Source organism: Primulina tabacum, chromosome 1, assembly GCF_025594145.1.
Source record: "Primulina tabacum isolate GXHZ01 chromosome 1, ASM2559414v2, whole genome shotgun sequence".
NCBI classification, from domain to species: Eukaryota; Viridiplantae; Streptophyta; class Magnoliopsida; order Lamiales; family Gesneriaceae; genus Primulina; species Primulina tabacum.
In genome coordinates, this window is record NC_134550.1 from 7,684,568 (window position 1) to 7,828,746 (window position 144,179).

Sequence of the window (144,179 nt, forward strand, 5' to 3'; positions counted from 1 at the left end):
CTATTCGAAGCTCGGTTCGATAAAAGCTCGTTTGAGCTCGTTTAATGAGGCTCGTTAAGATAAACAAATCAAACTCAAGCTTTACAGTATTCGGCTCGTTAGCTCGTGAACATGTTCGTTAGTAAGTTCATTAATAATCTTTTAGATGAAAAAATAATAGTTTTGATATTTGATTTATTGATTTTGCATATTATTTATGAAATATATAGAAAATCTATTAAATTTATTTATTATAATAAATTAAAAATTTTAATAAGAATAATATATTTTTCTTTAAATATATAATTTATTTTTTAATTAATTTAATGAAAATTTAAATGTATAATTCATATTTATTAAGCTTGTTTAGGCTCGATAAAGGCTTGAATAAGCTCGTGAGTCATGCATATATTCGTTAAATAAAACTCGAGCTCGGCTCGATCATAAACAAACCAAGCTCAAACATTCAAGAGTTCGGCTCGGCTCGACTCAATTACATCCCAACATCCTGCATTAGGCAACATCAACTAACAACATCAACACTTAGAAGTGTATTTTGTGTGCTCAAACAACCCCAAGTAACACATACCTAATGCTAATTAATTTTCGAAAGTTCCATGTATTTAGTAATTTCATTGTGTGCTCAAACAACCTCAAGTAACATACTTCATGCTAATTAATTTTCGAAAGTTCCATGTAATTAGTAATTTTATTTGAACGTTTAAGCAAGCCAACATATGTTATGCTAGTGGAATTAAATATTTTTAAAGAATTAATAAAAATATTAAGAAAATCTAATCATATAATCTTAATTTATTGAAAACTAAACAACTTGTGAAAACAAACTGGTTAGCTTGTCTTTATTATTTGAAGAAAGCAATTTGATAAATTCTAACCAGTTTGTATTCACAAGTTGTTTAGTTTTCAATAAATTAAGATGATATGATTAGATTTTCTTAATATTTTTATTTTCAATCAGTTAAATTTTTACAACTGGATACCGATAAATATACTAGAAATTAACTCACCTTATTATGAGATTTGTTTTCTTCAAGTTCAATTCAACGGTCAGAAACGAGGATTGAAGTGAGCTTGTAATATTGGGAACATAGCTAGGCTTTTTCTACTTTCTAGATATGTACTACCTAGAAATATTACATGGAATATATATATATATTATCCCGTTGTTACTATGTCTAGAATTTGTTAATGTCTTGATAGCAAGATTCAAGCAAAATATAGCTTGATTTTAAGCTTTAACAATAATGCCAATATTCACCGGACTAAGAATATGATAATTATGCTTTAAATTAATGAAAAATTCTCTCAGCCTCTACATACTTTTTTATACAATTCATTATCTGAAACAACTAAAGAATATCTATTTTTAGAAATATAAATGTGAGAATCAATTTTAAAAAATCGAATGTATACGTAAAATTTACCTATTACTAATATATCTTTAAAGTATAAAAAAAATCGATTATATGTTGCAAAAAAAAAACTGGGTAAACACCCCAAAAATTGAGGTGTCTATACCTAGTATTAAAGAAACAATAGAGGCCTTTATAAACAGAAGTGATAAACTGTACCGTACTTTGTTGGGGACCATCCTCTGAAGAAAATTTAATAAAACCCTAAAGTTTTTGTGCAACATTTGGTTTTTTAAAAGGTTTTTTGTGGGACGGTGTCATCAATTTTTATCTGTGAAACGAGTCAACCCTATCGATATTCACAATAAAAAGTAATATTTTTAGCATAAAAAGTAATAATTTTTCATGGATGACCCAAATAAGAGATCTGCCTCACAAAATACGCCATGTGAGATCGTCTCACACAATTTTTTGCCATTATTTTTTGAGAAAATAATTTTTACAGTACATATTGCGTTCCATAAATTTGTTTGATACATAATACTGAATTATAGTTTAAAAAAACAAAAAAACAAAAAAAAAACACACATACTCACAAATTTCGTCTAAAAAAATTAACATATAAAAGAGTCTCACTTTAGTTTTTGTACAACATATTATTCCATCTGCTTCAAATATATAGACAAATTTATTTTTCACATAGACATCGAACAAACAAAAGTTACAAATTAACTTCATATTTTATCTTTATTTAATTTATTCGTAAAATAGTTGCACCTTTTCCAAAGCTTAGTTAATATAAGTATATTTTAAATAAAAATGAACTACATATTTGAGACATTGGAAAAAAAAACTTCTAAATTTGAGATTGAAAAAATAATAGTTTGGTGACTAACACTGGATATAGATCACTTGATAAACACTTCATTTCATGTTATGTTTTTCTACCATCCTAATTTGAATTTGGTATTTGGGACGTCTACCATCATAATGTTACGTCCAATCAACTGCGTTACATTCTGCACCACATTGTTGTTACATAAAAATCATATCCAATTCATCTGCATTACATTATGCAATCTAATAATATATTATTATTTATTTCAATATTTTTTATTTATAATAATTATTTATAGTTTGATAACGAGATAATAATTAAATCTTATAATTTATGTTTCGAATTAATTATTTGAAAAAAAATTATTTTTAATAAAAAAAATCTTTTTAAAAAACCATATATTGGAAGGAAAAAATCATCAACATTTGATATTAAATTAACAATACAACATAAACGTAAAAGTACTGATCCAAATAGTTTGAGCATACTAAAACTAACAAAAAATTTTGAAAAACAACTTCAAGCTGAAAGTCGTGATAATGTCAATCTTGGTTATTATTTTGGAGATATTGAAGGATCAAAGATCCGATTTACTTTATTACTAAAAATATAATTATTTTCGTAATTTTATTTTTATAATTCATAATTTTAATTTTTGTTAATTGTTTCATAATATTTATTTTTTATCATACGTAATTTGTACTTTTTTTAACATACTAATAATTTAATTTGATTTTTTGTTAGATTTAGGATAAATTGCTCAAAAATCTCCACAAAACAAGCATAAATTTGCTTTCAATCTCCATGTAAAAAAAAAGTATTCAACCCCCTGAGCAATCATTTCTTCTCTTAGACGAAAATGGCTACAAAAAATAAAAAATATAATACTAATGATATTTAATTATCAATTATTTCAAATTTTTTTTTATTATGAAACCGGTACAAAATATTAAAAAATATTTTACTAATGTATGATATATGAATATTAATTGTTTTAAATATTAGACAAAACATAAGATTTTGAGTTCAAAAATAGAACAATTTTGAATTCAAACATCATATATTAATATCAAATCTGAAATAGTTAGTTTTCAAATATCATATATTAGTATCATATTTGCAATATTTTGTATCAAATTTCTTCCGAAAACATAGATATGACACGGTAAAAGTATTATCGTTATTGAGAAAGATAATTTGTTAGTTTTCAAATATCATATATTAATATCATATTTTCAATATTTTATACCAATTTTCTTCCGAAAACATAGATATGACACGGTAAAAATATTATCGTTATTGAGAAAGATAATTTGTTAGTTTTCAAATATCATATATTAGTATCATATTTTCAATATTTTATACCAACTTTCTTCCGAAAACATAGATATGACACGGTAAAAGTATTATCGTTATTGAGAAAGATAATTGATACGTACAAGTGTGTCGATTATGAGAGACCGCGAATGTCCACTTCATTTTTCCTTGTATGACGTTCGAAATCGCCTGTTCATCCTAACAAGTGCAGGAAAGAATCGAGGCATTCAGAGACAAGTGTGTGTGTGTGTGTGTGGTAGTGACATCTCAGAGTTTTGCCACAACAAAATTAAATGAGAACTACACTGCTTCAATGAATGATGTAATTCTTCTTCCTAAATTAACATGACTGGATCGAGCATCCTTTTTCCAGAGACGAGATGGAACCCTTTGCGGAGAAAGGGAATGAAGTAAATAGCAGAGGGGCTCCCTTCAGTCCAAGCACAGAATGAGAGTGGCGTGAAACTATCTCCCGCATAATTCACTCAATCACAGTAGCATCAAACTTCCCGGGGTTTCTACCGAGTGTTTGAATGAATGAGTCGGCAGCTAGTTCAGCCCCAGATTTCGCCCGTGAGTGGGCTGAAGGAAGCTCCTCTTACGCCATTTCTCAGTCCAGTATCATCCCTCCAAGTGATACTCCACGACGCTTTCAACTACCATAGCCTTCCCGTCACGACTCGCTTAAGAAACCTCACAATTCGATACTTCATCACAATCAACATAAATCCTCTCCAGCTAGAGAAATTTTGAGCTACTCCAATGCGCAGTTGCAAGTTTTCCTCTGCTCGCGATCGAGTAACTCAAGCCAAAACTTCGAAAAATAAGCAATCTTCTCGTTCAAACGCAAAGATTTCGAAAAATAAGCAATCTTTCTCATTCGATTTCAAGAACCCGAATGATGAACTCTCCAAAATTGATCAAACAACTAGATGTGTCTAACCATTTTTCTCAGTGGAAAAGTAAAATGATTATTTAACAAGCACTCCTTGATACAAAATCAAATAAACCTCCAAAAACATTGTTAAGATGCTAACTACCATAAATAATCCTTGACAATGAAATCAAACCCATTTTGCAGCTAAAAAAATTTAGAAAAAGGAGGTACAAACCACTAATAATTTTCATAAATATTAGGTATACAGTCTCTTAGAAGTATATATAAACAGTATTTATTTATAGGTAAGCAATAAATAAAATTTATCTATTAATGGTTTATGTAATTAGAACATTCAGAATAAAAAGGTAACACTTAATATTACCATTTTGGGCAAATTTAACACCAATAATTTTGTTAAAAAAATATTAATGATCCCGAGAAACAAAATGGAATCAAGAAAATGGTAAGCTCAAGAAATGTGTCAAAACGTTCTTAATTCAAGGAAAAATCTAGGAGAATATATTCGAAGAATACCTCAATATGTCACCTTTCTGACAAAACAAACTGCTGAAAATCTTGAAAAATCACAGAGATGCAATCAAAAATCAGATTAAATCCATTCAACTTTTCAGTCCAAGGTCTCGATGAGGGTAATTAACAGCTTTTTCACAAACCCTAGCTCAAAGGAATAGGGTGATCTACACAAACAAGAACAAGACTCATCTTCCAACAATCTTTTTAGAATGAAACATAACCAGCAAGATCGCAAGAACATGGAGAAAGATTGGTGGAAAAATAATCAATGCACCACATAAAACCATCATTCTGATCACTAAAAAATCAAGGAGAAGAAGAAGAAGATTTTGCAAAAGGGAATTAAATATTTGTGATCCAAAAAAGAAGTGTTTATTTAAAAACAAAAAATATGTTAGATCCACCCAATAATGCTGGAAAATCAAGCAATTACCAGTCAACAAATTAGTACTTGACAAGCAATGCTTCAAACCCCAACTCTCCCATAAGTTTCATAATGAAAATTGATCATCATGCTGCGAAATCCTATATATATATAATATATATAGCGAAATCCCATATATATAATATATATTATATCTGCTTTTAATGTAAACAAGTATAATAATGGTATTTAAATTTTAAAAGGCAAAAACAAAAGTCGGGTCTGTCATAAAAGGAAGGTATGAACAGTGGATCCAAGACGAAGGGTCACATTCATCATGAGAATCAGAGATTTACGAAAGCGACCCTGTTTAATCTCCCAACACACACATCCACACACAGTGGTGGGTTGTGTTATTGCGAATTCAGGCCTATCTCCAATCCACTGTACTACATTCTACACTATATTGGTGTTACATTAAAATCATCTCCAATCACATTGCACTACATTTTACACTACAATAGAATATTTCAAGAATATTCTTTTTTTTCAATATTAATATTTATGTTTTATGTTAATTATTTATAATTTGATAATATAATGATAATTAAATATTATAATTTATATATTAAAATTTATATATTTAAATATTTTAATTTATATATTAAAATTTGAATTAATTATTTCATATTAACAAAATAATTATTTGATTTACGTACAATTATTTAATACAAACTATATTTTAATAAAATCAAAATATCATTGAAAAAAACACGTTCATTTGATATTAGATTAATAATACAACAAAAATACAATATTAAATATTCGAATTACTATATTGTTCTCATAAACACGTTTTCTTTATTTTTTATTTTTACACTTAATTAATTTCTAATCAGAATATTAAAAATTTTATAATTAAAATATTCAAAAAAATATTAATTAATTAAATATTAAACACTTATATTAAATTAATCAAATTAAAAACTAAAAAAAAAAAATTAAATTGTGGCGCAGAGCTGCTCCAATCCAGCGCCACTTTTGGTGTTGGATTGGAGTGAAAAATCATGGCACCAATGTGGTGTGGCACCAATGTGGTGCTATGATTGGAGATGGTCTCAGTGCATTTATAGAGGTGATATCTCCGAAATTCTGAGACGTTTCTTGAAGCAGGATCTGCAGTGTCAAAACAAAAACCATACCTCAAAAGAAAGAACAGTGGAAGTACTATATGCGGATCGCACTGAAAAGACGCGATTTTTTTTATATATTTCAACATATGAAAATGGACCACAGTTAAGAAGATGATGACGTTGATTGTTGTGTAGTATATGTTTGACATTAAATTATTCTTAATAATAATATTGTTGTTTGGATTGAATATTAAAGTGGACTCAATTAATTATCTAAACTCAAAAATTTAAATTAATAGAGAAAAACAAGAGATATATTAATGTGTTTAAATAGTTAGATAACATCCAAGCAAAGAGATCGTGGAAAGAGAAGAGATCGTGGGAGAAAATAGAAGAGGATCGTGGAGTGGAAAAAACCGCACCGCACAGCGGAGAAAATGGAGGAATCAGCCAACACAAAAGAACACACAATAATATCTCGTATAACTTCAGGCAACTCCCTGCAAAATTCTTATTAATTTAGTCAAATTTTTTCATGTTTTTCCAATCATATTTTAACATCATCGTACATATTTTAGTACTATTTTGTTATATTTTTCATGTTTTTGTGATTTCCTACTTATTTATTGATACACGGTCATGTTGAGAGTTTATTTCATCAATTTTTAGTGTCTTTTCTTTGTTTTGGTATTGTATTAATTTAAGAGACCATAACAAATAGTCAAATTTAGTATCTATAATCATTTTTTTTTAAAATTAAATTTTCAGTATTTTTAGATAAATCCATGTATTTTTATATTTGATATCCTCGCAAATCAAATATTATGCGAACAATTGTTGATGCTCATCTTCCCACATCTCACGTTGTGTTTGCAGGGCGAAGTTACCCCACTGTTGGTTGATGGGACTTTTGAAAGACAGGTGCATGCTCAGTCTTACAATTTTTTAAAAAAATAATATATATTAAAAAATCAAGAAATTATTATTTTAGGAATAATTTAGACGTAATCAAAGTTTTCATTAAATTTTTTTAAATCAAAATCTTTGACACAATAAAAATATGATATAGCTTGTAAATGAGAAAAGATTATAGTTCTCATCCCAAAATTTTGCAAATTACTTAATTTTCCAACTTTATTTATCATAACACACTTTTTATAAAATAAATATAAAAAATAAAACTCACTCTTTCACCTAATCTTTTTTAGATTTCTCGATTATATTTGAAATCGGCATTACTGTACTAATAAGTTGGATAATTTCACTCGCATATATTGTTATTTTCAGGGAAAATTAATACCACTATTTTATAAATTTTATTGTAAAGAATGAAATTTATGATTATTGATAAAGTCATACGAATAAAAAATAATTATTTTTATCGTTAGTATAAGATCGAACGTTTATCGGTTTACCAAAAATTATAGCTGGTGGTAATGGTGCAACTCAAATCTTTTAAACCGCACAGCAGCTCGAGCACCACAGTTCGATCGCTCTACCAAGTAGGGACAATTATTGTATCCAACAATCTCTTTCCAAATAATTGCACTCCTTGCAATCAATGAGAATCGAACCCGTGACTTTGGTTCTGATACCAATTGTAGGACCGAGCGCTTACCGCTTTACCAAAAGCTATAGCTGTTGATAATGGTGCAACTCAAATCTTTTAAATCGCACAACAGCTCAAGCACCACGGTTCGATCGCTCTACCAAGCAAGGACAATAATTGTTCCTGCTTGGTAGAGCAATCGAACCATGGTGCTTGAGCTGCTGTGCAGTTTAAAAGATTTGAGTTGCACCATTACTACTAGCTATAGCTTTCGGTAAAGCGGTAAGCACTCGATCCTACAAGGATGCATAAATTTACATAAAGAATTTATGTAAACTTGGAGTAAAATACAATAATAATTTAGTTTTTTTGTATTACTTTTTTTTACGAATTTTATAGTATACCTCTTGTGATCAACAACATAAATTGTCATATAGCATGTAGATACTCTGGGAAATCTAATCATTTTATGTGGATAAACACTAAAATAATACATTTCATTTATGTCTCCTTTTTTTGTTTTTGAAGAATGTCCACACATAAATATACCAAAATAAATTTCGGATAAAAATAAAATATTTTATTTTAAAATATAAAAAAAAATTAGTAGTCATATCTCTTAGCTTGTATAAGAATGAAACATCACTTTTCCGAAAATTGAAAATGGAGCATAAATTAAGATGAAAATAAAAGTAATGAATTTTTTAATCGATACTATTTTTAGTATTTACTTTCTGCATTTTTTTAAACAATGGTTCGTCTATTTTCTCCATATAAGAATATTGAAATTTTAACTATAAGTTTTTAAGTAATTAAAGATGAATTATTTTAGGATTAAGACTATTAACGAATTTATCAAAAACAAAAATCAATTAAAGGGTACTATTATCAAATTATAGTATAAAAGGTAAAAAAAAAAAAGGAATGTGTTTAACCCCAAAAAAATGTTAGTAACATTCCCCTTAAGTTATATATTCAATAATCAAGTAAACTCAAGCTTTTATAACTTTTTTTATAAGACAAAAACAAAATTATGTATAATAAATTAGAGGCAGACTAAATTTAATAACTAGTAACAATAAAATTAACGAGGGGAGTAATAATTTGTAATTTGATGAATGGTATTGATTATAAAAAATTATTCGAGCTCTCATCAGGAACAAATTAAATGAAAAAAGTAAAGTTAATATAATCGAAGATATTAACATCAATCAAATTATAAATCAAAATTTATTTTACTTTTAATTGTCCAGATACCAAAAAATGGAATAAAAAATAATAAAATATTAGAAATTCTTGGTTGAAAATGGTCTAAATACATATTATGTCATTATGTTTTTTAAGGAAATATTTAACAAGATGATATTTGTTTGACCATGAATTTGAAAATCTAACAATATCAAATTTTTTAATTTTGTTTTTCTTGTATGTTTGAAGGTCATAATTTTTTTAAAAAAAACAATTTATTTATATCAATTTTCGAATTATCGAACCTCAAAATAAATCTCAAGTACGACACTATTATGCTAGATCGCTCTTACGTTGGATTCCATGGACTCGAAAAAAAAGCTGAAATTTAACCCCTCTTGTCTTTATACTTCACGACATGCGATAATGAAGCATGGCCTAACTTGACCCATAAAAAACCATGCCTACACATTCCCTATGGTCATCTCTGAAAGAAACATATTCCAACGTCATAAATAAAATTAAATTAATTTTGAAATAATTCATCAAATTCAAAACTTAAAATTTCTTACAAATTTAAACGAGTTAATTAATAAATATTTTAACCCAAACCGCCTTAAAATTGTTGGAAGCGTAATATTTTTGAGAGAAAAAGACTCAGAACCTTTGAATCTATTTTATTTCTTGTTCTCACACCTGCGTGAATTACCTAGCCATATATTTATACTAAAATAATATCTAATCCTATCTAAGTTTTATTTAAACTGAAGAGTCCTACTCCTATCTATATGGAAAACTAACAAAACATGAGATTGATTTAAATAACTAAGACTCTTTGTTGTCATCCAACAGCCTCCCTTAAATCAAGCTCATCAGACTTCATAACACCGAGCATCTTCTTGCAGCTGGAGAAAATCTCGTATTTCAATGGTTTTGTAAAAATGTCAGCGACTTGTTCTTCGGTCCTGCAAAACTCAAGTGTTATCTCTTCTTTGTTCACCAAATCTCTGATGTAATGATACTTGATTTCAATGTGTTTGCTTCTTCCGTGAAAAACTGGATTTTTAGCCAGGGCTATTGCTGACTTGCTATCGCATTTGATAGTAGTCGGATGTTCTTGCTTATGTTGTAACTCGGCAAGCATTTGTCTCAACCAAATTGTTTGTGTAGCACAATTTGTTGCTGCTATATATTCAGCTTCTGCTGTCGACAAGGCAAACACTTGTTGTTTCTTTGATGACCAACAAAAAAATCCGGATCCTAACTGGAAAGCGTAGCCGGAAGTACTCTTTCGTTGTTCAGTGTCACCACCCCAATCACTATCAGTATATCCCACGAGCTGAAAACTATCAGACATAGAGTAGAGTACTCCATCATCTGTAGTTCCCTTTATATATCTCAAAATTCTCTTTGCCGCCTGTAAATGAGATTGCTTTGGATTCTCCATATACCTACTTATGATTCCCACACTATACACAATGTCTGGTCTGGTTGAAGTCAAGTAACATAGACTTCCAACCAATTTCTTGAAATATGATGAATTTACTGGTTCACCAGTACCTTCCTTGGTCAATTTCAGTCTTTCTTCCATTGGAGTGCGGATGGGTTTACAATTAGACATTTTGAATCTGTTAACAATTTCTTTAGCATACCTTTTCTTGGAGATAAATATTCCTCTCTCTGATTGTGTAACTTCAATGCCAAGAAAATAAGACATGAGACCCATATCTGTCATCTCAAACTCTTTTACCATCCCCTTCCTGAAGTTTGCAATCATCTCTGGACTATCTCCGGTGAAGATAAGATCATCGACATATAAGCAGACAATTATTATTTTGTTGTCTTTCCCAACCTTGATATATAGTGTATGCTCAGAAGGACATTTGCTAAAGTTTTGATGTATGAAATATTTGTTGATTCTTGCATACCAAGCTCTAGGGGCTTGCTTAAGCCCATATAAAGCCTTGTGCAATCTATACACCATATTTTCTTGACATATCTGTCAGGTTGATTCACATATACTTCTTCCTTAAGTATGCCGTTGAGAAATGCAGACTGGACATCCATTTGATAAATTTCCCATTGATGTTGAGCTGCTAAAGATATGATCATTCTAACAGTGTCTAGTCGAGCAACTGGTGAAAATACTTCAAAGTAGTCTATCCCTGGCTTTTGTTTGTACCCTTTGGCTACTAATCTAGCCTTGTATTTGTCAATTTCTCCAGTTGATTTGTATTTAGTTTTATATACCCACTTCACACCTATAGGCTTCTTTCCTTTTGGAAGACTTGTTAGTTCCCAAGTACCGTTTCTCTCAATTGCATGCATCTCCTTGTCCATTTCTTGAATCCAATTTTGAGCACTTGACGCTTCAGCATAAGTTGTTGGATCACAGTCAGCAAAAAGGGCAAAGTTGATGATTTCATCATCAGAGGCATCGTTGTCGTTTGATAGGATGCAATCTTGTAGTCGCGCTGGTAAGATTTTTTCTCGCTGTGGGCGATCAGGTACTGTTACTGTAACAAGTTGTTCACTTGATTCATCATTTTGTGTGTGGGATGCACCATCACTATGATAAGATTTATTGTCAACCAGCACAAATTGAAAATTGTTTTCTTCTTCAATGCTCCATTGCCATTCATCATTTTCAAGAAACGTGACGTCTCGACTAACAATTATCTTTTGTGTAGCGGGGTTATACAACCGATAGCCTTTGGTCACACTGCTGTAGCCGAGAAATATGCACTTTTCGCTTTTAGCATCAAGTTTCTTTCTCAACTCCTTAGGCACGTGTGCATATGCCACACATCCAAACACACGAAAGTGTGCAACATTAGGAGGTCTTCCGTTCCACATCTCGTATGGAGTTTTAAACTGGAGGGTCTTCGTTGGACATCTATTCAAGATGTATGTTGCACATGCAACTGCTTCTGCCCAAAATTGCTTTGGTATATGTTTAGCTTGCAACATACAACGAACCATGTCCATAATAGTGCGGTTTTTCCTTTCTGCAACTCCGTTTTGTTGAGGTGTGTATCTAGTAGTTAGCTGATGCTTGATGCCAATTTGTTTGAACAATTTGTCTCCAACCATATATTCAGAACCTTGATCTGTCCGCATGGTTTTAATTTTAAATCCACTTTGTCTTTCTACATAAGCCTTGAATTGCTTAAAAATATCAAGAGTCTCTGATTTATTTTTGAGAAAATAGATCCAAGTCTTTCTACTGAAATCATCGATGAATGTGATAAGGTACCTATATCCTTGGTCGGAAGAAACCTCAAAAGTACCACAAAGATCAAAGTGTACTAGCTCTAGCGGCTTTTTGGCTCTCCAAGACTGTCCTGAAGGAAATTCCTTACGGCACTTCTTTCCAACAACACAAGTCTTGCATATATTTTCCGGAGGTGTGATGAGAGGTAGTCCATACACCATTTGTTTACGACTGAGAACGTTCAAACTGTCGAAGTTCACGTGCCCAAATATCCAATGCCATAACCATGATAGATCTTGAACTGATGTGCTAAAACAAGAAATATCATATTTAAGAGTCAAAGGAAAAAGTCGATTCGGAGTCATTTTTACCTTTGCTATCAAACCATATTTTTTGTCTCGTATAGTGCAGTTCCCTTCATTGATATTGATGGCATAACCTCGTTCGGACAACTGTCCTATACTGAGAAGATTCTGGTGAAGACCAAGAACATAATATACATCTGTGATTAATGTCTTTGATCCATCCTTTGTAATTATGTTGATTTCTCCTTTCCCTGAAACAGGAATCCTCGTGTTGTTCCCAAATTTTACTTCTGACCGAACCGTTTCATCCAGTTTTGTGAATAGTTCTTGTCGCCCACACATATGATTGCTGCACCCTGTGTCTAAAAACCAAATATTTTTCTGATCTTCTACTGCAATATCACATGTGAATAGCATGGCTTTTTCATATTCATCACAATAATTCACTTCTTTTGTGGTATTATCTCTCTGCACCTGTTCATTAATTTTTCTGTGCATTGAGATTTGTAGTGACCATATTTTTGACACTTGAAGCATTTAATATGAGATTTGTCCTTCTCTTTACCATTGTTTCTCTTTGTTCCTTTGACAGATTTATTGTTGTTCCTTTTATTGACTTGTCTATGGTAACTTGGTTGTCCTTTGAAGTATTTTGCTTTATCGATCGTCAACTGACTTTGTAAAGCTTCCTCAATTGTCTTCTCAGATTTTTCTTTCAGACGTTGTTCATGTGCCAAAAGAAAACCCATCAACTCGTCAACTGTCATAATTGACAAATCCTTGGATTCTTCTATGGCTGTTATGATGTACTCGAACTGTATGGTCAGAGAACGGAGGACTTTCTCAACTATCTGCTGTGGACTAAACTTCTCGCCATTGGCTTTCATCTGGTTGACTAACGCTAGCATCCTTGTGAAGAAATCAGAGATCGTTTCCGTTTTCTCCATTTGAAGAAGTTCAAATTGTCTTCTTAAAGTTTGAAGGCGAATCTTTTGAACTTTCTCCACACCATTATAGGATCTTAAAAGAGTGTCCCATGCATCTTTTGCTGTCTTGGCTGTCGCGATTTTCTCAAAATTATTTGAATCAACAGCTTGAAAGATGATCAATAAAGCTTTTCGATCTTTCTTCCGATTTTCTTGCAATATGCTTTGGTCGTCTTTTGACAATGTTTCTACATTATCTGGTTCTGTGAATCCTTCTTTGATGATGTCCAAGATCTCTTGGTATCCAAATAGTACCTCCATCTGAATCTTCCAATGTTCATAATTCTTTCCAAGAAGCTTTGGAATTTGGATTTGAAAGAAATCGCTGTTGGAAGCCATCAAATAAGGATAACTCTGTGAGAAGAATTATTTATCACTCCTGGAATTTCTTCTCACGATTTTGTTAAATCCTGAAGCTCTGATACCAGATGTTGGAAGCGTAATATTTTTGAGAGAAAAAGACTCAGAACCTTTGAATCTATTTTATTTCTTGTTCTCACACCTGCGTGAATTACCTAGCCATATATTTATATTAAAATAATATCTAATCCTATCTAAGTTTTATTTAAACTGAAGAGTCCTACTCCTATCTATATGGGAAACTAACAAAACATGAGATTGATTTAAATAACTAGGACTCTTTGTTATCATCCAACAAAAATGTATATAAACCGATCCTCCTTCTTTCTCCGGTCACTCGCCCCCTTTCGCGGTATTAACTATTTGGCAAAAACATGTGTGAATCGACTTCATTCTTGTAGTTGTGCCGAGTTGTCTCTGGAATTCCTCGAACTTTGTTGTACTCAGCCCTTAAGTGAAAATATCCGCTACTTGATTACCAATGTAAATTTTCTCCATATATTTTTCCTGTAAAACATTTTCTCGTACGAAGTGGTAATGCTGCTACACCAAAACTAGGTGCAAAGAACCAACCAAACTGCCCTAGTGGATAAATCAGGAATATAGAAAAAAGAAGAAGCAATTGGACCAGAGAATGTTTCACGGGTCGTATTTTGTGAGACATATCTCTTATTTGAGTCATCCATGAAAAAAGTTACTTTTTATGTTAAGAGTATTACTTTTTATTGTGAATATCGGTAGGGTTGACCCGTCTCACAGATAAAGATTCGTGAGAGTGTCTCACAAGAGACTTACTTTAACTATTTTACACCCAAGAAAGTACTATTTGTATGGTGTGTGCTATAAATGTGTAAAACGACTTATTTTGTCATGGGAGGAAAAATAAACTTCTCATATAGTAAAAATCGTAAAATGAATTAAAATATACATGTTTCTTTATATAAAAAAAATTGTGTAGAACTTATATATTATATTATTAAAATGTGATATTTGTAATGTATTTTCTTATATTTAATTTAAAAGTTGACATTTGCATGCTATCCAGAGTGACCAAATTGAGATAAATGGAATCATAGCTGGTGATGCACATACGAATGCTAGCATGTGCAAGTTAATTAAGTGTACACAATCGAATGATGTAGTCAAATCTACACTATATGATATGAAATCATGTTAGATTTTGTAATGACGCATTAGTACCACTTCGTATATGTAAAAATCCAGTGAATATATTATATAGGACATAGGTTTTATTTCATTTTATTAACTTAAGCGATGAAAAAGACGAAAAAAACGAATTATTCGATTATAGAAAATTTGAAATAATAAATTCGCTCCACTTTTAAGTATGCCAACTTCAACAATACATTATTAGGTTCAACAATATATTATTAGGTGCGAGACGCCGATATCCTGATTAAAATACCTCATCTCTATAATATCCGTAATTTTTTTAATGAAAAACAAAAATTGTAAATTGAAAACTCAAACATAACGTGAAAATATTGTTCCAACATAAATTGGACAAAAAATTAATATAGATATTATTTACATTAGCATCATTCCACATGCTTAACGAAAATTAGATAAATAATAATTATTTATTGGAAAAAAAGTCAATATCATATTTTTACAAGAATTTTGTGAAATTAAGGAGCAATACATGTGGTCGTGTCCTCAAAATTCAAAAATTCGTAATCTAATAATGTCAAATTTGACCTAGCACACGTGGGAATGGGTCCGGTCCCCCGCCAGCGCAGTCCAGATTCAGATCAATGAAAAAAATGACATTGTGTAACGTGGTTTCCAAACATTCATGATCTGGACGTCAATGAGTCGATTTACTTATATTTTAGTTTAGGTTTGATATAAATCAATTATTACTCAAATTATAATTTCTCAATTTTCATTCGATCGTTTTGGTCAATTTTAATTTATTAGGTTTGATGTACTGTGTAGAAGAAGATTTCGTTTTGTTTGTAACATAAAAGACTTGGGAGTTGTGACGAAGCTTAGCCTCCGAACTTGTGATTTTAGTCACTATATAGCGGAGAATTTGGGATTCCATAAATACAGGTGATGTAAATTAGGGTTTCATATATTATAGATAAACGAACCCCTTGTGCTTACACATGCAAGAAAATAAGTTATAAAGCACACACACCCCCACGAAAACAAGGCATGGGATATAAAGTGAGATTTTTGCAGTCGCCTCTCTGATTCTAATGTATTCTACACTTATCATCCTTGTCAAATGCAGAAATGATTTCACGTCTGCTTCAAGTTATAATGAAGTCTGTACTTCACACTCCAAATCTTTAACAAGCAATAAGATGCGGCAAAACAAAGCTCACTTCAGTCTTCGTTAACGAGCGTTAAAAGTTGAAAACAATACATACAACAGTGGAATACAGAGATCCTATCATCCATCGAGGTAGTATCGATGTTATCAGATACATTATACAAGCATGCTTTACGTAGACAGAAAATTTTTGCATAGAACAACAATGAACGATTTTTCTTTCGTATATGAACCCGGGTCAGTGTTTGGAAAATGCCCTATTTTCGCAGAAAAGGTTCGCAAAATACCAGAATGAATTTGAAATTCCCAGTCAGATTAGAACAGTTGGAAGAGAAGACTCGTTGATCCATCACCATACGATCGAAGATCAGCAGGTCTAACCAGTGCTCTGCACAAAGGGCAAGTCCTCTCTCTTTCAAACCTGGAAACGCAGAAGGCTTATTAGTTCATGATCATTTATGTATAATAATAATACACGAACTACAATGCTGTCCATTTCCTCATTTTGTTACAATACTAATTCCATGCAAATCAAAAAATTCTCATACCCAATACAATATTCAACCCATGGTACACCGAGTGTTTTTACATCATCATGATACCATTGCAACTAAATCATGTATTAAACTATGAACATATTACAAAAACACCTCCCCCCAGGCCTAGTAAAAATGGACATTTTAGCAATTTTTAAAGTGAATGTGCGAATATAGAAGTAGCTATAATTTTTATAGTTCCATGTATCAAAAGTTCACAAACATTGAGCTCACCATTAACCGTGGATAGGGCACGTAACTACGATATCTTAAAAGTGGATCATTTAAAACAAGACTTTTTATACGTGTGATGAATGGTCAATTATTCAGCTCTCTTTCTCAATATCATCGCCTCACAGACCATGATATAAATGGAAGGTGTAGATGAAAAATCATAAAAATGTTGTGCTCTAAAGTGGTATGACGAAGGCATTCGTCGATGATTTATCTATCAACGGACATTAGTTTAGCATTTTCAAGAAAGTGTTATTCTTGGAGGTTGAATTTATATGACACACATCATTAGATGAGGCAATATCAGTACATTGTTACACACACTGTAGTGTGTTACAAGCGAGAGAAGAGGAGAGGAGAAAGAGAACTGCAAACTAGATTGCTATGGGCGCACCATGCAGTTATTGCACAATTGAAAACATGTTTCAACTTTCAGTTGTTCCATGAGTAACTACCTACATCAGTTATCAGCTTGGCCATTTTGGCATGATACATTTGAAGTTGTCAATTTAACAGAACAAATATTGAATTTTTCAAAGGGTGCTGATTTTGACAGAATCCGATTCAGTGATCCCTGAGAAACCAACTCAAACTAGTATATACATATATGAACCAACATCAATCAAGAAAAAGGAACTCTTTATAGGATCAAAAAATATAATTTAGCGTGAAACGAAAAATGAAAACCAACCATTCAGAAACACAGTCTTCACAGAAGATATGCTTGCAGCGCAACAAAATTGGGGCATGCATCTTCTCCTGGCATATAGCACACAGGTCTCCAGATGCATTAACCTAAATATGATAAATAAAAGTTCCGTTAGCGGATGTCTTATTTTTTAACCTAGGCAAACTTCTTAAGGAGATCATGAGGCAATTTCACAAAGTAGGAACACAAACTTATAAAGTACTAAAATTTCTCACAGATAACCTGAAAAAGAAAACATGAGGCATATATTATCCTTGTTAACAGTGGGATACCAATTATTAGCTAGTGGCGAAGAACAATAGAATACAGTTGATCGCATCATAAAAACCTTGAACAGTTTCTGAACTCAAAGAGGAATATAATAATAATAGAATGAAATATTAAGTTGTAGGGAAGAGTGAGGAATATATAATAATTGAATGAAATATTAAGATGTAGGCCAGATTGAGCTCAATCAAAACTACCAGTATTGGCCTCGTGAGAGAATTGTTAATTTTAGAACAATTCAGATGATTGAGTAAGACAAAAGAACTATAGAGGTTTTTTTTTTTAAAAAGAGAGAGAGAAACCTGAAAGTGACTCAGAAAGACTTGTATTTTAGCAGAATGAAAGGTTCATCAATGACAATATCTTTACCGAATGCTGAGCCAGGCACTTAAGGGACCTTGAAAATTAACAAGCCCTCGTCTACAGGTATAATAAGAAGAAATTTGCATGTAAAAGTGCACAAATAAATGCAAGTTTGGAAGGTCAAAAGAAGAATCAAACCTGCTCTGACGTTGCATGACACCCATAATGAATTTCTTTTTTTGATAAAGCTTTTATTGAAGTCAAGAATGACCGGACCTAATGGAAGAAATAAATAAAGTGATTAGATATGGCTGACTTTCAAAATTAAAGAACAAGATAGGTAGGACATCAAATAACTTAATAAATACATACCTTCTCAACAAGTGAAGTTAGCTTAAAAGTTAAATACAACCCTGTTATTAGTGATGAAAACAGACTCCCATAGACTTTGTTTAGGAAAAATCTATACCACACAGGGGCTGGTAATAATGCACGGTACAGGAGCAATGTGTACTCAACCAGTGTCAACATTTGGCCCTACACAACCAAAATATTACTGTTTAATTCACATGCAACTTCACAGACCATTGCCAGATTATAAATAATATGACTATAAATTAATAAATCAGATTCTACTCCATATTATACACTTAGGTTTTGTTACCTGTCTACGAAAATTATGGCCTTTACCATTCTTGTAATACATCAACAGGATTAACTTCAACACCATTGCTGCCTCACGCACCATCGTATCTGCAGCACCAAACACAAAGAAGGTGATATAGAGTTATAGGCATGTATGCAGATATAACATTGTTGCCCTTAAACGTGAATACATGATTGAGAGAGTCCCCACTCCGCCCCACCCTGCCCAGATCAAAAAAAGACAGGAGGGTGACAATAAACTAAAAGTACAAAGAAGGCCAAGATAATTACACATTAATTTATTATTGGTGTTTGTGCCAGTACTGAACCAATATCAGGTCACACAAAGAAAAACTGAGGATGAACTTGATACACAGGTTGAGATAAGTAACCTTTAAAAGGCCTTCTATCATGAGAATCGAGATAGGATGGTGAGGCAAATATAGAGCATTTAGGTGTATTTCGATTAAGTGTGCCGCAACTAAATTCATGATACCATGATGACAAACATGCTAATACAATAAGTTACTTAAGTCTCCATGAATTATGACGTAAATGGGGAGCTAACTATGACGCGCTCAATCCCCAAGTAAAAAGACCCCAAAAAAAGCTAACAAATGAAGTGTGTCTGAGTGAATGTTTTGTTGGGCCACAAACATCACAATAGAAAAGTGAATCCAGCAAATAAAAAATCACGAGTGGTCAATGATCATACCATTCACAAGTGTAACAAAGATTGCATGCCAGAAAGGTGGGATTGTCTTTGGAGGAATCATGAGTAATGGGTAGAAAATGTCATCCTTCCGATACCACCAATAGATTCCAAATATCTGAAGCGTGAAGAAAATGGAATAGCCAAAAAGGACGGATATTTTCCTTTCTCCCTGCAAAATTAGGGTGGTCTGATAAGTCCCTTTTGTAACATTGATTTCAAGTATAGGAATAATGAAGCAAACAATTCAATCATGGAACAGGATATTCACCTTTAGTGCTGTTTGCTTCCGAATAATGTCATTAGACTTGACCAAGACAGCATAGATGTAGATGGTAACAAAAAATCCTTGAAAACAATACTCGACAGAGTAAGAGTTCAGTTCAAAGGAAACTTATGACAGACCGAAACAATAGTACACCAAAGAGGTCGTAGTTAATAAAAGTGCACGAGCAGAATAGTTCATAGTAGATGCCATACAGTACACTTCTATAGCTTCAAAAAATGGAACAAAAAATGCAAATTCCAAACGGAACACAAAAAACTAGAACAATGTCAAATTTGTTAGGAAATTAACCAACTATAGAGGAATGCAACTACGTCTTCTACTCTTCTATTACACAATTGTGCTGCTTTTTAATATTTCATGCAATCAAATAATTTATTATCTAATCTAATTGTATAAAACAATAGAACACAGTTTACAATTGGACTGCTATTTCGTAAAAAACTAGGAATTATCACATAAACAAAGAAATAACTGAGTATTTTACACGACAAGGTTTCCCATGTTATACACCTTGCAAGTGCTGCCGGATGAAAACCACCAACAAAAGCAGAGAAAACGGAAGAATCTGCTCAACCCACCTCGCCACCTGCTGTATCTCATATCTCGGATATGATGACGTTTCTCTGTTATTATCCTCACTACCTCCCCCATTCCCATTCCCATTCCCGTTTACCTCATCAGCACCAAACACGGACTCCTCCGCACCCGATCCCACCACCCCATTAACATCATTTTCACCACCATTCAAAGCCCTAACCCTATCTTGCTCTCCAAGTATCAGAATCGAAACCTCCCCATTACTAACGCCATTCCCACTCCCGTCAACTCCAACATCCCCGTTAATCAACTCCGAATTCCTAGGGCTTTGATTGCTGACACTGGGCATCGTATTACCATCCCGGGTTATAAGGGGGTGGGCTTCAGAATACGCGTATTCAGGCCGAACCCTCAGGATACCGGAGTATTCAAGAAGTGACGAAACAGGGGACTGTAAGTACCGGAGAGAAGGGAACTGGAGGGCCCTTGAGCTCCCACCTCCATTGCTTGGCGACGAAGGTGCCGAATTCGAAGCATCAGAATTTGATGTGTCCATAAAAAAAACCCCACCAAAATTATCAAAACCCACTAATATTTATCTCGAAATCTGAGGTTTCTTCTTCTTCAAAACACGAAATCCAATGCTTCTTGACCCAAAAACCTTTTCTTTTGCTCAGATGATGGATTCTTCGGTTACAGAAAATGGGAGCAATCGGTCCGTTCGGGAAGAGTCAGACGAAATAAATCAAATTAAAAAGAAATAATCGTATATAATGACACAACAGGGTATGATCAACAAAGATTAATTGCAACAAAAAAAAAAAACAAAAAACAAATTGGAGAATTCAATGATGGTGATTCGTGATAGGTTGAATAAAATACGTGGGGAGAAGAGAAGGTACAACAGCGGTACACCGACAGGCTTTACATTTTGTGTTGTATAAAAAAATATATATTATTTTATTATGATATTTAATTATTTTGTGTTTTTTTAATAATGGATGTATAAAAACTATATATTATTTTATTATGATATGATATTTATTGATAAATAATTATACACGATTTATCGAAATAGTTTGAACTATGGCCTAATTTAAAGATAAATTGTAGAAAAAATAAAAAAATGTATAAATATTAATAATAAATTCACACAACAAATTTAACTAACAAATATTATTAAAGATAAAATTATAGAGAAATTTTGGTGTAACATTAATATATAAAAGTCATTAAGTATGATGTGTTCGAGTTTAATAGTAGATATTTTGTCAGAGAATCTCACGGATTTATTTATATAAGAAAGATAAACTCGATTCAAACTTAAAAATAAAAAATAATATTTCTAGCATAAAAAATAATATTTTTACTAATCAAGTCAGATTGGAGATTTATATCATAAATTGACACATGAGACTGTTTAACTATATTTTTTGTATAAGTTTAATAATATAATATAAAATAATTAATTTCAGACAAAATTTATAGGTTTTCCCGTTCAAATATTTTAAAATTTAAAATCTGCATTTTATGTTTTGTTCTACATTTTAAATTCCAAATTCTCGTAATTTGGAATATTTTGAAATCTAAATTATGAATTCTCTTGTCAAATTTTGGTCTTGAAATTAATATCAGAGCCAATGACACGAGTTCGATTATAATTAATTGCAAGTAGTATAATTATTGGAAGGGATATTAATGATGTGTAATAATTATATTTGCTGGGTAGAACAATCGAAACATAACATGACGTTTGAGCTGTTGTACGATTTAAAATATTTGAATTTCACTGTTATCATTAGCTATAATTTTTTTGTAAAATGACAAACCTTCGGTCCTACAATATGTCGTCCAAAAAATATAGTACACAGCTAGTTACCTGAAACCAACGTAAGAACTATACATGTATATTGCATTGATCAAGTTCTAAACTTCTAATGGACATGTTATAGTAAACAATATATTTTCAATTTTTTTAATTAAATTAAAATAGATTTAAATGTGATAACACATTTGTAACCCATTAAATGCAAAACATATACAAAATTCAATTTGCCAATTATCATGAGTTGAATTTTATGTCCAACTCTAATTTTCTTTGAAAATTTAAGAATTCATAATCTTATGCAAGGACATAAATATATCCACAAGCAGGGCCGTAACCACACAATTTTTTGAATTTAAGATCTTATCAAATAAAATAAAAATATTATAAATTAAATATTTAAAAATTACATTAATATAAAAGACTAATTTATATTCATGAAACACAGAGAAAACATTTAATGATAATTAAAAAATATTACATAGTTACACAAAAAAGATATAAACTATTAAAGATATATACCCTGGTTTTTCGTAAAATAAAACTGATCAACTATTGAATCAATGTCGATCTTTTGCACTGGACTATCTTTTCAAGAAACCCACAATTACATACATCAATAAAATCAAACAGTTAAAAAACATCACAATCTAGTTTAAAGAAACACAAAATTTTGAATTATCATTCATTCAATTTGGCTTTCCTTGATTTTTTTTATTATAAAATCAAACCAAACAAATCCCACAAGGAAAAATTATATTTTTGTTCCAATAATTTGTACATTTTTATTTTGAATCGGTTAATGGTGTATTTGTATTTTTTTGTCTTGTAATTGCAAGTTTTTTCATTTTTGATTATGTTACGGTGAATTTTCATTTTTGTCCTATAACTTTGTGTGTGTGTGTATATATATATATTTTATTTTTTGTCTTTTAACTTGTATGTTTTTTCATTTTTGATCATTTTGATCAAAAGACACGATTGACTCGAGTTAAAAAAAAGGATAAAAAACGAAAACAAAATATACAAATTACATTATTAAAATTGAAAATTCATCGTAATAGGACAAAAAATGAAAAAGATATGCAAGTTAAAAGACAAAAAATGCAAATCCATTATTAACATACCCGAAAATGAAAAAAAAATCCAAATTATATGACAAAAAATACATTTTTTTCCAATCCCACAAATATGTTTCAAAAAGTAGCTTTATGAAGATTTTGTTTTTGCGCATTGTCTCATCATCACTTTGTTGTTCTTTCAAAACTAAATGAAGGTAGGATTATGAAATCATAATTTTTATACACTTCATTGTTTTATAACCACATCCAACAACAAAATATAATCAAACTAAAGTTGGATGAAGAACTTCGCATTATTATTATCGTAACAAACTTGCGTACGTCTCATGAATAAAAGATATCGCGCCTTTGTGAATCAACCTCTCCGGTTATCTTTTGCAGACGTGCACCCAACTTTCTCCTGCACAACCAAAACTTTCATGTTCACACTCGACATAAAAATATGCCTGGTTTGCATTAGAAGTTGAAAGATGCAAAACTGATTGGATTCAAAATTAATAAACTATCACACTCAAGTTAGTCAGTGGCGGATGCAGATGTTTCTAATAGGGGAAAAAATTACAAGGGATAAAAGCATATTTTTGTATGTGTACAGCAGTACAGGGGCGGGAATCGGGGCCATGGATCCCCCGATGAAGCTGAGCATTGATAGTAGTAGCTCCTGAACCTCGGGTAGGTCAACACACATGAAGGGATCAGTCTCGAGTTCTTCTTCAATGCTTGAGGGGATGGTCGGGAGTCCCTCTTTTCTAATGGTAATCAAGCCTTGCTACTAATACCACATAAAACCTAATTTTAAGGTTCCCGTGGATACATAATTCGCAAAAAAGAGTGAAAAATTTATAGCAGCAAGTCCAAAGATGAAACTTTCCAGCTCACCAATGTCTCCAGTGAGACAGCAGGATCCTCTTCCTCTTTGCCAGTGACAAAGAAACTTATACGACCTTTTGTATGGCTGAAATCCAAAAAAAGAAACATGATGGCTAAAGAGATCAACAGAGTCACGATGGTAAGATAAGGATTAGCAATAACAGAAACACAACGCCTTTACATGGTCTATCAAAGCCATATATAAATGAGGGCACAATCGAGATACTCTTAACACTTCCAGGAACAAGTTTCCATCGTAAGAAGTCACATGGAAATAAATCATTTAATAGTGATGAGAAGAAGGGATACATGTTTAATGTAGATCTTGGTATGAATAGTACAAAACTAAGTTGCAAAATAAGTAATCAATTGAAAGTATGTGGTAATGTTATGAGTGCCTCTCAATCAATGCACAAATGAACAGTTCCAAAATTTCACAATGTCGAACAAACCACCATAAGATGTTAAATAAAACAGCGATGACGATGGTATAGAGATAGTTGTTATAGTTTGGTAAATAAAGTTCAGTAAAGTACAGATCAATAGAGAAAGCTATGCAGAAAATGCCATGGAGTATGAAGTGACAATATTATCCCCAAATGATAATTTATCGCCATCTTCAACTTTGTTAGTACATCCTTGTACATTATCAACAGAGCAACCATATATCTTAATATCGGGTACCAACTGCTTTATCTTGTCGTTGCCACCAGCATGATCCATGTCAAATGCAATAAGTTTCTGTCAGCATATACACATGCATGAAACTAGGTATCAACTGGTAGGAGAAATTCAGCTTAAATCAAGAAATTCTAATTTCACGCATTGACAAATCATCGTCATTTGATTCGGTACAACAGAAAAAAATTCCAAAACACTGACCATTTTTTCCACTGCCTTTTAACCATATAAACATGTTCCACCTTCAACAACTAAAAAAAAGAAAACTTTTATTTTAACTCTACACTTGCTTCAAGCTAATTAAGAAAACCTACTATTTAGACCATAACTCAAAATTTTCAGCACTATCAGCTAGGTGCAGATCAGCATGGGAACCTAGCTCTCAGATGGAGAAATTCACAAGATTTTATAAGCAAATTTACGCCCTATAGCAATCAGAAAAAAAGACAAACATATCGCCTACAGAATATGAATCGAGTACAGGAAAAAACAACTGCCCAAACAAACAGTAGCTTACCAGTGGTGATGGGTGGTGAGGACAAGCTTAAGGTCAACCACATTTTCTTGAGCTACACGAAGAATCTTGTGAGGCTACACCGGGTAGTATTCTCATCAACAATCCTGTAGTCCAGAATAACAAAATCAAACAGCAATATAGCAAACAAATTTCCAAATTAACAGCTGATACAATTTCCATTCAGCCAAAAAAATGAAATGGGCTTTGTTTAATTCACGCACGTAAGGTAATGCAGGTAGGAGTAGTTGACGTCCAAGCAGGGGATGGGAAGAATCTTCATGTTATGGAGAAGGAGAAGCTACCGCTAAGTTCAAGTTGTGTGGAAGGTACAAGTGAATCGTGAACGGCACATTTTATATAGAAAAATTATATATATTTTTTATTTTTCAAAAACCAATTATTCATTTTTACGCATCGACTCGAGTTTTTGAGAAAATCTTGATTTCGAGATTCGATTATAACAATAAAAAATCAAAGACCTGACATAAATATTTTCTCAGTAGATATAAACATGAATGCAAAGCCTACCATCGTTCCATATAATTTATACAAGTTACTGTAAATAATTATCTAAAATAAATATTTTTTCCCAAATACTGCAATACATTTCTATCAAAAAACGAAAGAATTATGTAAAAGCTTAGCGGTAAATTTTAGTGTGATGATCTCATTTTAAAGTACTTATCTTGTGAGGCGATTTCACGAACTTGTATGCGTGAGTTGAGTTTATTCGATCACTATTTGCTAAAGAAATATTGTTGATATAAAAATAATATTTTTCTATGACTCGTGTCGGATATGATATATATATCATTAAATTGACACGTGGGACGGTTTATATGAGTTTTATATAGTCCGTTTTATAATTCAAAATTAGATAATAAAAAATTAGTTTTTCAATATGACGCATTTTTAAAATTTTTTTAAGTCATTAAGGATGTGATTGGATGAAAATATTTGACATGTGGAGAAAGTTGAATGATGGATTTGACAAAAAAGTTGAATGATGAATTTGACAAATTCAATCCAAAAACTCTTTTTAAAAAACAGAGCTGACTTATTAGTTTATATAATTTAAAATTTAAAATATATTAATTACTATATTATATTATTATTGTATATATAATATAACATTGCTCCGCTCCAACCGTCACAATGAATCAACCTAAATGGTTGACCACTTAGTTCAATCACCAATTTAGTTATAAAAATATTGCATCAAAGCACAACCTAATAAAATTCATATAAATTAAAACATATTTGCCTTCCTCCATAATGTTTTTTCTTTTAAATACAATTGCTGATTATCCACTTGATTTTAATTGCTTCTTCAACACCTAAAGGCGTTGTTATATGAAATACTTGTAATAACTATAATACATAGTTGCAAAGATTACCAATGATGATAATATCTAACAAATTACAAGAATTGCTAGATACGAAACCAAAACCTCGTACGTTATTATTAGAAAAATAAAAACAAATCCAAATAAATAAATAATAAGAATGAATATCACTCCATCTGATAAAATAACAAGCGAACTGTGAAAATTGAGTACATAACTTCAATGCTAACCCAACACACAACTCAAGATTAAACCAAGATTCGTCCACTTCCAAAGCAAGATACTAAAGACTAGATTTTTACAGCTCATATATCATTTGCGTGCAGATAAAGCCGGGAGCAACACATCGTTAGAAACACACATCAATATATATTGTACAATCACGACCCAAGGGAACAAGGAGCAACTATACAGCACTAGCACGAGAATGATAAAACAACTAGACTCCAAGTCACGACTATCGTTGATGAATTGATCCATTCATTACTTGAGGAATTGTCAAGCAACACATGATCTTCATTGTCAAACGTGAATTTGGAAGCTCTCTTCTATTTCCACCTCTGGTGTCTACGGAAAGCAAACGTATTCATAGTTTTAATGTAGCAATGACCATCTAGAGGAAGGGAAAGAAATATAAACTACTTACAAGTTATATTTTAGGTAGTGTAGGAGTCACTACCAGAGAGAGAGCCCAGGCTCCTGTCAAAAACTAGGCAGCAGAAATTGCCTTGTATCCTTCTCTCTCCAGAATTTCGGCTAAGGAAACATCCCCAGTCTTCACTATCCTGCCATTTTCCTGCAAAAGGAAACAGCTGATGCATAAACCAAACAATTTTTCATTTAAAGAGTGAAATCCACAAAATACATCCGCAGGTTTACTGTCGCTAACCAATTAGCAATTGATGTGCCACAGATTTTTAGGGCATGCGTCTAGGTTCGTGTACGACAGCTATGTGTGGGCTAAAAAAATGAGTTCGAGAGAAAACTTAGAATGGCACACTACACTTTTGAATAATTATACAAAAACGGGAAAACTATATAAATGGAAAACTTCAAAAGACCGACTCGATATTAATTATAAAAGTCCATCGTAACCAATGTTTCATTGTACCTGCTGCTGAAATATAATTTGCTCACCATTATGTGAATATAGGTCGGTTTAATGAATTCCAAAAGACGTAGATAGTGGGTGATAATCAAAATTGAATTACTGGGAGTCAGAAGCCCATTGACTGATTTCGCTACATCTCGAAGAGCATCAACGTCTAAACCAGAATCAATTTCATCCAATATGGCCATGTCTGCACCAAGAACCTGTAAAGAAGAGGAACTTTCAGTTTATTTTTCCTTTTGGCAATTGACACAAACCTGAAGGAACTTAATAGCTTAACAGTTACCACATTCAATTAAATAGAGTACAGGTGAGATAGAGAAAGTGCCACCCTTCTAAAATAATATTGCAAATTGCACAAAATCCGATCAGAAAGAATATAAACAGTCTGCACTATACGGTGCTATACCGCAAGTTGTAAAATCTCATTGCGCTTCCTTTCTCCGCCACTGAAGCCTTCATTGACATTTCTATTCAAAAAATCTATCTTCATATTCACAATCTCAAGCTTAGGCACCACATAACCATAGAACTGCAAAGAAAAATTAAAATGTTGACTTTGCACATAAAGGTTCGAGGAAAATCAGAAATAAAACTCAATTATCAAATAACAACCTCAATTGGCCCAAGCTCCGGAAGCCCGAGTTTTCTCCTTCGAGCATTGTATGCCATGTTTAAGAAGTCGATATTGCTAACTCCAGGAATCTCAACAGGAGACTGGAAACTCATAAACAATCCAGCCACAGCTCTTTCCTCAGGTTCCATCTCCAACAAATCTTGACCTTTATATGTTACAGTGCCTCCTGTAATTTCATAATCTGGATGACCAACAAGGACCTAAAAGAAAAAATTATAAAACAGAATTCAATAAAGAAACAAACTGTAGCTTCACGTACGTGAAATGGATTGCTTTACAATTTCAAATGGTAGATTATTAAATAAACCATTGGAAAGTGTTTATAACACAAATCATGTGTGATACACACACCGATGATTAGATGAATTAACTTTCGCGAGTTATACTGATACATTAAATATCTATATTGTAAGCTATAGTAGGAGTCTTTCTCCCAGTGTAGTATAAAATAAAACAATGAAGAAGCATTCAATCATACACAGCAAAGATATGAATTTCCAAGGCTGTTTTTTTTAAAAGAAAGAAAGACCAATGACCAAACAATGAAAGCTGAAACTTTTCTCCATTTTTTAAAAAAATCAAATAAGTGGTCAAGGAAATCAAATTATTTATCGACAACAAGTTTAGTAAAAGCGAGCAAAATCTGTACAATAGAAATTAAGGCAGAATTGCAGATGTATTTATTTGCTCTAGTTGTACCAAATCCATTATACCCACGTCAAACAAGCATCATCATTATCAAGTAAAAGCACAAATATGAAGTGTTCTCATTTAATTAATATGTTTAAAATGGAAGAATTAATTATACATTATATAAAATTTAAACAACCAGAGATCCTACTTATCAGACTGATACCCTGCATCACTAAAACATCAATGCAGAAAATATTTGGAACAACTCAGACTAGCTAAAGTACAAGCTTGAAGGATTTATACTTAATAAGAATAACTCAAACTTGTTCTTCACCCAAAATTCATATAATCAGCTTGTATGAGCTCAATTCAGCCCACTAAAATAAAGCAATTAAAACTTGAGCTCAACTAGAAACATCACATTCTCGACTCATTCTTTATATGCACCTGAAATTACAATATTGAGATCACAAACAACCATGAAAAAGGCACTGACCTTTGCGAATGTACTCTTCCCAGATCCATTCTTTCCCATCACAGCATGAACCTTTCATACCCAACAACCAAATTAGGAGTCAAAGAAACTGAAAAACTATGTGCTTACAACTAGAATTAGAGTAAAACCTTTATTTGTGTCGATATTTACTTTTGTTCAATAAAAGATATATATATATATATATATATATATATAGTTTTAGTTTCCCTCTCGACCATCATTATTACTTCGTGTCACTAAATATACATGCTTTATCGAAAAAAAGAAAATATTGACAAAACAAAGGTTTTGCCAAAAATTTGCGAGGAAAAAAAAATCTAGTTTAAGAAATTTCTCAAACACCTACGCTGCAATATAAAAGTGGTCATGTGATTACAGAAATATTCAACTCGAATCCTTCCAACAGATGCAATACATCACCGTGGAACACAAATTATACAATGCCTTTCCGCATAAAATTCATAAAGCCGGTTTGAACGCAACAAATATGTCAATGTCTTTCCGTATAATACCCATAAAACGGTACATAATATTGTGATCTTCAAAATTATACAGCAGAATTGTGAAAAGATAAATTACATTTCATTATCAAACTATCATCTTGCCAACTTAACATCTATACCCGTCCAACTTAGCCCCCACTTAACTGTTTATCATAATTGCATCAAATTGGGTGGAAAAAATACATATGGAGCAAAATGGAATAAATCATATCGACATCATTTTGTATACCACATAGGGGAGAAAAACATAAATTAGGTACCTCGCCTTCGTGAACCGTAAGATTAACCCCTTTAAGAATGAGCTGCTTTGACTCCGCGATTACGGCGGAGAGATCTTTGACTTCAAGCAGGAGTTTCGGAGCGCCACCGCCGGCGGAGGTGGAGGAGGGCGGGGTCTCAACAGAGACTGTGGCTTGCAGCCTCAGGGTGCGAGGTTTCAGGATAAAACGACGGCAGTGAGTGCCGGCGGCGGAGCTTCTGAAAGTCAAGGTTGGAGTGCAGAGAGCAGCCATTGGAGAAGAATCAGTTCGTGTAGCAGTATCTTCTTCTATATACGACGACAACGCACACACAGTAATGCGTGTGCAACAATTCGTGTGTAACATAATATGTTACGTTATATAATATGATATTTATTTTTATAAATATTTTTTTCGATTATTTTAAAAGTATTTTGATTTTAATATGATACATTTTTTTTTATAGTTTGTTAGTTTTGTTATATTATTTTTATAATTTAATATTGAGCATAAATATAAGAATATTACATTGGAAAAATAATTAGAATATTAGCTTTTAAAAAAAAATACAAAAAAAATTTTTGTGGTCAGTTCGAACTTAAGTTCAAATTGAAAAAAACGAGAAATATAAACCCAAAAAAATAGAAAACTGAATTACCATAAAATCAAATTTTTATTTGGAATATAAATTTCAAAACCAAAGTGATATCAATCATTTTTCGGATTAAGCATGTAAAAAACGAACTCAGATAAAAAAAAAAAGCAAATTTTAATTAGAATAATAATTTTATTTATATTATATATTTTATAAAATGATATTTAGTGAGTGAAGTATATTTTTGTTAATTTTTAGTTGATTATTATTCATTTAATTCCTTTATTATTCATTTAATTCCTTTATACTTTATATTTAAAGGTTTTAAAAAGAAGTTAACTAAAAAAATAATATAATATAATTTTAAATTTTATTCAAACTGAATAAATCAAATTATTTTTTAATCAAATCGAAATAAAAGGTTTGAATCTCGAATTATATATTTTTAAAATTGAAAACAGAAATTGAATAAAACTGAACCGAACTAACCGGTGAACACCCATGATAAAAGTTTATTATGCAAAAAACAAATCTCTTGTTTTAAATCTAAATCATCTTTTAATCACTCAGTTCAATCTCGGCATGGTCATGGTTCTAAAACCAACAGTTTCAAGTTCTGAATTTATCCCAGGAAAACATATTTGATAATATGAGTCAGATTTGTCATCTCCCACCCAATTTACATTTTTACATATAATTTGTATGGATTTGCGCTCTTTCATTGGATAGTCCAACCTAGTATATAGTCTAAATTCATCGACACAGAATGATATGAACGTCTAAGGAAAGAAGTTGAAATTATATTGCACACAGACCTAGTTGGTTATCAAGGAAAAAAAACACTATATAAATTCGACTTCAAAGGATATACTTAGAAGTCAATAGCCACTCTATATTGCTCAATCCAACTCGAGGTTAAGCATGTATAGAGATAGCAAATTAAGGCAGATTTGGGGTCATTGTCTCAATTTAAGATTTGGAGAGATGGTCTCAACAGAATAAAGTTACCTTGGTATTTTAAAAATACGATTACAATCTGTTAACTAGCTAATAATTTTTACCAGAATCTGAATCCGAATCTGACTCAGTGTCGACACGAGATCCCATAGGATTTAGCCTGTTCGTGTTGGCTTCCAAAGGAGGAAGTCCATCATCCCCACTAGAACTTTCATCGTCGTTTTGGGAAGTACTTGACGGCAATTGCAGCTTGGAGTCTTCTTGGGGAATGAATCTGAAAATATGTGGCCTGCATTGGGAGGAACTACCGAGCACTAGTAAGAAAATAGTTTTATTCTCTTTCTCACAAACTCGGCCAGCAGGGGATATATGAACAAACACACACTATCTGATCAAGTTAATACTTAATAATAAGATCTTCTTGGATGTTGAAATGAGTTAATAGATACAAACATCTCAATTATGCAAAAAGTATACACTTTTCTCTAGAAAATCATTGTAACAAGATCAAAAGCTGCCAACGAAATATTTGAAGCTCTGAATGACAAGTGAAAAAAATCTTTCTTCAAAGACAGAACAGAGGGTTGATCGGTTCAAATGAAAGCCCACATATCAGAATTCATGCATTTGATTACCTCAATATGATGGTAAAAAGATTAAGAACATGGACTCTTTTTTTTGTACTGTGAGATTTTTCAACTTAACACAAGATAGAGAACCATGAAACAAATTTATTTCTCTCACTAATCGTTTTCTAAGTTCAAATCACAGTCTATCATTGTTGAACCATACATTTTGTATCACAAAGTAAAGAAATAAAGAAGTAATAATAAATAACTAAACAATTCTATTTCCCTTAAAAAGGTACCGCGTCTGAGTTTTGTTAATGAAAAATACAGGTGGGTGGGAAAGCCTTTATGCTCGACTCTTTAGGTCCATTGTAACTCTAGGAACCATGGGATCTACAGAGGAAAAAAGATCAAGCAAAAGTGAGAACACACCATTCTGGTGATTTTTGAAGCAGACGAACTTGGTCGTGATAAAGAACTTGGGTAACGATGCCTCCCACTTTTCTACCAGATTCAGCAGCCTCTTCTCTCCCACTTTCATCAATCACAATAAAACTCCCTTGACATAAGAAAACCAAGAAGCAATCCTCTATCATGTAAGTCATTCATGTTTGACGATAAGATAATGAACTTTTTTTAAAAAGGATCACAGTTTGAGAAACATAACCGAAACAGAAACATAGCCGAAACCAACGAGGAACCTAATTTCAAGGCCCTTAAGTTAATAAGCTCTGCTGAAAATTTCAGAATTTTATCTTATTTTCGCGCATCATACCTCGTTTAAACCACATGCTTTTCTGGAACTTTGCTGGGAAGATTGCCAGTAATTTATGCCCTTTTGCGTCCATCACCTTCCAAATTCACATATAGTTACTTCAGCAATAACAAAACCTGCAACTTAAAAATAATGGGTAGACAAGAAAGCAACTACCTCGATAAGATTGGATCCCCTGAGGTCCACAACTTGCATTATACTTTGACCTTGCTGCAGAGTCGCCATCTCTTCCGTGACTGCTCTCTTAAGATTCTTCCTTCCTCTCATTTCTTTTTGTAACTTTAACTCGACTCTCCCTTCTTCTGCAAATAGCAACTGCCCAAAACAAAACCAAGGTAAAAAACAAGCACCAAATACCCGAAACAAAAGTACCAAGCACAGTATAAAGACCCCATCTAGCAGTTGCTAATCAAGTAATGCCATCACACGGAAGCCTAGGTTACCAATACTTTTTGAAAAAAGAAAACTTCAAATAATTCAGATACAATTGTAACGAGGTTTCAGGCTAACATAACGTTGTTTTTGTCCTGCCTCGAGTATCCTAATTATACAGCTATAAAATGATAATCAAGAGAATGAAATTTAAAAGTGAAACCAGTAAAAACAAAAGGAATTACAAAATGTTACGCAACAAGTCCAAGGGAGAGAACACCTAAAAAGATTAGGCAATTTCTCGAACACCTCGGCTGCAATATAAAAGTGGTCACGGTGATTACAAAAATATTCAACTCGAACCCTTCAAACGGAAGCAATACATCACCGAGCATTCAAGTAAACTCGAATTAAACCTCAAAAGGGACAATTTTGAAAACAGAATAGGAAACATAGACCCCAAATTTCAAGTCTTAGCCTAGTTCTCACGGCATATACAAGATGATAATTTTTATTTTTATTTTTATTTTAAAATTGACGATAAATGTTCACATAAACAAGAAAATGAAACTTACTGATTCCCAGAAAATTCGAGTCAGTCACGATCACTGTGGCACCACAATTTGAAGAGATCAAAAGTATATATAATGTTGGGACGGATGAAGGAAATTGGCTTGGTAATTTAATTCGGATCTTGGGCTTTAAAAGGACTGAAATTCAAAGGCATAATAATGTAAAAGCCGTCGTACGTCACTACATTTCATGTATTCGATCGATGATGTATTCCTTCGAAATATTATAATTTTGACGAAAATTTGTGTTAGACGATTTCACGGATCATATTTTGTGAGATATATGTCTTATTTGGGTTATCCATGAAAAAATGTACTTTTTATTGTGAATAACGGTCATCCATGAAAAAATATTATTTTTTATGCTAAGAGTATTACTTTTTACTGTAAATATCGGTAAGATTGACTCATCTCACAGATAAAGATTCGTGAGACCGTCTCACAAAAAACCTAATTTATAATTTTTATTCGGAGCTCGCATAAAAAAATATGCATAAAATATAGAGTAGTTTTGGTATCAAAACACGTGAGATGAACTAAAATCATAAAGTATTAGTTCCATAAATCAAGGCCTAAATTATTTTAATCCAAATTCATCAAAATTTTTTAGATTTCGATTATAATTTTATTGTCAACAAATAAATAATAAATATAATTTCAAATCCATAATTTACTTATTTATGCTAGATTTAAAATGAAATAATTAATCGGTGAATTGAAAATTAATCATAATTAACATGAAACTCTATATAAACATACAAATGATAGTTTTAAAGTTTATAATCTTACTTTTTTAAAATAATAAAAATATATTTAAAATTCATCAATTCAAATACAACATAATAACCCAAAATATAACAATTTTTTAATTATTTTTGCAATCTCAACTTTCCTCACTAAAAACGTCCAAGAAATATTTAGAATCTATATCTTATTATCTAAAATTCCCAAAAATAATAAAATGTAATTAAATAGTATTTTCACGAAATTTAGTTAAAAGATCTTAAAAATTCGAAATTCTATGAAAGAAAAAAATATAAATATGGTCCTTTATTAAAATGTTTTTTAAAGAAGTTAATTTAGTTTAACCCATTTTTTATAATAATACAAGTAATAGTGTGAGTGCCCGTATTTCGTATTCATAATTTTACGGAATTATTAAAAATTTTCTCTTTAAATAAATAAACTTGCAACGTATAAAAACTTTCGTAAAATAACTCAACGGTTTAACATAAACATAGCAGCGGAAACTGAATAATGTTTTAAACAATAACTTAAAATATATAAAAGTTATAAGAAGAGTTTGAACATAAAACTGAATAATTAAACGTGAGGTTCTCGGGTTCGTACTTCCGCTGATCCGAGCTAACTCATTGGTCCCCGCCCTCAGCCTCTGCATCGTCAGTACCTACAACGATCAAGTCTAGTGAGTCTAAAGACTCAGCATACATATATCGTGAATAACAAGTAAAATATATCATAAAATTTAATGCCATGTAAAGATATCATATCGTAAACCGTAACGTGAAAATCGTGCCATGAATAATTATAAATACGTGCATAACTGATAATCGTACGTAAAATGTTTGCACGATAGAGCTCTGTCATAAAATAGCATATCATAATTTTCTGTTGAGATAATGTTCTATGCAAGTGGCCCATAACATGAACTGAATCGTCTGATCAGACTAAACCATAGTATATTGGGCGGTAGAGATCATCACATCCCTTGGACTAGATATCCGTACCCGTACATAAACATAAACCGGTCGTAGGTCACCGGGTGAAGTAATAATCCCATAAGCTGCAATCCCATGAGTGTGAAGTGACCACAAGACATATCGCATAAATCTCAAAAATAAACTTTTATATTTATGCACGTAATATAATTAAATTCCTGAGTTATTTTACCAATTGAGTTGGATCGTTTCCAGGCTCGCTGCGACCTAATTCTAACATGAGAAAGATGAAAATAATCTTAACTTGACCAACATGTCATAACCGAACCAAAAACGAGACAATTACGCCCAACAAACTTAGTATCTAACCATGACTCCGTACCAACCCGAACCAACATCGAACCATCGTTTAATCATGATTAAAATACACCTAAAATACTGGAAAATAAATACCAAGGGCTGTAATACACGAAAATTGTGCATGGAGGCCAAAATCATGAAACACTCTTTCGAGAGTCACTTTGGCACATTGCACCGTAAATTTTCATACAACCTCTAAACTGAACCAATTCACAAACAGCCAAAAACATGACCTTCCTAACTCATTGAGGTACTGTCCAGTCCAAGGCCATAGGCTAAAAGCCAACCAAAAACTCAAACAAGCCTCCTGAACCGAAATTCAAGTTGCTGTAAAAAAAAATGCTGCAGCAGCACTTGTGTTTGCATTGCTTCGTTTACGAGGCTATCAGCCATTGGGGCTTGAACTACCGACCAGAGCCTCTTACCAACATCCTAAGGATTGGCTTGAACCGTGGCTAAGGGCACTAGGCCAACCACAATCCACCCAAACACCTAGGACAACACAAAGCTCAAATCGAGAACACAAAGAAAAATTCTGTACCATGCGATTGTTTGGATCGCTTGCTGTCATGTGTCGTTCCAGTGGTCATATGATCGAACATGGCTCGACCTAGACATGATGAAGTGTTGTATGAACCAAGGTTAAAGGCTAAAAGCCAACCAAGATCCATCCAAAACTTCAAGAGCCGAAACTCACTCACAAAAATCAGAAATAGAAACCGAGGGACACTTGTGTTGTTTTGCTTTAAAAACCGATGGGGCCATGAACCAAGCCATGAAAGGTCATCTTGGTCATGTCCTAGACATGCTAAGGAAGGGTCCTAACAGTGGTTACAGGCCCAAAAGCCAACCAAGATTCGAACCTCCTTGAACAACCAAAAACCAGAATTTCGAGACTCAACTTGCAACTATGGAGGAGTTGCTGTCAAATCTTGAATCCAACGAGTTGGGGGCTTAAACTAATGGACCAACATGATCCTAACTCACCCTAGTACATGCCTAGATGCAGCCTTGGGTGCCTGGAATCGAACCAACCTCCTGGAACCACAAAAACATCAAAACCATGAGGCACAAGTGAGAGCCAAAATCTGTGCATAATTTTTTTGTTCATGTTGCTGTCATATTTCGGTTTTATCATGAATCAAGGACATGTAATGGTTTTAAAAAAATGATATATGACTTGATTGAAGAACAAAGAAACCATATATACATGCCTTAAGTTGTTTTTTACAATAAACAACACGATACGTCGGACCGTGAGACACAACAACGGAAATGAAGAAACCTTGTTATTGTTGTTGTCTTGGCCAAGAATGGGAGATGCTAAATCTCTATCATTTCGTGCTAGGTGGAGTGAAGAAGGTGGTGAAGGCTTGTGGTCAAATAAGGTGGTGCATGGAAGAGTAAACGATGTCAAGTTGGGGGGAAACATGCATGATGAATGGGTGTCCTTTGTTTTGTTGTTGGGGGAGTTAAATGATGTCAAGTTGGGATTGTGTGGAGTGGAACTGACCGAGAGTTGTCTTTCCAATTGGTGTAGGATTTGTTTAAGTTTTGCTAAGTAGAATCCTAGATTAGATAGCTTGATTAAAAGGTTAATTAAGCATAATCTTGATGAATGAAGAACCCTACAATTAAATTGGTGATTAATTAATTAAAGTATACTTAAATCCACTTGATTTCATTAAAATAAATTATTTCTTAGCTCGGAATAAATTTAGGAATATTTTTGGATCATAAAATTCATCTCCGATTTCCTATCCCCGGTCCGGTCTCGCGTATATATCTAGAAAGCTAAAATTTGAAATACGCGATTTAAAAATCCTTAAAATTTACGTAAATGATTTAAATGCAATTAAATCAACAATTTCTTAAAATAATAACCATTTAAAATTAAATAATAAAAATTATGTACATATCTACGCATATTGGTTTTTCGGATACTACAAATGGCCAAGGATCCCTTTGTGGTGAGGGGGCTTGAGTTGGATCTTGAGTTTAGTGTAATAGTTAGATATTCTATCGCCTGTTTTATCAAAAAAATATAACACAAGTATGGAAGATCAGTAATTGCGAACCAACAAATAGAAGAGAGCAACAGATCTCTCCCGGCTTGTTTCTGCATTAATACCAGAAAAACAGAACAAGAAAAACAGCTTCATATGCGCTTAAAAGCGAAGAAACAAAACATTATTATTATTCCATCCAATGCATCCCCAAAGTCTGGAGTCAACAACATAATCAAGAAACTAGAGATAAAAGCTAGATAATTCACATCTTTCTTCACTTCTCTTCGGGGTTAGGCTTCTCGAAAAATGTCTTCCTCAACCAATCGAAAGGCTGTCCAATTAGAAAAATGAAGGAAAAATCTAAATCAGGATTATTTAAGAACACGAAAATATAACACACTTGATTACCACTTCAAGAATTTTCAATATACAGAGTGCACGGAACCGTTCAAGATCATTGTATCTAAGGTGCTCGAACAAGCATAATGGTTATCTCAATCCCCCTCTTTGGGTGACAGACAGGAAAGGAAATGTATGTAAGTGAAATAAAGTAAAAACGTGATAACAGACCTGCATATCATACATAACAGCAAAACGTAATTTACCATGAAATTTCAAGATGCTCATAAGAAACACGTTTACAAGAATTTCAACTATAGAAGATAAAATAACCATTCTCTACAACCTAACACATGCAGGATAAATCCATTTCTAATCAATACACGATTTCACTAAGCCCACAGGCCACCTAAAGTAGAACTGGGGAAACTCCATATATTGTCATTAAAATAGCAAAATAATCATCTTTCAACTCCTGCTTTCATACTAAATTGATTTCAGATACACTAATCCCTCCTCTCCATTGTGTTCTTTACTATATTGATATGCCTACTCTGAATTTCTCATGCTTATTATGTACCTCTCCTCTTACTAATCATAGATTGCTAGTGAAACTAATTCACTGATATGGATGTGCCACCATTGAAAAGCCAACGATGAAGCTTCGAGTACTGTCAATCATCCTCATTCAAGTAGAATATAGAGCTTGATATATTTCAAAAATAACAATATTTGCTCCATTGTAGCCTATGACATAAAACAGGGAGTGATTAAATGAAAATGAATATAGTTTCATTCAACCAGTCAGCTACTAGCTGTTTACACTAAACACGTAAAACTTCATTAATACAATTAAGCATGCTCACAATCGGTCCCTGGTGTTACTATCAAATCCTTATTTCAAATGGGATTGATTTAGTGGCTGTTCTCCTGAGGCATAAATTCAGAGCACGGGTCTATATACATTGCAGGATGATTTTCATATCAAGATTTGATCTTCTCGTGCTAAAGCCAATTCAAAGTTTCCAACTATCAAATCCCACATGAAAACATAAATAAGCCACGCAAATAACAAAAATCAGGAAATTGATAACAAAAATCAAATAAACAATTTCTCGTCAAAACAGAAGATGACAATACTTCCATCCACAAAATTGGCGAATCGTCTAATCTTATTATAAAAAAATAAAGTGGGAATTTCATATCGATAATGAAATGGAGAATTCAGGAGAATATTGAAAACCTGGACCAAATAGAGGGCGGTCGTGCCGGCGGCGACGCCCCAGAAGGCTGCTGCCTGGACGTCAACATATTGGGGTCGTATTCCGGGGCTGAGGAACTTGAAGAGTCGGGATCCCGACGCAGCTGGGCTGGCCATGGTCAACGGAAAAAAAACCCTAGAATTGGCAGATTCAGCTCTGTGTATCTTCTCCGCGTATGCAAACAGCACAAATGGAGATGACACTTTGGGGCTTTTAAATTAAATTAATAAGGGGGCTTTTTTTTATATATATATTTTGACAAGTATAATTTTTTTAAATATTATTTAAATAAAAAAACCTAATGATATAATATAATATTGATAAAAGGAATATAAGAATAAATCATGTGAAATAAATCTATAGTAGTCATATTAAAAAATTTAAAAATCAACAAAACTAAAAAATGGAAGACAACAATAACAAATGATAATATTTTCAGAATTAATGATGAACAAAATTTCGATTAAATCAGAATGATCGATACTCACAATTTAATTTATCGTTTGGTTCGTCGTATGCGACAAATAATATGTAGATAAGTAATATTTTTTAATATTAATAATAAAATATATAACAATGATAGTTAATATAATATTTGATTTGATTGAATAATTCGATTAAATTTGAAATAATGTGATATTACCGTTTTGTTTTTTTGAAAATATTAATAAAAAATTTATAATATCATTTATTAAGGATAATATTGTAATTTCACTTTAATGATTTAATTGATGTGAGATAAACGATTGATGATTTGATTTATGTAAGATAAATTATTGATAGATGTATAAATAATATGATGTAATAAAAACATGAGATTGTATTAGATAAAAAATATGGATAAATAATATAGCTAACCAAAATGTATCAAAATTAGGTTTGATTAATTAGGAATCTTATTTTTCTTTTCTAAACCATCTTTGTATTTGAATGGATCTCCGATCATGCAAAATCCATTATTTTATTTGATGTTCCAAACCACGTTATATTTTGTTTAAATGAGTTTCGTTTTTACAAAAATGTGGCTCGCCTTGACGTGGTCAAAAACATTTTTAACACACACACACATATATATATTATAAGGGTAATGTAATTTTGGATTTGTTTACATCTTATCAAACTAATTATATGATTTTACTATATTATTTTAAAAAATTAATAATATTTATTTTAAAATAAAAAATACTTTTGGTTTTTATCATCTTATGGGTCAATGGCCCATCCATGTATTATGGGCTAAGGGCCCATCAGGATCTTATTCGGGTAACTAATCCACGGTGAACAAAACTCATGTGGCATGGACATTGGAGCGAGCGAAGCAGCTGAATGATCGATCCATCGAAGTAAATTATCACGCTCTTTCTGATCGCGTTCAGCCCCTCTGCCAAATCCCGTTCACAGTGTCGTAGATCGAGTTTCTGCATCGGTTTCCTGGACCAGGAGCCGGGACTTGAGGGATGTTCAAATTTCTGAAAGGGGTGGTCGGCGGATCCGGCACCGGCCTGAAAGATCTGCCGTACAATATCGGAGAGCCTTACTCCTCTTCCTGGGGATCTTGGGTGCACTGCCGTGGAACCTCCAAGGTTGGTATCTTTTCCATCTGGAGCTTTACTGGTCGATTCTTTTGAAGTGTCGAATTACGTTTCTTTGGTTCCAGCTTCGTGACATGTACGTTTCTGGTAGTAATTGTATCATGAGGGCGGAATTGGGATTCAGTTGGGAAGCTATTTAGAAAGTTGGAGCTTGAATTTTGGGACAAACATGGGGCTAAATTTGAAATTTCAGCATCTGTGGACTACAACCAGGCTCATGATTTTTTCTCGCTTTTTTAATATGTTACTTGATACTTGGAGTAGGATTTGAAGGTTGAAAATAATGATGCGTCATTTGGTGGTTTAATCTGGTTTGGTGGTTACTCATTGCAATTGAAGGCTGCTTACTTTATGCAATAGTTCTTGACGAATAAGTTTAGAAGATGAAGTTGGAGAAGAGAGAGGGGTCGAGTAATGGATGGGATCAGTTAGTTGCTAATATAAGCTGTATCATTATGTCAATCATAAGTACATAATCCTTTTTGCTTTACAAGAAGCTTGGGACTATACATTCTCGTCACATTGATGATACTAGTGGTTTGACATGGGTGACATGTGTACATGACATGGCATGACTGGTGGAGTGGTCGTGACAGTTACACTATCCAGCAATCATAGAAACACAATTTATGATGTGTTTTGTTGTTTGAGAGTGGATCTTACGCCATTGTTTTTTTATTGATGGAAGATTATTTTTCCATACATATATTTGCCATGTCGAGGTAGCGCCTTGACGCTTTCAAAGGTTCCTTGCTTGTGACGGTATTTAAGTTTTTATTTATTGTGTAGTGAGGAGTCAACTTTCTTCAGTTACGTATCTCATTGAAATTGCTTGGTACTTTGCAATCGTGTTTCAATTGTAATCCTGATCTTGATAAAATAAAGGTCTCTAATTTTTGATTTTTCATTTGATTGCTCTTACCAAACAGGATGATGGGACTCCTGTTTCAATATTTTGTCTTTCCGGAAGCAATGTGAATGATGGGCATTTAACTGCTGGTCGTAACGGTGTCAAACGCCTTCGAACTGTAAGCTTCACTTTTGCCAATCAATTTGTGAAACTATTTGTGGAAATAATTGAGCTGCTTCTTCTTTACGAGTCTGTCTTCCCTGGTTTCCAGTTGAGTCCTGAAATTTATTTGATGTGAAAAGCTATCTCGCAGTTCGATTTATTCCATGCTAGAGTGGGGTTATTAACCCAATTGTTAATCCAGGGGTCTATGTTGAGCCAATTTTTTTGGTCTATGTTAAGCCAATTTTTTTTACACGTGGGACCACCTGTAAAAGCTAATTTGGTTCCATGTGAGCCATTGGATTAACAGTGGGGGTAATATCTCCACTGTAGCATCGAAGCAACCCTTACAGTTCTATGTGATGAACCCGAAATGGTGAAACATCTTTTGCTTAAAGAGAACGTGTTGCTAATGCATCATAATTCTGATGAAATTAGCATGAAAATTCATGTGGCCAGATTAACTATTATTGTCAAGACATAAAACTCTGTATAGAAGATGATACGACTTCCGATTTATCTTCCATTTCTTCATGTTTTTCATAGTTCTTGAAGGATGGTGAACAAACTTGTGCACTTGATTTCCATATGGTTTCCTCAACTCAGAACTGTGTTTATTTCGCCAGGTCAGGCATCCAAACATTTTGTCATTTCTGCACAGTACTGAAGCAGAAATTTCTGATGGTTCTAGCACAAAGGTCACTATCTATATTGTGACGGAGCCTGTTATGCCCCTGTCGGAAAAGATCAAGGAATTGGGGTTAGAAGGCAGCCAAAGGTGTGATATTTTTTATAGTCTTTTTCTCTATTGTCATTCAATCATTGAATAACATTGTTTAACATTTGGCTTGTGTTTGCTTTAATGAGTATATTTTCAATAATTTGATGCCTTGGTTCCTTAGATATTATTTAATCCTACCAACAGATCGTTAGTTTGTACGACTTTGTATTTTTGTTTTTAGAGTCATATATAGTAGTTTAAATGACGCCATTTCGATATGTCATCTTTTGTAAAATTTTGTTGTGAGCACGCATCACGCAAGCCCAAGCCCATCAAGCAACACGGATGTGACCAAGTGTCAATGACGCACGCATGGGAAATTCAAAACAGCACCTGCCGAGGAGTTTTAAAGTTTAAGCGCTCTTAATTGTTATCCTTAGGTTTTGGCTGTTATTTGATTTGTGTTATCTCTAGGATTGGTTGTTATCAAGATAGGGCTTTGGTTGTATTTAACGACATTCTATTGGATGAATAAAGTTAAGTTGAATTTATTCTAAAAATCGTGTGCATGGATCGTGAGGTTCTTTATAACGAGCCTTTATGTTCATTCAATTACCAGCAATAGCTAAAAGTGGGAGAAAAATTCCAAAGAACAAAGGCAAACATAAGCTCTCCGATCTGGACGAATTCATAGTCAATAGACCTGTGACTCTATCCCAAACTAGAACTCATGGCAGATTTCTCTGGCTTCCTCAGATTTATCTTCCTGTCTGCTGTGTTTCAATATTTCTAATGTTTTCTTGCTTCTTGTGTCAGCAATGAATACTTTGCTTGGGGACTTCATCGGATAGCTAAAGCTGTGAGCTTTTTAAATAATGATTGTAAATTGGTATGTAACTTATATCTAGTTTCAGCTTTTTCCTCTGTAATAATATGAGCTTTTTAATTAATGATTGTAAATTGGTTCGCATCTATATCTAGTTTCAGCAGTTTTCTCTGTAATAACATTTCCATTTGGGCTGCATGTGATCATTTTCTGGTTGCATGGCTTGAGTTCTGCAATCTAGCTATAATTGCTGTGATTATGTCTTTTATTTGATGATATTTATTTGTATATAAAAAAGTCTTCAATAACTTGGCAGCCTGTTTCTGGAAGGTGAATATGGAAAAGGACTTGATATGAGCTTTGAAACGAGTAATGTATTAAATTTGCAGTCATAAAATGTTCACGCTTCTATGCGATTGTGTTGTGAGTTGATGAAATGTCTTATGAAATGCTTGATATGTTCATGTGATATTGTGATTCTATATGCATATAAATTAAGTGAATCTCCGCTATCATTGTGTATGAGTATCTGTATAATACAAAATTTCGTTTGGTCAATGCGGTCCCTCTGTTTTACCGAATTCCTGCTTTTAGCTATATATACAAAGGATTATGTCTTTGGTGTTATCCTATTGCAGGTTCATGGTAATGTTTGCATGGCTAGTGTTGTCGTCACTCAAACTTTGGACTGGAAGCTCCACGCATTTGATGTTCTATCTGAATTTGATGGGAATAATGAAGCTGCTACTGGACCAATGCTGGTAAGTTATCAGTTTGGGGCCATCTTTTTCACAGTTCTTCACATTGTACTTTTGGAGAAACCGGGTTTTATCTTCCCAGTACGAGGGAAAACAAAGTTCTTGTTGTGTGTCTTAAACTTAAAATAATGCGACCTCATTTACACCCTTATCTGACTATATGAAGATTATTTCCAATATATTTCTTAATTTGGTGTGTTGGGATGAAGCTAAAATAGTAAAATATCAGATTGTAACACGAGTGATAAAAATCCTGTAATAGAATTTTATCTTAAGTTAAAATGCTTGAAAACATATAATTTTTGAAAAAGTTTATGCTTTTAAAATTTTTATTCTCTCTCTGAGGGAATATCTATTTCGAACTGAACCAGGTAACATTTTATAAGATCTTGTATATGGCATACTTTTGTTCTAATTCAACTTCTTTTTTATTGTCACTTAAAACGTTGATTGTTTTCAGCTTAAATACATTGGGATGGATCTGCTTTCATTTCATCAACTTTGACATTTTTTGACACAGCAATATGAATGGCTTATTGGTTCACAATACAAGTCTATGGAGTTGGCGAAATCTGACTGGGCAGCTATAAGAAAGTCTCCACCATGGGCTATTGATTCTTGGGGCTTAGGTAAGTGTGCATTTGATTATTCAACACCTGATAAGATGTTTAGTTAATTATTTACCTAGCAAACTTTGAGATTGATCTAATTTATATTTCGGTCGATGGAAAGCTGAAGCATTTTTCTTCTTGAGAATTTAGGTCTGTGACTCATTTTGTGTATGGCAAAAGCAGCCTGTGTTAATTTAATATAATTTGAGGTTAGATGGACTTTTAATATTCTTTTCTTCTTTCTCTGCTGGATAAATAGAATAAAGACTGCTATCCTCTTACTTCGCTGTGAGATCCTTTTTGTGATGAAATTCTTTAAATTAATACAACACAGATAATATTTGAAAAACAATGTTTTGAGTAGAAGACCACCTATATTTTTGCATCCATTAATGGCCTAGGAAAACAAAATAGTATCTTAGGTTGATGAAAACCATGTGTACCTTGTAGAATGTTTTTCTGGTTGATAAGCGTCTCCATTAGAAATGCCTTGTTGCATCTTTTTTTAACGTAACTTTTTAATGGAAGGATGATTACTTTTGGAATGGATGTCGGAATATTATTTTTCTTTTGGGTTATTTTTCCTTTTAATTTTTAATTTCTTTCAAAATTTGAAATAAATAACATGACATCCTTTATCCCAAGATTTTCCTTTTTATTTTTATTTTTGATGCTGCAATGATAGGCTGTCTGATTTATGAACTATTCTCGGGCACTAAGTTGAGTAAAACAGAGGAGTTGCGGAATACTGCTAGCATACCTAAGGTGCAACATACTCTTTTATGCTTTTTTAACTTATCAGGAGTTGCTGTTCAGAATTTTATTTTTGTTCTAGGATTGTGTAATTATTATGCAGTCCTAATTCTTTTGGTTCAGTGATTTCTTCTACTTTCATTAGATATGATAATTGGTTAACTTTTGAAATTCTATATTGGACTTTCCCAGTCTCTACTTTCAGATTATCAGCGTCTTTTGAGTTCTATGCCCTCTCGGAGGTTGAATTCGTCAAAGCTTCTGGAAAATGGTGGTATGTTTTTCTTCTGATATTTCAATAAATTTGGTTGCATTATTTTACAATTTTTCTATGTAGAATGGACGGTAACTAACATAACTTGACATTTCCTGATAGAATTCTTTGTAACTTCATATTACCTTATAATATTGTTACACCTTTACATTGCCTGTTAGAATTTTATTTCTTAAATATTTCCTCTGAACAACTGCTGCTTCGATATTTAGTGCATGAGCATTGTTATGTAGTTTATAATTAAATAATCATGGTATGGGTTACCATGGTTATACATATTAGTCATCTAATATGATTTGTTACAGTTTGAATGTATTCGATCACTCTATGACAAGATATCACTATTTTTCTGTGACTATTTCCTCTTTCCTCAAGAAGGGTTTCATTTATCTTTGCACTTCAACATATGTGAAGTTTTTTTTGCAAATTAAAGACGGTGTATGTTTAGTTTTAACTATTCGTTCTCCAGTTAGCACAAACATCACTTGCATTTACATTTGCTCTTTAAGATTGAAGACAATATGCCGATGCCAATTCCACTCTTATTTGCTTTTGTGTGCAAAATTGATGTGTGCTTGTCAAAGTTTTGCAAAACTAGGCTAAAATTTCATCTGGAGAAATCTATATCAAGCATTCTTCTGTCGTTTGTTTCTTTAAACTTGTGGAACAAGTCGATCAATGATGTTTGGGTTTTGTTGATCTATAATTCACTCCCATGCTCCGTGTTATTGAATTTCTAAGACCACCGACACAAGAACAATCGTTAAGGTTTGCTTTGCATTTGCTAGAAAAACAAAAGAAAATTCTTTGATGGAATTGTAACGGCGTTGTTTTTTCCGTAAAGATTTGTGGTTCAATTTTTATTGAAATGAAGATAATATATTTTGACTGCTGGTTCAAGATTATGAGTAACCTTGTTTTGAGACAACTTATTTAATGTATTTAAATTTTCTTGTTATGTATTGGCAGAATATTTTGAAAACAAGTTGGTAGAGACCATACAGTTTATGGAAATTCTTAACTTGAAGGACAGTGTAGAAAAGGATAACTTTTTCCGTAAGCTTCCAAATCTCGCCGAGCAGCTGCCTCGCCAAATAGTGCTGAAAAAGGTCGGTGTTTATGAAGTTCCATGTTCTGTTGTTTAATCTGTTCACGAAGTTCCATGTTCTGTTGTTTAATTTTTACAACTGAATTTACTAAAGCTTTACCTTTTTAGTTGCTTCCATTACTAGCGTCCTCCATGGAATTTGGTTCAGCTGCTGCACCTGCATTGACTGCATTGTTGAAACTGGGTTCTTGGCTTTCAACAGAAGAATATAGTCATAAGGCAACTATCTTTTGTATCTTTATTGCAATCTTTCATATTGCTTATTCTTGTGGTTAAACTTGGTTTATTGTTTGCAGATATTGCCTACAGTTGTCAAACTTTTTGCATCTAATGATCGGGCTATGCGAGTTGCTCTTCTTCAGCATATCGATCAGTATGGCGAGGCCTTATCTGCTCAAATTGTTGACGAACAAGTATGAACAACTCTCATAATCATGATAAATACTCATTGTTAAATCTCCCCTCTGTTTGATGCACAAATAAATCGGCATGGAGTGATAAAGAAAAAAATATGTTTTATTGCAGGTTTACCCTCACGTGGCTAATGGATTTTCTGACACATCCGCTTTTCTAAGAGAGTTGACCCTGAAATCTATGCTTGTTTTGGCTCCCAAGGTGAGTGCACTTTGTCTTTCATATCATTGACAGTCAAGGGATGCACAAGCTGATGGTCAAGCCAAAACTATCTGAATTATTCTTGAATTTTTCCTCGCTCAAACTTTCCACAGCTCTCTCAGCGCACTATATCAGGATCGTTGCTAAAGTTTCTTTCAAAGCTACAGGTATGCGCTTATGCTTTCTGGATAACAAGTCTCTTAGTCGAATTTGACATAATTTTTCCAAACTTTTACGTCTATGGCCTCCTTTGTTGTTTTTAGTGTTCAACAAATTTGTTATTCTACTTTATTACTGGTGTAGGTTGATGAAGAACCAGCCATCAGAACAAATACAACTATATTACTCGGAAATATTGCGAGTCACCTGAATGAAGGGGTCAGTGTCAAATGGTTCTTATACGTTCTGACCTTCCAGATGTTTCTGCACTTATATCATTTAATACTAAATAAATCTTTGGTTCCAATATTAACAACTTAAGTACTTATTGTATTGCAGACAAGGAAAAGAGTTCTGATAAATGCATTTACTGTTCGAGCCTTGCGTGATACATTTTCTCCTGCTCGAGGAGCAGGTAAAACTTTACTGTTTTTCTTGACCCCTCATAGATGGAAGACTTTAGTGTCCGAGTTGGTTTTTCCACCATATAATCTTTACCCAAAGAGGACGTATAAAGAAAGTTTTTGTACCTCAATTAGTCAAAATGAATTCTCTATCCTTTCCAGGTTCCCCTCGCCCCACCACTCATCTCTCCTGTATTGTTACTTTCTTTTGTGTCAGGTATTATGGCTTTATCGGCCACTAGTTCTTATTATGATGTCAATGAGATTGCAACTCGAATTTTACCAAATGTTGTTGTCCTGACCATAGATCCTGACAGGTATTAATTTACTTTGATTGTCTGGTTAGAGTATTAATTTCTCCCTTCATCTTTATTTTGTTGTTTCTGTGTTCTTAAGAATGTCCCAATGAGCTGATCTTTAATTAATTGACACTAGATGTCGCCTTTATACAAGTCTTTTCATTTCATTTTTTAAAATTTTGCTAGGTTGACCTTGAATATGCTTCATGAGATTGAGCTCCATGTAGAAACTTTTTGGTTTTGGGGAAGCGTTAATACTGAATTAAATAGAAAGGTTGATGTTGCACTGATTACTGTAAATATTTCATTTTACACTTCTCAAGATAATACAGTTGAATTGCGCGACATCAAATTGTAGGAAACCACATCATCTTTCAATCTTTGCAAAAAATTTCAGGAGAACCGATGTTCTTAGTTTCACATCACTGGTTATGCCCGAAAATATGTATGAATATATAAGATCTTTTCTTGTGGTGAACTTCTTACTTTAAAATTATGCCAGCTATATGGGTGTTCTTGTATATATTGCATTTTGTTTAGGCGTACTGACTTTAATGTGCGATGAAAGTGTCTGTCTTTTTTTCTTCTGTTTCCTTCTCTCCATATTCTAACCTCTTCTTATCCCCGTGATTTTCTGTGTTCTACCCTTGACGGCTCATTATCATTAATATATGTTTATATCTTTACTTAACGTGCATTTGATGCCTTTTGTCATGGGCTGCTCATCTTATTAGACTTTTTCATAATTTTTCATCTTTTATTACTCCTCTGTTGGGGGCACAGTGATGTTCGATCAAAGGCATTCCAGGCTGTTGAACAGTTTTTGCAATTAGTGAAACAATACCATCAGAAGGTGTGCACCTGATTGCTTTGGTTTTACTTCCTGCATATTGGTAAAAGGATATGAAATTAATGCTAAAGCTCACGAAAACTCTGAAGAACAGTGTGATTCATAACTTAATCAAGATAGGGAGAAAGATAAAGACTTGACTGCAAAATAGTGTATGCTATTTACGTTTGTTTTCTGCTGTCACAAGCGCAAGATTTAATCAATGGATTAGATACTCAATTACTGACTATCCCTTCCTCTCTCTTTTCTCTTCTGATTTGAGGATTAATGGTATCTTTTGGTTCCTCTAGACAAGCACCAGAGACACCACAGGTTCATCAGATGCAGGAATTTCGTCATTACCTGGAAATGCTGGTTTACTTGGGTATGTTGAGTTGAGTCTATATCCTTTTTTGGAGTGTTATGAGCCACAGAGCCTAATATATTTTTCCTCATCTTTTTTGTTTTATCCACTTGAAATTCATGTTATAATATCTGTGAAAAATGTAGTATTTAGTACGTGGTTGGAAATCCTTAATATTCTTGATGGGGTTTACTTGTAGATAGGATGACCTTTGTGGTAAAAATAATTTGTATTTTGACTTGTGTAAAAAATTGTATTGGAGAGAGAACTTGAGGATGATTGGATTTCAAATGAAGGGTGATATACTCTCGGGCACTTTTTGAGGCGAACAATTTTTGTCGCCTGTTTGTTCTTTTATCTGCCCCTTTTAATGGCTCTATGGCTGCTAAATGTATTCTACGCCGTCTTGTTTTTTGTCATCACTAAATAAAACTGCGAGATCTAATATTTTTGAACTAAATGTCTACTCTTTTCATCATCAAAGATATTTGCCTTCACTGTTAGTATCAGTTTTACGGATTTTGATGCAGATGGGCGATGAGCTCTTTGACTCTTAAAGGCAAACCTTCTGAACAGAATACCCTTGCTTCATCGGACACAAAAAATGCAGCTCTTACTTCATCAATTTCCAATTCCAGCCCTGGTGCACATTCTACCTCTTTTTACTGTTATACCTCTTTTTTTGGGGATAATTGACTTATCCTTCAAGGATACGCCTCTAATTAATTGTTGTTCTTCCCTTGTCTGCACTTACTTGCCTGTTGACCAGTGACACTGCACTGACATTTATATTTTGATGCCACAGTGATGGATACAGCAAATGTAACATCGGTCCGTGTCAATTCCCATTCTGACTTGGCTGAATTCACGGACCATCCTCCACCCGCATCCCCTACATCGACTGATGAGTGGGGTGAACTCGAAAACGGCATTGGTGAAGACAAAGATGGTTGGGATGATATTGAGCCGTTGGAGGAATCGAAACCATCTTCAGCTCTTTCAAGCATCCAGGCTGCTCAAAAACGTCCCGTCTCACAGCCAAAACCTCGAGGTAATACTGATGCCTTGGAAAAATGTACTCGAACCCATATTATCAAATAATGATGCACAGTAGTGCGTGAAAAATCACTCTAGATTTACTTCTAATCCGATGCAATGTCGGTTCAGTTCCAAGCTCAAGACAGAAGAGCACGTTAAAGACAAGCAACGCTGATGATGATGATGACGATGATGATGGTGATGCTTGGGGTTCTGTAGCGCAGCCTGCTCCAAAATCTACATCAAAACCTCTGAACTCGAAATCCAGCAAAGTTGATGATGATGATCCGTGGGGCGCTATTGCTGCCCCAGTTCCTAAAACATCTTCCAAGCCTTTGAATCTGAAATCTAGTGGATCTGTTGATGATGACCTCTGGGCATCCATTGCAGCTCCTCCACCAACCACTGGGCCGAAGTCTTTGTCATCCTGGCGAGGTAGAGGAGCCAAACCAGCTGCTCCTAAATTGGGTGCTCAGAGGATAAACAGAACCTCATCGGGTATGTAATTTTAGGTACAAGAGCACCGATTTTTGGCATATTTCTGTACATTTGTTCCCCATTCATCAGGGGATTTGTAGTTCCTTTTTGGTGGCAACTAAATTTTGTATATATTTAATGTAAGAAGTCCATACTTTCTCTGTAGTAGTAGTAGCATTTCTTCTGTGAACAAAAGGCTTTTTCCCCCTATTTTGTAAAAAAATGTATCCATTCGTTATAAACTATTATTTTTTTTGTTTGAGCTGTAATAATTTCTTTACTGAGCTTTAAATTTGTTTAGCTATGAATACATGAACACCGGTGAAACATATTCTGTATAGTGTAATCATCCATTACAGGAATAATTATTGATTACCACTGACAAAAAAAATTTAGTAGTTTATATACAGAATTAAGTAATACAACGATCTAAACTATCTGAATTACGATTTATTCATTATTAGGATGTAAACGAGCTTAGCACAAAAGTATCAGGCTCGAGCTTGGTTCGTTTAAGTTATTTATAGGCTCGAGCTCGATCTCGCTTCGAGCTTGTATTATGAGGTTCGAGTTGACTCGTTTTAAAATTATTAAGTTCGCGAACAGTTCAAACTCAGTTCGTTAAACTCGTTTGTCATGGTTAATTAGTATGACTCGAGATCAGCTCGTTAAGCTGACTTGTTTTCTAGCTCGTTAAACAAGCTCAATTTTAGCTGATTAAGATATAATGTAAGGGGTATATTTATCATTTTATAGTCTTTCAATATCTTATCTTTCACTCAAATATCAATGTCTTTTCCAATGCTTGAGTTATTGGACACTCAGCCTAACAAACTAGTGAGATCCAGCTCTAGAACAGACTCGAAAACTTACAAGCCGAATATCCTTAAGTTCGAGCTCGTCTTGATAAAATTTTTGATCTCAAAATCGAGTTCGATAAGCTTAAAAAACGATATCGAACAAGCTTTTTATTAAATCGGGTTTTGAATAACTAGCGAACAACTTAATTCGTTTACATCCTTATACATCATCACAAAATTTTGATTTCCTTAAGCCTGTATGAATTATGCTTCATACAAGATCATAAAAATTTGATTTCTTTAAGCCTTATAAGACATCGATGATAGTGATATAAACAAATTGAATCGAGCCGAATATGAAGAATCTTGTAAGATCGAATTTGACTTGAGTTATATATTCACACTTGATTCAAAGCTTCGTTAGTTTAAAATTCTTTGTCGGAACATGTTCGTGAGATATTTAAATTATTATTCGAAAATAAATATAAAGATGCCGAGCTTGAGTTAGAGTCTAAATATGAGGTACATTGGTGCAAGTTGAGTTTGAGTTGATAGAAAGCTTTATATTCGAGCTCAAGCTTCATCTAAATTAGGTTACATAGATTTCCAAGATCGATTGATTTTTGAGTAACTTGAGAACATAAGAAAGTTTATTTTCTTTAAGCTTTATCGTCTACTGATAAAAATACCATTTAATATAAAATATAATAGAGATGATATATGATAAAATAGGAATTTAAATTATCTTTAAAAAATAAATATAATAAACGAAATTTAAACCAAACTCGTGTTGAACTCTTGTCGAGCCAATAACCGAACTTTTCGGCAAGCTTAAGCCAAATGGTTAATTATAAAACATTATTCTTGGCTCCTGGCAAGAAATTTGAGGGGTTTATTTTGTGGCAAAAACTTGTCTTAGACTATCTCACGGGTCGTAGTTTGTGAGACAGATCTCTTATTTGGGTCATTCATGAAAGAGTAATACTTTTTATGCTAAAAGTAATACTTTTTATTATGAATATCGGTAGGGTTGATCTGTCTCACAGATAAAGATTCGTGAGACCGTCTCACAAAAGACCTACTCTTATTTTGTTTTTGTGGGGACCCGGACGCTAATCATCTTATTAATCGTCATTGGGACTAATTTAATTAATAATAATAAACAGGGTCTAAATTTTTTTTTTTATAAATGCGGAACGTAATGGCATACATCTTAACATACACGTCAGTATTAAAAGTACAAATCTTGCACTATATACAATCAATCTCAACTAATGTTTAACAACTATATAACAAGTGTTTAAACCCTAACTCTAGTCCAAGTCCGTAGTCTCCACTCTAACTCGATCTTTCTTCACCTCTGTGACCCTGAACCTGTCCCACCTGTTGCCATGCACACATACAGACAAGACAACAGTCGGATAACTCCGGTGAGATATAAATATCCCAGTATAAACAATGTATCAATGCAATCATATAAAACATATATAAAACCATAAACAATCATTAAAACATGTATCCAATCTGACTACATGAACCAATACGAATCTGTATTTAAGTCGATGACTTATTATCTTATCTCAACTTATTTCTAATCTAGGGATCCCGATCTAATTTAGACTTTGGTATGCTGTATCGAATGTCTACAATAGACGTCGATCTACATCTAAGCTCATCGATACACCGTAAGTCTAGAGTCTACGCGGTTCTGACAAAAACTCGGCGGTTCTGCCCTAGCTAGGCTGATCTGCCCTAGACTCAAACTCTGGCTCTGCTATAATTCAATAGACTAAACATATCAATCTAATAATCTGCAAATATCAATGCAATAAAATAAAGTATGTGATTTTGGGAAACTCAAGTCAAACCTAACTCGAGTTGTGCAATCCCGAATCAACATTTATTTATACCTTTTATTCTGTCGCTCTGATACAATCGAAGTCTCGACTCAAAGTCTGTCAATGTTCAATCTGGCAATGAGAATATCAATATACTGTATCAATATTCTATTCAAATCAAAACATCCCCGTCTTATCAAATTCTGACGGTACAACAGTACAATCTTGCGATACCGGTGATGCCACACCAGTATATACTAATTCCAATAACTTATAATCAACCACCGTACGAATCTGACATCACATCTCAGTCAATTTAACTCTGAAATTCATAACAATTCCATAATCAATCTGTTTCTTAATCTGACTTCGATTCTATGATGTCTACTATGTCAAGAACACTATATATGAATTGTATCTGATTCTGGACATAGCATAATTTCAAATCTTAACAAAACATAACAAAACTTACGTCCTGTTGTAGCTGTCGTTGATAGGAACACACTACTGCAGTCGGATTCAAAATCAGATGGACGGATTCTCACAAAATCCCAACTTAAAATCAAAGTACAAAGTTGGCTTCGATTTTCCTTTTCCTCTTTTGTTTTCTTCGTAAACTGAATCCTATATATATATATATATATATATATATATATATATATATATATATATATCAATTCGCATTCAAAGAAACGTGGTAACCTTACAATTTGCATGTCTCGCGCATATGCGGGACATTACTGGCGCATATGCGCGAGACCTACTGGTCTCGGCCTTGGCAGCTCGCGCATATGTGCCAGTAATTTCGCGCATATGCGTGATATCTTCTGGACCTCACTTGCATAGGCTCGCGCATATGCGCGACATCTTCAGCGCATATGCGCGAGGTCTTCTGCCTGTTTGGCGCATGTGCGCGCATCCGGTCGCGCATGTGCGCCAATGCTACTGTCCTCGCATATCAATTTTCACACGCGATCTCATTTCGTGTCTCGGTTAGCCCTTTCATAATTATCTCGATTAAAAATCAATAAGCGTGATTTAACACGGTATAAAATCTCGGGCATTACATTTCTCCCCCCCTAAGATACGATTTCGTCCTCGAAATCACAGGCATTCAATTATATCAATAGGGATTATATACAGAAACGGTCTAAAAAGTTTACATTATCGAAACAACTCAGGGAATTCTTGCGTCATATCTGATTCAGTTTCCCAGGTTGCTTCTTCAGTGCCATGACGAGTCCATTGAACTTTCACAAGTGGAATGGTCTTCGTTCTGAGCTGTTTTTCTTTACGATCAATAATCTGAATCGGTTTTTCAACATAGCTCAACGTCTCATCCATTTCGGCCTCGTCTGGCTGAATAACATGTGAAGCATCAGGAAGGTATTTCCTTAATAACGATACATGAAAGACATCATGTATCCCGGATAATGAAGGCGGTAACCCAAGTCGATATGCACGATCTCCTATCTTTTCGAGAATCTCATAAGGCCCAATATATCGTGGAGACAGTTTCCCTTTCTTGCCAAATCTGACAACTCATCTGAAAGGTGAAATCTTTAAAAATACTCGGTCTCCTGTCTCAAATACCAACGGTCTACGTCGAACATTGGCATATTTGGCCTGTCTGTCTTGTGCTGCCTTCATTTTCTTTTGAATTAGCTTCACTTTTTCTGTCATATCTCTGATCATATCAGGTCCAATCTCAGGCACTTCAGAGATATCATCCCAATAGAGAGGGGATCGACACTTCTTTCCGTACAACGCTTCAAATGGTGCCATCTCAATACTCGTCTGATAGCTGTTGTTGTACGAAAACTCACAAAGTGGCAATGCATCTTGCCAATTAGTGCTAAAATCAAGCACTACTGCTCTCAGCATATCCTCCAGTGTCTGGATAGTTCGATCTGACTGTCCGTCAGTCTGTGGATGATATGCAGTACTCAGATGTAACTTCGTACCGAGAGCCTGCTGCAAGCTCTGCCAGAAGTGCGAAGTAAATCGAGGATCACGGTCTGATACAATTGACTTCGGCACTCCGTGCAATCTGACCACTTCTCTGACATAGATCTCTGCCATTTGGTCAAATCTGTACGTCATCTTGTACGGAATAAAACATGCGGATTTGGTCAATCTGTCAATCACGACCCAAATCGCATCACAACCTCGGGAGGAACGCGGTAGCTGCGTCACAAAATCCATGGAAATGTGATCCCATTTCCATTCAGGAATGGACAAACTCTGTAATAAACCTCCTGGTTTCTTTCTTTCTTCTTTCACCTGCTGGCAATTCAGACATTTGGAAACAAATTCGGCAATGTCAGTCTTCATTTGTTTCCACCAGAACTGTCTTTTCAAATCATTATACATCTTTCTGCCACCAGGATGAATACTGAATCGACTGTTGTGCGCTTCTGACAATATCTGTCGTCTCAAATCTGAAACATTCGGCACAACCAAACGATTATTTACATACAAGACGTTATCACGTACCTGATATTCCGATCGATGTCCTGTTCTGATCATCGATACTGATTTCTGTACATTCTGATCAACTTTCCGAGCTGCCTTAATTCTTAAGATCAGCTCGGGTTCCACTTGCACCGTATGAAGTCTCAACGGTCTATAATCTGTTTCAAATGCTAATCCAGAAAAACAGCAGTCTTCTATCAAATTTGAAACACCGATCGTCGACAAGGATAAAGAACATACCTTTCGACTTAGTGCATCAGCTGCTGCATTAGACTTTCCTGGATAGTATTTGATTTCACAATCAAAGTCTTTAAGCAAATCAAGCCATCTTCGTTGCCTCATATTCAATTCAGATTGTGAAAACAGATATTTCAAACTTTTATGATCAGAATATATCTCGAACTTCTCACCGTAAAGATAGTGTCGCCATATCTTTAATGCAAAGACAATGGCTGCCAATTCAAGATCATGAATTGGATAACGGGTCTCATGTGGTTTAAGCTGTCTTGAGGCATAAGCAATAACATGCCCTCACTGCATCAGAACACATCTCAATCCTCTGTGAGAGGCGTCGCAATAAACCACAAAATCACCAGTACCGGATGGGATAGTCAACACCGGAGCACTGGTCAATCTCTTTTTCAACTCCAGAAAACTGGTCTCGCATTCTTCAGACCAAACAAATAGAGCATTTTTCTGAGTCAGCTGAGTAATTGGTTTAGCAATACTTGAGAAATCTTTAATAAAACGACGGTAATATCCCGCTAAACCCATAAAACTGCGAATTTCGGGCACTGACGTCGGTCTTGGCCAAGAAATCACGGCCTCAACTTTGCTGGGATCCACTGATATCCCATCTCCGGATATAATATGCCACAGAAATACTACCTGTCTCAACCAAAACTCGCATTTCGACAGTTTAGCATATAATTTCTCAGCCCTTGAAATTCGCAACACAGTTTTTAGATGCTCAGCATGCTCACTCATATTCTTTGAATAAATCAAAATATCATCAATGAAAATAATCACAAATTCATCGAGATATTTCTGGAATACACGGTTCATCAATCCCATAAACACAGCTGGAGCATTCGTCAAACCAAATGACATGACAATAAACTCATAATGTCCATACCTGGTTCTGAATGCTGTTTTCGAGATATCAGAATCTCTGACTCTCAGCTGATGATATCCCGATCTTAAATCAATTTTGGAATATACTGAAGAACCCTGCAACTGGTCAAACAAATCATCAATACGAGGCAAATGATATTTATTCTTTATCGTTGCCTTGTTCAGTTGCCGATAGTCGATGCAGAGTCTCATGGAACCGTATTTCTTTCTTACAAACAATACTGGAGCACCCCAAGGAGAAACACTCGGTCTGATGTACCCCTTGGCCAGTAAATCTTCCAGCTGATCTTTTAATTCTTTCAATTCAATTGGTGCCATTCTGTACGGGGCTCTAGAAATTGGCACTGTACCTGGCATCAATTCAATGCTGAAGTCTATCTCTCTAACTGGAGGTAATCCCGGGATCTCATCTGGAAAGACGTCAGCAAACTCACGTACCACTGGCAAATCAGCCAATGATGGACTCGACTTTAGTAAATCTACTGAATATACAAGGAATCCCTCTGCTCCTTTCTGTAACAATCGAGTCATAGATAATACGGATACTAAAGGAATTCTGGATCTAGAACCCTTACCGTAGAATTTCCACTCTTCCGTCATATCTGGTCTGAATCTCACTATCTTGTAGAAACAATCAACTGTAGCTCTGTACTTGGTCAGCATATCAATACCGATAATACAATCAAAATCAGACAACCCAAGTACGATGCAATCTAATTCAATCTCATGCCCGTCATACTGTAGTATACAATGTTTTACAGAATTTACGGATATCAAACCTGTCCCTAAAGGAGAAGAGACAGACACTACAGTAGCTAAAGACTCTACAGGCAATGCATGACTTAACGCAAATCGTTCAGAAATAAAAGTATGTGAAGCACCGGTATCAATCAATACATAAGCAGGGTAACCACATAAAGAACAGTTACCTGCCACAACGTCATCTGGTGCTTCCTGGGCCTGCTCCTCGGTCAAAGCGAATATTCTGGCCTGCTGTCTAGGAGGCTGGCTAACAGTCTGGCTACCTCCTGGCCTCTGCTGTGACTGAGCTGGCGCTGGCTGGAATGTATGAACAGCAGCTGATCGTCTCTCAGTCTGTGCTGCTGATCCCGATGACTCGGCTCCCTGAGATCTTTGGGACCCTCTCTATGGGCACACTTTAGCAAAGTGTCCCGACTGTTTACAGATGTTGCAACTACCAGTTACTCCCTGGCATTGCTCAGTTGCATGTCTTCCTCTGCAAGTCTTACAATAAACTCCAGTATAACTCTGGCTCTGTCGGAAACCACCGGAGCTAGAAGAACTGCTGCCAGATTTCTTAAATTGCTTTCCTATGGCTTTCAAAAATTCCTTCTTCCCTCCACTGCTGCTGCCACCCTCAAATCTAAGAGGTGGTTGATGTGGTTTCGGTGCTGGAGGCACAAATGAAGCCCCTTTCTGTCTCATCAGACCGGCTTCTGCTCCTTTGGCTCTGTTCAGGGCGTCAGTAAAGTTATTCGGTCGTCCTGTGTTCACCAATGTGAAAATATCTGGGTTCAAGCCATTGATGAACTGATCAGCAGTAGCTTCCTCACTATCAGCCACATGTGGAGCAAATTTCAACAAGGTGGAGAACTTGGACACGTATTCTTCTATGTTCATCTGTCCCTGCCTTAGATTGGCAAACTCTGCCCCTTTGTCCTTCCGGTACGACACTGGAAAGAATCGTTGATAAAATTCAGTTCTAAAAACATTCCAGGTGATAGGCGTACCTCTATGCTCCAAAGCCCTCTTTATCGTACTCCACCAGTTCTTTGCAACATCATGTAACTGATGTCCAATCAATCAAACTCGCCGCTCATCTGTATATTCCAATGAATCAAACAGCATTTCAATATCGTCAAGCCAACTCTCGCACTCCACAGCGTTCTCTGTTCCTTTCAAAGTTGGCGGGTGAAATGACTGAAATCTTTTCAGTAACGTTTCCATTGGAGTCTGTGTTACATCCATTGGAGGATTTGATGTATTACCCTGTTCTGGAATTCGTCTGGGAGGCATATCTGGTTATCAACAGAATTAGTAACTCAAATACAACAACCAACTCCAGTCCTCCTCTGATCATCTTACTGCTGATCTAGAATCGGTGCTGATCCAATCTCAATAAAACATATTACTATATCAAATCAGATAAGCAAGTAACATGTATTAAAGCAATAAGACATGCTAGCATTCAAAAGCAGGAAAGAAATCCTCAATCTACCTCGCTCACTAGCCTCTTCTATCTCAATCTAAAGGATCTATCGCTCTGATACCACCTGTTGTGGGGACCCGGACGCTAATCATCTTATTATTCGTCATTGGGACTAATTTAATTAATAATAATAAACAGGGCCTAAATATTTTTTTTTTAAATGCGGAACGTAATGGCATACATCTTAACATACACGTCAGTATTAAAAGTACAAATCTTGCACTATATACAATCAGTCTCAACTAAGGTTTAACAACTATATAACAAGTGTTTAAACCCTAACTCTAGTCCAAGTCCGTAGTCTCCACTCTAACTCGATCTTTCTTCACCTCTGTGACCCTGAACCTGTCCCACCTGTTGCCATGCACACATACAGACAAGATAACAGTCGGATAACTCCGGTGAGATATAAATATCCCAGTATAAACAATGTATCAATGCAATCATATAAAACATATATAAAAGCATAAACAATCATTAAAACATGTATCCAATCTGACTACATGAACCAATACGAATCTGTATTTAAGTCGATGACTTATTATCTTATCTCAACTTATTTCTAACCTAGGGATCCCGATCTAATTTAGACTTTGGTATGCTGTATCGAATGTCTACAATAGACGTTGATCTACATCTAAGCTCATCGATACACCGTAAGTCTAGAGTCTACGCGGTTCTGACAAAGACTCGGCGGTTCTGCCCTAGCTAGGCTGATCTGCCCTAGACTCAAACTCTGGCTCTGCTATAATTCAATAGACTAAACATATCAATCTGATAATCTGCAAATATCAATGCAATAAAATAAAGTATGTGATTTTGGGAAACTCAAGTCAAACCTAACTCGAGTTGTGCAATCCCGAATCAACATTTATTTATACCTTTTATTCTGTCGCTCCGATACAATCGAAGTCTCGACTCAAAGCTTGTCAATGTTCAATCTGGCAATGACAATATCAATATACTGTATCAATATTCTATTCAAATCAAAACATCCCCGTCTTATCAAATTCTGACGGTACAACAGTACAATCTTGCGATACCGGTGATACCACACCAGTATATACTAATTCCAATAACTTATAATCAACCACCGTACGAATCTGACATCACATCTCAGTCAATTTAACTCTGAAATTCATAACAATTCCATAATCAATCTGTTTCTTAATCTGACTTCGATTCTATGATGTCTACTATGTCAAGAACACTATATATGAATCGTATCTGATTCTGGACACAGCATAATTTCAAATCTTAACAAAACGTAACAAAACTTACGTCCTGTTGTAGCTGTCGTTGATAGGAACACACTACTGCAGTCGGATTCAAAATCAGATGGACGGATTCTCACAAAATCCCAACTTAAAATCAAAGTACAAAGTTGGCTTCGATTTTCCTTTTCCTCTTTTGTTTTCTTCGTAAACTGAATCCTATATATATATATATATATATACCAATTCGCATTCAAATAAACGTGGCAACCTTACAATTTGCATGTCTCGCGCATATGCGCGACATTACTGGCGCATATGCGCGAGACCTACTGGTTGCATAGGCTCGCGCATATGCGCGACATCTTCCGCGCATATGCGCGAGGTCTTCTGCCTGTTTGGCGCATGTGCGCGCATCCGGTCGCGCATGTGCGCCAATGCTGCTGTCCTCGTACATCAATTTTCACACGCGATCTCATTTTGTGTCTCGGTTAGCTCTTTCATAATTATCTCGATTAAAAATCAATAATCGTGATTTAACACGGTATAAAATCTCGGGCATTACAGTTTTATTTTTGGAGTTCTAAGGGAAGAGTTTTGAAAAATAATTATTAAAAAATAATTTTAGGAAATAAATTGTATATTGTTTTTATTTTGGCACAACAAGACTTATCGTAGATTCCAAATCAAATAAATAAATTACTTAATCAAAAAATAATATACTTTTAGAACATTACATTTTAGGTTTAAAAATGACAAATCTTAAATTTAATTAATCAAATATATTATTATTTATTTAATATTATTTCACGTCTTACTCAACAATATTAATAATCACAATATTATTTATTTATCTATACAAAGACATCAACCCAATTTACCAAACTAAATGGATGTTACTGGGACTCTCATTAGAAGCAAAACCCTTTTTTACATGATGACTCGTAATCATTATCATTCGATGGAGTATCTAATAAATCTCTCATATTAACGTAGTAGTCTGCAAATTATACCAGTCAAATAAATCGTATTAAAGAAATTCTGTGTGACCATATTTCTCGAGAAGATATTGATAGGATAATCAAATTCATCAACATTAGTCAAATTATCAACTTCAGGATTAAGCTACAAAAACTTTATTCTAAGGAAGAAGACAGTAAACATAAATTATAATGTTTTTAAATCGAAAAAAAAAAGAATAAAAACAAGACCTGACAACGGCTCTCGATTTCAGCAAAAGTTGAACAAACAATCGTTATTTAAATAAAAACTAAAAAAATGTTATGCTGTTGAAAGCTTTACATTTTCCAATTTGAGTAGGGCTCTTGTGAAACGTTTCATGAATTTTTATCTGTGAGATGGGTTAATCCTACCGATATTCACAATAAAAAATAATACTCTTAACATAAAAAATAATATTTTTTCATGGATGACCCAAATAAGATATATGTCTCATAAAATATGACTCGTGAGACTCTCTAATACAATTTTTTGGCTTCGAATTAATAATTATTATTACGTCGATCCAAAATCCAGCGTACTTATTCCCGTTATCGAAATTAAATTGTGAAGTATATATTATTATTTATATTTTACTATAATAATGAACACGAAAATTCTATAAACTTATTATAAAACAATATAAACTTTTTTTTTTAAAAAAAATCTCTCTTAAATAAATATTCAAATTAAATATAAAAAAAAACTTTAATTTCATATGCAAAAGTTTTAAATTCTAGTTTATATTTTTCTAGTTTTTTTTTTATACTAAAAATTGGTTTAACACGAAAAAAATTATTTTATACATCAAGAACTTTGTAGATAAAATAAAATTAATTAGGTGGCCCAACTTTGTATATATAGGCACACACACAGGCACACACAATTATCATATCTCCTATACAAATTCAAAGGGCCATCCAGGTAATTTAATTTTTTCATATTTGAAACAAAAGATTTAACAAATTGGATTAAAAAGTGTCCAAGATCACTAGTTGCTGCTGCTGCAATCTGTATATCAAGATTCTCAGAGTACTGGAATTCTTGGATTTGAGTTTTTTTTAATGACTTGTATAAATATATATTTCAGATTTATATACGAAATCAATGGGCCACGATCGCCATCACCACCACCACCACCACGACCACGGCCTCGACTGTGGCGATCCGATCGTGGCTTGCTGCTGCTGGCCATGTTTATTGGTTTCCTCTGTGTTTAGAATGATAGGGAGATGTATGTTTGTTGTGTGTTATCATGTGCTGCAGTGCTGCGAATGGGATGATTGTAGGCATCATCACCACAACCATTTTTATTGATATATTTTCATGTTCATGTTATAATTCTTGGAGATTATGTATTAATAATTTTTTTTTAATTTGGTGGGGTTGATTAATAATCTATGGCAGTGGGTTAATTCTTTTTGTTTGAGTTGGTTTTTTATCATTCGGACGTCTGATAAATTTTTTTTTTGCCCATTCTTGGTTAAGTTCATGCAAAAACTCAAACATAACATTTGATTGACAGATAAAAAGTATTACAAAGTTACAATGTTTGGTATATATCAAGGGAAAATTGTATTTTTAGTGATGTATATTTATTTTTTTGAAGTTTCGTTGTTTTCAGATTTTAGTTCTAGTCTGCGATATATGTTTGTGTTTTTGAAAATTTTCGTCATTTTTCCAACGTGAAGCAACTCGGGAACCATACTAAAAAAGGCAAGAGTTCACATTATTTCTCGGTAAGACAAATTTATTTCGCTTTATGGGATATGAAAATCTTCTCCGAAGAATTATTTCATATGGTATTATTATGTTATACTTCACAAGAATATGGAATTCGCAATGCTAAATACAAGGAAAAAAAAAGAAATATATGTGATGCAATTTGATGTGCTAAAATGAATCTCTCGTGACCGATATAATGGTTCTGGTTGTATTTAATCAAGAATGCTCAAGTCCTCACGATGCACCTTATCGACGTGATCTATTCTTGTAGGCATACAATGCTACCTTTCTGACATGCGAACGGGCTCGATTTCGATTTCGATATCGAGTGCAGGACATAAGAAATGGAAATAAGTGTACTGAACTCGTTTATTCGTAGCTTGGATTTCATTTGGTCAATCTGTTTTTATTCACATTAGGCTAAACCCATAGAGAATAACTGAAAATTATGACAAAATGTTTGTAAATTATGGCATAAAGAAGATGCAAATCCACATTGATGTGTGGGCCAAAAAGCCAAAGAAACTAACTGAAAATTTGCTTTCTTTATCAAGAAAACACTGTCTAAGAAATAAGAATTCACAAAGTACTAAAGAACTGAATCAGACCAAGATTTTGGAGGGTGTTCCCACTGAGGATTGCAGCAACTGGCAACTCAACTTCTTCACGTCTGAGTATTTAAGAGGCTTTAGCATGAACATTTGCGCGCCTTCCTCTAAGCACCTATCGATCGATTCAAAGAATTATAAATGTGATACCTAACCGTAACACGTATAGAAAAGTATCTTGAACTAAGACAAGAAACATATGAATTACTTGTTTATACGAGTTGGGACGTTTTCTGATGACATTATGATAACAGGCACATCCTTCATGACTGATGATTCCTGCTTAGGAAGATTTCAACATGAACTTTCTGAATTCTCGTATTAATCAAGTGAAATTATTCTACATTGGGAGTTTATAACAACTCACCTTAATTTTCTTGAGCAGTTCATATCCGGTCATTCCCGGCATGCAATAGTCTGTGATAATCATATTCACCTTTGAGACCTTCTGCATTACAAAAAGAAACCAGGGACTCGAAAATGTCAACATTTGGTTCGACGAATATGCAGAAAAGATCCCGAAGATAAAACTGGATCTGGGATTTAGTAGTTTGCTAAAATGTTAAGTGCTCTGTTAATATCTATAGAGCTGCAGCAAGTGAATCAAGCCGCTTGGCCAAAGCTCGACCTATCAAGCTTGAGCAACTTCTTACTTCTTTAGTGACACCAGTTCTATAATTTCCAACTTTTCAAAAAATTGAGGGAGTTTTTACTCATGTGAGCCAAGTTCAATATTCGTTTGCCCATCAAATCGAGCTCAAACTAAGATAATAATTGCGTCAAATTATTGTAAGGTTTTCATAAGAAGTTGCTTACTTTGTTATTCACATTGCTGCTCTGGTTGTTATCTCCCAAACCAAGATACTCCAATGCCCTCACTCCATTTTCTGCAGTAGTCACTGCAAGAAAACCATATATAAACAAACAAACGAAAAAGCTTTTTTGAAAATTCACACTCAAAATTCTTAGATTTTTCCCCTTGCACCATTGATTTTGTTAAATTATCTTTCAAGAAACAAAAACAACGATGAGTTTCTCACCTCAAGCAAGCCTAAAAAAGATACTAAATGGTAGGCAATATTCTTACCAAAATGACATTTTTATGTGAAAATAAATTCATTTCAAGAAACATAAACTCTACATGGCAATCAAGGCATTCACACACACACACTGAGATTCAGTAAAATTGAGACAAATTTTAGCCCAAAAAGAAGGAAATTGCCATTAATACCTTTGCAAGATGAATTCTTGAGCAATTTCTCAACAATTTTACGATCAACTAAATTGTCATCAACCGCAAGAACATGAGGTTCTTCCACATCACCCACCGTTCCCTCTGTGAAATCACCCGAACCCGAAGTATCCATTTTTATCACTTTCTTGACCATACAGTAGCACAAAAAAACACACTAAATTATATCCATAAAAATTGGAAGCCCACCAAGAAAGAGAAGGAACGCAGAGTCCCTCAGTGTGGTTGGTGGTATTTAAGAGAATGAAAGACCCAAAACCTTTTTGGGTTTTCAAGAAAAAAATTCAAATTTCCAAAGTTTGTCACAGATATTTCGTGATCTCCTTAAGTTTCCCTGGATTTGATGCAGTATTCGATCATCCAATAATATCCCGTTTTCGTTTAGAAAATAAAAACAAAAATCCAAATTTTCCACCTCCAGTACAGTATCAAAATCAGCATCAGAATCAATGTCAGAATCTCCTCACTGCTCCATGAGATCCTACACTGATGCTACTACTATTACGGAGTACTAATCTTTAATTTTCTCGCATTGGGTCTTCCTATTAATAACCGTGCCATATCTTCACAGGATTTTGCATTGAAAATATGGTAGTACATAGCCATAGCCATAAATGATGAAATCTCCACAACATTAGGCTACTGTAAATTTCCGAATCTTTCGAAAAGATGAGAAAAATGGAAATGTGGTTATTTCTTTCCAGGGAAAAAAATAATGACCTTCGGACATGAGAAAAACACGTCATGTAGGATCATGGCATTCCCACCTAGGAAACTCGTATTTCCAAATTCCAAGTCCTGGATCAGGAAAATAAGTACATGAGAAAAGACTGAAGTATATGTATTTTCCTTGTACTATAATGGTGTTCTTATAGACTATTTGGATTGAAATATATGTTTCATGGTAGGAATCAAAGACTATTTCCCCGACGGCCGACATGTTATATGATTTTGGCTTACTTTGCTTACCTTAGCTCTAGATCAGTGTCGTGTTCCATGGATCCAAAGCAAAAAAATCTAAAAATTTAGCTCTTTTAGGAGTAAAAATATTTATCGAATCTCTATGATCTAATTGTCGAAATCATTTCTTTATCAATTAACAATATAACTAGCTCATTTAATCTATTTCGTGACATTGTCGATGAAAATATAAGTTTTTATTAACTTCAATTTCGATAAATTTCTTTATGTCATTGCAATAGTTACTGATATAGGTAACAGAATCTTATAGACAATATAAATATTTCGAAATAAATTATTCAGTTTCGCCAAAAACTGTAGCATATTCAAAAATTATTGAAACTCCATCAAACTTGTTAAAAGACTACCTCTTTAATTTCTTTGAACTAAACAAATACCTCAAAATCTCTTGATATTGTTTAAATTGTTCAAACCGAAATTGAAGATAACTTCGAGTTTGATAAATTATAAACATAAAATATTCAAATTTATCTTCTTTTTATTTAATATTGGGCTAATTTCTTTATTTCACTAAGCCACCTACTCAAAATATACATGTAATAAAAAAAATTTATGCCCCCTCGAAAGCGGACTTCAACCCGACCTGATCCATAAAAAAATATTACCGAAAATAGACACGTGAGACTACCTCACATGAAACCCATTGTAAGATTATATATGCAGTATGTATGGCCGTCAGCTAGACTAAAAGATATGAATTTTACATGTGTTTAGGCATGTTCAATTATAACTCACAAGGTTGGGGACTAGGGTGTCTCGAACCGAATAATTAATTAGTCCGGTATAGAGTAATGCTAACAGCTTGGACTGTCATCAACTCGACTAAATGACATGCATGAACTTAACATGTTTCATATATTATGCATCGATAGAAGTTTAGAAGGTCGGGATTCCGAATGTTCGCCGTAGACAAGCAGTGTGCCAAGCAATATTGCCATCACCTCGACCAAATGGCTTCAACTTAACTGATACGTTTCGTATGTGGTCCGAAATGTGTAACAAGAGATTCGTGTGTTGTGGCACGAGTTAATGATTAAAAGTTCAAGGTTTGTTGAGATTGAAAGGTATTCATACAGTTTTACAGGAGAACCAAAACAAGAAGTGGCTGTAGTTTAGTGGTGAGAATTCCACGTTGTGGCCGTGGAGACCTGGGCTCGAATCCCAGCAGCCACATGTGTTTTATTTTGAACTATTTTTTTTTTTAAAATAATAAATGCCTTATTTCTATTGACTTTTATTTATTTTTGAAATTCAATGACTTGAATTTTTAAATTACGAATTAATGTATTAATTTTCTCATTTAAATAGTCACGGTTTTCTAGAGTTCTTTTTGCTTTTACTAATGGTATTCCTAAATATTATTTTTAGAAATGTAGAAATTAATATATTTAGTTTTTTAGGTAAAAATTTTATGCCTTGTTGAGGTAATTAAAAAGTAGCAAGTATATCTCAAACAAAAAAAAAAAAAAAGTAGTAAGTATCTTGTGAGACGATCTCACGGATCTTTATCCGTGAAACGAGTCATATTTACAATAATAAGTAATTACGTAATACTTTTTCATTGATGACCCAAATAAGATATTATTATTACAAAATTGACTCGTCTGACCGTTTCACAAATTTTTTTGTGATTCATAAGATAATGTATTGAGGCAAAATATAATATAATTATAAAAATATTTTTTAGTGATGAAAAACTAAATTAAATACACTAGTTTCATATATCAATGTTAACCTAGATATGAAAGTATATTTCGAAAGAGAGAACATATTTCCAAAAACATTTTCTTACTTTTTTTTATATAGATTTTGTTTAATCGAATCGATAACGAGACAAAAAATGAACTTCCGGTCGGGCTAGATGCGGACTTGGAGCCCATCTCAAACCACTCACTATAATTTTTTTCTTTAATGATGAAAACCCAAATAATGTACAAGTTGTGGCATGCACAAAGAAGTTGTGCAAACTTTACAGTGAATATTTTGTCACTAATAGGAAAAGGCCTCAAAGGTGAAGCCTGGCCATCCTTGATACTTCACTTTCAACATTATGGTTTGTATAGATATCTATGTTTGTTTCCATGTTCAAATCGGATGCCGATGGACGGATCCCGTGTCATAGATGGACTCGAATACTGTGTATTGCGCTTGCCCACATGGAGTCGTCGAAGAAGTGAACGTAGTAGACGATGTTGTGAGCATTGTAAGCTAGCTAATTGATGGTTAATTGGTTATTGTATTCTTTTTTATTGTGTATGATTCAACTTCTTCAAAAAAATATAACCCCATTAATATTTTTTTTCAAAAACTCAACATTTTAAAAAACAATAATGGGGGAGATTTATCCCCTTGCACCATTGATTTTGTAGTGGTGAATAGGAACTCTGCTTTTTTATCTCAATACATAGGCAACTCTCGTTATATGATATGGATTCCATGTCCAACTATGAAATACTTGAGAAGATGAATCGAAAACTAGGTGCAAATAACCAACCAAACTATTCATTCTAGTAGATAAATTGAGAATTGAGAAAGTAAAAATTTTTCTGGAGGAGAGAATGCGATTCTAAAATCGAGGATGATCTTAAGTGGAGTGATCAGGTTCTGATATGATTTTCATTCGCCACTCTTAACGTAACATTGTCGGTATTCAATCATACATATACTACGTGAGGTTAAATTTTAATATAAAAAATATAATGTAACGTACCGTAGTTTTTAAACTACTTAAAATTTGTGGAAAATAAAATTTTTTCTTAAATAAAAAATAATCTTTAAAAAGATGCAATATAAATAAAATGTCATATTAAATATTTGAAATGTAAACGAACTTGCAACAAGTACTTGTTTTAAACACAAGAAATAATTTTCTTAAAAATCAGAGTAAATGAAATAATATGCATAAAAATCCTTGAAAACTAATGGGTCCTCGGGTTAGGCCTCTGCACCGTCCGAGCCAACTCACTGGTCCCCACATCTTGTCTCCTCATACTCGTCCTCACCTGCATCGATCAAGTCTAGTGAGTCTAAATACTCAACATGAATAAACTGAGCATAGCAAATAATACATAATAAAACCACATGCTTTTTAAAGTAGCACATATGTACTTAAATTCTAAACATACTTTCATAAACATAAACGTGCCAACATTTCATTAAATTTTTCATAAACGTACTTGCATCATACATACTTAAACATGAATGTCATCATCATTTTGTGTAGAGATATGTTTCAAAGCAAGTGACCCACAACATAGTGCGTCTGATCAGACTAAAGCACAGTACTGGGCTGGCAGGGATGTCCACTACCACATACATAAGATCCTCGGTCTTAGTTTATCGGGTGGATTGGTCCCTGGTCATACTTATCGCTTTCCAATCCTAATCAAAACCTGGTCATACTTTACCCAGGTGGAGAGGTCCCCAGACACGTTCTCTGGCTTCCAAACTCGTTCATATTTGGTCACAAGACAATTAGCATACCTCAAAAACATAAAATATTTTTTTTGCACGTCGAACATACTTATATAGCGTTGAGGGATTCGTTGGATCTCACTTGGGCTATTGCTGCACATGCTAACACGTATTTCAAGCAACTCCAATTTCATAACTTAATCATGTCAATCGTACTCACTACAAAAATAATTAAATAACTTATGACTTTCTAGACCACTCGGGACTTGACCATGTTCAACCATCATACTAAACTGTAACATCGATCCCCAAAAACAATCCAAATATGAAGAATGAACATTCCCAAACGATGGAAGACACGGAACAAGACTGCCCAAAATAGTAACACAAACAACCTTGAACTAGCACCTAGGCGCCGAGACATGCAGGCACGCAGCGCCGCAGCGCTACAAGCACTGAAGTGCTAGCATTGCGTTGCCACACAAGCAGCGCCGTGGCGCTACAAACATTGAAACATTGGCGCTGTGGCACCACGAGGACAGCGCCGTGGCGCCCGACCTGCGAAACATTTTCCCAAAAACGATCTTGATCCAAACTCTAAGCCATGACCAACCGACTCGAACCAACCCATCGAGACACATCCTAGGATGTTAAGACATTGACTCAAACCCATACAAATGCCCCAAACATTCCCCAAGAAATGATATGAAACCACAACGCATCATAATCCCAAAAACCCGAAATTCGGCATAATTCGCTTCCCTACGACTTCTATTGAAACCAAAACCTTACCGACTCGAAACGAATCATCAACTAACATTTTATCACAACACATGACACACCTAAACGCATCAATGACCACTCGACGATTCCCAACAAAGCCTGCAACCAAATAACTCAAGAAACATGAAGAACATATTTTTAAAAACGTTACTGTTTGAGTAGTCACACGAAAATGATCTTAACTCACTCGTTTCTTGTCCAAAAATTTCGAATTTACTGTAAAGGGAAGGTATCGAAAAGTAATACGTTTTATATGTTGAAAGTTTTTCCAGAAAATCGATCGAAAATTCGCAGAACTCGAAATGATAGCAGATTCGGTTTTGATTTCTAAAATTTTGATCCAAAATTATTTTAAACATTTTTGCTCAAAATTTTGCATAACATGCACAGATTTTTACATATAATAAGCATCAAAATGTTTACTATGACAAGATCGATGCGAAAACGAAAGATTATACATGCCTTCGATGATTATACTCACGGAACGACGAATAACGACGTGAGGATATGCGATAATCGATCCGGGACGACTTGTGGCACAATTATTTCTACAAAACCAGAGTGAATCTTCTGAAAATTTACGTGTTAATTAGGGACTAAAATTGTTTAATTAAATGATTAGTGATAAAATAATACAAACCTAATTATTTAATCACACTCAAAGATTTAATAAACTAATTTACTCAAATCTCAACTATTCAAATTAGTATTTTTGAAAAGCTTAAAATCTTAAAATCACCTAATAAATTAAATTAGACTTTGAAATACTAAAAATTTCATAAATAATTTAAAATATCAATTTTTTTGGCTTGAAATAAATTAGACTTTGAAATACTAAAAATTTCATAAATCATTTAAAATATCAATTTTTTTGGCTTGAAATAAAATACCACATTTTCATAAATCGCCTATGTCGTCACCGGTCTCTTTTTCCGATCCTGCATCGAATATTTGCCTGAAACATGAAACTCAAGAAAACGTTTTAACGTACACCAAATAAACATGTAATAATTTAAAATAATGCAAATCATAAATCATGCATCGTTAAAAATCATTTTAAAAAGTTTAATAAATGCATGATTTTACATGTACTGATTTTGAACTGTACATATAATCTTATGTACATTATTTTGTATATAAAGTCTAAAGAAAAAATGTATTTCAATGTAGGTTTATATATTATTATTTTTATTTTTCAAAAGTTAGTTTTAAATTAACTAACCCTTTTTCTTTGTTTTAGGTCATCCACATCTCGTTATCTTAGTATAACATTAACTTTAAGATAGTGTAATTCTTATAACGAATACAAAACTCATTTCCAACCCATCAAATCTAAACTCTGTACTAAAATGTATATTCTCGAAATATTCTCTATTATTTTGTTCACACCAATTAATTTATTCCACAACATGTTTTTAAACACAATAATTAAAAATATCAATATTATTGACAATAATTTATATATTTATATTCATTAGAAATATTAATGAATTAAAAATTATTAAATCTATTTTAAGAATTACTTTAAAAATTTTAAATATTTAATCATATTATTTTAAATACTTAAACTTATTACTTAATTACATGTAATTAATTGATTATTCAAAAAAAATTACAACCATAAATAAAAATAATATGAAGATGAATTATTAACATACAACAAATGTTAAAATGATGCTTCTAAAATATAAATGAAACACAAATATCCAATTTTTAATTAATTGAATTACTATATAAATCTCATAAATGATTGATTAGTATATTTTGTAGTGCGAAGTGAGCCTCTCTATCCCTTATTTTTTTTATACCGAGCGAGAAATTTTTGAAATCTTATATTTTGATCAATAACCATTTCCACATTCGGAGTTGGTGCTTCCATCTCACCTTGGATTGGTGTATCCAAGTCACGCTCATCCTTGATAATCATATTATGCATTATAATTCATACAATCATTATATCTTGCAAGTGTTTCTTTTGTCAAGCACGTATCAGAGATGCTACAATTGCAAATCGTGATTGAAGTACTAAAACGTGTGTTCGACATCTTGTTTATGTGACCCTTGTTTCATTGCAAAATATTTTTTTTGGGATATCGTGAATAGTTTGCACATAGTTGACCATTTATGATATTTATCATCATCTAAGTAATATCTTTGATGGTACTGCTTTCCACCAATATAGTAATTCGCCTGAGGAGTGATAACCTTGTGCAAGATTTGAAAATAGATTGGATGCCTCGAGAACGTTAATGTCATTGTTAGACCCCAGAATACCAAAAAATGCAAGTTAGATCCAAAGATCATAATCAGCAACCGCTTCCAAAATAATGGTCAAAGAACCACTACAACCCGCATATTGTCTAGCCCATGCTGTTGGACAATTTTTCCATCTCCAATATACAATCCTAGCTTCCCAACATTCCGGTAAATCCATGTTTTCCACCAATACACAAAAGTCTATCAATATCAACGGGGTAGGTGACCTTAGGTATCGCTATGCAAACACCTCAACAATATCCCAGAAAAAACGTTGAAAACATTGAATTATGGACGATTATCCTATCTTAATATATTCAACAACAGTATCCACTGGTGTGCCATATGCCAACAAAAGATCATGTGAGTTTTGTTTTGACTGAAGTTCGTAGCAAAAGATATTTGCAATCTCGTATGAAGTTAATATTGGCGGTGTTGGGACATCGGTTTTTATCGTCTCCAAATCGCAGCGGAAGTTTAAAAATTTTATTTTGACATTCAAAATTTTCTTTGGACACTTGTATGATTTAAATTAAACAAACATATATAGGATGTCAGAAGATATACCTTAGTGAATAATTCACTCGGCTCCAATTACTCCGGTATTAGCGGACGTAGCTCTTGTTGTAAATCCCTACGAATTTTCTTCGAACCTTATTCTTCGATCTCCGAATCAGGTCCACGACTGGATTACTTGTTCCTCTTCTAATTTGCACTAGAAAATTATAAGATATTTTTGCACAGAGATAGAATACGAAGAAGAAATCGACTCAATGCTATTAATTAATATTGCCGAAAACTTCTTGCAAAATAGTAATGTCGAGAGCAGCACCCCTTTTCTTTTTTTTAAAACTTTCGGATACAATTTTGTAAAATAAGAAACAAAATCCTTATTATTTTTTTAATATTTTTTTTACTTAATTAATCTAATTAATCAAGTTAATTAAGAATTCTAAATGCATTTCATATCATGGCAAATCTCAATTAATGCATATATTTTGAGAATATCATGCATAAATATTATTTTGCTTCATGTGCAAATTTTAAAATTATGGTATCATGAATATTTTTATATTACATAAATCAATATCATATTTTATAAAAACTTAATGAGCTATATTTTAATTTTATATTTTAATTCAATTAAAATATAATTTAATCATTAAAACTCATTTGAACTTTAATAAATCAGCATGACGTGTTTATATTCTTACAAGCCCGTGTTTCATGCTCCCATTACATTAATTTCAACATAATCCCAATCGACGATCTAATATCATCGATGTGACAATTTCAACTTATTTGTTATTATGATGCGCACTTTAATTTATAGATCACCAAGATCTAAATAAAGTAGATGCACTTCCTTTGACTGTTTTTAACAGTCAAGCTCTCAAAATTTCTATAAGCTTTTATAAACTTTATTTATAAGCTTATCGATTGATCATATCAAACTTATTTATTATAAATTCAACTCATTGAATTTATTATCTCAACGGGAACAAGTAAATCAGTGCTTGTGTGACCCTCAATGGTTCAGGGATACAGCTAACCGCGAGTTCACAACTCTTTGTGATTCAGGAAAATTTCCTTTATTCAGGCTTACCCTAATTTGCCCCATTCCATGCACCAACATTTGATCATGAGAATGTCAAAAATCATTTTCTGATTAAATCCATCGAATCATGGTAAGAGCGTCTAATAGCATCGCCCCATGATTCCCTAAGTATCACTGATAGTGCCTGCAAGAACCAATCAGATATGATTAAGTACAGTATGATCCCTCCATCTCATATATCCCGATCGAATCTGCAAACATTGGTTCATCGAGGGTTGCATAATAGATTCGATGGCTATGTGATACAATCATGAAATATTCATAGTATCATCGCATGCATAACTGGAGAACTCTTTTCTTAATGTACATCTCACACTCTGGCCAGAGATTTCATGCATTATTATTTCGTTAGATCACATAAGATATCCACACCCGTAGGTGAGCTGTGAATTCCTGACTATAATGCACTGGCTCCTACACATGTCGCAATTGCACTCAACCTCGCCACCTTATGACCCTCACAGAGTCGGTAAACAAGTCAAAGCACAATCCTAGTATGTAGAGACTCAGTGTTATCCCGGATCGTAAAGACTAATAATGTACAAGCACAACTAGAGACTTTTCCTCTTGATGAATGATAACCACGTGGAAAGTCCGAGGGAGGGTTGTTCATTTCAATCATCGTATGATTACCCAACTGCATGATTGAACATCTTTATGTCCTTACCATGAAACACAGTACACAATATCACATATACTAATCTCAAGCTCAAGTGACATTTATCCTTATTTTAGGCGGTTGAATCGACTAAGAACGAATTTAGAATATACAGTGTTTACAAATGAGTTTAAGATCGAATTACGATTCATTTGCATTAAAGTATAATCAAGAACTTTATCTATGATGATTGCATGTGTATACAGATAAATTAAAGTGAAACCATAATAAAAAGTTAAATTATATTAAAAAATTAATTTATTTCACTTGAGTCAATAAATTCTCAAGCCAACCGTTGACTTGCAAGACATCTACTCTAACAGACGACAATTAATAAATTAAAAACATGCATCCAACAAGTTGAACAACTCCATCCAAACGGTGCTTCAGAAATGGATATTGTGAGTTTTGTTTTGATGAAATGTCTACACTCATATATTATTATCATTACTTTCATTTTATTTTCAAATCTCCACAATCAGACACACAAGCAACAGATTCCCCCAAATCAGCGTCCCCTGGATTATCAACATTTGAGACTTGAGTGATGAAATATTGGTGGTACTTCGTCATAGCGATCACTTGGAGTGAAAAAATCAAAATTAAAACAATTATGAATATATGTCACGAACAATTGAAACGATGAGATTACGACAAAGTTTTAAGATTTCAGTGCTTGTCTTCCTAATTTATAATTTTATTGTATAGTAGTGTGATTTTTAATTAATAATTTTTTATTTATTATCTTGTTTAAGTTTATGTTGTATCATTATCTTTGATTTCAAGTGTTTCTCATCTTATTTTATTTTATGTTATGTTATATTATATTATAATGTCATTTTTAGTAACTTAGTGTTTTGTTATATATGATTGTTTATTTCATTTTTTTTTATCATTTTCTTTGATTTTCAAATAATTAGTGTTTGTAATCTTAAATTGTTTTTTCAAAGTAGTATCTTTGTATTCAATGTTAATTAATTAAATTAAAATTATATAATTAAGATAATTAATTTTTTAAAATATGAATTAATTTATGTTTAGTTATTTTTGTTATGATTTATGAAACGATTGAAATGATTAATTAATTAATTTAAATAACTAAATTTATTTAAACAATTACTCTAATTAGTTCAAAGATTAAATAATCAAACTTATTACTTGGTTTAATATAATAATAAAATTTACTATTGAAATACATTACACATAAAAATAATATTAAGATAAAAATATTAAATATAACATTCATAGTTATCAAATTAAAATTTTATTATTTTATTCAGTTAATAATATAATTTAAAACATAAATTTAGTTATTTATCGAATAAATAAATTTTTAAAAATAAATAGTTACATATTTTGATAATAATATAATTAAATTATTAATAATTAAGGTTAAAATATTGCTAAGATAAGAGAATAATTTAGGGGTGAATGATTTGTTATGCAATTATGACAAATTATGTGAAATTTATGTTTTGTTAATAGTTCAAGTAAATATTTTAATTATAATGAGTAATTTAAGCTATTAAAGCAAATATCTAAGTGCGAAAATAACTTAAATTAAATTACTTGGTGAATATATATAAATGAGTCACAATTACAGAAGCAGGCCTAGTGGACCCTTCTCCCTTCTCTTTTTAGCTGTTGAACGTTGGACTTCGACAAAGTAGAGAGTAACGAAGAAGACAGGGAACGCCTTAAATGCTACCACCAGTGGCCGGAAAATGCCTTCGAGTCCTCCAAATTTTCCGTCGTACATGCCGGTAACGCTCCCTTTCTGTCTCAGCTCTTGTTGCGCAGAGAATATTCCGGCGAATCTCTCATCACACGCTTGGGCTTTGCTTCTGGATCGAACTCCTGTTTTTGGGTCTTCTTTCTTCGTTTATGTGGCGGCGTGGTTGTAGTCGTTGATGCTTTGGTACTTTAGTTTTTCTGGGTCGGTTTCTTTTTTTCCCCCAGGTCTCCGTTTCTAGCCGTTGAGAGTCGAGAAAAGTTAGAGTGTATGCGTACACGTGCATGTATGTGTTTTGAGGATGTGGAGCAGTAATAAATGTTGGGTTTTTATGGTTCAAAACGGTTGAAAAATCTGCGTCTTTTCAGCTGGAATTTAACGTCGGTGGCTATGCAGTTAGTGGCCTCTGTTTTTCCTTTAAAGAGAGAGAAAGAGTTAATGCCTTAAAACAGTCTGTGTTATGTTGTTTTTGTTGAAGATGAGGAGCCTCTTTGGAGTTCTGATTTTCATTTGTTTATCGCCGTTTTTGGCGAAATCTTTGAGCCCTTCTTTAGATGATGATGTTCTGGGACTGATTGTGTTCAAGGCTGATGTTATAGATCCATATGGGAGATTAAATTCTTGGAATGAAGATGATGAAAAGCCTTGTAATTGGGACGGGGTGAGATGCAATCCCAGATCCAATAGAGTGACTGAACTTGTTCTCGATGACTTTGGGCTTTCAGGAAAATTAGGCAGAGGAGGTCTCCTTCAGTTGCAGTTACTGCAAAAGCTATCTCTTGCAAGAAACAATCTAACAGGAAGCGTAAGCCTTAGCTTAGCTCAGCTTCCTCATCTGAGGGTCTTAGACTTGAGTGGGAATGCCTTTACCGGTTCCATATCAAGTGATTTCTTTATCCAATGTGGGAGTTTGGGATCTATATCATTGGCTAACAACAAGTTCTCCGGACAAATTCCTGAGAGTTTGGGCTCGTGCTCGATGCTTGTTTCTTTGAACTTTTCGGGCAATCAGTTTTCAGGTGTGATACCTTTTGGAGTTGGGTCATTATCTGCTTTGAGGTCACTTGATTTGTCTGACAATATGTTGAAGGGTGAAATACCAAGGGATGTTGAAGGTCTGAACAATTTGAGGATGATTAGTTTGAGGAAGAATCGGTTTAATGGCGAAGTCCCGGATGGAATTGGGAACTGTTTGTTATTGAAGTCAATTGATTTAAGCCAAAACTTACTCTCTGGTGCACTTCCAAGCACAATGCAGAAGCTCAGATTGTGCAATGATCTTGTTTTAAGCAAAAATGGATTCGTAGGAGTGGTTCCTGAATGGATTGGGGCAATGAGAAGCCTAGAGATCCTTGATTTTTCTGAAAATAACTTAAGCGGCCAAATCCCGGAGTCTATTGGGAATCTTCAATCATTGAAGATTCTAAATGTATCCAAGAACGCTCTAACTGGGATCTTGCCTGAGGTCATAGAAAAACTTGTTAAACTTCTCTCTTTTGATATTAGTCATAATTTAATTACAGGTAGTCTTCCTGTTTGGGCATTCAAGCTTGGTTTACAGAAATTTAAGATTTCGAATAACGAGTTGAGTGGGAGCATTGATAATGCTTTGGATTCAGCATCGGAGAACTCAGTGAGAGATCTTTCGATTTTGGATGTATCCAGAAATAAGTTATCAGGTGAAATTCCGTCCAGTATTTTGAGCTTTGGAGGCTTACAGTTCTTAAATATGGCAAGCAATGGGTTCCTTGGTAGCATTCCTGCAAGCATCGGAAAACTGAAGGCTTTGAGTGTTCTGGATTTGAGTGAGAATCAGTTGAATGGTAGCATTCCGACTACAATTGGGGATTGCTCTTCACTAATGTTGTTGTGAGTCATTTGCTCGATCTTGTGATGTTTTATATAAAATCTTTTTCTGGTTTCTCTATGATTTAGTTTCAACTGTTTTTGTCAATAATATTTCTGACGAAAGATTGTAATTCTAATCAACTATGTATAACTAGTTCCCAAGCGGCCATCTTGTTGTTTCTTGGAGTTGTGTGACGCTGATTTAAATAATTGTCGAAATGGTTAGTTTTGTAACTAGTTAAATTAGATTAACTTTTGATGGATGACTTTTATATCTTTTTATTTTTTAACAGGTAATTTGATTTGGTCAGTTTGGATCGTATCTTTAACTGCATACTTGTCAATGACTAAAGCCATGAACTTGTGATTTTTGTTATGAAACATTTCTTCATTAGTAGAGTTTAGCTGACCCTTCGGTTATAAGTTCTGGACTTTGCTTAGCTAAGTTCCTTTTTGCCAATGATTGAATTTCACAGGTCTTTAGCTCACAACAAAATAGCTGGCTCCATCCCTGTATCCCTGGCCGATCTTACATTCCTGCAAAATGTTGACTTTTCTTTCAACAAGTTGACAGGTACCCTGCCAAAGCAGCTGGCAAATCTTGCACACCTGCAGTCATTTAACATTGCATACAACCAACTACAAGGTGACCTGCCCGCTGGTGGATTTTTTAACACCATTGATCCATCATCTGTATCTGGAAATCCATCTCTTTGTCGTGGAGCTGTTAATAGGAGTTGCCCTGCTGTCCTTCCTAAACCTATTGTACTTAATCCCGACTACACCGATGCCACAACAGGTGCCATCACCGAAAGTTCTGTCCGTAAGAAAATGTTGAGCATTTCGTCCCTGATAGCCATTGGTGCAGCTGGTGCAATTGTTGTTGGTGTAATTGCTGTCACTGTACTTAATCTTCGTGTGCGTGCTTCCACGTCTCAGCCTGCTGGAGCTCTTACTTTTTCAGTTGGCGATGATTCTTTCAGCCATTTGTCTTCACCAAATGGCGATTCAGGGAAGCTTGTTATGTTCTCAGGCAATCCCGATTTTAGTACTGGCACACACTCTCTGCTGAACAAGGATTGTGAGCTTGGTCGAGGCGGATTTGGGTCTGTTTATCACACTATGCTTAGAAATGGGCATTCGGTTGCCATCAAGAAACTCGCTGTTTCGAGCCTTGTCAAGTCCCAAGAAGATTTTGAAAAGGAAGTTAATATACTCGGGAAAATACGCCATGATAATCTTGTGTCACTTGTTGGCTATTACTGGACACCATCACTACAGCTTCTGATATACGAATACGTATCTGGTGGAAACTTATACAAGCTTCTCCACGAAGGATCTGGTGAAAGTTTTCTTAATTGGAATGAAAGATTCAACATTCTTCTTGGGGCGGCTAAAGGGCTGGCTCATTTGCACCAGACTAGCATAATCCACTACAACATAAAATCAAGCAACATATTGATTGACAGCTTTGGTGAACCAAAGGTTTCAGATTATGGCCTAGCCAGACTTCTACCAACACTAGATCGATACGTGTTGAGCAGTAAGATTCAAAGCGCCCTCGGTTACATGGCACCTGAATTTGCATGCAAAACTGTCAAGATAACCGAAAAATGTGATGTCTATGGATTTGGCGTTCTGGTTCTTGAAGTGGCCACCGGAAAAAGACCCGTTGAGTATATGGATGATGATGTTGTAGTGTTATGTGATATGGTTAGAGGAACACTTGATGAAGGTAGAATAGAGGAATGTGTCGATATTAGGCTTCAGGGTAAGTTTCCGAAGGAAGAGGCAACAACAGTACTGAAGTTGGGTTTAATCTGCACATCACAAGTGCCTTCAAACAGGCCTGATATGGCAGAAGTTGTTAGTATTTTGGAGCTTATTAGATGTCCTTCGGAAAGCCAGGATGAGCTGTGAGATTTAAGCTAATTCTTTCTGAGTTTTGAGCAATAGACTCGCTAAAAATGCTGGGTGATCGGTGAAGACGAATCCGGTTAGTTCAAATTATGAAAGGAGAAGTAGCTCTATTTCTTGTTTGAAATTCTTTTGGAGTTTTCTGTGCACAAGTCGAGTTTTATGCAGCTACTTCTTATCATACTCGTTTATCGGATTCCTATTCACCCGCTTTGAATTATTACCTCTTATCAGATGTTCAATATAGTAGTTTAGCAGTGAGTTATTTAGGTTCTTCCATCATTATATAGATTTTCAAAAAACATATAAAAACTTGCTTAGAAACTCTCTGAATTTCGCGTGTCTGGAAAAATGTGGGAGTCAGAGGACAACTGCCTTTCTCATTCTTTCTCAGGCTCCTCAATTAGATTTGTTGAAGTTACGGGAGGGGTATGAACAAATCTGAATCGAGCTGAATATGAAGAAAATTTTAAGGTTCTTATGAGTGACCTGAGCTCGGTTCGATAATTGAAAATTTTAATATTTTTGGCTCGAATTTGGTTTGAATCAAGACTCAAGTTTAGCTCGAAATATTCGAACATGTTCGCGAACTACTATAAAATAAAAAATCGAAATATATTTATATTTATTAATAAAATATTGACGTTCATGAACAGATGGTGAACCATTGAACAAAATAATTCAGGTTCGAAAAAAAAGTTTGAAGTTTCGAGTTCGGTTTCAATTTGATAATTCCGAATACGAATAAAATATTTTTTGAATCAGCTCATGAGTTCGTTTATACCTTTAGTATCCTTTCCTTCCCATGATTTCAAGATTTTAGGTCCCTAACCTTCGTTTAATATAGTCTAACATTCAAGCAAGAATCTACTTACATATAAATATACCACTTTCATTGAATACAATGAATTTATTCTTACTTCCCCTCTTGCGGTTCTACATGGCTTCTTCTTGTTTTTTTCTCAAAGTTCGGTTAATTAATCTACTTACATATAAGTATATCACTTCCAGTTGTGAATCAGTAAAATATATTTGTCATTTTCACAAAATTTGAATATTACATCAGTCTCTAAGGATTTATTTTTATGATTATTTTGAACTCCCCTCGTCTAACTATATATAGTCTATATTTATTTTAGTTTTATTACATTAATTTGTTTAATATATTGGATTTTTTAGAGTTTTATTTTATTTTAGTGATTATCTATTTTTCGTTTTTACTTAATTATTTGATGTTACATTGGTTTCATTGATTTAATTAATTTAATTTATTGATGGTTCGTGTTTTGTTTCCATCTCTTTTTCTTAATTTTTTTGTGGTTCGGGTAATCTATATAATATACTTATCATTTTCACAAAATTATGAGATTATAGTAGTCTCGACAGATTTATTTTGATAGTCGTTTTATGCTCTCGTCTTCCGAATTATATATATATGAGCAGTAATAGTTATTGAATACATTGAATTTATTCCTACTTTTCCCCATTTTGCTGTTCTACATGGCTTCTTCTTCTTCTTTTTTTTCGAAGTTTGGTTAATTGATTAGTAAAATATATTTGACACTTATCACAAAATTTGAAGATTACATTAATTTTTTAATGCATTGGATCTTTTAGGGTTTCATTTTATTTTAGTGATGAGTTTTTTTTACTTAATTATTTGACTCTACGTTGGTTTCCTTACGGTTCTGTTAATCTATATAATATACTTATCATTTTCACAAAATCCTCAGATTATATTAGTTTCCAATAATTTATTTTGATAGTCATTTTGATCTATCATCTTCCGAATTATATGTTAGTCTATATTTATTTTAGTTTTATTACATTACCTTGTTTGATGCATTGAGTTTTTTAAAGTATTATTTTATTTAGCGCATATATATTTCGTTTCGTAGCTCTATTTAAATCTAAAAATGAATATGCTAAAACTTAGCAGACTATTTCAGAAAACATAAATATTTATTTTATGAAGAATTTTTGTATATAGAAATTTTTATGAGTAGTTCTTAATATATATAGTTTCAATAAAAAAATAACAACAACAATAACAACAAAATATTTATTAGTAACAATTACTTAGTTAATGTGGTACATGACAATTTTGTCATTTAAAAAAAATATATATAATAAATATATTGTTGTTGTTATTGTTGAAACTCAACGGAGCGTATATGTGAGTAAATGATTGTTATTACCATCTCCACTCAAAATTCGTCCTGATCAAATATTGAGATAAAATGTGAATGTGATAGTATATTGATTTGCTTTCGTATGAGATTGTTTGATTTGTAATCGAATATACTTCGATTAATATTATGTTAATTTAACTAAATTAATAAAGTGAAATTTTGAAATTTTCCTTAAATAATTTAATTTAGACAATAGATGAATTTTTTTCAAATATTGTTATAAATTATTCGATAAAATATATTGGGATTGAGGTTGAAAATGAGAATAACCTTATTTCATTATTTGGTTGAATTAACGATAAATAATACAAAAGACTTTAATATGATACTTTATTTTATTTTTAATTTCTTACATTGTGATATTTATTATTGTCTCATTATATATATTAAGTTTATGCTTTTCTACAAGTGTGATTAAAACATGTCGGTAAATGTTATTTTTTATGGTATTTTTCCAATAAAAATAGACATTGAGAGTATGTAAATTCTATATGCACTTTTACAAAATTTTCTAATATTTTATTCGTAATTTAATTTGATTAGTTTGATTTATTTCGACTTTATTCATAGAGAGAGAAATTAATGAGAAATTAAAAATAATATAAATTACTTTATATTTTTGAATTAAATTTATGAAATAATCTTTATAATTTTTTAATCAAGATTATTCTTATAATAAATATGAATTATAGTGATAATTTATTATCATTTGTTACATATTAAAATTTTTACATATGATATTTTTAACCGAGTATTACGTATTATTTTATTAATTGGTCTATTGTGATACGGTCTCAAGAAAAATTATCCATGAGACACAGCAATTTTTTTATATTTACAATAGTAAGTAATATTTTCAACTTTGTCATATTCCCATGAATGATCTAAATATGATATTTATCTCACAGAATTGACTCGTTAGACCGTCTCATAAAATTTTTTGTATTATTTTATTTATATATGTATTTTACTACATATATATATTTGAGTGATATTATTTTATAATTTTATTTCATATGAAATTATTAATAATCAATATTAATTTAGAAATGATCCATTTTGATATAAAATTAACTATATATACTATGTTTCTAAAAACAAACCGATAAAGTTAAACAAAATTTAGAAAGGGTTAAAAATTAACAAAATCACAATATTTAACTTACTAACAAGATCAGTGATTTTATTTTAACATTATTATGATAATTTAATTAAATAAGAGAATTTCATTTGACAATCGTTTTTCTAAGTGTACTCCATTTAACTACATTGTGGTTTTAGTTGTAATAAAATTCATTTTATTAATTTTCCATTATGAATTATATTTGATTGAAAAATATATTTGTTAATTTGACAAAACTTCATTATAATATTGAAAAATGTTATATGAATAAGTGAATATATATGATTTATAGCCATGATGTACTTTATCGTGATATGTGCGTTTTGATAAAGTGATTTTTATCAATAAATTGTGTTTTGATATCTTTCATAATCCTAATCGAAATTTTTGAAATCTTTTATAATCCTAAGATAGATATTTTTCGTGAATATTAACATCACGAGTCAGGAAAATTAAACAAGTACAAAAAAATCCTGAAACTCAAACAAAAAAATCATCATAAATTCTTGCACACATTATGGAGATTCATATTGTATGTGTTTTGATATATTTAGATTCATAAATGCTTATAAACAAAATATTATTCAAAATCGTGATTATGTTTTTTTATTATTAGTCACCCACATTCCTAGTATTTTTAAATATATGACATTCGTCCAACAAAAAAAATACATAAAAATTGCTCTAAGGATTTCTTTATACAATTATTGTATCATATCTTGAAAATGGTTTTCAGAGTTCTTTCATAATGTTCAAATTTTCAAGGAACAGAGAAAAATGAGAAAACGGAAACGGAAAAAATGGGACAAAAGTACATACTCGGTTTGGTTTTATTCGGTTCTGGTTCGGAAACTTTTTCAAACTAAATCTGATATTTAAAAGAAAAATGGAAGAAAGCTTAAAAAGCCACACACACACACACGAAACAAATATATCCCGAATATGTATCTTGTGAAACGGTCTCACGAATCTTTATCTGTGAGCCTATATTCACAATAAAAAATAATACTCTTAACACAAAAAGTAATACATTTTCATAGATGACCCAAATAAAATATATGTCTCACAAAATATGACCGTGTCTGTGAGATGAGATAATGAAAATAGAGATAAAAAATTGAAAAATATGGATAATATGATTAGTTTTTACTTCAATTATGACAGAATTCGAACCAATCATCGGATGAAATAAGAATATTGTTATATTGACTTTATTTCTGCACCAAACGTGGAATTTTTTTCCCTTTTCTCATATAAGTGTCATGGCAGGCAAAAGAATTGACATATGCCATATCAGGAAAAAACCGAGACCTGTATACCTAACGATACGTGATATCTTGTGGCATAGACTAACTCCAGCAATAACATCGACCATACTTCAAGAAACCAAAAAGAACTATCAAATAGTTTGAATATTCAGCTTCTATCAGACAACAAACGTTAATTGCACAAGTAAAACCAAAATGTCTGTCCAAATTGGTGGTATACATTCGAAAAGATAATTTGTGTTCACTTATGATGTATTCCGAAACTTTGTAAAATGTCCTTACTCCATAGCATATTTTTCAAACGTGGCTGCATGCATACATACAAGTTGCAAGGCTCGGTTGTTTACACTGCTCTTTGGCTATCTGTGGTTTAATTTCCGTGTAATCCAAGAGCTGACCGAGGAGTATGGTATATCTCAATCTCGATTTAAATCCTATCCATTTCCAGTTGAATAGAGCATATCCACTTCAGGGCAGGAACATATCATCTCTTTTCCACATCCCAGTCATCATCACCCCATTCTTCATCCCAATCTTCACGTGTTTCAATTGTAAATGTCGAGTTGGTTTGCTTCTCCCCCATTTCAAGTTCCTTATACTTTACACCGTCAAGGTGTCGTCCCTTCCTCTTAAACTTGCAGCACATCAAAGTTCCTCCGATGAAGAATGCTGTCACAAAAAATAAGTATGTTCCATTTACTGGTGTTACATAATTCATATAAAAACCTTTAGGTAGCGAAGCTCCCAAGTGAATGGTACAGTTTCCATTTTCGGCGCTTAGCAATATCGAAGAATACCCTGATCCCATGTTCGATAGTAATTTTACCTGTTGCGGGAAACATGAGCAAAAAATAAACAGAAACTCGATCATAAAACAGAGGATGAAATCCATCCATGTTAAATGAGTAGGAATGCAGGGATGATGCCAGGACAGGAACAAAGAGGAGAAAATAAAAGTCAATAGCAGCACCTTCTTGCTTTGGTGTCCAGATATATCGGTATTCTCCTCCACAGTAACGTTTGCAGGAAAGATGGTAATGCTTAATCTGTGAGAGCTCTCACCCTCATTAATGACAAGCACGTATTTGGCTTGAGATACTGCTAGGAAAATAGATACTATGAGACTTGCAACTATGATAAACTTCAAAACGAGTCCAAAAAAAAAGCTGTTTCATTAGATTTGCATTCTAACAATGTTTCCCGGCTATTTTCATTTGACAGCCAATTTGGGTGCGATATTTGATTCAAATTCATGTTTTATTCATTGTTTGTATCAATATAAGAAGTTTGCACAGTTGTCTGGTCAACTATAATAAACTTTCTATATATTTGAGACATGATTAAAGCACCCACCGTGCTGGATCACTTGAGCTTTCCTGAATAAATGTTCGAAGCATACGACATGCAAAATTTGTCTATTTTGTTCTACTGTTGGTTCTCTTAAGTTCTTTTGATCCACCACCCGAGGGGATCCTAAGCGGAAGGTTTTGTTTTTAGACTAAGCAACACATATGGATTATCTAATTGAATGAAAATACATGATTCCAGCTGAATATCAAATGAACTAGTTGTATTCAGGATGGAATGAACCTAATGGAAAGCATGCTGCAGAGCATGAAAATGTAGACCCTCTAATCACTAACCCCAGTTCAATAACGAGATCATGAGCTAAGAAATTCAAAGAGAGAAGGGTTAATCAATAATTTATGGGCCAAGAACTACAATCTAAACCCATTGGGAGAACCGAGAACAAGTGATCCAAATGTTAATTTAGGCCCAATTTGCATGGTTCCGTCTAAGCCCATTAAATAAACAAGGGAGGTGTTATTTCTTGCGTTATTCACAAAGCTTTGAAGTTAAAATTTAAAATTCTCTTCATGCGAGCATAACTTGGAAATGAAGAACTTATCAAGACTAATTTTTGGTGGCATTTGATTCAATTTTTGTCCACTTTGTTCTTGAGTGAACCTTGGGGGATGTTTCCATGGATTTTGCTTTAGGATCATAGTTGTAAAAAGCGTGTGCCTAGGCGCAAGGCGCAGCCAGGCGCACCCTACACGCCTGGGTAACCACACAGGCGCCGACCTTGCAAGAGGCGAGCCCAGGCGCACACCTCTTGCAAGGCTCAAGGCTTTCCTGAGGTGACAAAAAGCGCGCTTCGGTGGCCCAGTTTCTCTATTTTTTAACAAAAATGGGCTGCAAAGCTTAGAGCCCAAAGATGGTTTAGGGAAAAAAAGCCAAAGCTGGTTTAGGGAAAAAAAGCCTAAAGCATAAACCCTAAAAAATAAGAAGCAGACAGCAACAATCAAAGCCCTGTTATCTTCTTTTCTGTTGTGAAAAAATAAAAAATAAAATAAAAAAACAATAAAAGTCCCAGCATCAGCAAGCATCCTGAAGAAGAAGAAGAAAACGAAGGGTCTCCAAATCATCAAACAAACAAATAACCATTTTTATAGATGAATTAGACATCTGAAAAGCTTACTTATTTCAATAATAACCTTTTTGTCATATAATGATATAGTATATAAATAAGTTTTTTTTAAAAAAAATAATAGAAATATAGCTTCAATAAAACGCGCGCCTCAGGCTCCAAGATCGCCTTGGTGTGCCATGCGCCTCTAGTAACTATGTTTAGGATTACCTAAAAAAAGGTGTGAATTCTATTCTTGTTATTGTGGACATATTTTTCAATTATAGGACTATCTTATCAGATTGGGTGTGAAGTTGAGAGCTACCTTTAAAAGGGAAAGTTGGGAACCAAATTATTGCTTTTAAATACACATCATCCCTAGACAAATGGTAGTTAAGAGGATTGTTCGCCTCATGTCAAGTTTGCTTGTCACAAGATTGTCCATTCTGCTAGTCAACATTGAACATTTGAGGTTGTGATAAGTTCTTAATGCTTTGACTCTGTTGGATTTAATACCTTTGTGAACCAAGTAACAAATAAGTTTGGATGAGAAGAAGGTTAAATAACAAATCTAGAAAAAGGACAGTCCAATATGCCAGTACCGCCAATAAGAGACGAAAAACCAAATCGTAAAGAATGGTTCCATTTGCAAAACGATCCTAAAAATCTATGTAAGAGTCTAAGACCTCAGTCATACTTTACTTTGATATAATCATCACTGACACCAAGAAAGATGACTCCATCTTAACTTCACATGTCCTCTTCTCTATTATTACCACCATTTAGTCAGTATTCATTAACAAAACAAACAGTAGAAACACTCAGCTGATGGAGTAATTCATACACACTTCACATAAACATCTTTGCAACAAATTACAAAATGAGGTCTCCTCTATTTCTTAGCTAAACTATATTGCTCATCACACTACTCACAGAAAGCATCATACATATGACATGCATATACATAAGGATGAAACAAGTAAGTTCAAAGAAGGTAATGTGATTTATCAAGGAGGGACATAAAATCTGAAAAATAATCATTCATTCAGCATCAGAGAAATGAACCAAACAAATAGACAAAGAAAGTTACCATTTCCATCAAAAGGAACACAGGCTGAAACATGTGATTCCTCAATACCACACTTATCCACCACCATGTCACATGTCTCCTTTGGTGAATTTACAGGACTTCCCGCTTTCCCAGAATTCCTATTCTCCACAGGAACAGGGCTAGGCGATGGAGATACCTAAAATCAAACATTTTTCACGATCAACCTTAGCAACAAACGCTACAAAGAAAAAAATAAAAACACTATGTGGGCTACCCATACCTGAGCATTTAGATTCGAAGCATCAGAATCCTGCTCTAATTTTCGAAAGATATAAGAAAAAGACCCATCGGAATGACATGGGACGACAACACAAGTCAAGAAAATCACCGTTAGGGCTAACCTTAAAATTCTCATCATCCCCCAAAACTTTCTTGGAACCAAGATTAAATCTTTATCTCAATATCTGATCCAGGTTTGAACAAGATAGATCCATTGCCATATGGGTCCGAAGGAAGAACAAGAATGAGCCCGGTGTCGTGCAGATCTTCGTCAACATTGTTATTGTATTTGTAGTTTCTTGGAAGGGAAAATGGTTCGATCGGAGAGACAGGCTATCAATATATGCTAATATTCGACTAAAATAAATATATAAAAAATTGAATTAATTTGATTGAAAATGCAAACTATACATTTAAAGAACAAAAATAAAGAAAATTGCATCTATTAAAATTGGATAAAATTAACAATTTATGCTTGTTAACTTTATCCAAAAAACAATTAATGATAATCCAATTGTGAGATTTGATAAGCCTCTACATTAATGGAAACAACAGAATTCCAAATTTTAAAAATAAATCAAGTTTATAATTAGTTTTTCAAACAACAAATACACTCCTATGCTAGGTAATAAGTTAAAAACAGAGGACATGTGCGTTACCACATGCAGTAATCCTAATGGCTTATGTTAGACTATTACATGGCAAGAAGATTAAAAGAACAAAGCAAGAAACTAACTTTACCTAGACATCTGCTAACCTAACTACAAACTAATTTTACCAACTAGTGTTGTGCTACAATTACAAGCAAATGACCAGGTTTGAATGCCTCACTCCAGTTAAAAACTTACTACAGCAACAAGTTGCTGATTGGAAAATTAGCAGCATGGTTGGTTTTTCATTGACAACAAAAAGTTGCAAGTAGAATATATCGAAGCAGCAGCAGCTCTAACTGCTAGATCCTTCTCCGAGTTATCAACTTCTGCTGATCTGCATTTTCAAACGGTTAAAAGATGAAAGATTTCGGAGCCCATTTGGAAGAACTGGTGTTTCCTGTTTCATGCTATGCTTTCTAGTTTTATATTTTTTTGATAAACAAAATATTACTAATGTTTACCTGCTTTCGTTTCTGGTTAGACTGGAGTGTTGTGGAGCATAGTAAGAAATGGTCTTGTAGAACCCTTTATCACAATTCAACTGCATTTCCTTCACTTGGTTCAGCCAACTTTCCTGATAGCATATAAAGAAAAGATTTTTGAGCCATTAATTTCTCTAGAACTGAGTGAAATATTAGGGAACTAAGTTATAGTTAGCATAAAATATGAACCTGCCTTTGTTCCACGCAGTCAAGATTTAAGAATAAATCAAATAATAATGCATCAAATATAATGAAATTGATAGGAAATGGTCCACCAGAGGATAATTTATACTTTTCTATTGGTGTTATCACGTTAAAAACTTTATCACCGACTCACCAAATGCCTCTCCTCTTCAGAAAGGGCTTTATCCATTTCTCCAAAGAGACTACTCCATCGAATACGGTGTGCTTCAGCATTTTCTCCGTGACCTTTTGTTGTTTCTTGGTCAGATGAAGATTCTTTTGACATTAGGAAAGGTAAATCGATCTGAATTACAGCACAGACTCTTTTCTTACTTCGTCTTAGTGCTGTGATTAGAAAGCAGTACGTTCTAAAATTATGTATATGTACATGGTGGTACCTTTAATCATTTTCAAAGATAACTTACCCGCAAGCCGTCCTTTGATATCTTGATTAAGAAGTTCCAACCATTGGGAAGCTACATTAGCAGCTGAAAAAGACACATGAGAAATAACATTTAGCAGTATCAAAAAATTCATTTGCTCTCAAACATTTGAGCCTTCAGATGATTGAATGAATTATAACAACGGAAAAAAGAAAAGGGCGAAGGAAAAACTAGAGATGCCGAACAACCTTTAACAGAAAGTGAAGTAACACTGCTGAGGTTTGCTGAGTCATGGGTCAAAGAGCTATTGTTCTCTGATGCAACCGTTTCAGAAGATAACGGCCTAAATATAAGTGCATCATCATCATTTTCTGCTTTAAACTTTGAATGCATTTTTGCTGAAGTCATTCTCGCTCCCATATATGAATCGCCATCTCGTGTGACCTCAGAATTCAAAGACATTGGCCCAGAGAAAAATGGATAGCCCTTCATTTGCATGCTTCCAAAAAATGTATCTTCACGATGAGCTTCGTGTCCTTTTGGTCCTGAACTACTCACATTTTCCATGTTCTTCCGCTCAGCATGTTCTTTTATACCACTCTTCATTTGACTGCATTGATCGCTTCCAGAAAATAGATTTTCATTTCTTTCAGACTTAACGATTGCTTCAATGATAGAGTGAACCTGTTTTTTGTTTCTCACGTGGTTAATAATTCCAGGATTTAGTCCATGAAGCAAACCACTAGGAGCAGCAACCCTGGCAAAACGATCAATCTGTTCTTTCTTTGCAAGTTCTATCTTTTTCTTCAGCATTTCATTTTTACCCTTCCGCCCACGTGACTTCGGTATCAACATAGGTACAGCTCCATAAGGAGCAGACATATAACCGTTTTGTTTAATCTCTTTCCAAAGTTTCATGGAATCTTTTTCATCAAGAGGCCCTATAGAACTTCCACAATCAGAATCATCCACGGACTTCAAATTTTCAGGGTTCTTGTAAGAATGGTAAGGGTGGTTTATGGAACTGGAGATATCTTCAACATTTAGATCTAGATCAAGTCCTCTAGCCTTCGCAAAACCATCCCTACATTCCATTGCTTGAATCTTAGGGGAGAAGGATTTGTTCAGTTCCATAGCACGAGCTTCATTACCATTCGCATCATCGATAGGATCAATGTTAACATTAAGATCAAGTTCTCTTGAAGCAATATTGACATTTAAATGCGCCACATTGTTTGCTTCTCCTCCTGCTTGGGCTGCACCACATCAAATATTTACATTTCTTTCAGGGATTATTTTGAGATGAGTTTCTTGGACATGATAGATCAGATAACAACAGATTCAGCAGCAAAAGGAAAAAAACATAAGAGAATTAGCTAATTAATTTAGCAACATTTAAAGCGTATGTATTCTTTCCCAACTAACAAAAATATTTTGAGAGATTCATTGTTGGATAACTTGATAAGTACCAACAGGCAACAAGGCATCTCTTGTCTGATTGTATAACCTACGCAAAACTTCTATATTCGTTCATTGGTAATAAAACATATATTGCATCTATAATGCACAAACAGTAATGCGGGGCATCACATATTGTTAAAAGATTTAGTACATGACATGGCAAGAACTAGACTAAATCACAAATACAGATATGTAAATTAGGAATATTGAAAATAAAAACTGACAATATAAAATAATATCAAAGTTTAAGAAAATTTATCATTAAACATTTATTGATACAATTCTATCAGATTTTGAAATTTAAACAAACTTCAACACACAATAGATCCACTACAAAAATTAAAATCATAACCTTTTAGAAAAATTGAAACCATAATTCAAAACATATAAAAAATAAGAGATCTCTTATAAATGAATACTTCAACCTTTTTACCCATAAATTTTGAGAAACGTTGAACTAAACACAACTTTATAAAAATTTGTCGGATCCTTTGCACAAGCATATCAACATTTTAAAAATGCCACATGATGTGTCCATATAGTGTACGGGGATATTTGTTAAGTGTTTGTGAAACATAGATTGACATCAAGGCATTACATCATACATAGACAAAGACTCCAAGATTTTCAAGACATAGAGATGTGGTGTGGCATATATGACGCCTGACGGTAAACATGAAATATTTGCAACGACTGTACTTATCTAAATCTATTCCAAGTTGACGAGCATTCACGAATATTATATTGGTCTACTGTTCACTACAGACTGATAATATTGTTATGCCCCAACTCCCAAATGTTAGGCTTGCTGCGTTCCATTAGCATTAGTAAGGGAACATCAGCAAACATGGATAGATGTTCATTGAAGATGGACCCCTTACCCAAAATCCTCCCCATCGTGATAGATTTCAAGATTTAAAGTCCTATTATCTCGAAATAGTAGCCATTGTATATCGGGAAAAGAATTGCAGAGAACTCTTAAAACCACTGCAGCTCAATATCATTTGAAGGTCAAAGAGTTCAACACTCGTCTCTGCCGAATAAATTACACAAAATCCTGCACAAATTTTTGTAGCCATTTTTCTTACTTCAAAACGTAAATGCCCATATTCATCAACATAAACAAATCACAAAACATGAACCTTCCTTGCATTCAGAGGAGGGAAAAATGAAACTCACGAGGGACGTGTTGAACTTGATAAAGCCTAAATCAGCCGATAAATATGCAATATTTTTAACTATTCAATCAATAAATTTAGACTAACATGTCTAGATAAACAGTGAAACTTCAAGAAAATCCAAAAAGAAAAAAGGGAAGCTAAACTCACACCTTCAGAGCGAAAAACAGATTCAATATCACGCATTTTAATTCGTTTTGGAGAATTTCCAGATTTTTCTTCGACTTCAAGAACGCCTCTTTTCTGCTCTACCGAAACCTACCAAATGAAAACCAGAACCCTAAGAAATTTTACGGATAAAATAAGGATTACAAAACTAAAAACTTATCGCACAACAAAAATCCAACGTTATTTTAAATGGTCCAACCTTAGATTCAGATCTGGGACCTGACAAAGATCGACTCTTTAAGATACTCCCGTCATCCATTTACGTTGAAAAAGTTTGAATCAATGAGAATTCAAAATTTCAAGATTTTCAAACTGACGAATTCAAATACGAGTTAACAAATTTAACCAATGCAACTAAAATGGGCCATAGAAAATGAATTTATTGATTAAAGCATTTCTGTTGGGGATCTGTTCACTTGTAACTGGACATGCAAATGAAATATGAATCATGGCAAATCCCAGAGATTTTAATTTGGCTCCAGGAGCGGGCTGTTTAAAGTTTTTATGATGATCAACTAATAAATATTTAAAAATAATAGCGGCATGATTAACTTTTACTTGTTTCAAATATTTCACTCTCTTAATAATATATTTTTTACATACTGATTTTACGCAAATCAATTCAACATGTTTATTTAAATAACTAATATTTTTAAAAATACATAATAATAATTTTCAATATTAATAAATAATTAACCTGAAAATAATTTCATTCATTTTAAATAAATTTTTGTAAAAAAATATATCCATTTTGTTTTTGACAATATGTCAAATAAAAAAATAAACAAGACAATCATTTGTACATGAAAATAAATAATAAGTATATTAAAGTATTTGTAATTAGTGTAAATTTATAAAATCTTAATATTTTAATTTATTATAGTTAAAAAAATAATTACATATCAAATGTTATATAATAATTAATAAAAAAAATTAAATTTTGCTAATTAAAAATAATTATTATTTTCAATTTATAGATCAATAAAATATATTTTTTTTACGTAGTGTAATAAATTTTTACATTTTTAAAATAAATCTAATTTTAAATTTTATGAGGTTTTGTGACTAGAACCCCAAAAATAAAATGAACGATGTTAATAATTTTTATTTTAAACTATTGTTAGCAATAAAAAAATATATGTTTTTAAAAAGTCAAATAAAAGGAAAAATATATGGATGAGAAAAGAATAAAAATTAATGTTTGTATTGAGTATGTGAGTTTCAGAGATTTTCTTGTTAAATGTATATCCAAATCTTTAGGTTAATCAAAAATTTTTTTTGACATTTTATTGTGGTACATTTGGCTTTAATTCTTATACTCAATAGAATGTCATGGAGTCATTAAAAGTCTATTGACATTTTGAATACCTATAAAATTTTGTAGAGTTTTTAAAAGTCAAAGTTGAATAACATATGACTTTTTAAAATTCTACAAAAGTTTATATTGAATATAACTAAATTTTTATAGAGTATATAAAAATCAAGATTAAATACTTCTAGACTATTAAACTCCATAAAAGTCATTAAAAGTTTATAACCAATACACCCCTTAATATTTGGGGATAGTTAGAAAAAATGATTTTGGTAAAAAAAGATTGAAATATAATCTTCTTATTTAAAACATCGCAAAATTTACATAAGTAAGCGGACTTTACCGGTGAGTGTTGTCAACTTTGCTCCACTCCATATAAATCTCTTTTGGATTTCACCGACAAATTCTGTGGATTTCCGCTTCTGTGAGAAACCATAACACGAAATGCTCTATGGTTCTCTAATAGTGTAAATGTTTCGCTGGCTTTTTATTAGAAATTTGTAGTTTTTTGACATTGACATTATGACTAGCACTAGTTTTCGTAGATTTGGTGTTTTTAGCTCTTGTGGCGTAACATTTTCATGATATCATATTTGCCTAATTCTGATTATAATACGACTGACTGGAATAAATATGCTCTATAATCTTGGGCTAAGCTTTGTGCCAAGTGCCAAGTGCCAAGTGCCAAGTGCCAAGTGCCAACTTGTGTCCTGATGGTTGATAATTCACTCCTCGAGAACATGTTTTAGTTGATAGGATTAGAATATTCTTGTTTGCTACAGATCAATATTAAGTGGACATTCTGGAACATATGCACTCCATTCATCAGCTACAGATCAAGTTATCCTGAAAACAATAAAATTAACATGATTCATACTCTACATTTTAGGTCAGGTGTATCCAACCATTCCCTTCCCTAGCATGCGCCAGAAGGCGAAGAAATTGGCATCCCCCATCTCCTTTTCAGTTTATGCGCTTTAAATACTCATTCCAACCAACCTAGACTGTTAACATGAGCTTCAAATGTATGGGAATAATCATTCGTGTCCAACTTAATAGGCTGAGCTCGTCTTCACATTATAAGCAACACAGTATCTCTCAGGCGGGTCACCCCAGAAAACCAATACCTCCCTATCTATTAACCAACCGATGGGTGTTATCAGACCCTTTTTTTTACAAAACAAGTTCTTTAGTATCGTGCTCTGAGGTTCCAAATCAAAGCTAAGAACCTTGCCCCATTCGCCAACTTCTGGATTCATTTCCCAAACATCCCACAAAATGTCATTGGCAGTAGCAATAATGTATAGATTACTGCCCATCGGTAAAAACCTTTGGTATCTTTTCCCCAATGGAGGAATAGGAAACTGGCTAAATATTTCTGTCTCAACATTCATCATCAAGAGAACAGTTTCACGAACCCAGTACATAAAGCATCCACAAACCAATGGGAATGACATCAAAACTTTCCTATTTGTGATAGAGAGGTGTCTGATATCAATATGCCTCCAAACTTTATCAACCCCAATAGTCAGCACAACACATTTTACATATTCGAAACCTCTGTAATAATCATACACCTGCACCACTTTATACTTCATGGAGGCTTCAACAAATGCTAAACCACAACGTTCATGTCCTATTATTCCACAGAAAAACCGAGGGAGAAGGAGCTGCTGCTTTGTCATGGGGTTAACAACACAAAGATGGTGCCTGTCTCTGAATTTATTGGTCAAAATTAAACCATTACAGCTAGTCCATCATAAATAATCAAACGCACAGTCAAACTTGGATATCTCGAGACAACCACCTCGCATTTCCACAAACATCGCACTGCAAGAGAAATGACAACCCTGGATTATAAGTCCACGTGGTGAATTCAAAAGGTGGTCATGAATGAAATTTCGAGAACGGATCATGAGGCTCCACTCTCGGCAAACATGCTTCATCACATCACGTAAAACTAAAGCTGGCAGATGTAAAAGAACTTTGTAAACCATTTCTGGAGGAAGAAAGTCTACCCTTGGTCTCTTCTTGGAACACCTCTTGCAACAATGGTACATCCAAGGGTTGATGGCTGAATTCAAGAGACCACCAACCTGAATCTGCACAAGTTACATAGAGGGATAATACTGAGTCTAACACTAAATTCTCCTCCTTCGGCCTGAAACTACTCAAAATGTATCCAAAAAAGCAAACAGGCTGTATTCAATTCAATTAGTCAGACGAAAAAAGATAACAGAGCAACACGATGATGTTCTTTGACAAACCAAAAGCTCAACAGCCCGTGTTATAACACTCCATGTTGACAAAAATGAGGCCGGCAAAGAAAATTTTTGGAATGGAGTGATTTTACAATGAATTATATGGCAAATTTGCAAAGGAAAATGAAATAAAGATCAAAGATTTTCTCCTATCTTCTCAGCGGAAGACATCTGCGACTAACGTATGGTCTCTACACTATATGGAAGAAAATGAATAAAATTAACGACTTCAGAGCTAAAACACAACACATACGAAGAAAATAAATTCATGATTGTTCCATGTCATTTGAAGATAGTAACTCGGTGAATTACCTCTGTCTTTGGTTTACTAAAACCATCTGCGTCAACCAACTGTTTCCATTGAGGTCTCTTCTTAGGCAGCATCGGAATTGATGGTGAAGGGTTTGCTCTCTGCGGCGAAAGAAACTCCAAATAAGGTTTCAGCCTTTATGGGATACCAGCTACAGATCAACACACACCGTGAAATGCATCTACATAATAAAATTGAAAATCGAGCACATTTAAAAACAACACAAAAAATCAATATAAAACTGTTCTTTACGATTTCTCCACAATGCTCAAAAATCACAAAAACAATTCTGTCAATACAAGTATTTTCGGGTCGAGAATAAAACACAAAAAGCCCAACAAATTGGAAAATATATGCTCTTACATTATTCGATCGCCTGGGTTGAGCAGCACAAACAAAATCGATCCATTATTCAAACTAAAGACCACATCTTTCTGGATAATCGATTTATAATTAATTTACAATTTCACAAATTTGAGTCAAGGATATGCGTAGTAGAAGAAAGTGGAAAGATGTCACGAACCATGGCTCTAAAGAAAACTCGAGAAAGGAACTCGTAGATTTTAAGAAGAATCTACCAAAAGCAAATCGGCTAAAAAATGCAAAGATGAGCAGGAAAAAAGTAAGCATTAGGGAGTGATGGGGGATCTTGTACCTTGTCAATTTTGACGATTACAGTAAAAAAATATTATTTTTTATGTTATACATATATTGTGTGGTGTATACTGATTTTGTGTTTTGATTATTAATGATTGGGCCATCATAGAATTAATTTTCAGGTTGTACATGTTCATTTCCTAGATAAATGTAGACACAAGCCATCTTTGTATTTCCATTTAATTGATTATATTATATGTAGATTCAGAATGCGTACCTTAACGTCCCCATCTTGAACAATGTCTTCATACTCGGTTGAACAGAAGTAGAAAGGAGTTTTGTGTATGTTGATAGCTAGGGTATAAGTATCCACAGCCAATTGGATTCCTAGGTAAGTGGCCGGTTTATTAAGGTGGAATTTGTTCACTTATCGGCATCGAGAGAGCCATTTTCAGTCGAGGGTCTGGTCTTACGAAGACTCGAAGAAGAGAACAAACTTGAGCAACCATTGTTGGTGTGGACAACATCTCCTATGCCTTTAAAAAAATTTATCATTCTTTCGAGTCTTTCCTGCTGTTTTAAATTTATAGGTGAAAGTAAAGAACATATACATTTTGCGCATGGATCCACTCTTTACTTATTGTCGGCTTCATCATCTTCGTCTTAATGTTGGAGTTTGTGTTGGGAAAAATCCAAATAGACCAAATCTATTATGTTAAATCATTAAGAATTTGACTGAAAATTTAAGCAGAAACATACCTGAATCCATAATCCTAACTTCTTTAGAATGTATATTGATCTTCCAGATCTGCGTGATCCTTCCTTGAGAGAATCATTTAGTTTTCTCTTCTTAATCGTATTTTCAATGGGCAAGATAATAAGGAACGTGGTTACGCGCGTCAGTGCACCATAAACTATATATAGATAATGTCTATCATTATTTTCGGATGTTTATGTTTTAATCCTTAAAGAGTATTTCGAAGAAACCAAAGAAAAAGTCTCTTTATAATCAATGTCTTCTTTCTGCGTAAAACCATTAGCGACAAGACGAGCTTTATATCTTTCCACATTGTCTTTCGAATCCTTTTGGTTTTAAATATCCATTTGCAACCAATGGGCTTCGTACTTTTGGGCAACAAGAGAAGATCACATACGTCATTGTCCTTCATGGACTTTATCTCCTCATTCATGACATCATTTTACTTTTGAGAGTTATAACTTTCCACGGCTTGATGAAAGTTCAAAGGATCATCATCCATCATTCCAATGTCTGCATCATATTCTTGAAGAAATACAATGTAATCATCTGACATTGCATTTATCCGCTCTCTAGTGGATCTCCTTAATGACATAGGTTCAGGAGGTGCTTGAGTATGTTCATCTGGAATGGGATGATCTATAATATCATCTTCATGTATTGTGTCTTGGTCGAAATGATAAATGTGATCCTGATCAATGTCTAAGGCACATATGGGAATATTTACATATTTATCTCCAGACTATATCTCTTACTTTATCTCTCCCCGCAAACTCAACATCCTCAAATAACCGGACATTTTCCGACTAAAAATTCAACTTTCTTGTGGGATCATAAAACTTTTAGTCACCGAATCTTTCAGAACATCCAATAAAATAGAAAATGATCGTCCTTGAGTCCAATTTCTTTTCATTAGGCTTGTAAGATCTTGCCTCAGCTGAACATCTCCAAACATGCAAATGCTTAAGACTAGCCTTTTCGCCTGTCCAAAGTTCAGCAATACCATTCATAATAGGGGAACACGACATAGTGTACCATAATAGGGGAACACGACATACCCCTATTTCAACATTATTCATCTTGTCTGCATTCATGTACATCTCTGCATCTACGTCCCGATAAAAAAAGAAAGAAAAAATTTATTGGGAAAGAGGTTTCTTTGACAATAGATAGCTTTATTCATCACCACTTTATTGTCAAAAAGAAATAAGAAAATGTAAAGTTCAGTTATTTCGTTTCTATTCTAACATTTGTTATGGTGTTTTTAAGTTTAATTGATTTCTCATTTCTGTGTTACAAGCATATCTAGATCATTATATTAGATATTGAACTATTTTAACATTAGTTTGAATCAGATTTAAAAATAATAAGGTTATAAGATCAAACTTTTTCCTCAATTCTTTGGTTTCATTCGTTTTGTTTGGGCATACTTATTTCTTTTGTGTGTGTGTCTTTGTTTTTATTATGATGTTGTATACAGTTATATTTGTTTATATGATATTAATGTAGTAGTTGACAAGAAATAGATTTATTTGACACATATTATTCTAATAATAATGTGCTACCTTTTATTTTTATATTTCTACAAATTATGTTTGTTAATGATTTCTTCAGAAATAATTTCCTTCCAAAGTTATTTTTTTCTTAAAATAATATTGACTGTTTTGATTGATATTTTAAATTTTATTATTCTAATGATTCGTTATATTGAATATGCTTTCGATCGCTAGTTTTATTAATAACTGGAAAGATTGCTTAAAGTTGACAAGTTTGATGCAATTTTTTTCTTTTATCAGCTATCAACTTGAAAAGATTGAAAATGATATCAATGAGAGGAAAAAAAGTATGACCATGCTGAGAAAGAAACTGTTTGGTGATACTAAAGAGTTTGCTGTTCTAGCAAATTTTTTTGCTTTGCTGAAATTACTTCTGTTGGAGTTGCCGAATCAAAGGTTTCCATTGGCGTTGACACAATTTGATGAGAGTACAAGCAGGGAAATGAAGGAATCCTTTGACAAAAATGTTCTAAAGCATAATGTCGCATCCGAGGTTTCTGGTTTACTAGATAGTTTTTTTTTTGTAGTTGAAGAATTCGAGTTGTTAACTCATGAAGGATTTTGTCATATTTCGTTGGCGGCGGGTGTAGCGAGGTAATGTTTTATTTATTTTTTGTGATGCTACAAAATTTATTATATCATTTTAATTCAATCATTATGATTATTTTTTAGATTTGGAGAAATACAGAAATTCAGACAACGGGAGCAGAAATTGATTGCTGACTTTGATCGTCTTCTGTTAAAAAAGGACAAACTGGTATGCCCTTGAATATTATTTAATTAAAAAAATAAAATTCATGTACATATTCGTATACATAAGTTTTTGTCATAAAATCAGAATCAGAAAATGGAAGCTCTGCAAAGACGCTGATGAATGGAACCTTGGGATTTTATCTTGCAACATATTTTTCATCTCCAGCTAAATTTTCTCGTACTTCTCTGATTAATATAGTTCAGTGTTGCCTTTTCTTTTTGAAATGAAATTTGAAGAGGATATTGGTTTACAATTTTCTTATTGATTTACATACATGATATCTACACTTTCAGTAACATACTACTTTCGTTTAGCGTTCTGTTTCTGCGATACTATCATTGCTCTGTTCTGTGCTAATTGTACATTGTATTCATACTTCGGGTTTAAACATCTCTTCAATTTATACTTACAACTATAAATAAATTCTATGTATAAAAAATTAAAAATTAATAATATGCTCAAAATAAGTGATTGTATTTCACTGTCTTTTTATATCATCGTGTTACTCGGTCAAGGATACTCGTTTCGTGTTACCTCCAATCTGTTTCAGACCATTTTAATAATTTTTGCAAACATATATTTTCTAAAATCTTAAAATGGATATTTATCATCCTAAAAATTTCAGAAAACCGAGATTTATTCATGCCATTGATTTCTAGCTTGTCTAGTCATTCTCACTTCTGTTTTTCATCCATCCATCCATAGTACCACAAAACAACGGGTTAAACATAGTTCAAAACTTGCTGAAAAAATCATAGACTAGCTGAAATTAGATCCATTTCACAGTTTACTTTGAATCAAATGGGATCATCATTCAACAACATGTTTAATACTCTGAGAAAAATCCCATTCTCCATAAATATTAAGTAGACATTCGGGAACATATGCACTCCGTCCATCAGCTACAGATCAATTCATCCTAAAAACAATAAAATTAACATGATTCATACTCTACATTTTAGGTCATGTGTATCCAACCATTCCCTTCCCAAGCATGCGTCAGAAGGCGAAGAAATTGGCATCCCCATCTCCTTTTCAGATTATGCGCTACAAATACTCATTCCAACCAACCTAGACCGTTAACATGAGCTAGAAATGTATGAGAATAATCATACACGAAACGAGTATGAAACGGATTGGAGGTAACACGAAACGGATTGAAGGTAACATATATGTTTGCAAAAATTGTTAAAATGGTCTGAAACGGATTGGAGGTAACACGAAACGAGTATCCTCGACCGAGTAACACGATGAAATTAAAAAGACAGTGAAATGCAATCACTTATTTTGAGCACATTATTAATTCTTAATTTTTTATACATAGAATTTATTTATAGTTGTAAGTAATGTTTAAACCCGATGTATGAATACAATGTACAATTACCACAGATACAGAGCAATGATAATATCGCATAAATAGAACGCTAAACGAAAGTAGTATGTTACTGAAAGTGTAGATAACATTTATGTAAATCAATAAGAAAACTGTAAACCAATATCCTCTTCAAATTTCATTTCAAAAAGAAAAGGCAACACTGAACTATATTAATCAGAGAAGTACGAGAAAATGAAGCTGGAGATGAAAAATATGTTGCATGATAAAATCCCAAAGTTCCATTAATCAGCGTCTTTGCAGAGCTTCCATTTTCTGATTCTGAATTTATGACAAAAACTTATGTATACGAATATGTACATGGATTTTATTTTTTAAATTAAATAATTCTCAAGGGCATACCAGTTTGTCCTTTTCTAACAGAAGGCGATCAAAGTAAGCAATCAATTTCTGCTCCCGTTGTTTGAATTTCGGTATTTCCCCAAATCTAAAAAATAATCATAATGATTGAATTAAAATGATATAATAAATTTTGTAGCATCACAAAAAATAAATATAACATTACCTCGCTACACCCGCCGCCAACGAAATATGACAAAATCCTTCATGAGTTGACAACTCGAATCCTTCAACTACAAAAAAAAAACTATCTAGTAAACCAGAAACCTCGGATGCGACATTATGCTTTAGAACATTTTTGTCAAAGGATTCCTTCATTTCCCTGCTTGTACTCTCATCAAATTGTGTCAACGCCAATGGAAACCTTTGGCTCGGCAACTCCAACAGAAGTACTTTCAGCAAAGCAAAAAATTTTGCTAGAACAGCAAACTCTTGAGTATCACCAAACAGTTTCTTTCTTAGCATGGTCATGCTTTTTTTCCTCATTTTCAATCTTTTCAAGTTGATAGCTGATAAAAAAAATGCATCAAACTTGCCAACTTTAAGCAATCTTTCCATTTACTAATAAAACTAGCGATCGAAAGCATATTCAATATAACGAATCATTAGAATAATAAATTTTAAAATATCAATCAAAACAGTCAATATTATTTCAAGAAAAAATAATTTTGGAAAAAAATTATTTCTAAAGAATTCATTAACAAACCTAATTTGTAGAAATATAAAAATATAATTTGTAGAAATATAAAAATAAAAGGTAACGCATTATTGTTAGAATAATATGTGTCAAATAAATCTATTTCTTGTCAACTACTACATTAATATCATATAAACAAATATAATTGTATACAACATCATAATAAAAACAAAGACACAATAAGTATACCCAAACAATACGAATGAAACCAAAGAATTGAGGGAAAAAATTGGTCTTATAACCTTATTATTTTTAAATCTGGTTCAAACTCATGTGAAAATAGTTCAATATCTAATCTAATGATCTAGATAAGCCTATAACACAAAAATGAGAAATCGATTAAACTTAAAAACACCATAACAAATGCTAGAATAGAAACGAAATAACTAAACTTTGAGCAGATCCTACATTTTCTTATTCCTTTTTGACAATAAAGTGGTGATGATATAAAGCTATCTATTGTCAAGGAAACCTCTTTCCCAATAAATTTTTTCTTTCTTTTTTTATTGGGGCGTAGATGCAGAGATGTACATGGATGCAGGCAAGATGAATAATGTTGAAATAGGTGTATGCCGTGTTCCCCTATTATGGTACACTATGCCGTGTTTCCCAATAACATGAGCTAGAAATGTATTAGAATAATCATTCGTGTCCAACTTAATAGGCTGAGCTTCTCCTGTCTTCACATTATAAGCAACACAGTATCTCTGAGGCGGTTCATCTCAGAAAACCAATATCTCCCTATCTATTAACCAACCGATGGGTGTTATCAGACCCTTTTTTTTACCAAACAAGTTCTTTAATATCGTGCTATGAGATTCCAAATCAAAGCTAAGAACCTTGCCCCATTCTCCAATTTCCGGATTAATTTCCCAAACATCCCACAAAATGCCATTGGCAGTAGCAATAATGGATAGATTACTGCCCATTGGTAAAAACCTTTGGTATCTTTCCCCTAATGGAGGAAGAGGAAACTGGCTAACTATTTCTGTCTCAACATTCATCATCAAGAGAACAGTCTCGCGAACACAGTACATAAAGCCTCAACACACCGATGGGAATGACATCAAAGCTTTCTTAGTTGTGATAGAGAGGTGTTCGATATCAATATGCCTCCAAACTTTATCAACCCCAATAGTTAGCACAGCACCATTTTACATATTCGAAACCTCTGTACACCTGCACCACTTTATACTTCATGGAGGCTTCCACAAATGCTAAACCACAACGATCATGGTGTTTTATTCCAAATAAAAACCGAGGGAGAAGGAGCTGCTGCTTTGTCATGGAATTAGCAATGTAAAGATAGTGTTTGTCTCTGAAATAATTGATCAAAACTAAACCATTACAGCTAGTCCATAATAAACAATCAAACACACATTCAAACTTGGATATCTCGAGACAACCACCTCGCATTTCCACAAACATCGCACCGCGAGACAAATGATAACCATGGATTATAAGTCCACGTGATGAATTCAAAAGGTGGTCATGCATGAAATTTCGAGAACGGATCATGAGGCTCCACTCTCGGCAAACATGCTTCATCACATCACGTAAAACTAAAGCTGGCAGATGTAAAAGAACTTTGTAAACCATTTCTGGAGGAAGAAAGTCTCTCCTTGATCTCTTCTTGGAGCACCTCTTGCAACAATGGTACATCCAAGGGTTGATGGCTGAATTCAAGAGACCGCCAACCTGAATCTGCAAGAGTTACATAGAGAGGTAATACTGAGTCTTACAATAAATTATCCTCCTCCAGTCTGAAACTACTCAAAATGTATCCAAAAAAGCAGTCAGGCTGCATTCAATTCAATTAGTCAGAAGAAAAAAGATAACAGAGCAACACCATGTTCTCTGACAAATCAAAAGCTCAACAGCCCGTGAAATAACACGAACACTCCATGTTGACAAAAATGAGGTTGGCCAAGAAAATTTTTGGAATGGAGTGATTTTACAATGAATTTCATGGCAAATTTGCAAAGGAAAATGAAATAAAGATAAAAGATTTTCTCCTATCTTCTCAGCGCCAGACATTTGCGACTAAGGTATAGTCTCTATACTATATGGAAGAAAAGGAATAAAATTAACGACTTCAAAGCAAAAACACAACACATACGAAGAAAATAAATTGAAGATTGTTCCATGTCATTTGAAGATAGTAGCTCGGTGAATTACCTCTTTCTTTGGTTTACTAAAACCATCTGCGTCAACCAACCGTTTCCATTGAGGTCTCTTTTTACGCAGCATCGGAATTGATGATGAAGGGTTTGCTCACTGCGGCGAAAGAAACTCCAAATAGGGTTTCAGATGAGCCGGTGAGCATTTGGACGACTTTCTTGAAGGAGGTGGTGTCGGCTTGGACGAAGGTAGTAGGGTACGGGTTGTTTGGTTCAGATCTAGTGATTGGTTGCGGTGGGCGGGGGGAGTGTGGCGATGTGTAGTGGTGGAGGAAACCATTGCTGCTGTTTGAGCTGTGGCTGTTTGGAGAAGGAAGAAGAGACGTCGGGTTTTCCATTTCCGGGTCGGGTTGTGCGAGAGTTTCTGGTCTCACAAGGGTAACGGGGGAAATTGCCGTTGCGTAGGAAATAAATATAGAGAGAGTTGTTTTCTCTTTTCATACTCTTTGTTTGAATCTCTTTCTCTCTCTTTTTGTTCTCATAATAAAAAAAATATTAAATCTTTATCGATACATATAATTTACTTTCAAAAGCATTAAGATCAAAACACACAGTTAAAACGTGATTAATTTCTAATATGGGATTAAATACCAACTTTACTTGAATTCAACAAATATGGGATTAAAACGTGTTCTCACAAACTTCGTTTTTTGTACGGTAATTTTAGTCATTTTTCCTCTTGGTCTTGACATAAAAACAATGCACTGTTGATGTAAAATTAATGTGTATAGTGACATCAACACTCCTGAATGGAAATTTTAATTCTTAATTTAATTGATTTAATTTATTAACTTAAATGATTTCTCTAATATTATCTTTTCATTGTTGATTTGATTGTGTATAATATTTAATGAAATTTTGTCTCTCTAGATAATGAGATAATTATGCAAATTTTTTATGATATGGTATCAATGTTTGAAAGGAGTTTGTTTCTAATTAAACTCTTACTTTCCTTGGTTAATAGGTTTTCTTGTGGAGATAAACTCTAGGAGAGAGAAAGTCTATAAATAAGAGAGACAATGACATTGTTGAAACTCTCTTTCCCCTCTCAAACACATATACACGCACTGTGCATGCTGTGGATTTCAGAGAAATACTTCTTCAAGGGACGTGCTGTTTTGAAGAGTGACAGTGCACGTGTTGTCTTGAATGTTGGAAACATCTACAGACAACATCCGTAACGAAGTTGGCTGAAGATTGTTTTCGTGGCTCCTGTTTTTGGCATCACGTTTTTTGCTTTCTTATTTATGTTTTAGTATTTTTGGTTGTTCTAAAAAGCTATTTATTTTCTCGAACGTGTTGAGAAAATTGATTTTCATTGAAATCACTAATGATTGGTTTTTGTAAATGATTTGGTTTTCTAGTGAATAATTTTTGCCCTGAGACACCTATACATGTCAAAACGGGCTAACGGGGCGGGCTAGCCCGCAACCCGCCTCAACCCGCCATTAGGCGGGGCGGGGCGGGCCTCTAAATGGCCAACCCAACCCAACCCACCTTGGGCCGTGGGTTAGGCGGGCCAACCCGCTTATTATTATTTTTAAAATAAAAATACTAAACAGTATTAAAATAAACATAGAAGAAAAATATATTTCAGTCAAATAGTTTCATAAAAAACTTAAAAACATTGAAATAAGACATTGAAAGCATACAACAATCAACATAATCCATAAAAAAATAAAGTGTTTATTCTAATTCACACAAGATTTCATCGTACACATGTACAAAAAATTAACTCATGTAATATCACCAACCGTAAATACAATGAAACCTTTAAATGTGAATTCCAAATCTTTTTTAGTATACATTTTCTCCAGTTTCTTAAGGATTTATCCTCACAAGAAAACAAAAATTAACGATCTTAAAGGTTTGTCCGCACAAGGCACCTAGCTCTTACCATCCACATTTTCTTAAAAAGTGAGAAACATTGGAACATAACAGAAAGTCGAGGAAACAGACGGTTGTAAATTTCAAAAAATATTATGTGTTCAACAATACACATAATTACTTTATTTAATATATTATTTCGATAATTCTGGATTAGTTCGAGTTAAACATTAAAAAAATGGAGAAGACTGGAAAGTGTAACATCTTCAAAAAAAAAATAGAAGTATAGAGATTTTACCAGAGTGATTGAAGTTAGGCACATGAGAAAAAATAAGGAAGAAGTAAGAATTTTTATATAAAACTTAAAAGTATAAAATTCTATCCTAATTTGACGGGCTTAGGCACATGAGAAAAAATAAGGAAGAAATATGAATTTTTATATAAAACTTAAAATTATAAAATTATACCCCAATTTGGCGGGCCAGCCCGCAACCCAAACGGGCTCAACCCATTTGGCCCGCAACCCAAACGGGCTCAACCCGTTTGGCCCGCCTCCAAACGGGCTGCTATTTTATCAACCCAACCCGCTCAATTTTTATGGCGGGGCGGGCCGACCCGACGAGCCTGACCCAATTTGACAAGCCTAGAGACACCGCACAAGTATTTATACTTGTGCAAATTTAGTCGTGTACATTCTATTTGTTTATAGTGACATCAACACTCCTGAATGGAAATTTTAATTCTTAATTTAATTGATTTAATTTATTAACTTAAATGATTTCTCTAATATTATCTTTTCATTGTTGATTTGATTGTGTATAATATTTAATGAAATTTTGTCTCTCTAGATAATGAGATAATTATGCAAATTTTTTATGATATGGTATCAATGTTTGAAAGGAGTTTGTTTCTAATTAAACTCTTACTTTCCTTGGTTAATAGGTTTTCTTGTGGAGATAAACTCTAGGAGAGAGAAAGTCTATAAATAAGAGAGACAATGACATTGTTGAAACTCTCTTTCCCCTCTCAAACACATATACACGCACTTTGCATGCTGTGGATTTCAGAGAAATACTTCTTCAAGGGACGTGCTGTTTTGAAGAGTGCCAGTGCACGTGTTGTCTTGAATGTTGGAAACATCTACAGACAACATCCGTAACGAAGTTGGCTGAAGATTGTTTTCGTGGCTCCTGTTTTTGGCATCACGTTTTTTGCTTTCTTATTTATGTTTTAGTATTTTTGGTTGTTCTAAAAAGCTATTTATTTTCTCGAACGTGTTGAGAAAATTGATTTTCATTGAAATCACTAATGATTGGTTTTTGTAAATGATTTGGTTTTCTAGTGAATAATTTTTGCCCTGAGACACCTATACATGTCAAAACGGGCTAACGGGGCGGGCTAGCCCGCAACCCGCCTCAACCCGCCATTAGGCGGGGCGGGGCGGGCCTCTAAATGGCCAACCCAACCCAACCCACCTTGGGCCGTGGGTTAGGCGGGCCAACCCGCTTATTATTATTTTTAAAATAAAAATACTAAACAGTATTAAAATAAACATAGAAGAAAAATATATTTCAGTCAAATAGTTTCATAAAAAACTTAAAAACATTGAAATAAGACATTGAAAGCATACAACAATCAACATAATCCATAAAAAAATAAAGTGTTTATTCTAATTCACACAAGATTTCATCGTACACATGTACAAAAAATTAACTCATGTAATATCACCAACCGTAAATACAATGAAACCTTTAAATGTGAATTCCAAATCTTTTTTAGTATACATTTTCTCCAGTTTCTTAAGGATTTATCCTCACAAGAAAACAAAAATTAACGATCTTAAAGGTTTGTCCGCACAAGGCACCTAGCTCTTACCATCCACATTTTCTTAAAAAGTGAGAAACATTGGAACATAACAGAAAGTCGAGGAAACAGACGGTTGTAAATTTCAAAAAATATTATGTGTTCAACAATACACATAATTACTTTATTTAATATATTATTTCGATAATTCTGGATTAGTTCGAGTTAAACATTAAAAAAATGGAGAAGACTGGAAAGTATAACATCTTCAAAAAAAAAATAGAAGTATAGAGATTTTACCAGAGTGATTGAAGTTAGGCACATGAGAAAAAATAAGGAAGAAATAAGAATTTTTATATAAAACTTAAAAGTATAAAATTCTATCCTAATTTGACGGGCTTAGGCACATGAGAAAAAATAAGGAAGAAATATGAATTTTTATATAAAACTTAAAAATATAAAATTATACCCCAATTTGGCGGGCCAGCCCGCAACCCAAACGGGCTCAACCCATTTGGCCCGCAACCCAAACGGGCTCAACCCGTTTGGCCCGCCTCCAAACGGGCTGCTATTTTATCAACCCAACCCGCTCAATTTTTATGGCGGGGCGGGCCGACCCGACGAGCCTGACCCAATTTGACAAGCCTAGAGACACCGCACAAGTATTTATACTTGTGCAAATTTAGTCGTGTACATTCTATTTGTTTAAAGTCAATTTGTGTTACAAACTTTAATATTCCGCTGCATGTTGTCTTCAATGTTGTAACATTTGACACAACACGTAATTCTGATAAAACACAAATTCATAATCTTACACTATTGTTATCATATAAACCTACATCTGTCAAGCAATATTCCTTAAAAGTGGTACCAGAGCTTACTCTTGATATACTAAGTGTTGATTCTGGTTTTTGTTTTGTTTGACAGAAATAATTAAATGGATACATCACTTGCAACGCAGCACTTCGACCACCAGTTCTAGATGGAACTAACTACAACTTATGGAAAGTCAAAATCAGATACTACATAAAATCCATAGATGAACGAGCATGGCAGCATGTTATCAATGGATGGACTTCACCGATAATGATAGATCAAGATGGTGACAGCTTGCCAAAACCGGAAACTGACTGGACTACTGATGAAGTGCAGAATTCGAATTACAACTCTAAAGCCTTAAATGCAATATTTACTTCGGTCGACATGAACATGTTCAGTTTGATTGCAAACTATACTTTCTGCTAAGAATGCATGTGATATTATCCAAAGACATTGTGAAGGTTCTGAGAGTGTGCGACGAACTACACTAAGGATGCTTACTTCCAAGTTCGAGATGACACGGATGAAAGAATCTGAAAATATATTGGACTATGATCGTCGCCTACGAAAAATTGCTAATGAGGCGTTCAGCCTTGGAGATCCCATCTCCAATGAACGATTAGTTAGCAAGGTTCTCCGTTCTTTGCCCGAAAGATTCAACGTAACAAAATGTGCAATTGATGAGGCTAAGGACACATCTCAAATGGCTCCGGAAGATCTGATAAGTTCCCTACGCACTTTCAAAATGAACATGGACATGCAGAAGAAAGACAATGGGAAGACGATTGCATTCCAAGTCTCAAATAATTCTTATAATGATCTTCTTCAAATATCCCAAGAGGTTAATGAATCGGATCTTTGTAAGGATTCCATCGCCTACATCATAAAGAAATTTGGGGACTATTTGAAAAGGATCATAGACAAAAAGAAAACTGAACAACCATCGAGGTTTCCGAGTCTTCCAGCACTTGAAAGGCCACAAAAGATTCCTGCCAAGCAACAATTTCGACCTAGGAATGAAGGCAAGGGACAATTTAACTCGAAGAATTACGATTCGGTGCAATGTAGAGAATGCAATGGCTTTGGTCACTATGCCAACAAATGTGCTAACAGATTACGAAAGAATAAAGGCTATAATGTTTCACTAAGCGATGAAGAATCTGATGAGGAGGAGAAATCCACTGATGAAGATAATCACACCTCCTTGACTGCACTGTTGACAGAAAAACGTTTGTTGCAAGTGAAGCCGTTGGGTGTGCCTTAGGTGTTGCCACTCCTGGACGCAACAAGTGTGTAAAACCAGTTTGTCTAAAATCTACATCTTCTGGAAATTCAAGTGTAGATGATGAGTTGAAAGCTGATGATGAAGAAATCACTCTTGAGATTGTACAAAACTTTATGAGGAGTTATATGCCGATTGGACCAAAATAAAGAAGCTTAACTCAACTCTCATGAAGGAGAACATCGAACTAAAAGCAGTGGTTGCCAAACTTTAAGTAATCCTGAGCAAAAAGGACTTGGAACTCGGCAAGACCAAGGATGAGCTTCAAAGGGCAACTGAGACTTTGTCCAAATTCAATTCAAGCACATTCAAGCTTGATTCTATACTTTTGATGGGAAGAGATGACAAGAAAGGCTTAGGTTTCAAAGACAGTGTGTTTGAAATTGGTGAATCCTCAAAATCAACTGTCTTTGTGAAAGGAAAAGCTGATACATCCACACATCCTCAACCCACACCCTCAATCAAAAGTGCTCCACCAAAATGACAACCTGCTACACCGGTTCCTAAGAAAAGAAAACATAGGTATGCATGTCATTATTATTTTAAGCATGGTCATATCAGGTCTTACTGGTTTAAACTCAGGGAAGACTACTTGAATCGAAAGTCGAGCCGGATGTTGCCCCGAATGTTGTCCAACACTTCCCGCAACACCTCCAACTGTCGACCTACAGTAAGACAAATTTGGGTACCGAAAGTAACAACTCACTGTAATGTTGTTTATACTTCGTTGAAAACTAACACTGCATGTCATTGGTACTTTGATGGTGGAAGCTCACGACATATGTCAAGATCACGAGAACATCTCAGTGATTATGTTGAACATAAAGGTGGTAGAATAACCTATGGAAAGGGAGCTAAAGAAAAAATTGTTGGGAAGGGAACACTGAATGTTGAAGGACTACCAAAGCTCCACAATGTGCTTTATGTTGAAGGATTAAATTCGAATTTAATAAGCATAAGCCAATTGTGTGATGATAATTTACTTGCCAAGTTTGACAAACACACTTGTGAAGTTTTTGATGAATCTAACATGTACATTATTACAGGTACAAGGTCTTCGGAAAACTATTACCAAATAGGTGAATAACTTTCATGCAAACATGCACAAGTCAGTGAACTCTACCTTTGGCATCAAAAACCCGGTCATGTAAATTTCCAAACCTTGAAGAACTTGTGTAAGTACGATGCAGTACAAGGTATGCCTAATCTCTTATCTGGTATACCATATGTGTGCGGAGATTGTCAAAAGGGGAAGCAAACTCGCGTGCCACACCCAGTGTTGCCAACATCTGGGACAACATGCTGTCTGGAGTTACTACATATGGATCTTATGGGTCCTATGGAAGTCGAAAACTTTGGAGGTAAGAAGTATTCTTTTGTATGTATTGACGATTTCTCACGGTTTTCATGGGTAAGTTTCATTAGGGAGAAATCGGACACTTTCTATGTGTTTAAACAATTGGTCACAAGGATCACAAACTTTCATAATTTGAAGGTGAGAAGGATCAGGACTGATCATGGTAAGGAATTTGAAAAATCTTCATTCTCATCTTTTTGTGATAGGAAAGGAATTTCACATGAATTCTCAGCACCAAAAACTTCACAACAAAATGACATAGTAGAACGCAAGAACAAGACTTTACAAGAAATGGCTAGGGTGATGCTAACCTCAAAGAATATCTCAAAGCGTTTTTGGGCAGAAGCCCTTAATACAGCTTGCCATATTTCAAATAGAGTGTATTTAAGAAGTTGTTTAACCATGACTTCTTATTAAATAATCATTGGAAAGAAGCCTCATCTGAAATACTTTCATGTTTTTGGTGGTGTTTGTTATACTTTGAATGACAGTGATCAATTTGCAAAGTTTGATTCAAAGAGTGATAAGTGTTTATTTTTGGGATATGTCACTAATAGTCGAGCCTACCGCATGTTTAGTTTAAGAACTAGGACTATTATGGAATATGTTAATGTTGTTTTTGATGACTGCGCATATCTCAAAAAGAAAACAGCTGAAGATGATGTGGAAGAGCTTCTGGAAATTCTTTATCACTGGAAAATGCATTGCCCAAGATGTTGCAACACCTAGCACAACACGTGACACTGAAGTCACGAAATATGAGGAAGAGACACACAATGATGATGATGTAGTAGTTGATGGACATAATATTTCAAGTAAAATTTAAAAAAATCATCCATCATCTCAAATTATTGGAAATATGTGTGGAGATGTTCAAACTCGAAAGAAATAAAAAGTTGATTGCTGAAAGATGGCTGGACTTATATGCATGAGCTAGAGCAATTTGTTCGAAATGATGTGTGGAATCTGGTTCCACCTCCTGACCATGGTAATATAATTGGTACAAAATGGATTTTCAAAAATAAAATTGATGAGTCAGGAAACATCATTCGAAACAAAGCAAGATTGGTTGCTCAAGGGTACACAAAGGTTGAAAGGGTTGACTTCGATGAGACCTTTGCTCCTGTAGCCCGTATTGAGTTAGTTCGACTATTGCTAGCCATTGCATGCTACATGAAAATCAAACTTTTTCAAATGGATGTCAAAAGTTCTTTTTTAAATGGAATTTTGACTGAGGAAGCGTATTGTTGCATGTTTTCTTAAATGCTCGCAAGCGCACGATGTCAAATTATACTAAAATGCAATTTTGAGTGCAAGTGTCGATCCCACGAGGAGTGTGTATAAAAAATATATCAATGTTTGTAACTAAAATAGTCCAGACTTTATCTAGAAAATTCGTAAGAGAATTGGTTTGTTAAAAACAATTAAAATGCGAATAAACGATAAATCGAATTACCGACTGGAGAAATATCAGTGATAGAAATTATCTAGAGGACTGATTTCACTAAGTTTCTACAATAATTCTCCTGGTTGCATTTAAATTCATGAATTCCTATTATTTAATGGCCAAGAACACTTACGTATTTTATTCCCCCTTTCCCAAGTGACGAATAAATGTATCAATCAAACTTCGATTCAATTATTCCTAATAAAAATCTAAGTTTAATTAATAAATGCAATCAATGTTCTTACCTAAGCCTCGCAAAAGTTATACGCCTTCCGAACGATATAAACATTCCACGATGTGCCTCTAGTGATCTATAATCCTAGTCCATCTCCCGAGTTGTAGAATTAATCACCACATACAATTTATGGCCAGTAAGTTGCAATGAAATAAGAGTAGAGAACACAATTAAATAAAACGGAATCCAATCAGAAAAATATCCACGTCAAATCATCGTATAGACAAAGATACGTCAACCTCTAGAATGGAAATTTAGTTCATCACGAAATCCAAGAGAAAACAAGACATGTTTGTGATTCTAGACATCGCTACGCAATAAAATAAAGAAACAAAGGAAAAGATAACAAATCCGAAGTGTCGTCTCTGTCCCCAGATCCGTCGTTCTTCGTATTTGTGGCTGTTCTTCACACTCTGAATCTTCGTCTCGTGTATGCGCTCCGTTTCTCGCTTCTTTTCCTTCCCAAGATGGTGAATTTTCGTGTAATTTCTCTCCACGGCGGCTCACCCTTCTGACCTAGACGATCGCGCTTTTATACTTTTTCTGGACGCGGCGCGCGCGGTGGCGCGCTCGGTGCTGTTTCTCTGGCCATGCATGTGTGCGCGCGGTCGCGCATGTTGTCGCGCGGCCGCGCGCAAGCGTCTGGTCACTCGCTTGTATAGGTGCGCGCGCGCCTACGCGTGAAGTGACGTGGTCGCACGCACCTCTCGGGTCATCTTCTGCTTCTGTGCGCGAGATGTCACGCGACCGCGCGCAAGCTTCTGCCCTTGTGCATTCTGTGCGCGCGCGGCTGCGCGTGAAGTCTGGTCTTGGCAATATTTAAACTCGCGGCTCGGTTCTGTTTTCTTGGTCCAATTGGTTTCGTGTCCACTATTTTCTCCATTCCTGAAATGACAACAAAAACAAACCAAAAACGCGTAATTCTGTTCGAAACAAGCATAATTCAAAATAGATTTAAATGTAACTTAAGTGCAAATCTTGCACTTATCATGTATGTTAGACAACATAAGGGTTTTGAGGATCCATATCACTTGGATCATGTTTACAAATTGAAGAAGACACTTTATGGTTTGAAGCAAGCACTACGTGCGTGGTATGGAGGATTGACAGAATACCTACTTGAAATTGGCTTCAAACGAGGTGGGGTAGACAAAACTTTTTTTTTTCAGAAATCCAAAGGTGAGATTCTTATTTGTCAAGTTTATGTTGATGATATAATCTTTGGTTCTTCATCGAAACAGCATGCTGATGATTTTGTTGAGTGTATGTCATCTACCTTTGAAATGAGAATGGTTGGTGAGTTGAGTTTCTTTCTTGGTTTGAAAATTAAACAAATGCATGATGACATCTTTCTGTGTCAAAGTAAGTATGCTAAAAATCTGGTTAAGAAATTTGCAAATGAAAACACCAAACACATGAAAACTCATATAGGCTCGAGTGAAAAATTGTGCAAAGATGATGTTGCCGAAAATGTTGACAGCACCTTATACCGCAACATCATAGGAAGCCTCCTGTATTTGACAACCAGTCGCCCTGACATCATGTTTAGTGTATGCTTATGTGCTAGATATCAAGCCAATCCCAAAATATCTCATTTAAAAACTATGAAACGTATCATACGTTACATAGCAGGAACTATTGATCTAGGACTATGGTACACTCAAGAAACCAATTCGAACTCGGTAGGATTTTCTGATGTAGATTGGGCTGGTGACTTAGATGATAGGAAGAGTACATGTGGAGGTTACTTTTATCTTGTCAATAATTTAATCTCATGGCATTGTAGAAAACAAAATTGTGTCTCACTTTCAACTGCTGAATCTGAATATGTGGCAGCTGGAAGTTGTTGTTCTCAACTTTTATAGATGAACCAAATGATAGAAGACTATGGACTTAAAAGTGAATCTTTAGTTGTGTACTGTGATAATTCTAGTGCAATCAATATTTCAAAAAATCCAGTACAACACTCTCGAACTAAACACATTGACATTAGACACCACTTTATTCGAGATTTAGTAGAAAAAGATTGATTCGAATTGAATTTGTTGGTACAAATAACCAATTGGCTGACATATTCACAAAAACATTAGATTTTCAGAGATTCTCCAACCTTAAGAAATCTCTCAGCATGTGTTCTGCTTAAACAGTCATAGATGTTGTCTCAGATGTTATAACATCTCGGACAACACCTAACATGCATGTGCATTTTTAAGACTTAGGTATTCTGCATTACATTCATACTGTGATATGTTGTGTTGAACGATGCTGCATAATTTTCGGATGCACTCACAATTCCTTGTTATATTTTAATTCCTCACACCTATACATGTGAACTAAGTCACAAATGATTTGAACAAGGGTCACTTGACTCCAACCAATGTGACAAGTAACCCAAGAAAAATTGAAAAATAATAAATTAAAAACTTGGATATGTGTTAAAAGGAAAGATGAAAAAAGCTGCCTAAAAGAGCACAATGAAGGCTGCACTTTCAGTGTGGGAGCTACCCCTTCTAAAATTAACACATAAATAGAAGAAAATGGAAAAAAGCTATCTAGAGGAGTCCAATGAAGACTGTTCTTCTAGTGTGTAATCTACCACTTCTATGTTTAGAAAATTGCTTAGTCACCAAGTGTGAAGAAAAATTAAATTTGTTTTTTTGGAATTGTGTGTGTTGTCGGAAGATGTTGCCAACATTTGTGACAACACTCCATCTGTAAACATATCTCATATTTGTTTTTCATGTTTCTATTTCTGTTACATTCTGTTATTAGGCATAAATATGTCATGCATAAACATAACATTGTGAATATTGATGAGTCATAACGTCATGAGTATTTTAACAAACAAAATTCGATAAAAATTCAGTTTTTACTGAAAATTGAATTCAAGTGATCTTTGATGTTTTAGTGGAGTTAATTTCGATGTAGGTTTTTAATTCTGGAAGTTACCTTGAAAAATTATTTGACAAAATTATCTCTGTAATTTTTGAAAAGCTGTTTCGATTAAAAGACTATCGCTGTTTTCTTACCGTTGGATCGAATCGATTGTGATTTTTTTACCATTACACTATGATGTCATAATTATCAACCTGTTCACACCGTTTCACTTCTCGTCATCCGCAAAAGTTCATTCTGCAAAATTTCGCGACTTTCCATCCATGAAATTTCTCTCATCGTTCTGCAATTTTCCCGATTCTCCACTTTACTTGCAATTTAATTTGTATTAATGGCAGGGCGTGGTTATTATCCTCACGACATAAGGAGTGAAATGGGCTATCAAGCCGATCATACTCCTATCCCCACAACATCTGCCACAACATTTGCAGACATACCTACTGTAGAACCATCTCGGGAAATAGTCCATGTTGCTGAACAGCCCATACCGTTGGAGGTGATTACACCAGGCGAGCCATGAAATGCAATTGACATTGATAATACGCCGGCTTACTCATTTCTCGATCCACCTCGTCCACCGGTCAGACGATCCAAACGACAGGCAGGATATAATCCTGATTGGACAACTTCCAAGCGATTTCGTCACAAAGGAGAAGGGCCCAACCGACCATCTCTTGCTAACCTAGAAAACTCTTCGGGGGATGACTCTGATGATGCGGACTACGAGTTGGTAGCCCGGAAAAAACCCCCACAAACAGCTGCTGAGAAGTCCTCTACTTCTTCTAGTGAGAAAGCTTCGAGCTCTTCTGCTGAAGCACAAAAAACTGAACAACAGAAACCAACTTCGTCTGATGAAGACGAAGTATATTTGGCTCAAGTGCTAGCTAGTCTGAGGAAGTCCAAACATTCTGCCCCTGACCCTACTGCTAAAGTGTCCACCAATGAAGGTGTTCCTGAGATGGTGGAAGAATCCGACGCTGAAGGCTCCACAGGATCCAGAGACTCCTCCTCAAAGGGTCCTGATGACTTGCTGGAAGAAGAATCTGACTCCTCATCTGATGGCGACAGTGTTGTGCCGGATGTTGATGACATTTCAGACAACACGGACCTGAGCGATTATGATCTTGACAAAGCATCCAATACAATATTCTACACAGAGCAGACTGTCTCGCAGTGGCCCCTTTATACCAACCGAGACTTTATTGAGGAGCGAAATATTGACATGGATGCATTCCTCCGGAATAATCTGGTGCAATTTCTGAAGTCCAAAGGTATGTTCTCTACTGTGTCAACTGTCCTCCCATTCTGCCGCAAAGTTGTGCTTGAGTTCTACACTAATATCTCTCCCGGAGTAAGTGATGAACGGTCTGTCAAATATGGCCGTGTTTTTGTCCGCAACAGTGTGTATGACTTCAATCCCACAGTTATAAATGCCTATTATGGCACACTCGAGATTGGTGATGGTCCACTACCAGATCTTAATGAAGTCATCTCTCTGTTGACTGGAGGATTAATCCAACATTTTTCTACACATCCTGAGCGAGTTTCTGTTGCAACATTGACTTCTCTTTACTCTGTACTCCACAAAGTTGCAATCAGAAACTGGACACCATCTACAAATTCCACGGTGGTGACTAAGTTTCAAGACCTGACTTTGTTTGCCATTGGAACATGCACACTCAACTTTGGCATACTGGTTTTCAATACAGTCCTCCAATATGCTGCAGGATGAATGAAATCTTCCAAGCTTCCTTTTCCTTCGCTTATATACGGGATTCTTACAACTCAGGGATTCATTCGGAACATTGACGACAACTCTCTTACGTCGGTGACTTGTTGAAGATTGCCCCTGCACTATTCAAGGGAAATCGGAAGATTGACCTTCCATGGTTTGAACCCAGTCCTGCCGCACCAGTCTCTGACATATCCCAAGGCGCCACAGCTATTCCACCGTCCACTGCGTTTATCAAGCTCACTACAAATGAGATACAAGCTCAAATTGATAATGCGCTTACCAAGATCATTCAAGCTAAGTCTGACATAGTATATTATGAAGATCTTGTTGCCAAACACAGACTGCTTTTGGACATAGGAGTCTTTTTTGGACAAAAAAAGGGAGAAGAAGACGATCAAACTAATCAAGCTGGTCCATCGGAGACCAAGGACAGTGATGATGATCTTGTTGATGAAGATGATGCTTGAATTTCCTTTTGTTTCCCTTTTAATGTTTGTGTTTCTTATTTTAATGTTTTAGTTATGTGAGTTTCTCTATGATCTAGTTGTTATCTTGTTCACTTTGTTTCACTGAAATATCAATAAGTTTTTGCAAGTGCTGTTCCGAATGTTGCCAACACTACTAACAATACTCATGCTAACTTTATTTTATTCAGGGGGAGAAAAATTCTCTAACTCAGAGATAGCTTGAGCTAACAAGGATAAATGTGTTTGATCTCATTTTGTCTAGAAAAGACAAAAAGGGGAGATTGAAGGGAAATTTTAATTCTTAATTTAATTGATTTAATTTCTTAACTTAAATGATTTTTTTAATATTATTTTTTCCTTGTTGATTTGATTGTGTATAATATTTAATGAAATTTTGTCTTTCTAGATAATAAGATAATTATACAAATATTTTTTGGTATGGTATCAATGTTTAAAAGGAGTTTATTTCTAATTAAACTCTTACTTTCCTTGGTTAATATGTTTCCTTGTGGAGATAAACTCTAGGAGAGAGAAAATCTATAAATAAGAGAGACAAAGGACATTGTTGAATCTCTCTCTCCCCTCTCGAACACATATACACCGTGCACGTTGTGGATTTCAGAGAAATACTTCTTCAAGGGGCGTGCTGTTTTGAAGAGTGCCAGTGCACGTGTTGCCTTGAATGGTGGAAACATCTACAAACAACATCATTAACGAAGTTGGCTGAAGATTGTTTTCGTGGCTCCTGTTTTTGGCATCACGTTTTTTGCTTTCTTATTTACGTTTTAGTATTCTTGGTTGTTCTAGAAAGCTATTTATTTTCTCAACGTGTTGAGAAAATTGATTTTCATTGAAATCACTAATGATTGGTTTTTGTAAACGATTTGATTTTCTAGATTAATTTTTGCCCTGAGGCACCACACAAGTATTTATACTTGTGCAAATTTAGTCGTGTTCATTCTATTTGTTTAAAGTCAATTTGTGTTACAAACTTTAACATTCCGCTGCATGTTGTCTTCAATGTTGTAACATTTGACATAACATTTAATTCTGATAAAACACAAATTCGTAATTATACACTATTGTTATCATATAAACCTACATGTGTAAAGCCGTATTCCTTAAAACTCCCATTAAAAAATGATTAAAATTGTCAAAGATTAAAAACTTGCATAATTAAAAATAAAACTTAATAACATAAAACATCAAAATCGCAAAGTCACAAAATTAAATGAACAAAAGCCGTTTTCGTGATTGAAAGCCATATTTTTGCCAAATTGAACTTCTCCGATGCTTTTATTGACTTGATTCCAATAAAACGAAAAGTCGATGATTCTATCGAAATGGAATACGGAATAAAAAAATTAACTCAACCAAATTTTCAAACCATATAATCAAATAGTTATATGAGAATAAGTTATGTTCTTATAATGCATATTTTAATTTTATGAAATATATATTGATTTATTTCAAATATATAATTGTATAATTTTTTTATTAAATATATAATAATTATTAAATATATAATAATTTCTTTAATTCTAAACAATATTTTAAAACAATAAGTTCAAAAATCTTAATACAAGATTTTTTTCCCTATTGAACCGCATACTGCAATTCATAATTAGGACATTAATGGAGTGATGATATAATTTATAGATTAACTATTTTTTTGTCATTATTAACTTTAAAAGAGTTATCTAATTGTCTGCGTCTATTGTTTGAGAGTATGTCTTTTGTGATACGGTCTCACGAATATTTATCTGTGAGACGGGTCAACTCTACCGATATTCACAATAAAAAATAATACTCTTAGTATAAAAAAGTAATACTTTTTCATGGATGACCCAAATAAGAGATCCGTCTCACAAAATACGACCCGTGAGATCGTCTCACGCAAGTTTTTGTCATTGTTTGAACCCATAAATGCTAATGACAAACGCCGAATTTATCAAAATCATAAATTTAAATCGTTTTGGTATTTCTTGTTTGTGATATACGAAAGAGATCCCCAACACATAACTCTAATTCTATGTTATAAAAACTAACAGGACCCCAAAAATAATTATATTTTTTCGCGTAATTATTCAGATTTTGATCTTTTTTCCGCTAGTTTTTCACAATAAATCCACACTAAAAACATCAAAATATATGTATTTTGACATATACTAAATTTTTGGAATTTTGGGTTTAAATTTTCTATAATTAAATATTTTTTCCCTAAAAAAATTTGTCCAGATAAATTGAACTTTTCTCATGGTCATTAAAATATATATGACTCCCTATCAATTTAATTAAATTGGAGGGAGTCTGACTATTTAAATTTGGTCAATGAGATTGAGTAAAGGACAAGATGATCTTTACACATGTTTGTTAAAATAAAATAAAAAAATAATATCATATTTTGACTTAATCTAGATTAAAACCATGTGTTATTATACAACACGACACCTTACCACTACACTATATAACATTTGACTAAATATTTACATAAATAATTATATACATATTTTATATGGTCGAGTTTTTTTTTTATATTTTGGATCGAGTTTGAGTCAAGTTTTTAACATTTGGGTCTAGCATGGGCCGGGTTTTTCATATTTGAAACGGCTTTTCATATTTAGGTCAACTTTTTCACATTTGGGTCGAGTTTGGATTAAGTTTTTCATATTTGAGTCGAGTTGCTCATATTTGGGTCAAAATTTTCAAATTTGGGTCTTTTCACATTTGAGTCAATATGTTCATATTTAAGTCGAATTTTATACATTTGAATAGAGTTTGAATGAAATTTTAAATGAAGTTTTATGTGGTTGATGTGCAATTTTTATTTTAATTAATTTAATATTATTATTTTTCAGACAAAATAATAAAATTAAGATGATTTTTTTCTGTAAATTTAAGAAAAATGCATCTGCCAACATTTCAATTAAGATTCAGTACCTAGACATATTTTTTTAGGAATCAGTACCTGAAAAATATATACTTTTAGCTTTAACCCTTATAAGACAAAATTTACATTTTTACCCTTTATATTATTTAAATAAATATATTATTTTATTCACAAACATTACATGTGTCTTTTCCATTTAAAATATAATTTTTAAAAAATATTGTTTCTCAATTATCATGGAATAAAATAAATACTTATTTTGACATACAAAGTATCTATTATGGGGTTTCAGATACTTGATTTCGCTATTTGAATACTCCAAATATATAAGAAAATACTTTATTTTCGAGCATTGATCATAAATTCAGTCATTGTTGGTCTTTTAATGAAAAATACAGTAGGATGACTTATTCATGTCATTTTATTTTTTTTCAAAAAAAACATAGGTCATCACTCATCATGAAATAAGATTAAATATTTATTTTGACCTACAAAATACCTATTTTGGAGTTCCAAATATTTGATTTGACTCTATAAATACTCCAAATGTTTAAGAAAATACTGGATCTTCGAGCTATCACAATAAATTCAATAATTATTGGTCTTTTAATTGGAAATGCATTAAGATGACTTATTCATGTCATCTAATTTTTGAAAAAACACAGTTTCTCACTCATTGTTGAATTAGAAAAAAGTACTTATTTTGATCGATAAAATACCTATTTTGGGGTTCCAAATATTTGATTTGGCTATTTGAATACTTCAAATGTGTAAAAAAATACTTAAGTTTCAAGTAATATTAAGTGACGTTTGATGGTGTCATTTGTGAAGTTAAAATGTGATACTTAAATTGGTACAAATAGTATCTAATTAGAGTCTATAAATAAATGATTTTACCCCGTAAATACTCATATCCAATTATTTGAGAATACCAAAATATAATTTGAAGTTAATATTAAGTGACATCGATGATGAAATTCGTGAAGTAAAAATGTGATACTTAAATTAATACAAATAATACATAATTCGAGTCCACAAATACTTGATTTTACCTTCTAAATACTCAAATTCGATTGAGTATGTCAAAATACATAGTTCGAAGATAATATTGAATGTTATTTGATGATGAGATTTGTGAATAAAAAACGTGCTACCTAAATTGATACAAATAGTACCTAATTTGATTTCACATATACTTGATTTACTCTTTTAAGACTCAATTTTGATTATTTTTGGATATAAAAAAATATAGTTTCAAGTAATATTGAGTTACTTTTGATGTGTCATTTGTGAAGTTAAAATATGATACCAAAATTAGCACAAAAAGTATCTAATTCGAGTATATATCAATACTTAATTTTACTATCCAAATGAGAAGTACTTAATTTGAGTTTGCAAATACTTGATTTCGTAAATGAGATACTCACAATATGTATTAAAATACTGGATATTCGAATAAGAAAAGTAAGTTCACCAAGTGTTGGTATTTTTATAGAATATACATTTGGATGACATATTCATCTAATTTAATATTGAAAAAAAAAACAAATTCTCAACTAAACATGAAAATTTTAAAGTACTTATTTTTACTTGAGATGTACCTAATTTGAGTTTGCAAATACTTGATTTCGTAAATGAGATACTCTCAATATATATTAAAATACTGGATATTTGAATAGACAACGTAAGCTCACCAAGTATTGATATTTCTATGGAATAAGTATTTGGATGACATATTCATCTCATTAATATTTTTTTGTAAAAGAAAAAACAAATTCCCAACTAAGCATGTAAATTTTAAAGTACTTATTTTATTTGAGAAGTACCTAATTTGAGATTGCAAATATTTGATTTTGTATATGAGATACTCATAATATGTAATAGAATATTGGATATTCGAATATACAACGTAAGCTCACCAAATGTTTATTTTTCCTTGGAAGATGCATTTAGATGACATATTCATCTCATTTAATATTTTTTTGTAAAAAAACAAAAAAAATTCCCAGCTAACTATTTAAATTTTAAAATATTTAGTTTTACTTGAGAAGTATTTAATTTGAGTTTGTAAATAATTGATATCTTGAATGAGATACTCACAATATGTATTAAAATACTGGATATTCGAATAGACAACGTAAATTAACCAAGTGTTGTTCTTTTCATGGAAGATATATTGATACGAAGAGTATCTAAATTGGTGAAGTTAAAAATATGATAGCTAAATTGGTACAAAGAGTATCTAATGCGAGTTCGCAAATACTTGATTTTACTCTCTAAATACTTATATCCAACTATTTTTGGATGTCAAAATATATAATTTGAAGTTAATATTGTGTGGTCTTTGATGATGACATTCGTTAAGTAAAAATGATATACCTAAATTAATACAAATAATACCTGATACGAGTCCACAAATACTTGATTTTACCATTAGATACTCAAATTCGATTATTTGATGATGTCAAAATATATAATTTGAAGTCAATATTAAGTGACCTTTGATGATGAGATCCGTGAAATAAAAATGTGATACCTAAATTGTTAAAAGTATTACATAATTAGATTCAACTGATAATTGATTTTATCATTTAAAAACTCAAATTTGATAATAAGTATAATGAAAGAATATTGATACATATAATGAATGATTACCAATAAATATTATGAATGAATACTAATGTGGATGATATCAAATGAAGTATTGCTTTGTCATTTAATGAATACCAACAAGTATTGTGAATGAATATTAATGATATTATAAATCAATACTCATAAGTATAAAGAAAATAATACTAATAAGTATAATGAATAATTACCAATAAGTATTATGTCAAATAAGAATAATTGTCAAATAAGTCATTCAATGAATATCAAAAGTATTGTCAATTAATATTGATGAGTATTTTATAAATCATTAATTCAAAAATCGATAGATATACTTAAAATGCAAACTTCAAGCTCATTTACGAACTATGTTCATAATGCATCTTCCAATTAGTCCACGATGAATAATGAACAATGTTTATTTATTTAAATGATATGAATAAGTATCATAATGAATTTTCCAGGGAAAGATTGCATATTCGAATATCCAGTATTTTAATGCATATTGTGAGTATCTCATTTACAAAATCAAGTATTTGAAAACTCAAATTAGATACTTCTCAAATAAAACTAAGTACTTTAAAATTTTCATGCTTATTTGAGATTATTTGAGATTTTTTTTTTACCAAAAAAATATTAAATAAGATGAATATGTAATCCAAATACATATTTTAATGGAAAAACCAATACTTGATGAACTTACGTTTGCATATTCGAATATCAAGTAGTCTATTTATATATTATGAGTATCTCGTGTATCAAATCAAGTATTTGCATTATGAAACTAGGTACTTCTCAAGTAAAATTAAGTACTTTTAAACATCCATGCTTATTTGAGAATTTGTTTTTTTTTTTTACAAAAAAATATTAAATGAGATGAATATGTCATCCAAATGCATATTCCATAGAAAGACCAACACTTTGTGAAATTAAGTTTCATATTCGAATATCCAGTATTCTATTACATATTATGAGTATCTCATGTACCAAATCAAGTATTTGCAATATGAAATTATGTACTTCTCAAGTAAAATTAAGTACTTTAAAATTTTCATGCTTATTTGGGAATTTGATTTTTTTTTTTACAAAAAATATATTAAATGAGATAAATATGTTATCCAAACGAATCTTCAGTGGAAAGCAAACACTGGGTGAACTTACGTTGGATATTCGAATATCCAGTATTCTATTACATATTATGGGTATCTCCTGTACCAAATCGAGTATTTGCAAACTCAAATTAGGTACTTTTCATCCAAATGCATATTCCATGAAAATACCAAAACTTGGAGAATTTACATTGCCTATTCGAATATCCAGCATTTTGTTACATATTGTGAGTATCTCATTTACGAAATCAAGTATTTGCAACTCAAATTAGGTACTTCGCATGTAAAACTAAGCACTTTAAAATATTCATGCTTATTTTAGAATTTGTTTTTTGTTTTTTTACAAAAAATATATTAAATGAGATGAATATGTCATCCAAATGCATTTTCCATGAAAAGTCAACACTTGGTGAACTTACATTGCATATTTGAATATCCAGTATTCTATGACATATTATGAGTATCTCCTATATCAAATCAAGTATTTACAAACTCAAATTAGATACTTCTCATCCAAATGCGTATTCCATGGAAATACCAACACTTGGAGAACTTACGTTGTCTATTCAAATATATAATATTTTAATACATATTGTGAGTATCTCATTTACGAAATCAAGTATTTGCCAACTCAAATTAGGTACTTCTCAAGTAAAACTAAGTACTTTAAAATTTTCATGCTTATTTGAAAATTTGTTTTTTTAACAAAAAAATATATTAAATGAGATGAATATGTCATCCAAATGCATTTTCTATTGAAATACCAATACTTGGTGAATTTACGTTGTCTATTCGAATATCCAGTATTTTAATACATATTGTGAGTATCTTATTTACGAAATCAAGTATTTACAAACTCAAAATAGGTATTTCTCAAGTAAAACTAAATATTTTAAAATTTACAAATAGGCATTTCTCAAGTAAAACTAAATATTTTAAAATTTACATGCTTAGTTTGGAATTTAATTTTTTTTACAAAAAAATATTAAATTAGATGAATATATCATCCAAATACACCTTTCATGAAAAGACAAACAATAACTAAATTTATGGTGATCTTCGTATTTTTTTACACATTCGGAGTATTTAAAGAGTCAAATCAAGTATCTGGAATTTCAAAATATATACTTTATATGTCAAAATAAGTACTTAATCTTATTTCATGATGAGTGAACAACTATATTTTTTTAAAAATAAAATGACATGAATAAGTCATCATAATGCATTTTAATGAAAAACCAACAATGACTAAATTTCTTGTTATTTTTCGAAAATATAGTATTTTTTTACACATTTGGAGTATTCAAATAACAAAATCAAGTATCTGAAACCCCATAATAGGTACTAATATTTTGGTAGATGGAAAACACACAATTAATTTGGTGGATAAAATTATATATTTATTTAAATAATAAAAGGGCAAAAATGTAAATTTATATTTGTAGGGAGCTAAAATTAAGTTTGTAGAGTTGTCAGGTATTGATTTGTAAAAAAAATCATATAGGTACTGAATCTTAGACAAAAAATATACAGAGGTATTTTTTTGAAATTTGCCCCTTTTTTTTTCTACTTAAAAACTAAATGACTTTCAATTACCCATTTCCCCACTTTTCTCTGTCCCCACACCGCCAGCCGTTTACGGACTTTAAGGAGAAATGACGCCATCAAACAACCCACACACACAAAAATTGGTAGGATTAGTCCAATTATCGAACAAGAAAAAATGGAAGATGCCATAGATTTTGTGCAGTTTGACTCGGTGGAAAAATAATTCGGGAGCAACAATTTGGCATCCCTTTTAGCTGATAAACATCGTCGACACGCCTAAAAGGTACGGTAAAATCTTTCGGGCCTAAGTGATTTCAATATTAATACTTCGGCTGAAGAAAAATTGTGGGTACCGTGCTGTAATTTGAGAGAGCAAATAGGCGCAAGAGACTTTCTTGGAGGCATTAATCGTATTTCAGGTGAAATTTCATGTGGGTTTATTCTTATTCTCAATTTCATATTAATTAAAAAAAAACAGAAAAACAAAGAAACTTCTCACATAAATCTTGATGTAGAAAATCCAATGTGAGCTTTCGTATGTTAGCAAAGGCAGAATGATTGAAAACTTTGTGATAACTTTATTGCAAAACTTGTTTTATAAATCGAAAACTATAAAATATTTTCCAGTAGCTGCTACCATCTTGCTGAGATTGCCTGTTTGTGTTGGTGTTATGTTTTAGCACCTATTTTCTTTACTAGTAAGCTTCATTGAATCAAGAAGTAATAATAGTGATGTCATCAACTAGCTGTGAAGCTTGTTAGAGAAGAAGTATTTGGAAATCTCTGATCGGGAACTAACCGCATTTGGATTGAGTTTTTGAGATTAAGAATTTTCAAATATATTTTAGTTTTTTTTCCTGTTGATGTGGATGATATTTAAGCAACTCCTTTGATATTTAAGCAACTCCAAGCTTCAAATTCTTACGCAAGTCAATTTTTTTTAATCAAACAGAAACTTTGATGATAAGAAAACACAACCAAATGTGACCATGTAAATTTCAGGATATTGTGGTGTATTTTTGGCAGGTGTTTGTGAGCACCATCCAGAAAACAACACATACCCGAAGATTGCCACCACCAGTTGTGGTTTGTGGCACTTTAGATTGAGTGAGTATATAGCTGAGGATGATTATAGAAAAGGAAGAATGTGGAGTTGAAACCCCATTGGTCCAGCAACCCCTGCCGAATGATGTTATAAGATCTTCTGAGGGTGCATCCATTTATGGGGCAATATTTAACATTGCTACAGGCATGGTGGGATCCGGGATCATGTCGATTCCGGCTTCGTTTAAAGTGTTGGGCGTGTTTCCTAGCTTTGTTGTTGTCTTGATTATTGCCTATTTTGTGGAAGTTACGGTGGAGTTTATGTTGAAGTATACGAGTTCAGGTGAGTCGAATACGTATGGGGAGATGATGGCTGAGTCTTTTGGGAAGTGCGGATCGGTGGCACTCCAAATTTGTGTCATGATCACCAATCTTGGAGCTTTGATAATTTATCTGATTATAATTGGTGAGTTGTTTTTATTCCGATGTGCCACTATTTAACATCATGAATTTGTTGTCTGTATTAAGACCGATTAGTTTGAATGATTTTACAGGAGATGTCCTCTCAGGGAATAAATCTGAAGGAACAGTACACTTGGGCGTTCTGCAAGAATGGTTTGGCATCCATTGGTGGAATTCGCGTGCATGCTCACTCATTGTTGTTGTTCTCTTCGTCTTGCTTCCTTTGCTTCTTATCCGTCGCATAGGTTACTGATGGTGATTTATTCATAATATTAATAGGAAACAGTTTTGTTTAGTATAATTAAATAGCTATATATGTAATAATAGAATGAGACAGTTTTTGTTACCTGCAGATTCTTTAAGGCATATCTCGGCTTTATCTGTGCTACTAGCTGCATTTTTCGTCGCCTTATGTTCAGTGATGGCAATACATGCCATGGTTGTTGGGAAAACACAAAGTCCACGACTGTTTCCTGACTTTTCGAATGGTGTATCTGTGTTTGACCTCTTCACCACTATTCCAGTCATTGTGACGGCCTTCGGATGTCATGTAAATGGTAAGAATATTGTTATATTAATGTAGATACATTCGACCAGGCAAAATGAATCCTGAAAGTTGTGTTGCATTCATGGATAAAGCATCGCTCATAATCTAGAACTGCTTGTGCATGCAGTTCATCCTGTTAGAGCTGAACTTGGCAGACCATCTGATATGAATTTTGCAGTCCGAATCGCACTTGTAATATGTACTGCAATCTATTTCGCTGTCGGTTTCTTTGGCTACTTGCTTTTTGGGGACTCGATAATGGCTGATATGCTAGTCAACTTCGAAAAAACTCCAGATTCATTTATCGGTACAGTTCTCAATGACACCATCAGATTGAGCTATGCAATTCACCTCATGCTGGTGTTTCCCGTGATGAACTACTCTCTAAGGGTCAATGTTGACGAATTATTCTTCCCTAAAAGAAGCGCGTTAGCCGAAGAAAACATTCGGTTTTTATCTATTACGTGTTCTCTAGTTGCTTTCATATACATGGCAGCAATAGCCATTCCAAACATATGGTACTTCTTTCAGTTCATGGGGACAACGACTGTAATGTTCCTCATGTTCATATTCCCAAGCTCAATCATTCTTAGGTACATATATGTTAGCCAAGTTTATGATATCATATTCGTCTTAACCGCTGTCTCAACTCTCAAATAGCTTTTTGAGAAAATTCAAGTTTGTCCAGATCATATCGACTGACCTTTCTTGATAAATTAATATTTGTGATCTGTTCTTTTGGACTTTTTTCTGCAGAAACATTCTTCGAATCTCAACTACACGAGATAAGGTGTTGGCTGTGCTAGTGATCTTTCTGGCTGTGGGGACGAGTGTGATTGCCATCTACTCAAACCTGTGCAGTTATTTTGTCAAAAAATGAAGAGCGGAGACATTCATCATCATGGAAATAACTTCGCGAACCGACCGTTACTGCCTCTCCTCGACCAGTTCATGGTCGACTCCTAGAAAACACTGCTCATGTCCCCTACCAATGATTCGAAAGCCTGCTTCTCAGTTAGCAACCATGGACCTTAGCTGAGACTCTTGCAACTTTTCGGTATCATACACTCTGGGAGTTTGTAAAAATGGAACTATTGAATACCATCATTATTCTAAATAATTTGTGTTTGATCATTACATTTTGGAAAAGAAAAACAATATATCTGGCGTGTAGGATTTTATTTTATTTGATTGATTGCCATGCAAACCTTGAAATTCCCATGTAGATATTCATTGGCACTTAAATTGCTTTATTGTAAAAGCATTATACGTGGCAAAGAATATTCAAAATCTCTTGCTTGTGGGATTCAAATTAGTTATCGAAAAATTAATAATTGTTGAATTATGTATATGCATAAAAAAAAGCTTTGGACAATTAAGATAATAATGACACGTGATTAATAAAGGTCAACAATAATCAATGCCGCCTTTAAATATTGAATTCTAAAGAGTCAGGCGCAATGGCGTCTGTCTACCTACATAACAATAATGGCTTAGAAGTCGTTATTCCTTGTGGTTTTGGATTTGTTCATTCAAAGTTGGCTATATGATTGTATTTTAAAATATATATTTTGCTTGTTGAAATTTAAATAATAATTTCATCCACACCTGTCATTTTAAAAAAAAATGAACCTTTCGATATCAACAATAGAACTCCAGAAATACCATATCTCTCACTTGCCAACATGACCAAGTCGACAACTTGCATGGGCCACACATGTTTATGTCACACACTGTGTGTAATCAAGAAACCGAAAATTCCCTCCACCATGGCTCCGGCTACCGTCGCCACCGGAGCTGTCACCCCTCTCCTATCCAAAAGCGAGGCCGGACCACATAGACGAGAGGTCCCGGGGTCGGTTTTTCAACGTGTCGACTAGCATAATTGGCGCAGGGATCCAAGGTCTTAGGAGTTATTCCAGCCTTCTTCATGATTGTCTTGATAGGAATTATGGTGGTCCCGGGGTCGATTTTTCAACGTGTCAACTAGCATGATTGTGCTCTTTTTACACGAAATGATCAGCTGATCATCTCGTTACGTATGACAATTTTTCAAATTATCTGAGATCCATCAGATGATCAACTGATCATCTCGTGTAAAAAGTGCACCATACATTGTAGTACTGTGTTTTCAGCCACAACAGAGGATCCAAATCTATATATGTCAGTGTAATAATTAGACTCTACACGTACTCAAAGTTATAACACCAACCGTCAAAAATAGGGAAAAATCAAAATAATGAACGAAGCTCAAACATCCGAGGGTAAATCAAATTTTATAAATCTTGTGTATTATTTGTGTTTTTCACTAATTATCATTTTTTTATGATTGGGATCAAAATATAACGTAGTATCCAGCGAGATTCGTTTTACTGAAAGTTATAGTTGGTGATTACAATACATTTCAAATTTTTTAAACCGTATATCAGTTTAAACATTACATTTTGATTGATTTACTTAATATAAACAATTATTGTACCAAACATCTAATACTGACAATAACATGAGTGTCGCCTTATAGCATCAAAGAGGAACTTTTCTTGATCCCATCTATGAGATTATGGAAAATGTAAGTCACCATTTTCACATATACGATGAAACGTAAAATTGTTGCCTACGATTAATCTATTTCATTAAGAATTACAAGTAATGACACAATGAAAACATAGTCAATGCCGGGATAGATTCTGGCTTCAAAGATCTCTTTGCCCAAGCTTCCCAACTTAAACCTTTGCTTTACCTAAACCATAGCAAGAAAAACAAAAAAACATTTTAACCCGAACACTATGTCTGCAAAAAATTATATCTAAAAATTTAGTTTTTTTCCCATACCTCGGCGATCACGGTGTCACCTTTATAAACTTTAAAAGATTGAGACATATAGCTTCCTACTACACGAAAGTCGCAAATTTGTGCGGTGAGATTTGAAGCCAAGAACACTTTAAGTTGTGTTTTGAGCTGGATAGGACTTGTCTGCTGCACTACTGTATACAGAAGATTGTCTCCATCTCCACGATGAACTATCCATTCTTGGCGCCATGAAACCTTCTAAAACAGATCAAGAATTGCATATTTGTTACTGCAGCTTTCAGTTCTTGCCCCCAAGAGGCAAGATTTTGATCATGTCCAGAAGGGTTTTTCGACTAAAAATATTATCTTTATTAGTCAATTATCCGACTTGCAGTTATAGTTAATAGGGTTGAGGCTATATTACATCAAGTGAAACACATCAGTGTGAAATAAATCTCGTACTATTCACTTATTACATATATCCTAGATAAAATTTCTTAAACTCGTACATGTTACATGAGACGTTCAATAACTACCCTAAGAGTCAACGTGGAAATTTCATATATTGCATAATTCAGTGTCTTAAATTGTATAACATACACTCCACCGTGCACCGCAGGCTTGAAATTTTGACTATGAGGTGAGATGGGACAAATGGGGTTACTCACTAGATTCAATAGCGGGGGAGAGGGATGAAACATGATATTTAGCAAAAACTATATAAAAAAGTTCGAAAATTTTCGCTCCAACTCGATTCGCCGGTGTAGAAAGGTACGTACCTTTTGGCGCATTGTGATAATAGGTGCACCCACTGAATCATACATCGTTCTCTTCTTCTTGAATTGCCAAAATCCACCTTCAACTTGCACAAGCGTGCTTCCATTATCGTCCAACACATTAACATGTTTGCTAGAAAATCCAATCTTTTTCTTCACAGTCAAATCTACAAGGTATGGGATGCAAAAATCCTCCCCTACAATACTAGTAGAGGCGGTCGGATGCCTGACCTCCGGGACGAACATTTAAGATCGTCGAATACTCGTATATAAATCTTAAATAACCCTGTTTTCGATCTCGTGAAAACAAAAATGAATGGAGAACTTCAAAATTTAGTAAGCTGCATTGTTCCAATGTATTTTGTCCCATGTATTATGGCCGGCCAATGTACAGTAGAGAAAATAGATTATAAATTAAGTACTATGAGAATGGCGACTTAAACCAATATAAATTGGAATATGGTGTTTGTCAATTTGTGAAAAAAAATTAAGATTTTAGGACAACTTTTAACATATTTTTTTCACAATGTATTTTTCATTACTTTTTCTTTAGTTTGACTTGGTATGACTTCAAGATTGCAGACCTAGTTCGAAGGTTAGATTCAAACAAAGTATATTTTTATCTATGACTTCCATGTTTTTCATTTTTAACTATGATAATTTACAAATTTTAATTATGCATATTTTTAGTTTTAACATTATTGTTTGATACTTGTGTTTGCCGAGTAAGTAACTCAGCAGTGGCCTTAAAACCTTGCTCCATATGCTATAGAATTTTTATCTGTTTCTTTGTAAGTAGTTACAATATTGAATTCATATAGTAATTTGGGTTGAGTATTTTTGTACACCAATGATGGATATGAACTCGTCGATATAGGAGATCATCGTACAGTCACGTTTATACTGAACATCAGTTCGAGGTAATATTTATCCAGGTTTGTATACCTCGGCTATACCCAGTGGAAAGGTATTTTATTCAGCAAAATATGTTTTGTTTATATTTTGTTTATAATAAAGTGTTTGTTCTTAAATTTTTACTTAAAAGACCGATTCTTTTGCTTTGGAATTCTAGTGGGTTGCCCATATGGCCATATCACACGGTCCATACGTTTGGATGGATTGATTAGGGGCTGGATTGTTTAATAATCCAATATTTAAGTCTTTTATTTTATTTATATTCATTAATTATGGAAAATGACAAAATTATAATTTATCATCTTATTTCAAATTTAATCGATCAAAACAAATATACGATCCTTTAGCATAGTTATTTTGATATATTAAATTTATATAATAAAATTATAAAAGGTAGAACGTATTTTACATGTTATATCCGGAACATACACACAAAAAATGTTTTCCTACCTACTTAGGTATTAGTTGTAAATATTTTTTAAAAAATGATTATGATTTTTCTTTTACAAATTTACGAAACTTTGTAAAAAAAAAAAATATACATAATCATCTTTCTAAACATTTACCAACACTATTTTAAAGATTTAATTATTTAGGGAGTTGATAGTTGATGAATATATTAATTTATAAGATCAAGTTTTCGTCAGTTTACTACAAACTCCAACCTATTGTAACCATGTAACTTAAATATTTTCAAACCGTATGACTGTCTAAACGACAACTTTTGATTATTCAGCTAACATAATCATATATTGTCTCGTAACAGTATTTCGGTTTACGGTAAAAAATTTGATTGATTGAATTCTCAAGTTGATGCAAGTGCCAAAATTTGTGTACCAAGTGAATTTTATTGAAAAGGAATCCCCTCAGAGAAGAACCTGATATGTGTGTTGGAGCTTGCCTTGACATATTGGCTGGAAAAATTGGAATCATGCCTGTCTTCCTTTGTATGCGGTTCATTCGTTTTTGTTGTATATACATACATGTGAACTCGAAATCTGGACAAGCTAGGAAACACCCGTGTAATCTGTACTACTCTCACGGATACTTATCCAATATTTTTTGGGAAATTATTTTTATTTCTAGAAATCACAAAAAAAAAATAAAAAAATTTCCCATGTTATTTTATATGGAAAATAATTTTTTGTAACAAAATTATCGTATTTCGAGTTTTAGTCTACTAACTCGTTAAAATTTGGTTTTTTACCACTAACTTTTACTTTCTGACTATTTTTGTCCAATTGCTGATGTGACGCTGGACAAAGTCAATAATTTTCGATGTCATGTCGGTAATTGTTGGTGATACGTCGATATGTTCCGATATCACATCGGAACTCCTGTAAAATAGAATTAACAGCAAAAAAAATCAAATTTATTACACAAAACAAAAAATTTAAATATTTAATTGATCAAAACTCAAATTAGACAAGTTAGTAGAACGAAAAATTTATTATCTTTTAATTCACTTTAACATTCACCAATATTCTGATTGTTATTTTATATTCAAATTTTTCTAATTTACAAAATATTACTATTTTTATGTTATTCTTTAAATTTTCAAAATAACTAAGTTTAAAAATTTATTAAAAAAAAAAACTTATCGAACGCATTCTGACGCATGGCATAACATTACTTATATATTAGAAAATATCTCTTTCTCAAAGAATAATCCAACATATATTAAAATCGTTATAAATTAAAAATGTTTGAGAAAAATAATATTTTATTAATTTAGATAGATATTACTTAATTGAACGGAAATTTATAATTTCAGTCATATAAATTTATATATTTTGTATTTTAGATATATAATTTATCAAATTTTAGTTTTCATTTAATAATTTGTATTTTTTTTATTTTACTCTTTTCTCGCAAAAGCTACTAAATTCATTGAATGTTACTTATTACACATCCATGTTCCCTTTCGTGGCTCATATGATGAGAATCAAATCTATATTACAAAAATTAAATCTACCTAATAAAAAATAAAGAGAAACGACGAGTTTTTTTTCTTCATTTTGAAATGTGAATGTCATTTTGCTTTATTCTTTCTTTTTATTTTTGTTTATATTTATTTTAATGTGTGTAACAATGATTTTATTCTCTTCACATATTTGTAGGAGCACATCGAAGTCAAATAAGTGATATTTGATGAGTTTAGTGACTTTTGAAGAAAAAAGACTAATATTTGACAAATTATACGAATAAAATCTAAAATATGCCAACTTTGGTATTAAAATTGTTAATTTCCCTCAACCGAATTGGAAAATCCTGTGAAATAAATCGATTGATAAGTACCAAAAAATAGAATAGATCGATCCCGTGATAGAACCAAACATAAAATCATTGCATGATACAAATTTTAACTTGTTTGAACTTTATATACCTTACAAATGGTAACGAATGTGAAGCTATTTCCAGAAATTCCAATCAATATATCAATGAGTAATGCCAAAATATTCTCTCATTCAATATGAACAAAGCAGGAACAAAAAATACTTTAGGTATGCATTGTTGGTTCTTAAAATTACATCATCTCAGATTTATTATATGTATTGTTTTCGTGATATCAGTACTCGGATTGAATTTCAACAATATAAATTACTGAAATCGTAAAAAAATAAATATACATAACTAAAATTTTAACTTTTTTTTAAAAAAATTAAAGTTCACAAGTTTGTCACTCATACATATTAATGATTTTGGTAATATGTTGTAAGCTAATGGGTGTTCAAGTTTATGAAGTAGCTAGATGAGCTCTTGATAAGTTGTCATGATTTTGATTTCTTCTGTAAACATGCACTTACTCAGGCGAGTCTCTCATACAAGATTTACTTAATATAGTTTACTTGGCTAACGTGATTTATAAAATACTGTGTTAGACACCAACAGCAAGGGGACATTTCTCCTTAAATTTACAATATGTCAAACCTTCTTATTGTTATATAATACCATTTCTTGTTAAATAAATTTTTTATATTAAATTAATTGTACTGGATAATTATCAAAATATATACATAAATTAAATATTAAATGAAAATAACAATTAAAAAATTATAAATGAAATTAAAGATAAACTTAAAAATAAAAATAATTTTATTTAAATTTATTAATTAGTGACCGTGTTGGATATTTGATTGTGAAACACGATATATTTGATAAATGCGTATTTGATTTATGACCTGAACAAATGAAATGATAAATATTTGGGAGAAATATCCCTGTATTATTGTGGTTTTTCTTAATAATTATTAAAGTGAGTGCTCTAAACCGTACATGATTAGTAGAATTTGTGATTTATAATCATGTCAATTCAAGATATATAGTGATTATTTAATATATTTTGGAAGAATAATTATATTGACAAGAATAATGATGATCATAACGTGATAATATCTCCTCAAGAACGGAAGTTCATTTTCGTCCCAACCAAATAAATTATATCATTATTTGACTAGAATTTCTAACATCATTTTCAATATCGACTCATGACTTGTAATAATTAATGCTCTGGGAAAATTGTATATTCGGTCATATATGTTTACTTCTTTGTGATTTTGGTCTTCTGTACAATGAAATTTCAATCTTAATCATGTATTTTACGAGGTTTTTTTTTTTTTTACAATTTTAGTCATTTTCATTGGAATTATTTAATTTATACACGTATATTTCATATCATATCGATGTCACATTAGTTTTGCATTGGCGTCACAACATCATCGCATTGAAAAAATGGCAAAATGTCACGAACACAAAACTAGATAATTAAAACTAAAATTTTTCGACATAGACGATCAAAATTGAAAAAAAAATGCAACTTTCCCTAAAAAAATTTATGTTGTCAGACTTGGAGCATGATAGCCAAATGCATATTCTAATGGGGATAAAGTCGTATGTATTACATGAGATTAATCCATACGTGAGAAAGGAGCTTCCTTGTTCTCTTAGCATGATTTCGAGTGATGATAAGATGGTCGGGATCAGTTATTTTCCTTAATAAATTAGTCTACGAGATTGTCCGAAGATCCACACACCTAAGTAATTTCAAGAAGACTTTACGAATTCCAAATCTTCTACCTCGTCTTCTGAAAACAGTTTTGAGTGGCTATCTATGTCAAGATTAAGGCAATATATATATATATATATATATATATATATATATATATATATATATATATAATTTTGATATATTGTGCACACAATCGCGAGTTGTTCGCGCGAACATTTGGAAAGAATTTAATAGTTAATTATACAATACATTTTTCAAGACATAGAAAGATGTTTAAAGGGGCATTCCATAAGATGTCGCCCGTGGTTGCTCACTAACGCAACTCTCTCTATCTCTCTGTATATATGTATATGTATGTATGTAACATTATATATGTATATGTATGTATGTAACATGAAATCTAAAATTGTGATGACAAAAATATGAGCTGATACAAGTTCACGGATTATACCACATGACTAGTCCTATAATTGTAAAAATATGATTTCCTTAAAAGGGATATATACACTAACGCATTCCTAATAAACGCGATTTTATATGTATTATGTGAGTCTCAATAGAATAAATAGTGCCATGACACTATTTTTCAAATTTGAAAATTATGACATGAGATTAAGGGATGTGGTAAAAACAAGAGGAAGAGGTGTAAAAATCAGATACGACCCACCAATCCGACACGGTTCAACTCGAAAAAAATCAGGTTTGAGTTTTGAGTTTTCGGGTTCGGGTCAGATCGGGTTGGACCCGGTACTTGACCCGAAAAAATGATCGGGTTGGGTTGGGTTCGAATTGACCCGAAAATTTTAATTTTTTTTAAAAATATAATTAATAATATTGCCTACATTTTCATATATTGTATGTCTGAAAAAATATTTATTGTATATTTATATCATAAATTTTCATAATTTAATATTTATTTTGAACATTTTTTATTTTTAAATATTTGTTTATTTGATTTAGTAAATATACTTTATTTTTCTACAATTAGACTTTCAAATTTAAATCATACATATGAAGGAGATTTTGTTATTATGTGTTTAAATTAATTTTTTTTGAATTTTATTTAATTTTCTTTTAAAAAATTCAAAATCGGGTTGATTCGTATTCAGGTTCAGGTTGAAAGTATTCGGATTGGCTCGAGTTCGGATTGAGCAATTTTTGATTAGTATTATTGCTCAACCCGACCCACCCGAATTGACACCCCTAACGAGAGGTCGACCCTGACCCTGACCCTGACCCTGACCCTGACCCTGACCTTGACCCTGACCCTGACCCTGACCAACTTTTAACATAGTTGGCTATTTTTTCATGTCAATTCGATCCGTTAATAAAATCAGGTGCACTAAAATTGACCCGAACTCAATCAGGCAGATCCGTTTACATCTCTAGTAAAAATAAAATAACACATAAAAAACCATTAATTTTCAACTAAACCTAATGTTTTCAAATTTATTGAATTAAAACTAAGTATATGACCAAAAACCAAAAACAAATCATGTCGAATTATTAGACAATTTGCAGTTTCCCTTGTTATCTCCAGGTTTCGAATGGGACATCGGATGAAATATGTGAATTGATGTGGAGGCGTAGGCCCAGGTGAAATTTGTCGTTGGCTTTAAAATCTATATTATCTATCATTTTCAAATGTTCACTTCGAAAAAGTAAATATATTATTATCTGTTCGGTGTATGCAATTTAAATATAAAAATAATTTTTTTGTTTCAACTTTATGTTTTAAATTATTTTGTTTTTATTTGTAACATTTGCATGTGAATGTACTTTCTTAGAGAGAGCAAGTCACGTGACCAATTTTCTTCCTAACTAGTTGAGAAAATAAAGTTTAAACACATATAAAATAGATTCAAGTAAATCACTTAAGAAAGAGTAAAAATAATTTAGAAATGAAAAAGGAGAACTAATCTAACCCTTATTTTTGATATTTCAAAAAAAAATATATAATCATAAATAGATCGTTTTTTAAAATAGAGAGACAAAAATTGAGATTTATTAGGTTGTAGGTGAATGCTTGATCAATGATTATAAGTTTGATTCTCTCTACCAACACTCTGTCGGACGAACCAGTTGCACAAGGTTTGTCCGGTGCGGTATATCGAAACGAGATTTTAGTCCACGGGAAGTAAGTAGCAACCATGGGAATATATATAGCCGCATAGGTAAGACATTTTTAAAATAATATATATACTTTACCCTTTACTTTAATACTTTTAATTTTTGGTAAAATAAAAATAAAAATAAAAATAAAGATACTATATTTTCTCTACTAAAATTTATTATTTAAGTTATTGTCCACGCCTTTTTTAAATCCTTCTTAGGCGCCTATTACCACTATAAAACACAAATAATATTCACATCCAGCCCATACAAACGAGTGGCTTATTTTATTTAAGAACTAGAAAAATTCAGACAATTCAGAAGAATATCAATACTTTGGGTTACCTGTATTTCATGGTAATTCTTCTCTTGAATCCCGTTGAATCTTCAATTACGTTGGGGTGCAATATATGTCTTTGTCCGGATAGCGATCAAACCCTGACACTAGAGCTGATATACAGTTTTAAATATTTGAGTTTTGTTGTTACCACCAACTATAACTTTTGGTGTAGCAGCAGTATCAGAGTCAATGTCACATGTTCGATTCTCATTGATTGCAATTATTGAGAGATAGATGGTTGGAGAACAATAATTGTATGTCGAGAGAACGGTCGAATCATGACGCTTGAGTTGCTATGCGGTTTAAAAGGTTTTAGTTGTACAGTTACCATCGGTTATAACTTTTGTTAAAGTGTAAACAAACACTCATTAATATATAAGAAATCTAAAGAGAATTGGATGTTTCTCATCATTTAACCATTTTGTTCGCGAAGCCTCACTTTATATGTGTGTGTGTGTGTGTTTTTGTGTGTGTGTGTGTGTATGTATATATATATATATATCATCTTCAAAAATTTCATGTGCATACACTATCAACGATATGGAAATTAACCAAAAGCTAGCAAAGGCATAAAACTTCAAGAAGATTGATTTTTCGACATAATTCCGTGTTGAGAAAATATTTCGAATATAAATAATTTGTGAATGAACTCCAATACAAGTTTGCTAACGCTTTCTTTCAAAAAATGTTTTCTCCATCACTTTATTCACATGGATATGAAAAATTTCTCTCAGGATACAATGAAAATATTCTGTATTTGTAGGTGACTAAATCAAATGAGGATCCAAAACAAACGAAACTGAACTTCTTGATCTAATGATGTCATATATATAGAAATGAAAATTCAATTTAGAACAGACGCGGATGATCTTCATCAAACATTGCACCCTTTCATGAAAACCCATCACAAAACAAGGTGTTGTTTCCAAAGAGTTGCTTTATATGTTGATCCCCGTAATTTTCGCAGCGATAAACATTATTCGTTATCGACAAACTAAATAATTATTAAAATTGTTCTAACATCCTGGAGGATTCTTTTATGATGAAAGTTGTTAAAACATAAAATAACATTATCGTTCGTTTATATTTCAAATATTTGGCTTTTTATGATAATAAATTTTTAATAAAATCTAGATCGAACTCGGTCGAATAATTATAAATTATCTTGGAAAACCCTAAAAAAATCAATCCCATTTCTTGTATTTTATAGAATGCAAGAGACAAATATAAATCAGAGTATATGTATGAAATGCATTGTTTGGTTGTAATGATGAAGTGCACACATGTGAACAGGTTGGTACGTACGTGAATATTTGTCAACAAGCAAGAATGGAAGAATGGCAACTTAATTATATATGTGCAGGAAACTCTTAGACTCTGATTAAATTAAGTTTGTATTTTTGTATGTATATACGTACTTATAACATCTCGTGATTAATCTCACTCGACATATTTCAGGATTTATGAAAGTTTATTGTCACTTGTTGTATGTTCTGTAATAATAGCCATTTGAATCCAAAATTTGCCAGTTCTCTTGATGATGCAGCAGATGGGTCGGCAACCTTGTGCGTGTCTATGTATATATATATATAAAAACACACACACACACACACACATATATTAGCACTTCATCATACGAATTGTGTGATGTCCCTATCACATATGAGTTAGAAAACGATATTCTAAATGATTTATAATTAAGCTAGAACAGACTCCTATGTATAACGGACTTGGGTTAATTATTTTGATTAAACGAGAACGGATATGAATTGATTGCTTCAAAAATCCATCGCGCAATTGTGTTTAAGTTGGTATGGCTCCAATTTTAGAGCTGTCTGCGAGAAATAATACTGGGAGATATAAATGTTATGCAGCGTAAAATACCACGTGTATGGTATAAATGCACCTTTTAAACTTATTTGACAATATTGCTACATCCATGGGAGCATCTACCTATGAGTTACCTCTGGAATCCTGGTGCCCGTGGATCAATGTAATGTGACGAGAACATCGCGTTCTTAGAAGGGGTGATTGTGATGTTCCTATCCCACATGTACGAATTAGAAAATAAAATAAAAGTTTGAATTGGTTTATAATGACACATAATATAAACATATAATAACTTTGCCAAAACATTTTGGTAAAACGGAGTTTTTCAGGTGTAGAATGACGTTGATACTTGATTATAACATTTGAATTTCTTAACCATTCTATTGATCCTATTAAATATTTTACATTTTTTATGATCATCAATATTTAAGGTATTTGGGGAATTGACGGATACAAAATAATTTTTGGATGAGATCATTATTTAGTCGTGTATACGGAGGCTTAGACCCGGGGCGTGACATGTTGTATGTATAAATAATGAATAACATATATATAAATTTATATGCAATATATAGTTTAATATTTTAATATTTTACAACCCAAATTAATTAAGATAAAGAATTTTTTTTTTTACTAAAAACGTACATCTAAATTAAATTAAAATATGGATACGTTTAAATCATTTTGAAAACATTAATCACTTATATTTTAGCTATTAAAACAGCATTTAGTTAAGGGGGATTTTTTTTCTGAAAAAAATAGATACGGATTATTTTGGATAGAGCAGAAAAATTTTCTAATTATTTTGGATAGAGTAGAAAAATCTTCACCACTGTGGATGTCTTACCTATATAGTTAGCAATATATTAGTATTAGATTATATTCAGTATCGATATAATGTAAATATTAATTTGTAATTGTATTTATAACAATGTGACATGCAAGATCAACTTCTCTTTTATGTAATGTTCAGTGTTCTAAAAAGCGGTAAGCGGTACTAAACAGCAAGTCAACTACCGTCTAACGCCTAGACGATTTTTC

The 144,179-nt window shown here is 33.2% G+C and overlaps 13 protein-coding genes, 3 long non-coding RNA genes and 1 other non-coding gene across 27 annotated transcripts; 6 read left to right on the top strand and 11 right to left on the bottom strand.

The window, feature by feature from the left end:
• Positions 1-16,357: 16,357 nt before the first annotated feature.
• On the bottom strand, positions 16,358-21,453 carry LOC142538901 (uncharacterized). The gene is made up of 8 exons (XM_075644193.1): positions 20,528-21,453; positions 20,000-20,076; positions 19,732-19,900; positions 19,036-19,124; positions 18,744-18,908; positions 18,570-18,647; positions 17,784-17,887; positions 16,358-16,743 (listed from the first exon to the last, which is right to left on the bottom strand). Exons 1-8 carry the CDS (start codon positions 21,108-21,110, stop codon positions 16,638-16,640), a joined length of 1,371 nt encoding a protein of 456 aa, XP_075500308.1. The 5' UTR covers positions 21,111-21,453; the 3' UTR covers positions 16,358-16,637.
• Positions 21,454-23,630: 2,177 nt separating this feature from the next.
• Positions 23,631-25,661, bottom strand: LOC142517517 (uncharacterized). Its single transcript, XR_012813263.1, has 3 exons — positions 25,530-25,661; positions 24,513-25,072; positions 23,631-24,416 (listed from the first exon to the last, which is right to left on the bottom strand). It is a non-coding gene; the product is annotated as an uncharacterized LOC142517517 (long non-coding RNA).
• Positions 25,662-27,003: 1,342 nt separating this feature from the next.
• On the bottom strand, positions 27,004-30,829 carry LOC142538910 (ABC transporter I family member 6, chloroplastic-like). Its single transcript, XM_075644203.1, has 7 exons — positions 30,516-30,829; positions 29,753-29,803; positions 28,602-28,823; positions 28,396-28,518; positions 28,013-28,189; positions 27,522-27,671; positions 27,004-27,442 (listed from the first exon to the last, which is right to left on the bottom strand). Exons 1-6 carry the CDS (start codon positions 30,765-30,767, stop codon positions 27,585-27,587), a joined length of 912 nt encoding a protein of 303 aa, XP_075500318.1. The 5' UTR covers positions 30,768-30,829; the 3' UTR covers positions 27,004-27,442; positions 27,522-27,584.
• A 1,209-nt stretch (positions 30,830-32,038) lies between these two features.
• On the bottom strand, positions 32,039-34,502 carry LOC142538920 (uncharacterized). 4 transcript variants are annotated; one of them, XM_075644230.1, is made up of 6 exons: positions 34,338-34,485; positions 34,043-34,076; positions 33,547-33,705; positions 33,391-33,466; positions 33,048-33,174; positions 32,039-32,350 (listed from the first exon to the last, which is right to left on the bottom strand). In XM_075644230.1, the coding sequence occupies exons 3-6, from the start codon at positions 33,655-33,657 to the stop codon at positions 32,137-32,139; spliced, it is 528 nt and encodes a 175-aa protein (XP_075500345.1). In that variant the 5' UTR covers positions 33,658-33,705; positions 34,043-34,076; positions 34,338-34,485; the 3' UTR covers positions 32,039-32,136. The 4 variants fall into 4 exon arrangements, with proteins under 4 accessions (XP_075500345.1, XP_075500338.1, XP_075500330.1 ...); XM_075644223.1 differs by having other exon boundaries at positions 34,008-34,076; XM_075644215.1 differs by lacking the exon at positions 34,043-34,076 and having other exon boundaries at positions 34,338-34,502.
• A 3,941-nt stretch (positions 34,503-38,443) lies between these two features.
• On the bottom strand, positions 38,444-40,185 carry LOC142538945 (uncharacterized). Its single transcript, XR_012818768.1, has 2 exons — positions 39,965-40,185; positions 38,444-38,713 (listed from the first exon to the last, which is right to left on the bottom strand). It is a non-coding gene; the product is annotated as an uncharacterized LOC142538945 (long non-coding RNA).
• A 1,076-nt stretch (positions 40,186-41,261) lies between these two features.
• LOC142538952 (uncharacterized) lies at positions 41,262-52,083 on the top strand. Its single transcript, XM_075644254.1, has 21 exons — positions 41,262-41,566; positions 42,505-42,603; positions 43,214-43,365; positions 44,125-44,197; positions 44,773-44,895; positions 45,413-45,521; positions 46,189-46,268; positions 46,449-46,530; positions 47,500-47,639; positions 47,747-47,857; positions 47,935-48,051; positions 48,164-48,253; positions 48,367-48,420; positions 48,557-48,631; positions 48,752-48,827; positions 49,034-49,133; positions 49,899-49,968; positions 50,256-50,329; positions 50,839-50,951; positions 51,114-51,359; positions 51,476-52,083. Exons 1-21 carry the CDS (start codon positions 41,441-41,443, stop codon positions 51,850-51,852), a joined length of 2,487 nt encoding a protein of 828 aa, XP_075500369.1. The 5' UTR covers positions 41,262-41,440; the 3' UTR covers positions 51,853-52,083.
• An 11,285-nt stretch (positions 52,084-63,368) lies between these two features.
• On the top strand, positions 63,369-63,889 carry LOC142517528 (uncharacterized). Its single transcript, XR_012813274.1, has 2 exons — positions 63,369-63,437; positions 63,604-63,889. It is a non-coding gene; the product is annotated as an uncharacterized LOC142517528 (long non-coding RNA).
• A 764-nt stretch (positions 63,890-64,653) lies between these two features.
• LOC142517539 (two-component response regulator ARR17-like) lies at positions 64,654-66,828 on the bottom strand. Its single transcript, XM_075619923.1, has 5 exons — positions 66,078-66,828; positions 65,663-65,745; positions 65,214-65,294; positions 65,055-65,125; positions 64,654-64,961 (listed from the first exon to the last, which is right to left on the bottom strand). Exons 1-5 carry the CDS (start codon positions 66,232-66,234, stop codon positions 64,841-64,843), a joined length of 513 nt encoding a protein of 170 aa, XP_075476038.1. The 5' UTR covers positions 66,235-66,828; the 3' UTR covers positions 64,654-64,840.
• A 1,352-nt stretch (positions 66,829-68,180) lies between these two features.
• TRNAH-GUG (transfer RNA histidin (anticodon GUG)) lies at positions 68,181-68,252 on the top strand. Its single transcript has one exon. It is a non-coding gene; the product is annotated as a tRNA-His (tRNA).
• Positions 68,253-77,433: 9,181 nt separating this feature from the next.
• Positions 77,434-81,507, top strand: LOC142538964 (putative LRR receptor-like serine/threonine-protein kinase IRK). Its single transcript, XM_075644263.1, has 2 exons — positions 77,434-79,409; positions 79,865-81,507. Exons 1-2 carry the CDS (start codon positions 78,001-78,003, stop codon positions 81,306-81,308), a joined length of 2,853 nt encoding a protein of 950 aa, XP_075500378.1. The 5' UTR covers positions 77,434-78,000; the 3' UTR covers positions 81,309-81,507.
• Positions 81,508-85,977: 4,470 nt separating this feature from the next.
• Positions 85,978-89,959, bottom strand: LOC142538974 (uncharacterized). Its single transcript, XM_075644273.1, has 4 exons — positions 89,630-89,959; positions 89,389-89,545; positions 86,859-86,986; positions 85,978-86,714 (listed from the first exon to the last, which is right to left on the bottom strand). Exons 1-4 carry the CDS (start codon positions 89,765-89,767, stop codon positions 86,373-86,375), a joined length of 765 nt encoding a protein of 254 aa, XP_075500388.1. The 5' UTR covers positions 89,768-89,959; the 3' UTR covers positions 85,978-86,372.
• Positions 89,960-90,183: 224 nt separating this feature from the next.
• On the bottom strand, positions 90,184-94,610 carry LOC142538985 (uncharacterized). Of its 3 annotated transcripts, XM_075644300.1 has the most exons (8): positions 94,336-94,609; positions 94,121-94,226; positions 91,578-92,585; positions 91,372-91,434; positions 91,101-91,291; positions 90,814-90,855; positions 90,743-90,783; positions 90,184-90,615 (listed from the first exon to the last, which is right to left on the bottom strand). In XM_075644300.1, exons 1-8 carry the CDS (start codon positions 94,393-94,395, stop codon positions 90,504-90,506), a joined length of 1,623 nt encoding a protein of 540 aa, XP_075500415.1. In that variant the 5' UTR covers positions 94,396-94,609; the 3' UTR covers positions 90,184-90,503. The 3 variants fall into 3 exon arrangements, with proteins under 3 accessions (XP_075500415.1, XP_075500408.1, XP_075500400.1); XM_075644293.1 differs by having other exon boundaries at positions 90,743-90,855; positions 91,578-92,576; positions 94,336-94,610; XM_075644285.1 differs by having other exon boundaries at positions 90,186-90,615; positions 90,743-90,855; positions 94,336-94,607.
• A 1,562-nt stretch (positions 94,611-96,172) lies between these two features.
• On the bottom strand, positions 96,173-103,993 carry LOC142539008 (uncharacterized). Of its 6 annotated transcripts, none has more exons than XM_075644312.1 (5): positions 103,582-103,993; positions 103,419-103,503; positions 98,022-98,120; positions 97,256-97,550; positions 96,173-97,164 (listed from the first exon to the last, which is right to left on the bottom strand). In XM_075644312.1, the coding sequence occupies exons 1-5, from the start codon at positions 103,971-103,973 to the stop codon at positions 97,130-97,132; spliced, it is 906 nt and encodes a 301-aa protein (XP_075500427.1). In that variant the 5' UTR covers positions 103,974-103,993; the 3' UTR covers positions 96,173-97,129. The 6 variants fall into 6 exon arrangements, 2 of the variants coding, with proteins under 2 accessions (XP_075500427.1, XP_075500423.1); XR_012818778.1 differs by lacking the exon at positions 96,173-97,164 and adding an exon at positions 98,894-99,152 and having other exon boundaries at positions 97,501-97,550; positions 98,022-98,200; positions 99,228-103,503; positions 103,582-103,600; XR_012818783.1 differs by lacking the exons at positions 96,173-97,164; positions 103,419-103,503; positions 103,582-103,993 and adding exons at positions 98,894-99,152; positions 99,228-99,278; positions 99,376-100,554 and having other exon boundaries at positions 97,501-97,550; positions 98,022-98,200.
• Positions 101,087-101,868, top strand: LOC142539035 (uncharacterized). The gene is made up of 3 exons (XM_075644331.1): positions 101,087-101,523; positions 101,602-101,686; positions 101,768-101,868. The coding sequence occupies exons 1-3, from the start codon at positions 101,087-101,089 to the stop codon at positions 101,798-101,800; spliced, it is 555 nt and encodes a 184-aa protein (XP_075500446.1). The 3' UTR covers positions 101,801-101,868.
• Positions 103,994-105,238: 1,245 nt separating the features above from the next.
• On the bottom strand, positions 105,239-106,495 carry LOC142539042 (uncharacterized). The gene is made up of 3 exons (XM_075644344.1): positions 106,291-106,495; positions 105,522-105,816; positions 105,239-105,430 (listed from the first exon to the last, which is right to left on the bottom strand). The coding sequence occupies exons 1-3, from the start codon at positions 106,360-106,362 to the stop codon at positions 105,396-105,398; spliced, it is 402 nt and encodes a 133-aa protein (XP_075500459.1). The 5' UTR covers positions 106,363-106,495; the 3' UTR covers positions 105,239-105,395.
• Positions 106,496-129,438: 22,943 nt separating this feature from the next.
• Positions 129,439-131,573, top strand: LOC142539055 (amino acid transporter AVT6C-like). Its single transcript, XM_075644349.1, has 5 exons — positions 129,439-129,823; positions 129,912-130,064; positions 130,173-130,376; positions 130,494-130,959; positions 131,123-131,573. The coding sequence occupies exons 1-5, from the start codon at positions 129,439-129,441 to the stop codon at positions 131,244-131,246; spliced, it is 1,332 nt and encodes a 443-aa protein (XP_075500464.1). The 3' UTR covers positions 131,247-131,573.
• A 1,306-nt stretch (positions 131,574-132,879) lies between these two features.
• LOC142517555 (protein LURP-one-related 14-like) lies at positions 132,880-134,869 on the bottom strand. Its single transcript, XM_075619925.1, has 3 exons — positions 133,936-134,869; positions 133,199-133,414; positions 132,880-133,106 (listed from the first exon to the last, which is right to left on the bottom strand). Exons 1-3 carry the CDS (start codon positions 134,176-134,178, stop codon positions 132,987-132,989), a joined length of 579 nt encoding a protein of 192 aa, XP_075476040.1. The 5' UTR covers positions 134,179-134,869; the 3' UTR covers positions 132,880-132,986.
• Between the last annotated feature and the right edge of the window lie 9,310 nt (positions 134,870-144,179).

Coding starts and splice junctions, on each gene's coding strand:
- LOC142539035 (XM_075644331.1), top strand. CDS start 101,087: ATGCTTTCGATCGCTAGTTTTATTAATAACTGGAAAGATTGCTTAAAG. Junction 101,524..101,601: donor TTGGCGGCGGGTGTAGCGAG/GTAATGTTTTAT, acceptor ATTATTTTTTAG/ATTTGGAGAAATACAGAAAT. Junction 101,687..101,767: donor TGTTAAAAAAGGACAAACTG/GTATGCCCTTGA, acceptor TCATAAAATCAG/AATCAGAAAATGGAAGCTCT.
- LOC142538985 (XM_075644285.1), bottom strand. CDS start 94,395: ATGGATGACGGGAGTATCTTAAAGAGTCGATCTTTGTCAGGTCCCAGA. Junction 94,227..94,335: donor GTCCCAGATCTGAATCTAAG/GTTGGACCATTT, acceptor TTCATTTGGTAG/GTTTCGGTAGAGCAGAAAAG. Junction 91,292..91,371: donor TATCAAAGGACGGCTTGCGG/GTAAGTTATCTT, acceptor TTCTAATCACAG/CACTAAGACGAAGTAAGAAA.
- LOC142517539 (XM_075619923.1), bottom strand. CDS start 66,234: ATGGTCAAGAAAGTGATAAAAATGGATACTTCGGGTTCGGGTGATTTC. Junction 65,746..66,077: donor CAAGAATTCATCTTGCAAAG/GTATTAATGGCA, acceptor GTTTTCTTGCAG/TGACTACTGCAGAAAATGGA. Junction 64,962..65,054: donor GTCCCAACTCGTATAAACAA/GTAATTCATATG, acceptor ATCGATCGATAG/GTGCTTAGAGGAAGGCGCGC.
- LOC142538920 (XM_075644215.1), bottom strand. CDS start 33,657: ATGAGAGGAAGGAAGAATCTTAAGAGAGCAGTCACGGAAGAGATGGCG. Junction 33,467..33,546: donor GGGGATCCAATCTTATCGAG/GTAGTTGCTTTC, acceptor TGAATTTGGAAG/GTGATGGACGCAAAAGGGCA. Junction 33,175..33,390: donor AAGCATGTGGTTTAAACGAG/GTATGATGCGCG, acceptor TCTTATGTCAAG/GGAGTTTTATTGTGATTGAT.
- LOC142539008 (XM_075644308.1), bottom strand. CDS start 103,973: ATGGAAAGATTGCTTAAAGTTGGCAAGTTTGATGCATTTTTTTTATCA. Junction 103,504..103,581: donor TTGGCGGCGGGTGTAGCGAG/GTAATGTTATAT, acceptor ATTATTTTTTAG/ATTTGGGGAAATACCGAAAT. Junction 98,121..103,418: donor TGTTAGAAAAGGACAAACTG/GTATGCCCTTGA, acceptor CTTTCGCCGCAG/AGAGCAAACCCTTCACCATC.
- LOC142539055 (XM_075644349.1), top strand. CDS start 129,439: ATGATTATAGAAAAGGAAGAATGTGGAGTTGAAACCCCATTGGTCCAG. Junction 130,065..130,172: donor GCTTCTTATCCGTCGCATAG/GTTACTGATGGT, acceptor TGTTACCTGCAG/ATTCTTTAAGGCATATCTCG. Junction 130,377..130,493: donor CTTCGGATGTCATGTAAATG/GTAAGAATATTG, acceptor TTGTGCATGCAG/TTCATCCTGTTAGAGCTGAA.
- LOC142539042 (XM_075644344.1), bottom strand. CDS start 106,362: ATGCTGCGTAAAAAGAGACCTCAATGGAAACGGTTGGTTGACGCAGAT. Junction 105,817..106,290: donor TTAGTAAACCAAAGAAAGAG/GTAATTCACCGA, acceptor TAACTCTTGCAG/ATTCAGGTTGGCGGTCTCTT. Junction 105,431..105,521: donor GATGTTTGTGGAAATGCGAG/GTGGTTGTCTCG, acceptor CAATTATTTCAG/AGACAAACACTATCTTTACA.
- LOC142538901 (XM_075644193.1), bottom strand. CDS start 21,110: ATGGACACATCAAATTCTGATGCTTCGAATTCGGCACCTTCGTCGCCA. Junction 17,888..18,569: donor GTCATGCAACGTCAGAGCAG/GTTTGATTCTTC, acceptor TATCATATTTAG/GTTAATGCATCTGGAGACCT. Junction 16,744..17,783: donor GAAGACTGTGTTTCTGAATG/GTTGGTTTTCAT, acceptor CTGCGTTTCCAG/GTTTGAAAGAGAGAGGACTT.
- LOC142538964 (XM_075644263.1), top strand. CDS start 78,001: ATGTTGTTTTTGTTGAAGATGAGGAGCCTCTTTGGAGTTCTGATTTTC. Junction 79,410..79,864: donor TGCTCTTCACTAATGTTGTT/GTGAGTCATTTG, acceptor TGAATTTCACAG/GTCTTTAGCTCACAACAAAA.
- LOC142538910 (XM_075644203.1), bottom strand. CDS start 30,767: ATGGCTGCTCTCTGCACTCCAACCTTGACTTTCAGAAGCTCCGCCGCC. Junction 28,519..28,601: donor CGGAGCTTGGGCCAATTGAG/GTTGTTATTTGA, acceptor TTTTCTTTGCAG/TTCTATGGTTATGTGGTGCC. Junction 27,672..28,012: donor CGACCTATATTCACATAATG/GTGAGCAAATTA, acceptor TTCCTTTTGCAG/GAAAATGGCAGGATAGTGAA.
- LOC142538952 (XM_075644254.1), top strand. CDS start 41,441: ATGTTCAAATTTCTGAAAGGGGTGGTCGGCGGATCCGGCACCGGCCTG. Junction 48,632..48,751: donor CGAGTCACCTGAATGAAGGG/GTCAGTGTCAAA, acceptor ATTGTATTGCAG/ACAAGGAAAAGAGTTCTGAT. Junction 49,134..49,898: donor CTGACCATAGATCCTGACAG/GTATTAATTTAC, acceptor TTGGGGGCACAG/TGATGTTCGATCAAAGGCAT.
- LOC142517555 (XM_075619925.1), bottom strand. CDS start 134,178: ATGTTCGTCCCGGAGGTCAGGCATCCGACCGCCTCTACTAGTATTGTA. Junction 133,415..133,935: donor TTATCACAATGCGCCAAAAG/GTACGTACCTTT, acceptor GATCTGTTTTAG/AAGGTTTCATGGCGCCAAGA. Junction 133,107..133,198: donor GTGACACCGTGATCGCCGAG/GTATGGGAAAAA, acceptor GCTATGGTTTAG/GTAAAGCAAAGGTTTAAGTT.
- LOC142538974 (XM_075644273.1), bottom strand. CDS start 89,767: ATGATGAGAATTTTAAGGTTAGCCCTAACGGTGATTTTCTTGACTTGT. Junction 89,546..89,629: donor CTTCGAATCTAAATGCTCAG/GTATGGGTAGCC, acceptor GTTTGATTTTAG/GTATCTCCATCGCCTAGCCC. Junction 86,987..89,388: donor TGTTCCTTTTGATGGAAATG/GTAACTTTCTTT, acceptor TTTTCCTAGCAG/TATCTCAAGCCAAATACGTG.